At 40.9% G+C, this 141677-nt stretch overlaps 7 protein-coding genes and 1 long non-coding RNA gene across 22 annotated transcripts; 4 read left to right on the forward strand and 4 right to left on the reverse strand.

The window, feature by feature from the left end:
• Nucleotides 1–679: 679 nt before the first annotated feature.
• Nucleotides 680–27460, reverse strand: PRKCI (protein kinase C iota). Of its 2 annotated transcripts, XM_059855794.1 has the most exons (18): nucleotides 27254–27460; nucleotides 20057–20178; nucleotides 15535–15624; nucleotides 14119–14169; nucleotides 12821–12906; nucleotides 11660–11800; nucleotides 10785–10839; nucleotides 10209–10267; nucleotides 9548–9724; nucleotides 8735–8832; nucleotides 7890–7976; nucleotides 7156–7291; nucleotides 6621–6708; nucleotides 5566–5691; nucleotides 5383–5462; nucleotides 4340–4429; nucleotides 3896–4011; nucleotides 680–3178 (listed from the first exon to the last, which is right to left on the reverse strand). In XM_059855794.1, exons 1-18 carry the CDS (start codon nucleotides 27367–27369, stop codon nucleotides 3091–3093), a joined length of 1806 nt encoding a protein of 601 aa, XP_059711777.1. In that variant the 5' UTR covers nucleotides 27370–27460; the 3' UTR covers nucleotides 680–3090. The 2 variants fall into 2 exon arrangements, with proteins under 2 accessions (XP_059711777.1, XP_059711778.1); XM_059855795.1 differs by lacking the exons at nucleotides 12821–12906; nucleotides 27254–27460 and having other exon boundaries at nucleotides 20057–20107.
• Nucleotides 27461–30436: 2976 nt separating this feature from the next.
• PHC3 (polyhomeotic homolog 3) lies at nucleotides 30437–59558 on the forward strand. 7 transcript variants are annotated; one of them, XR_009487696.1, is made up of 16 exons: nucleotides 30437–30521; nucleotides 33280–33427; nucleotides 34158–34316; nucleotides 35707–35784; nucleotides 37288–37446; nucleotides 37915–38013; nucleotides 39097–39331; nucleotides 40757–41631; nucleotides 43046–43196; nucleotides 43514–43767; nucleotides 44467–44623; nucleotides 45913–46027; nucleotides 46747–46897; nucleotides 46982–47213; nucleotides 47370–47470; nucleotides 51069–51202. XR_009487696.1 is itself a non-coding variant. In XM_059855786.1 (15 exons), exons 2-15 carry the CDS (start codon nucleotides 33302–33304, stop codon nucleotides 51221–51223), a joined length of 2946 nt encoding a protein of 981 aa, XP_059711769.1. In that variant the 5' UTR covers nucleotides 30437–30521; nucleotides 33280–33301; the 3' UTR covers nucleotides 51224–59558. The 7 variants fall into 7 exon arrangements, 6 of the variants coding, with proteins under 6 accessions (XP_059711769.1, XP_059711770.1, XP_059711773.1 ...); XM_059855786.1 differs by lacking the exon at nucleotides 47370–47470 and having other exon boundaries at nucleotides 51069–59558; XM_059855787.1 differs by lacking the exon at nucleotides 47370–47470 and having other exon boundaries at nucleotides 37321–37446; nucleotides 51069–59558.
• GPR160 (G protein-coupled receptor 160) lies at nucleotides 59559–63477 on the reverse strand. 3 transcript variants are annotated; one of them, XM_059855797.1, is made up of 3 exons: nucleotides 63368–63477; nucleotides 62467–62602; nucleotides 59559–61484 (listed from the first exon to the last, which is right to left on the reverse strand). In XM_059855797.1, exon 3 carries the CDS (start codon nucleotides 61428–61430, stop codon nucleotides 60408–60410), a length of 1023 nt encoding a protein of 340 aa, XP_059711780.1. In that variant the 5' UTR covers nucleotides 61431–61484; nucleotides 62467–62602; nucleotides 63368–63477; the 3' UTR covers nucleotides 59559–60407. The 3 variants fall into 3 exon arrangements, with proteins under 3 accessions (XP_059711780.1, XP_059711781.1, XP_059711779.1); XM_059855798.1 differs by lacking the exon at nucleotides 63368–63477 and adding an exon at nucleotides 62909–62975; XM_059855796.1 differs by lacking the exon at nucleotides 63368–63477 and adding an exon at nucleotides 62688–62902.
• On the forward strand, nucleotides 62943–68275 carry LOC132331890 (uncharacterized). Its single transcript, XR_009487697.1, has 3 exons — nucleotides 62943–63052; nucleotides 63423–63529; nucleotides 64443–68275. It is a non-coding gene; the product is annotated as an uncharacterized LOC132331890 (long non-coding RNA).
• Nucleotides 68276–69648: 1373 nt separating this feature from the next.
• SEC62 (SEC62 homolog, preprotein translocation factor) lies at nucleotides 69649–85803 on the reverse strand. The gene is made up of 8 exons (XM_059855799.1): nucleotides 85666–85803; nucleotides 78137–78245; nucleotides 77649–77754; nucleotides 76430–76640; nucleotides 74636–74728; nucleotides 72557–72617; nucleotides 72138–72257; nucleotides 69649–71619 (listed from the first exon to the last, which is right to left on the reverse strand). Exons 1-8 carry the CDS (start codon nucleotides 85699–85701, stop codon nucleotides 71153–71155), a joined length of 1203 nt encoding a protein of 400 aa, XP_059711782.1. The 5' UTR covers nucleotides 85702–85803; the 3' UTR covers nucleotides 69649–71152.
• Nucleotides 85804–92579: 6776 nt separating this feature from the next.
• Nucleotides 92580–101571, reverse strand: SAMD7 (sterile alpha motif domain containing 7). The gene is made up of 8 exons (XM_059854895.1): nucleotides 101469–101571; nucleotides 100632–100758; nucleotides 100360–100496; nucleotides 99245–99323; nucleotides 96221–96900; nucleotides 95442–95563; nucleotides 95080–95190; nucleotides 92580–94411 (listed from the first exon to the last, which is right to left on the reverse strand). Exons 1-8 carry the CDS (start codon nucleotides 101569–101571, stop codon nucleotides 94139–94141), a joined length of 1632 nt encoding a protein of 543 aa, XP_059710878.1. The 3' UTR covers nucleotides 92580–94138.
• Nucleotides 101572–116557: 14986 nt separating this feature from the next.
• On the forward strand, nucleotides 116558–128140 carry LRRC31 (leucine rich repeat containing 31). Of its 5 annotated transcripts, none has more exons than XM_059855803.1 (10): nucleotides 116558–116957; nucleotides 117386–117559; nucleotides 118427–118576; nucleotides 118954–119121; nucleotides 121562–121729; nucleotides 122583–122750; nucleotides 123496–123663; nucleotides 124759–124926; nucleotides 126085–126252; nucleotides 127412–128140. In XM_059855803.1, exons 1-10 carry the CDS (start codon nucleotides 116945–116947, stop codon nucleotides 127729–127731), a joined length of 1665 nt encoding a protein of 554 aa, XP_059711786.1. In that variant the 5' UTR covers nucleotides 116558–116944; the 3' UTR covers nucleotides 127732–128140. The 5 variants fall into 5 exon arrangements, with proteins under 5 accessions (XP_059711786.1, XP_059711789.1, XP_059711787.1 ...); XM_059855801.1 differs by having other exon boundaries at nucleotides 116559–116957; nucleotides 117305–117559; XM_059855806.1 differs by lacking the exon at nucleotides 124759–124926 and having other exon boundaries at nucleotides 117305–117559.
• A 3306-nt stretch (nucleotides 128141–131446) lies between these two features.
• Nucleotides 131447–140240, forward strand: LRRC34 (leucine rich repeat containing 34). Of its 2 annotated transcripts, XM_059855807.1 has the most exons (11): nucleotides 131447–132595; nucleotides 132930–133051; nucleotides 133917–134038; nucleotides 134198–134262; nucleotides 134981–135064; nucleotides 136064–136192; nucleotides 137408–137503; nucleotides 138111–138265; nucleotides 138359–138514; nucleotides 139539–139665; nucleotides 139935–140240. In XM_059855807.1, the coding sequence occupies exons 1-11, from the start codon at nucleotides 132587–132589 to the stop codon at nucleotides 140136–140138; spliced, it is 1269 nt and encodes a 422-aa protein (XP_059711790.1). In that variant the 5' UTR covers nucleotides 131447–132586; the 3' UTR covers nucleotides 140139–140240. The 2 variants fall into 2 exon arrangements, with proteins under 2 accessions (XP_059711790.1, XP_059711791.1); XM_059855808.1 differs by lacking the exon at nucleotides 133917–134038.
• The last annotated feature ends 1437 nt before the right edge of the window (nucleotides 140241–141677 follow it).

Raw genomic sequence — 141677 nt, forward strand, 5'->3', positions numbered from 1 at the left:
TGCAGCACTCGCCAGGACTGCCGACGCACAGCCGTGCTAACAGGCAAGACAAAATCTCTTTTAAAAGATACTGAAATACAGAAATTAAACCACTGCATCTGTGGCAGGGTATGAGCTAAGTGCCGTCACCCTCTGTGTCAGAAATCTGAGAATGCAGGGGAGGAGTTCAAGAAACAAAGAAATAAATCATGCAGAAGTAAGTGCAGCAGACGAGAGTGTTGCTCTGAACTCCAAATCCCAGCTCTGGCAGCTGAGATGACGTTGTACGAGTTCCAGCTGAAAGAGCCCTTGGATGAGCAGGCTAAAGTAGATTTTGTACTTTCCTTTAAGATTTCTGTCTCTGTGCAGAGGACTGATGCCTCACTGCTTTTGTCTCATCGCTGGTGTTGGAAGGAAAGCCAGAACCTACAAAGATGGTTTTTTCCAAAGGACAAGATGAGCATGAGGCTGGGGAATGATGCTGGTGCAGAACCTGCATTCTCAGACATGTTTGGTAAATGCAGGGTGAGAAAGGCATTTCTTGGGTTGCTGTGGCCTATCCCAGTGCAATTTTCTACAAGAAATTAAAAGATTAGAACAAGGCTCCCATGGGATATGGATAGTTTAAAAGGGCCACCTGATGATCCCAAGAAAAGACCAGCATTTCACAGTATTTCTCTGAGATTTTAACACACAGAGGTCTAATATAAATGTTTTATTTAAAGTAAAAAGTGTGCACAAATAAAGGGAATGATTACACAACAACGTTCAAGACCATAATCCACATGAAACAGGAAAAAAGTAGTGACAATATGAACTAGCAGAGCACCCATAGGAATCCAACTCGTGTACAAAAAAGAGGTTACTCCACATAAATACATCATGCTTCTGATGCAGACACATTTTCCAAAAAACAAAACCTACTGCACTGGACTGTTTACACCCAATGTCCCTTCTGAATATTTATGACAGTTGCTGTATATTTAACAATGAAAAATAACAGTTAATGTCATGGCACTTTGGAGAAAGTTAAAGTGTAAAAATGGATTTACTGTAATTTAAGATATTTGTCACTTTGCAACATTCTTAATGGTTAGATATGTAAATAGAAAAAGTATTTTTTCTGTGACATTATAAAAAAGTTAACTTTTGCTTTACTCTTCTGTGATGAATGGCAGAAATGTCCTTCCTTATATAAAGCCTTAATACCTTGTAGGAAATTATGCCACTGTAGAGACAAGGCTTTTCCTGTTTGCCTTAAATGATTCCCAGGTTTAATACCAGTTATGCCCTGATGTCTAAACTGATTATGTGGGTACAGGAGTCAGAGGCTAAACAACCACCATTTCCAAACTGCATGTAGAGCAGTTCACTTGACCCCATTAGCTGCTCTTTAAAAGGAAGGTTCACTCTGGTATTTTACATTTGAAAAGATGTAACTTGAATTTAAGGAAACCTGATTTTTAACAGTGAGAAGTTAAACGTTTCCTTGAAACTGAAGCCACTCAAATCACTTCTCAGTTTTGGAAACTCAGTCCAATACTAAAGAGTCTCCTATTCACATTGCAAAGAAAAAGATTAACTAAATCTCATACTATGACACCAGTGTGGATTTGTGCAATCTCTCTGCTTGCAGCTGACATGGAAGTGAACAGACATACACCAGAAAACTTGTGCTATGAAATTAGTGTTGCCATACAAGGATTTTCACAGAAAGACACTGGCCAAGCAAAAGTCTACTAAAAGCTTCAGGTAATGTTTGCCAACTTGTGCTTACAGATTCTCAGATCTGCTTTCAGTGATGCTTATCTTCTCTTACAGCTCTTACATAACACAGATTCCTTTCCTCAGTGTCTCTTAATCCCTTTTCCCCAAAACAATAATAATTAAAAAAAGTGGTACATTTGGCATTTCTTCAGCCCAACACATTCATAACTATTGCTTTAGCATTAAAAATAAGAATTATCTGTGCTGTATATTACACTGCTTACTAACATGAAATGTAAGAAACACACTTCTTAGTCCTAGTTCCACCCATTCTTTCAATTGCTTTCCTTGAGCCTACTACCAACATTTCAGGTTTGATTGTGAGTACAGATCACCATCTCTAAGGACAGAAGTTAAGGGAGTCATTGTGGACAGCACCTATTTTATTCTAGATATGCTTTTTCCACTGTCAAAGTGGAACTCATTCTCAGCAGTGTGGCAGTAAGACAAAAAAGGAACCAATGCCCTTTTCCAGGCTGTGGCTGTACCGTGTGCACTTCTGATGCAGTTAAGACAGCAAGTATAAAAGCAATAAATAGGATGAGGTTTAGTATTAGCTGCCCATTACTGCTGAATTACTCTGTACTGATTTTAACTTCTCAAACTGAATTCTTTCATTAAACTGACACTTGATGCCATGTCCAACCCTTGCTGAAAGGACCAGGCTAGGAAGGCACTCTCTGCATCAGTGTAGAATTCCTAGAGTGCTGGAGCAAAGTCTAACAATTCTGATATGGAGTTAATAGTCTCCTTCAGGGTAGGATCAATATTCCCCATGAAAGCAGCCAGTCTTGACCTATTCAGTGTAAATATCTGCTCTCCTTGCTGTCATTTCAGTCTGAAGGGCACAAATAAAGCTCTAATTTCTATGTCTAGAACAGGAAAATCAGATGTTCAGAGAGAAGAGATTTGGAACTACAGAAGTGATAAGTTCTTACTCATCTTGCTGAAAAATCTGAAATCCTTGAAGGATAATTTCTAACATCACCTGATGCAATTTGTTTTCATTAAGCACTGAAAACCCTTCCTTGCTCAGAACACTGTACTGGCAAACTATACAGTCAGACCCTTTGTTCAGTCAGGAGCCCCAGAGACCAACTCCTGTATTAAAATTCAAATTTGGCAAAATTGTTAGAAAGTTCTAACATTTTAAATCTGGCAGCTGAAGGTTCAGCATAACAAGCTGTCCTGGACAACAATCAATACAAAAAGAAAATTCACACTAGGTGGTGGCAAGGGCAGGATATTGAGTTACTCATTTTATGCAAGTGCATCCAAATGGAGAGATGTTTATCCATGCAGAAAAAACGGAGTAACAATTGGCACAGTTCAGAAATGGAGAATTCAGACACATTCCTCAGCTGACATCAACAGAGGATTTATGTATTCAAAGCCTTCAAATTCAGACTGGTCAATCTTCTTCACAATATCACTATTAGGATTAAAAAACAGTCATTAATTGAGCAAAATTAGAAAGATAACATTAACTGATAGTTTGACTTAAAATTTAAACTGTTCAGTAGACTCCAGCTGAGAAAATTTCCTTTCCCTCTTGTGTCCCTCTCTACCTTTACAGTTGCCACTGGGTTCTTTTAACCCCAATAATGGTACCAAAACACAAAACCCCTCAAAAGCAGGGACTGGGCTTCACTCACTAACTCGACAAAGCAGCCTGCAAGGTTTGCAGTTTCTAAACTTGCCCTAAACAGTCAGTTTTGTAAGGATCTGAAAACATTAGGATGTGATTGATACTGCACCTGCATCAGCAACTTTTCTAAACATAATTTGTACAGTCTGCATTTAGAAAGGGATGAGGAAGGAAGTTGGATTGCATAGGTAACATTTAATATACACTGTTTATGTTTATGTATTATGTGAATGTTATATAAAACCCTATAAAAATTCCTAAAATCTGAACAGGAGCAGCTCAATCAAACTAGAAAGGTCCTTCCCTCCTCATCCCAAATCAGGGCCTCTCAAGAGCAAGGAACCACAAATCCACTACCAAAATCAAGCACATTATCATGCATTTTATAAAGGCTTTTCAGCCAGGATAATCTCACCTGACTACTAACAATATAAAACACCCAAACAAGTTAAAAAAAAGCTTCTTCTCTTCTCTGAACTTCTTAAATTTTACATTACTTACTCATCATCTGGAGTGAGCTGCACAGGTTCATTGGTGAATTGGGAATCAAAGTTATCCAGACCAAATTCTCCAGATATATTTGGTTTAAATGGAGGCACCACTTGCTTTTGCTCCATCTAAGAATAAATGCACTTAGTTACACTGAGAATGAGTTAAAACCTATTGAATTATTTTTAAACAAGGCTAGAAATTACTATTAAGTTTATTTTTTATACTTTCTACAATCATTCTAATAATCTACTGCATTTACTGTGTGTAAAAGGGAAAAAAGATTGTGTATTATAATTTTGATACAATATCAATTAAGAGCTTAATGTTTCTGAGCTTACAGTCCTCTTTTAGGCTCAAAACAACTTTGTCAGGCTCAAAACAACATGGTCAATCTCAAAACAACTTTGTCACTGTATGCAAAGATCCTCAGCCAGGGCAGTGGCATTCACATACCAGATCCCAGTCAACATTACGGAAGAAGGGATGGCCCTGGATATCTGCAAACCCTGTCTGAGGATGGCAGCCCAAGCGTTCCTTTGGATCCTGTGCAAAGAAGAAAATATTTCTAAATGAATGCCACAGCCTACACATGAATAAAATGCCAATGTTCCAAATCCCATGAGAAATTAAATACCAGAGTTACAAGGAATGCTGAAGAACTAAATTAGCATTATTTATTTTGGAAACTGCTCCAATTTACCCTTTGAAACAGGGAGGAATATATGGAAGCCTTTAACTAAATTTTATATAAATGACTATGCTGATTTTCTTAATTTTCATTCAGACCTGTTAAACATTCAATGGGTTTTAGAGCAGGCTTGGTTAGAATTACTAACGAATTTCAATCTTTCCCCCCACCTTCCCTTGCTCTTCCCTGAACAGATTATGCCAGGAGATCACACTGGGGCTGTAACTACAGCTCCTGGTAAATATTGTGGAAAGAAGCTTATTTTAACAAGACAATTCCATCTCCAGGTACAAACATTCTCACACTACCAGGGAGCTGTAACAGTGTGCAGTGAATGGTGTGACTTCCTTAGAATAATTTATCCAAAAGTGGTTTCTCCTGTATCTCTTTCTTCCCAGTCACATAACACTCACTAAAAGCCAGCAAGTGCTTGGACTCATCATCCACTACCACACGTGCACCTTCTGGCTCTCAGAGAGCCCCCAGCAAAAAGTGAGCACATCCTGCCTCTGCATCTCCCTCCAGGAAGTCATCAGAAGCTGTACAAATGATTTGCTAAGCTGCTTCTCTCAGAACCAAACTAAATCTGGTAAATTTGTTCAATTCTCCAGGTTAAAGAAATCACTTGGAGCATTTCTATGCCTTTCACTTTGGAATTTACTCATAATCCCAGTCTGAGAACCAGGAGCTTCAGATTTTATGAGAAGTATCTAGAATAGGGCCCCCAGCCCCATTGAAATTCTGCTTTAGGATCTCATCTTTTCTATCCTGTTTCTGTATATGGCAGATAAAGTACATCAGCTCTTACCTTGTTAAGGAAACTCTTTAGAACACCTGCTGCTTTCACAGAGAGGGATCGGGGAATTCGGATCTGTTTTTCCAAAATTACTGCAAGAAAACAAGGCTCCTATCAGCCTTTGCGTCTCTGAAGTTAGTTTAATGGCTAAGTAGAAGAAAAGCACTGAAGTGTAGGACCACTCATGGTACTTACCTTGGAAGAGATAATCCTCTGTGTTCTGATCAGGGTTGTCAGAACTCCCAACAATGTCGAACGGCGACCGGCCCGCCATCATCTCAAACATCAGCACACCAAGGGCCCACCAGTCCACGCTAAAGCCTGGAATTCAAGAGAGAAAACACCTCTGGAGATATTGCACAACAAAAATAACAACACCTCTGGGGCTAGAAACAGACAGAGAAGAACAAGTTCAAAAATGTAAGTAGTGCCAGTCTTTCCAATTAGCTGAATAAAGGACATAAGGACTATAGCAGACATTATGTGGATCATTATGTACACAACAGGAGGAGATGCTGTGCAGAGGAAATGCAAAGAGGTTGAAGGTTGGTGTTAAGCCCTTAACCAAGGTTTAGATAATATTTAAGCCTGATCATTACTAACCAACAGTGCATTATCCAGGGTGGGAGATAAGGCCAAGGAAGAATTGTGTAAGTCTTAATAGCAGCAAGTCAGTCATTCATGAAGCAAAGCATATCTCCCCTACTATTCACTGCTAAAGGAAATCCCAGTAGCCAGGTTGGGGCTGATACAGTCTGGCTGGCCTAGAAAGTTTGTGATAAGCAGGAGTATCTGAAGCCAGCATGAAAGAAATATTTGATTGAAATAAGATGGTAAATTAAAAAAAATACATAAAGGGACATCTACTGTCTAGGCCTTTCTGCAATGAATTTGTATCTAATCTATCATTGCTGCCAAATGTAAAGCTCCAAAACCAAACACAATTCCAGACTGCAAGTATATCATTAGTAGAATCTAAAATAGTTATAAACAATAATAAATTTGGAAGACTCAAGCTATTCTTCAAGACCGTTCAAAAGAATTTAAAATGTGCAGTGCAGAATCTCTCATTTGCTTTGTGTGATGTTTTCTGCTCCTCCTTTGAAGGTTTTATTTACTTCTTCAGACAGGATGTGGAATCAAGACTGATCATGTGTCCAATGGAGATTTTTACTTTCTACTGCTTAAACAACTCCAATAAGAAGAGATAAGGCGAAAGTTAGAAAGTAGCAACAAGAAATTCCATTTACCATAATCCTCTCCCCGGAGAATTTCAGGTGCAATATAGTTTGGAGTCCCACAGAATGTGCTGGTTGTGTCACCAGGCCTCAGACCCTCCTTTAGGAAAAGATGGGGAGAAAATACTTTACAGTTAACTGAAGATCTCCTTTGCTAAGAGCAGAGTCTTGAATAACCATGGCAAAGTCAAAGCCTGCTCCAGTGTCTTTGTAATGACAAAAATTTTCCCAGGGGAAATGGGCAGTGCCACAGAATCCAGAGAGGAACAAGTGACTGATAATTTCAACCTCTTTTGAAATCACCTTATCCTGACTATTTCAGCCAACCCCTCCCAGACGAGTTGATCCAGGTGCTTTATGTAAGTGTAGTCTGTACACTCTGGTATTTGCCTTTTCTCCACATGTGGAAGTGAAATGAATATACAGCCTGTGTGCACTATGTACAAAGAGAGATCTTGAAATTTCACTTTTAAAGGCTCTGCATCTTTTAATTTAGAAAAATTTCTTAATTGTTGATTTTTCTGGTTAGCAAGAAAGTACATCTTACCTTACACATGCCATAATCTGTGAGTTTAATATGCCCTTCAGAATCTAGGAGCACATTATCCAGTTTTAAATCCCTGTAGATTATCCCTCGCTCATGTAAATAGTTCAGTGCTAGACTGATTTCAGCAGAATAAAACCTAGTGTAGAAAGAAGTACTGATTAAGTAATCAAAACCCAAAAGCACAATAACACCGTCTTGGTAGTATGATATTTTCTATACATAATCTCAAGTATTCTATTCTTTTTACACAGAGAAGTGGCAAATTGTTTATATGTGCATACAAATGTTTCTATGCACTTCAAAAGTTGTCTTTAGTTAATAGTAATGTCTCCTGCAATCATCTCTTTTATCTCACCATCTGAGATTAAGCATATGCACCAAGAACTCAGCATTTGCCTGGACAGCTGGTAGTGGTTGTTGTACAAGAAACACATTTATATCATTAGATATGAAAAAAAAAATACCACAAAACTGTTCTTCTAGAAAAAAAAATAGCAGACTGAAGTCATACAGAACAATGCCAATGCAAACAGCATCTAAATGCTTCCTATTACAGTTCCTTCTTGAAACAAAAGCACGGTGGCTTGCAGCAGCAAAAGGAGGATGCAGTTTCACATTTCTTAAATCCTTAACATCTGGAGAGGATTTGCTGGCTCATCCCTTATAATCTCTGCACTGCTGCACTGTGTCAGAAAACCACTGTTTTGATGCAAGAAATCTGGAATGAGACACACCTGGCATGTTCCTCTGGCAGCTTCCTCTGCCTCTGCATATGGAACATCAGATCTCCTCCATTGACATACTCTATAACAAAGAATAACCTGGAACACACAGGATTGTTACCAATGATTGTGTGCACAGCTAAAAGGTGTGAGATGTTACAGGTCTGCTATAGAACAACGCCCATTCCACTCCTCCCACCTCTGGAACCACAGCTGGTTTTACCATTTTCCCCTCCTTTGAATAAATTCTCAAAGTTAAAAATCAAATATACAATATTTCTCTAGATAATTTCTTCATTGCTAAAGGAATGTAATGTTCCCATATTCCTCATCCATTACAGGTACTGCTCGTCATTACTACACATGTGACTGTATGGAGCCACAGTTTCTATTACAGAATAGAAAAATAATAATTTTCATCTCTATTACTTGGTTTTCTTTTTGAAAACTCACAGTCTATTTTCTGAGTCTTACTCACAGATTTGTCTTCAAAGAATCCAGGCAAGTCTGAGACAATTATTCCTTGGTTTTCATACTTTTGATTTTCATCTCCTCAAGCCTTTTTTTCATTCCATTTTACATTCTCTTCTATCACATATTCTCAATCCCTTATTTCTTACTAGATGCACTTCTCTTCCTCTCCAGAATCCTTCCCAGCACATCTACCAGTACTTTACATTTTCCCCATCTGAAAACCTCAGATGCACATGGCACTTGGGTCACAAAATACTACAAAGATTTACAAAACATTGACTTTGCTACCTAACACTTTATGCTGTACATTTAGGCCTTTGAGGTGCCAGATAGGATGAAACATTTTTACTAAGACTATTTTGTTATTAATTTATGACCTTTACCTGCTTTCTGTCTGGAAGCAAGAGTGCAGTCCGACCAGAAAGGGATGATTTGAGGCCTGTTCGAAGACGTGTTTCTCTGTCTGAACCCAATCAATATCCTATTTTTTGAAGAAAAGTGACATTCAGAAAAGAATTGTTGCACTTCTTAGGTCAAGTATTAATGACAATTAGCAGAAAGACATTCAAGGGCTTTGCTGTCCTTGTTTTACTTGCAAGAAATGAAATATTCCATAGTGCTGAAATGTGAAGCAATAGCTGATAGCATACTTTTCATTTCCTGGATGTCCTCTACTCTGAGCCTCACTGTGTAAGTGTCTTGGGAATGAAAACACACTGATCTATAAAAGATAAACTGGTGCAGGGAAATGTAAAGTAGTACCAAGGAATCAATGGTAGACTGAGAAATAAAGGCAGAAGCAGTTGGACAGCAAGCCACAGTCACTCAGTATTTTCAGAGTAGTCTAAAGAAACCTAAGGGAAATCCTCAGTAACAAGAAGTATTTAGCAGTTTAACAGTGCTCTTTCTGACATGTTTTCACTAATCACTGTGCAAAAATTGCTAAGATGGGGGTCTGATTTAATAAGCAATTAAATTAGCATGGTGAGATTTCTTTGTGACAAAAACCCAGACTTGAACATATGAAAATCAGACTCCACCTGGCTACCTGCCTTGTGAACCTCCTATAGAGCGGTACAAGAAGCCACATGAAGAATTCTCACTGAGTGCTGCAGCCCAGACCTGGCTCCCACCTCCTGGAGGACACTGGAGCAGTCTGGAAGAGTTGCCCAATTGACTGAGAACACCTTGCCCACCTCATCATCGTTGACAAGCTCTTTCTTCACCACCTTCATGGCATAAATGCGCTCGGTTTTCTTCAGCCGAACCAGCAGCACTTTGGCATAGCTGCCCCTTCCAATGACCCGGAGCAAATCAAAATCCTGCAGGCCCAGACTGGAGGAAGCTTTGCCACTTTCCCTAATGCTCATTGCCTGTGGATAAAGATGCATTGAAATGAGGAAGCAGCCTTGCCAGTGTCAGCAACTGCAAAAGTCAGCATTTCAAACAACATTTCAAAATTAAAATAAACAAGTAATTCAATTAACACTTGTTATCTTAAGACTGTACTGTCCGAGAAAGGAATGTGCTGGGAAACAAAGGAGGCCAAGGAGTCTTGGCAGATAAGAAACAAACCAAACAGGGAGAATTTAGAACACTTTCTCAATCAAAGCACATCTCAAATCAATCTTATTTTATTTCAAAATAAAGCAGCATGCAAGCCACACATGCACACACCTCAGGAGCAACCCAAATGTGCTCTCTATGCTAATTTTCAAATTGTGACAAATTAAACTACTAAAATCTTGAAATTGAGACACACAGGCTTTAAGATCTCTGAAGATACTCATGGGTTCCTTTCAACTTCAGATACTCTGTGATTCTATGTACAGAGTTAGCTTGGATAAGATATTTTACCTCTTTTTCTTCACCAACATGGTCCAGGCTCTCATGACTGGAGGGATTGTATGGTATCACTGGAGGTGCAAGAACAATTTATTAGACTGATGCAACACAACAGGATTTTCTTCTGCCTTAGAATTTCCAGAGTCAGAGAAACAGTTAAATGCTTCTATCAGTCAGAGAAACATAGTTTAAATGCTTCTATTGCACGTATTCAAAACGGATAGGTTGGCATTAGGACCACCACACTGCCTGCCACAAGAATAAACACATTTGGCCACCATTCCAGCAGAAGCTCTGCTAATGCTGTTGAGGGTTTGGTTCTAGGTTTTTTGCTTGATCACAGCATTTGAAGTACTCAGCTTACTAAATATAATTGACAGCATAAATTCTTCTTTGTTTAGTCAGGTTTCTGAAACTGGTAAGATGTGGAAAACTGTAATTTTATATTTATATCCCCCCTAGCATTAAGAAACTGCCTTATTTTCTTACTCTATTAAAAAGTAAAGAAGGGTTTTTAAAATAATTTTACTTCTAAGTTTACTTTTCAGCAACTTACAGTAATTTAAAGAAAAACATTATTGATCTTACCTGTTTCTACATTATCTGAATGCACTGATGATGGATCCATAGGCATTATTGGTTCCTGCAAACATAAACAGAATTTTTGTAACAAACTGTCCAAGTGTCAGACACATTATTTTAGAATCAATAAATGAAATTAATGAGCCCTGAGGAATATAATCTAGCTACTTTTTAACTTGATTAGTCAACATAGTTACTGAAACAAACAACCACACTCTTTATTTTCTCTCTATTTTCCCTCTTTTCTAGAAGTCATGATATGTTTCCAGAAGCTGCAGAAGTGACAAAAGAGAAATAAATATAGCATATGAGAAGTGAGATAGAAAAACTCAAGTCCTTTGGCAGTATATATTAGTCAAAAGAATTCCCAAAATATAGACTTAAAGCTGTCTGCTTTATTAAACCAGGAGTAGTAATAATCTCAATTTTTCTCAGAATTTAAGAATTGAAGATGATTGAATTTCTTGGGAGAAAAGTCAAAATTTCTGGTCTTCCTATTCTTTTGCTGTAAATGGGAAATAATCCATCATATATTTAAAGAATTTACTCCACCTATCCATTTTGAAGACGTAAAATAGTGTGTACATATATACATGCTATGGAATGTCCCTGCGAAGGATGGGATAAATGTGACCAGGGGAATAACGTCAGATGTGCAGATTAGGCTCCTGTCTTGCTAGAAGTTGCAATTTTGCTCAGTGAACCCCGAACTTTCTTGCAAAAGTCATGGTAACCATAAAAATTATGTTTCAACTACTGTGATTATTTGCAGGCTGCAGTTTGAAAAATGCAGCCTGCAAATGGGGGGAGGGAGGGTGTTATTTGTTTGATTGGTTGGTTGCTTCTTTTTTGAGACAATTTATCAGGTCAGTTTTACTTACCGGCTGTAGTGTGTGTCGGCCACATTCAATGTTGACAAGTTTGTGACACTTCTTGTGGACGAGGAGTTTGCAGTTGATGCACTTGTAGCCCTGGCGCCCCAGGCCCCATATCCGGTCGGTGCAGATGGCACAGTGAGCTCTCTGCAACCAGAACCCAACCAAACTCAATAAAGAGCAAAACTGAAGAATAAAACTATCCAGGCAGACATGCATTAACCAAGCTCATCTCCTCTTTTCTCTGTAGGTGAATCCTTACAGAGGAAGGCAGGAGAGCAGAAGCTTCAACACCTTAAACAACCAGAATGTGAATGGGAAGGTCACCACTCGCTGAAGGACATTCACAAAACTCCAAAGATCCATGAAAACTGGGTGCCTATGGAGGCAAGAGTGGATTTAACTAATTTAACTGTGGTGCCTTGACAGCCTTTAACCCAGATGAGGTCAAAAAACAACAAAAAAGCTGAAGTTAGACATGAGGATGCTAAAGATGAAGTTTAGTGGAGACGATCTCAAGCATTAAGCACACAATACACTAAGCTTAGAGAAGAAGGAAAGATTATTGAAGCTGTCAAGGGACCTGACTTACTCAAATATTTTGGGTTTGGTTTTTGCTGTTGATGTTTTTAAACACAGCAGAGTCTTCTTGGTCCTTAGCTAATTATATTTGACCCTTGCTTCCTGAAAACATTCTGAATGGTTTGTTATTTTCAGTTGATTACATGGCACCAGAAACAGGTTGCCTGGAGAAACATCTCAGCTTTCTCCTTCAAAAGTCATGAAAGAAAAGTCTGTGCATTATAAGCAAGTTCAGACCATTTTACTCCCAGAAGTTGAAAAACTGAGTATCTACTTTTAGCCATCTAATACATTCCAGTTTGCCCTCTGGAAAGATTTTAAGGGAACACAGGAGCTTTGACATTATGCTTTCAGAGTTTATGTAAAGTGAATTGCAAACAATTTGTTTTGGTTTTTTTCTATTTCAAGTTCCTGATGATTTTATATTGCTTAAGGTTCCTGAAGATACAGGATTACCAGAAGTGTATAAACAAACAACAAAAATGAAAATAAAACTACCTGATAACTTTTCAAGGCAGTGGCATCATCATTATGAAAACAAGACATCCCTGTATCGTGGCTTTAAGTACCCAACAAGAGTCTCACCCTGTTAAATCGTTTGGCTTGGAAAGTGTGACCATTTGCACAATAGAGCTTTCGCCACCGGCGGGCGCCTCGGCGATAAATGGACTCTAAGAGGAAAAACACAGGATTATATCCGGACAAATACAAACACAGAGCTACATCATCTTCTCCTGGAGGTTTTTGTGCAGAGTAACTCACAGAGTAAAGTTTCCCTCCTGCTCCTTACAGAAACAGAGGAATGCTGCAAGTATCTTTTCCTTTTTTTTTTTTTTTTAAGATTTGGAGAACATTTGAAGTAGAATATCCTGATCAACTCAAAATCAATTCTGATTTTTCTTAAGTTAAAAGGAAGAGTGAGTCAAGAGAAGGTAAATTGTCCAAACAATTGGACTTTTGTCCAAGTGCAATTGCACTTGCACTTGTGTGCAAAGTATACACATACCTCAGCTCAACTTGGAGAGAAGCTGCAGGGAAGGGAAAGGAGGAAGGGAGGTGAATTGGGAGCATGTCCTGATTTATAAGACTGCTTGACAAATCCTCCAGTGTTTTAAATCCACAGCTGCCACTATTATTTTTTTTTCTTTTTTTTAGCTATTACTTCATTTTTCATTACTTGAGCCATGTCAGAAACCAAAACTGAAAACTGAGATATGAAAAACTACACTGAGCTGTAAATCTCCTTCTGATTTAGTCTGCAACCTCATTTTTCAGATAACCAGCATTACCCATTCTGCCCAAGTTAACTTTTAAACAAGCACACGTCAATTGGATTGGTCAGAGATTTGGAAACCATGCTGACAGATGCTTGTGTGCATAACAGACACACCCTTTTTTATAAAACTTTAAGGCTAGAGGGAAATAACCTGTTTAATGTCTAGAACAGTTAACACACCGGAGGTTTTTGGAGAATCCTCCTGATAGCACCTAAATATCAATTTCAAATGAATTAACCACAGATCTGTAAATAGTGACATGACGAGTCATTATCATTGGTTACAAGCCTCTGCTCACAGTTGTCAGCCAGCAATCTGGCAAATCCCCAAAAGGCAGGAAAAGGATAAAAAACTGTCATGAATGAAGAAGCAAAAGCAAGGAAAGCAGAGTGACATGGGTAGTTAACAGGAATGTGAAATGCTTATTAACAATGATTCAGAAGTGAAAAACATTAAGTTTAGCAAGATTTCCTATTCCTTTTAAATATTTGATTTTTACATATTTACATTATTTATACGTGCAGTATGCCAAACAAAACAACATCAAAATCTGCTAAGGAAATCTGAGCTGATTTTCTGTATTTCTTAGCTGAAATGTCTACTTACTATCTTCTCCTGGACAAGGCATGCCAGGCCGCTCTGGGACACAAGGAAACACTGCAGGAAAGACATTAACTTCTGATTAGCTTTCATTTCAGACAGAAAATAAACTTTTGGGTTAAATACAACACTCCTGAAAGGCATTCAGCCATCTAGAGAACAGCACTGACTAGACTTCAACAAAACCTTCTTTCAGAACAGGTGAGCTGCAAACCACCACAAACCCCTTTTACTCAGCATAGCAGTGACATACATGAGAAATACACTCAAAAGGCAGAATAAATGAAGCCATTTCTTAAAGACAGTAACTAGAAAAAGTAATGATTTTGGTTTTTCATGCGGCCAATCTTCCCAGTTAGTCAAGATTTCTAAATACTAAAAATGTCTTATATGACAGTGTTCTAACTGTTACAGAGGATGCTGACTACGTAAGTTTGTTTTGGTTTTTTTTTCACAATTTATTTAGCTTCAGTAATACTACCCATCTTTTACAATTTATTTGGCTTCAGTAATCAGAGAGAAGTATAAAAAATGTGGACAGACAGCCCTGGTGCCAGTTTAATCAGAAGCTTATCAAAACAAAAATTAGTGGAGAAAGGGCAGATGAAAAATTTGATCTGCACAGAAGCAGTGAAATCTATCTACAAATGGATTATATTCTTCCACTTTTTAAAACTCTGTGGGAAGCTAGAAAGCTGTCTTTTCCTTTCAAATGGGCTGATGATAAACTACATATTTTGCATCTTTTTAAGAGAAGGAGCCTGTTGAGACTCTAGTGTAACACACCAACACTTCATAATGATGACTTTTCTGCTCTAATCTCTGATTAAACCAAAATTGACCTTCTACTGATAAAAAGTTACAAATAGCTAGAAAAATATTCTGGAGAAGCTGCCAAAATAGGCATATAACCCTGAATAATAAAAACTGAGCAACTACACATTAAACAAGGGCATGATACTATTAAGTTTAAAACTGAAGTACTTAATTTTAGAAAAAAACTTTTCATTAATTCGCCATCACAAATGGAGCTCATTAATTTTTTTCCCTAATAGAGATGCTGCTCTAAAGCACTTATTCATAATCAACTTCAGGACAACATATAAATCTAATAAATAAATAAATTGTACTTTATCACTTCTACCATTCGCTGCCAGCAAGTGACTGAAGGCACTTGGGCTGAATAAATGAAGAAACAGAGGCTGGATTTCATGAATAAACTAACAGCAAAATATTTTTTTCCTCTCTTGATTTAAAAAAGAAGAGCTAAAAGCACAGTGAATGGTCATCAGCATCCCTTGACAGGATGGCCACAGGCCTGAGGGGAGAAGGGTGTGAAAGGCACAGGAATGGAAAGTAAGATTTCCACTCATTCACAGGTACAAACATGAGCAGCAGGAAACTTCAGTAAATTTCACCTACCATGGATCAGAAGCTCTGAATCCTTGTTTAGTTCATACAACCGAAAGGCCTCTTCCAACTCCAGCTGAGAGGAAACGGTGCATGGATCTCCTGTGGAAAGAAAATAGCACAAAACTCAACCCAGTCAGTTCCATACCACTCAGTAGTTCCCAGTTCACAGTAGCTCACAGGATAATTATTGGAGAAAAAAATCCAATATTCTCAAATGTGGTAGTATTTATTCTTAATACTGTTCAAAGAGTACATATGAAAATAGAATCATATTGAGTTCTTTCAGGGAAAAAAAAATATGGGATATTCCCAAGAGGCAAGCAGATCATAACAACAAAACATCATTGCTACAAGCATGGTTACACATTACTTCAGTACAGGAGGTGCAGGCTGTACTCCAGCACCTAAAAGCCTTCTAAGATTACCTTTTATTTCATGGATTTTTAAATTAAAATTGTCAATTCTACTTCCACAGCTGCTTCAGCACTGCCAAGACTTGCACCAAGAGCTGCAAAAGCAGTTAGAGCTCGAGTCTCTCTACAAACCTCAATAGAAACTTTTGACAAATAACATAATCTAAGTGCAACACCCTGTTTTTCTGATTTGTAACTACTACTTTCACACTCACACAACTATTTGAAATATAATTCCTTAAAGAAAGGACACCAAGGCAAAAGAAAGGTGGGAGTTGGCTGGTTTTGTTTCTTACTTTTTTTGATAAAACAACTGCAGTTTTGTTGACCATTTGTGATGGTGCAGACTAAATTACATACCAAAACCTTGATGATAAAGTTTCTCAAGCTTTTCTGTTTTCTTTGGTACTGGATGCAGATTAGTAACATTATTAAAAAATTAGCCCCGTAAAAGAATAAGCCTTTTTCAAAATAATACTGTAACTGAAACATTTTTAAAACAATGTTGAGTCTCAATCATCACTGCCCCAAAGAAAGAAAATACCTCTAGTTATTAGCTCAACTTTTTCCCCCCCTCTTCATCTACACAAACGTTCTGTGCAAGAACAAGGGATTTATCTCTGCTTGTCCTCCAGCATGAGCAGAAATTTATTTTTAGCCCAAATCCCATACAGCATGTCTGCCTTTCCATATTCCCAATTTTTAACAGAAATACTACTTTCCATGTCTTTAAGTGGCAAACTGGTTTGGTTATGGGTAACCGAACTTGAGGAAGGCAGAATCATTTCCATCCCAGCTAAACTGGATCCAGTCTGGAAGTTTTACTGCTTTGAGTCCTCAGTCAATACCACAGTCAGAGTTCACAAGCAACAGACCATTAACTATTCTCTTTGTGTTTTATACTGCAAGGCATCTAAATTAATACAGCTACTGCTAAAGCTTTTCAGTGCAACCACACACCACACACCCAGCAGCAGGAGGTATTTCAACTCACCCCACAGAAGTTTTTCCAGAGAATTTGTTTTGTTTCTAATGTATTACAATGCACTTGTTCCAATGTATCTTCCCCCAGAACAGGAAGGACATGGACCTGTTGGAGCCAGCCCAGAGGAGGTCACCGAGTTGATTACAGGGATGGAGGACTCAGCTATGAGGAAAGGCTGGGACAGTTGGGACTGTTCAGCCTGGAGCAGCTTTGGGGTGACCTAATTGTGGCCTTCCAGGACCTGAAGGAGCCAACAAGGAATGTGAAGAGAGAGAGACTGTCTACAAGGAATGGAGTGACAGGACAAGGGGAACAGCTTCACACTGACAGAGAGTGGGTTTAGATCAGATATTGGGAAAAAATTCTTCCCTGTGAGGGTGATGAGGCCCTGGTACAGGGTGCCCACAGAAGCTCTGGCCTCCCATCTCTGAAGTGTCCAAGGCCAGACAGGATGGGGCTCTGGGCAATCTGGGGTTGTGGAAGGTGTCCCTGCTCACGGCAGGGGGTGGAATGAAACGATCTTTAAGGTCCTCCCAACCCAAACCATTCTGTGGTTCTATGTATTCTATGCTATTGCAAAAAATATAAATAATAAATGCAAATGGACCTTTTACAGAGTTCTGTCTTTATTGTTTCCTGCACATCAAAATCCTCCAGATGAGTCTTTGAAGCCACCAGTCATTGTCCACCAAACCACTTCCCCATACAGCTGGACACCTGGACACCACAGTGCCCACCCACAGCACAAACTCACACTGTGCAGAGCAGGGTGGGAGGAGAAGGAACAATTGTATTTGCTCAAACTCACTATGAGAATCAACAAACCAGTTTTTCTTCATTTGTTTCTGACACCTGTGCAAACAGTTCTGTGTTTCCTTTTGGTAGAAGCAAAAGAGGGTCTCAAGAATAAGCAAACTCAGAACAGAAGGTTTACAGACATCTCTCTCAACAGGCTTGAGTAGTACAAATTTTGCAGCTAAAGACAGCTGGGATGCATAGGAAAATATTTACTTTTGAGTAATATGGCAAGAAACAACAGACTGAAGACACACACAAGGCCAGTGTCCAACCCACAGGATGTTCCAGAAGGCAGAGTGAAGCTGAACTGACCATATATGGAAAAAATAGAAATTTGTCTAAAATCAAATCAAGTTCGTTCTATTTTCCTATTGTATCTGAAGATTTTGGAAGTTACCCCACTAAAATATATCTTGTGTGCCATGACCTCTATGAAATCAGAGTAGCTACACATGAAGCCCTCATCTTGCAAAGGCATTTACTATATGACAAATCAAAACCTTAGTGTCCAGCGAAATCCAGTTAGTCAGGAAGTAGTGATGCCCCAGACCCTTTATCTTCTCTCAGACTATAAAAACCATGAGTAACAGTGTAACAAGTACCAGCCCACAGCACACACATTTCCTCATGCTGCTGTTAAACAGTGAACCCCAGGTTGGTGGAGAGAATGTGATAGAGGCATTTTCCAGTAAAGCAAAACAGGTTTCTAGAAAGAATATCAACAGAAAACACTACAGAGTAGTGCTGAGAGAAGAGGCTGGGAGCTTGGCAAGAAGCCATGTACTATACATGCAGGAATTATTCACAATAAAGACATGAGGATTTGCTTTAAACACACTCCTCATTGGTAGATTAACTTTTTCTCCACTGACATTAAACTGTAAGTTAATGATTAAAGCAAACATGGATTGCTTGTGAAAATCAAAACCGACACATGAAAATAATTCAGGCAAACCACAACCTTCCTTTTTTAAGTAAACCTATCTCTAATTAAACAGTTGAAATTGAGACAGAACAAACTGTGGCTTCAAGTAAATTACTAAATCAGTACGAAATGTTTATTAAAAATATATATATATTTCCTGCTATGACTGACACTGCAGACTCCTCCACTGCAGTGAGGAGTCCATTATCTTCCTGATGATAAAACAACACAGCCAGTATATAATAAAGTAAATGTTCAACTCCCAGTAGCTCTGCTGCACAGTTCAGTCATAATCACTGTTCATTTTACTGTACTGCATCTGCCTGGTATAAATAACTTTGGAATGATGAGGAGAAGAAAAAACCCCACCTGCTCAGACTCCCAAGACCACATAATTTTCAACACACCTGCCTATATGGCACTTCCAAAAATCAACTTTGCTCCATGTTTAGCTTTAGGCTGAACAAACTGGCAGTAGCCCAATTTGAAATGGGAGGAAACAGTTCCATAAGCACCATTTATGCTGATGGCTGCATGCAAACACCAACCACAGCCAACAAATCACTGCACACTGCAGCCTTTTATGTACTGCATCAGCTAAAATAACTCCACAGCAATCTCATAATTCAGAGGGCTCTTCCTTGTAGCTGTAGCTCAAAACCTATGTATGGGATGAACCAATTCCACTGAGAAAACAGAACCTACAAATAACCTTCAAAAAAAATTACTACTGTACACAAACAGCGCAGTGGATGATATCTGTTAACAGGGAGAACAGACTCTGGACTTTTTTCATCCAAGGTAAACTTTAAGATGGATTATGTGAGCCTAAAGATGAGTTCTCAGTCAGGGTTGTTACTGCACTTTGATGAAAAGTTAACCACACATCATTAGTATTTGGAAGAAGTTTTATTATTAGCTATAAGTTAATAGACTTTAGGTTGCTGAAGTAACAGTTGATAATAACACTTGAGATATAATGTTTTTGGTTACACATACAACTCAACTATACATTAAATTATATCAATATTTTAGATAAAGACTGCAATTTGTATAACTTAATGTCTGTTTAACTCTTTAAAAAATATAAGATATAAAATGAATCTTCGTCATTATAAAGGAGTACTTTCTGTTGCCTTCATAAGAAATCCTAACACTTAATTAACATTTTCACAGTCACTGAGGTCTTGTTTGGTTTATAAAGACAGAGAGCAAGCTACTCACTAAGTAGTGTGAAACAAATACCTCTTCATTAAGCTCTATTTAAGAAGGCATTGGATAACTTATTTTTGGAGTGAGATTCTATTCTATGATTTGTAAACTTATCTTATGATGGCAGAGGGAAAGGAAAAGATGAAAGGGACAGAAAAGCTGGGAAGGTGAGCAATGTATTGATGAGCACTGATTTACCTTCCTCATCAATCCACTTCATGGTGAAAAGCTGCTCATTGTCAAAGGAGCACATGTCTCGAACTTCACTGCACAGTCCCTCGAAGGAGATGGAAGGCTCAAAATAGGTTATCATGATGTCCCTGGGAAAGAGAAAAATCAGCTTCAGAAACTGTTCCACAAAACATAACACTGATCATCATCTCCAACACCTTCCATACATCACTAATATTAACCTCATCCCTGATGCAGCTCCATTCAAAATGTTAAAGTAAAGTACCTAGTTCCCTTCTTATAGCAAAGTCGGGCTCCAGGTGATTTGTATTACTTGACATTTAATCCTCCAGGTACCTGCTTCAGAAAAACTCAGATTTTATGCCCATAAGTAACTACGAAGTGAGTTGCAGCAGACATTAACCACACTGAGAAATTAGATCTCTTTCACCTGTGGAAACTCAAGAATTAAATGCTGCAAATGTTTGAATAATGTTCAAAACATATTTCTGGTTTTACCTCCTCTTTAACACTTATTTAGTTATTAGTATCAAAATGTAAAAACACATACATCTACTACAACTAAATTTAGATTGTGTAGATGTTAGGAAAAATTAATGACAAATACTAAACAGATTTCCTAGCAGATTTGGGGGCATGTGCAAATATTCAAAGTGCCTTTAAAAAAAGAGTGGTGCATCACACAATGAAAGGGAAGGCTGACAGAGAGCCATATACTCAGAATCGAAATGTACTGCTTTACTGTTATGCAGAATGGGTATTTCTGTGATAATTAAAAGTGAGTTAACCTGGTTTTAATATGTTAGCAAAAAATGCTGGCCCACTGTATTGGCTGGGCCTTAAAGGGGCACAGGTGACAGGGCTCAGACTCTTACCCAAAGGAGTTGGGGGACACATTTAGAGGAAGGATGAAGGCTGTTTACAACACACTCCTCAAACATAGCATAAAGAATTCATGTTTGAGCTACCAGATTAATCTTCCCATAAAAACCTCTCCCAGCTGGATTTGCTCTGGCGGGTGCCAGTGCCCAGGACTGCTTGGGGGAGCTAAAAAAAAAAAATTGAAACAGCAGAGTTTTTATCTGGTCAGAAATCCCATCAAGGTTCCTACCAGACTGAAGTGTACATAAGCAGCAAGTTAAATATCTCTAAATCATCATGTGCATGGGCAGATTGAGATCAAGAAGGTGACTTAACATAAAATGCTGTGGTTATGGAACCGGAGCAGTGTTCAGGAGGGGCAGAGAGCACACAAAACCCAAACTGCTTGCCTGAGGCTCCTCTGAGAGCAGCAGCAGGAATAAAATCAACTGGCAATTTCTAAGCACTGTGGAAGAACAGAGAGCCAGCTTCTGGATTTATGAGCATCATCAGTTGGGTTAGGTTTACTTAGGGGACAGACTCCAGGAAATACAGCAGATGTGTGCCCAGGATAAACACAACATCTCTTCAATAATCGGAATAAAGCAGTCAAAAAGCTGCTACATGATTTGGGAGAGGAATCGCTCCTGTTCTTTCCACATGAGACAAAATGCAAAACAAACAACAACTGGACCCTGATATCTAGACACAGTCACTTACAGCAAATGAGGCTTTATTTGAAAGCACCAGTCACATCCATTCAACCCAGCAAACTCTTCTCTCAGACCCAAAGGTCTCCCTTTGCATCTTTTACCAAAACACCAGCTGGGAGCCCAATGACAACAAGGTGGATCTGACAGCATGACGCTGTCACAGACACACAGCAGCCACCACACAGCAAGCCTGGATTAGCAGGCAAAGCCTTAACCTGTATTTCCTGTTTTTCTGGGAAGGAAATCAGGCACTGCTTAGTTAGCAGCTCCACTAAGTTTACCATCCCTTCCTTGATTCACATTTTAGCACAGATATATCCACTCTGGTATATGTTCTTAAACAAAAAAATTAGTTCTGAAGAGTGCTGAGAAGCCAAAGTATTTCTATTTATATATATTTACATTGCAGGGCTTTCTGGGATTGAACTAGCCAGTAGAGTTTGTTAAATGACTACTACTGTCAGAAAAGCAGAAAGTTACAGATCACACTCTTAGAGATTAATCACTGATGCTTCAGCAAAAACTGAAGATTAAATTATATATATATTAGGAAAATCTGTTCAGCACATTTTCAAATGTGATGATTCAAGCTCACTTAAAATAGACTTATCTGTACTGCAGCAAAAAGGAAAAATCACAATGTTAAGATGTACTGAACAGCCTTGGAATCTCTTCATATCTCTAAAGTAAAAGCCAGTAACAAATGAAAAAAAAAACCAAACTCCTACTCCTTGTTGATACCTTTAAGTAGCACACCAGTTTTGCTTCAGAAAAAAAGAAGAGTTTAATTATTTCAGAATATAAGCATGTTCTTTAAATTACTACTCTAATACCTCTAGCAGGATATGTATCAAAGAGTTACCAAATAATTTGGAATATCTCTTCTGCTACAGCAGACAGCAATCAGTCTTTCAGAGAACTCTAGCCAACAGCAATACTAAAAGAGAAAGATGATGTCAAGTATAAACAAGGTTCCACAAGCAATATCTACATAACACAGGAACTGAAAGGTTACAGGTCTCCCTACTACTTTATTTTGCCATTTGAACTCCCCTGATGACCCTGACACTTCTGCTGACACAGGTCTCACTTTCACAATGGTTCTGCAGTCATACCTCTGTGTCTCCACACTTCTTGCCCTCAACACAGCACTGATGATGCCTTTGTTAGGAAAAAGCTGCACTCACTCAAGCCAAGAAAAAGCTAAACTGTACTGAGAAAAAATTTTGCATTTTAAATTAAAATTAGTTGCCCAAATAAAGGAACAAAGGAAAGTGAATATGGACCATAGCCTGCTGACTTGCATTAAAGATACAAAATGTTTTCTTTTACTGAGATGTGGGTAAAATGTTCTTGATAATAGGTCTTTCCTTGTGATGAAGATAAGGTTATACACTGCTTGGAATAAGCATGTTTGTCACAAAGCTGTCCCAAGGTGAAATGAATATCTTTGTTTGTCCCCTCTTGGCACACATAGGGAATTAGAAGAAAATCTGATTCAAGCACACCTTTTGCACCACCACATCTGGAGGTGTGAATTAACTCTTACTATGGAAGCAGCAGAGCTTTTACAATTTGTTTTAGCACTATTGTAGTTGTTCTTAATCAGGGACCTGTGAGTAGGAAACATGGAAATATACGAGACAGAACTTGTCCTGAATTACTTTCACTGAATATGCTACCACTTCTATCTTTCATAAATATTAATAAAGATCATTTATTCATTCTACTAGAAGGCCTGTCTGAGTCAATATCCTGCAAATATCAGAATCAGTAAAACAGAAATCTTAGGAAGACTGAGAAAAGGCAAATGTTAAACCTAAACACACTAGAGAACATATTTTAAATACATATAGAAGACCATATTGTCCACCTTTCCTGAGATCAAACAGCCTTCCTTACTTTCTTTTACAAATTATCCAGGAGCTGTAACGCTCTTTAACAAAAAAAAAAAAAAAAAAAAAAAAAAAGAACCATCCAAAACCAGAACCAACAAAAACCCCAAAACCAGTGGCAACAATTAAACACAATTCAGTATCTGTACCTCATTTTTCACTCTGATCTTAAACTCCCCTGAGAGAAGAACCCTGTAAGAACAGACACTACTGCTTTAGACTTTTCCACCTGCAGCCTCATATATCTCATATTATGCATGGGGAAATGTACAGACACATTATACATGTTACCTACATATCCACACATGCATCACACACCTGGGCCAGTCATTAAGGCTTTTGAAAAGGTCTAATTAGAGCTCCCCACAATGAACCCCCAAAGGACTCCTGGAGAATTCTGCAGTGTCAGGGTAATTTCTGTACCGTGAGGTGCAGCCACTGCCATTCACAACCATTTTAAGTATTGCTTTCCCCTGTTCAAGTCTGCTTTTCTAGAAAAAATACATTGTCAGAAAGCAAAATAAATATTGAAACAGCAAGAGGGGAAAATGTATTCACAGGCTTAATTCAAAGTTTTCTTAAAATGAATGCTCTCCTACAAAGAACTTGATTGTCAACAGACAACAGAAAATGCTATACTGAAGAATTGATCAAAAAAAGTGCCCAAGATAAAGAAAAATAAAAAGAAATTATGCAAGAATTCAAGAATCCGTAAGAAACTAATACCCTGGAAATCTTCATGGAGGTTTTACAATTAAAATGTATTTTCTCCTCACACTTTTTCCACTTGTGTAACAAAAGTAATTCAGTAATAAAAATTAAGAAAAGAAGCAGGTTTACCATGTATCATGAGAAGACTGTCAGGTGTGTTCTTCATCTGACCCAAATCAAACTAAAGGTGAGCAAAGCATTGGTATCTACCCCTTTTTATTAAAAATCTAACCTACACAGCTAGAACCAGCATAAAATCTATGTCAGGCACTGAAAGAATACATGCTAGCAGATCTAATCGTGACAGAAAAATGGCTATTATAGCTGTTTGGTTTTTTAAATCAGCATGAATTCTACAGGATTCCTTGAGCACGAGCAGTGAATTATTCCTACCTGTTCCCTACTCCTAAAACACATGTATGAATGATGTATCAACTTCTTGTACTGACCTGACTAAAAGCATCTCCAGCAAATGAGGTAAGACAAAAGGCAAACTTTGAATATCATCAGAGAGCTGAAATGGTTGTAATTACAGATGCTGATTAGTGCCATACACTCGGAGCTGCTACACTTTGTTATTGTATCAACAAAAATCCACCTTTGGAGTAACAAAGTGAATTCCTAAAAACCCCCTCAGGAATCTCTGTTACACACTGCACAGATCACAGTAACTCTCTAAAATATGTAACACTATTTTAGGAATTTTAAACAACCAATCCTATGTGGAAGATAAGCACAGTTTAACTGAGAGAAGGAAATACCTGGAAAAGCTCACTTAATGTCCTAATTCCCAAGTCCCTGGGAATTCCCCATCCCCTTATTCTCATGATCTGTGTTCATTTTTAGGAAAATTTCCCATCCTGTTTTAACATATTTCATGAATTTAGGATAAAGAATTACCACTGCAAGGTTCAATGAAACAAAGACTCTTCAAAGGGTCCTGTGTGAAGTCTTTGTCTTGGCTGAGAAAAGCAATTGGGATCCTGGCCAGACCCAGTCGAGTTTCAGGGATTCAGGCTCGGCTCTTTGCCCCAGGCAAGTATCCCGACTATCAGATTCCCAAACGTTTCAAGAACAAATCTGTGCTTCTAAGTGGCTGGGTTGGTAGGCTTGGTGGTTTTTTTGTTTCTTTTTATTTTTAACCAGAAACTCTTTTTGGAAGATGAAAAGACCTTCACAGCCAGACTTTCCCAATAACTTCTACAACCCACTTAAATGCTTCCATTAAAAGGAAATTAGGAGAGATTAACGCTTCCTGATTAACACTGTTTCCCATTAATTCCTCGATCCAGCTCCGAGACAGTTTATTTGCAGAGCAGGGAAAAAGCTGCCTTTGGTATCAGCATTCAGTTCTCATTCTCCGAGTCATTTCAGGGTAAGTGCAGGTTAAATGTTTGGCTTTGATATCCACTTGATAGTGCAAGTCTGAGAAGGGGCTTGAGACTTTCTGTTGTAAGAAAGTGGAGAGAATAATTTGCCTACATCTCAAAATAAATCATGACTAAGGCATTCAGCTTGTTAGTTTGTTGGTATTCACAATGGTTAACCAACACCCTCTATGACTCAATGCCATTATTAAACTGCATTAACAGATAAAAAGTTAATGGACAGGACTCAAAAGAAACATTCCAGTGCCTGTGAAATTATTACCAGTGTCATGAGCCAGCATTCCTGCCCAATGTAGCAGATTTTCTTCCTCACTCCCACTGGGCTGCTTCCTCCCTGCGCTAAAGCAAGAATCCATGTGATTGCTTGTGGAAATGACCCAGCAGAAGAATAAAGGATTTTCACCCAGAGGAGTTCCTGTTTTAGTTCACTGTCTGACCAAATGAACACCTCTACCAGCTAATAGCCAGGAGCATCTTTGCTTCCTTAAGAAAAAGTGGATTATAGAGACTGTGAAACAAAGAGCTCAGAATTTCACATACTTTGACAAGTGTCTCACATGTCCTTTAAAGCCACAGACGGTGCCAGTCTCTACAGTAACTTCTACAGACCTCAGTCAAGAAAAGCCCTACAGAAGACACAAACCAGAAACCAAACACAGCAGCAAATACCAAACACTCAGCATAGTTTCTCTACCTCTCCTTAAAATTACACAGCTAAAGATAGCAGAGAGTAAATACAGAAAATGTAACACACCTCTTCTTGTCCTTAACACATATAACTGGAAGGAAGCTATCAAGAGCATCGTGTTCACACTAAATCCAAAAATGCAACCTACATTGTTTTCTGCTTAGATCATCTCCCCTCAAACTTAATGGCACAATGAACTACTGGCAACCCTTGCACTGAAACTTATTAAGTCCTGTAACTGTTACTATTTAATAGCTGGCTGTGAATCCAAGACAGAACGTTTCTTTTGCTCTGTGTGTTATTGCTGGAGAGCCACTGAATTAGGCCCAGAAAATTCAGATTTCCATTTCTGCAGACACCTAGTATTTTGGGGTTTTTTTAAGAGTAGAAGTATAATTAACAGTAGATGCTCCTGAGTTACCATTCACAGACTCCCCTGGAAATCGCTCGGTCCCTGGCAAACAGCCTAAAAACCCATGAGGCAAATTTTCATACAAACATCCTCTTCCTTTAGTCCTGAACATCACTTAACATAGAAAGACCAGGACTAAAGCTGGATCCCAAACATTCTGGCGTGTGTTATGAAGGGATATGTACTTATTACTGGTAGCCAAGGCCTGGGGGTGAAGGGAAGCAGGGTAAGCAGGGCAGAGGCTGCTCAGGCACATCCTTGCTTACCGGACGACCACCCCAGGAGAAGGGAGGATCCCACTTCCCCCCGAACCCTGACACCAGTCCTGCACTTGACACCCATTTCAACACGGCCGGTTGGTCGTAGAGTGTTTTTCCTCCGCTCTTTCCCTCCTCCCCTACAAGTCAGGGCATACCCAGGGCTTGAGCCAGGAGTATTCCCGGGAGCCCGTGCCGGGTACCCCGAACACCCGCGGCGCCGCTTCGGACGCTGCTCTCCGCCCGGCCGTCCCCGGGGGCTCGGCGCCCGCACTCACCCCTTGTAGTAAGCTTTCACCCGGACCTGGTGGGCGCTGTCCCCGCCGAGGCTGCCCCCGAGGCCGCCCGGAGCCGACATGGTGCTCCCGGCGCCACCGTCCCGCTGTGTCGGCATCGCCCCCCAGGCGGGCCGGGGGAGCCGCAGGGTCGGAGCGGGGGAGCCGCAGGGTCGGAGCGGGCCGGGGCGGCGGCTGCGCGACCCCCGCGCCTCCAGCGCGCCCCGCCCGCGCCGGGCGGCACCACGCGCGGGGGCGGGAGGGGACCGCGCAGAAGCGGTGGCGAGAGGGAGAGCGGAGCGGTGCGAGGCGGTGCGAGAGGGCAGCGCACTATTTCTCCCGGCGGGGCGGAGCAGCCGCCCCGAGAGCGGCCGGGCGGCAGCTCTGCCGCCGGGGATGCGGGTGTGAGTCCCGTGCGTATCCCCCTGCGCTCTACATGGGCTCTCTCCTACAGGACTCCACACCTGTGGAGCGGGATGCTCCACGCCGGAACGGGGGGGGGGGGGGGGGGCAGCGACGGCGGCGGCTCCTGGGTAACCGGCAGCCCCGTAGCGGAGCCGCCGCAGCGGCCGCTCCCGATCAGGCGGGTGCGAGAGCGCACGCAGGCCCCTCCGCTCCCGCCGCCGCATCCGGAATCGGGGCAACGCCGCGGTTTGTGTCACTCTCTCACCCACAGTTGGTACGGCCCAACGCGAAGCATGGCGGGGCTACGGGCGGCAGGGCGGCCTTGGCGCCGGCGCGGCGGGAGAGGAGCGGGATGCGGGCTGTGGGGTGCCTGAGCCGCGAGTAGCTGCCGTGATAAGAAGCGAAGGAGGAGAACTTATTCTACCCAAGTACCGATGGGGCTGATCCCCAGCAGCGTGGGCAGCAGGGGGTTCTCCACCTCATACTGAGCACCTGCAGTGCTGTGGTCCTGCTCTGCGGTCTGGTCCATCCACAGAAGAAGAATGTGTTGCTGCTGGAGCGAGTCCAGAGGAGGCAAAGGAGAATGTCCAAGAATCGGAGCTCCTCTGCTCTGGAGACAGGCTGAGAGGTTGTTCAGCCCAGAGACAGCAAGGCTGCAGGGAAACCGTAAAGCCCCCTCCAGTGCCTAAAGTTGTCTCCAAGAGAGCCGGCGAGGGACTTGGACAAGGACATGGAGTGACAGAACAAGAAAGAATGGCTTGAAATTTAAAGAGAGAATGGTGGGATTAGATATTAGGAAGAAATTATTCCCTATGATGATGATGAGGCCCTGACACACATTACCCAGAGAAGCTTTGGCTACCCCATCCGTGGAAGCACCCAGACTCACCAGGCTGGACAGGGCTCGGGGAGTGGAAGGTGCCCCTGCCTATGGTAGGGAAGTGGATGGCATCTGGGGCCCTTCCAATCCCAACCGTTCTCCAACTGCCCTTGTTCTAAGGCTGAAAGAACCAGAGATGCCCCTAGTGGTCGTTCTTAGGAAGCAGATGCTGACCACCCACGGACCAGGCTCTGCATCTGAGCTGTTATATAAAACTGAACCCACCCCAGCATTAGGAAAAACAGCACCAGACAGATCTAACTATGCACCTTGGCAATCTGTTCACACCATGGCTCCTCCACTATTGTGGTCACTGTCAACCCAATTTGGGAGGTGACAGAAAATTCAGGATTTTAACACAAATCCATGGCAAAAGCAGCACACTGCCCTTTAGGAGCCAGCACAGAGCTGAGGGGCAAGAGGAGCTGTTCAGAGGCAATGGCAATGCGTTCCTTACAAAGACTGCTGACCAAAATGTTTTCCATGGGAATTCTGGAGACTCCTGCAATGTGCAGTGCCTGCAAGATAATGTGTTAATTTCAGGCAAAACTTTAATTCCCTTTTATCAAATGGCTGAGATTTTTTAAAGAAAGTAACATGAAGGATGTGTTTCAACTAGGGGTGACACAGGATGGTAAAAAAAAAGGTATTTTATTAAAAGCTGCAAATCATAAGCCACCTTATCACTGCAAGCAATCCTAGAGGATTTCCAAGAGTACTTCAAAATGGGTCATCATTTTCCCTACACCTTTATTTTTAACCTATAAAAATTCCCATTTTCTCCTGCTGAAATATATTTTATAGAAAGAAGGCATCCTCATCAGACCTGTGGAGTTGTCACTACTTGTCACAGGCATCTCACCTGTGCTCAGGGCAACTGTTTCACCTTTCAATAGTTTAAGCTCATCTCAAATGCCTTGGCAGGTATTTGAGTTTTGTTAGACGCTTGCTGAGTCTCTTTTCTTTGCAAAGAACTTAGCTATCCCAACTTGCTGTTAGGTATCTGGCAATTTCCCTCCCCCCCCCCTCGCCTTAGTAGAACCAAAGAATCATTTAGGCTGGAAAAGACCTCCAAGATCACCGAGTTCCAACTTTTGATTAATCCCCACCTTGTCAACCAGAACAGAGCCCTGAATGTCATATCCAGTTGTTCCTTGAACACCTCCAGGGATGGAGACTTCACCACCTTTGGTGTAGTCTCCATCAAATGGACTTCCATTCCAAATCAAATTCCTAAAGTCCATTCTGGGATTCCCCAATGCAGGCCCCACATCCCTAACACTTCCACGGGGATCCCTCAGCCTGGCTCCTGTGGCGATAGCTTAAGATATACCAGGATCATCAACTTTTAGCCCTCCACAGAACCTCTCCAAGAGCCACACCACCTGCCTGAGTGCATTGTTCAGACACTTGTTCAACTCTCTCAGGCATGGCAGGCACAGAGCATTTAGCCTGAAGGCACCTCCCAAAGTCATCCAAATACAGGCTTTTTGTACTTACAGAACAGTAAAGACTTGTAGGTGCATATGTATCAGGTGCTAAAACAACAAAGCATGATGTAAGAGAGACCAGAGGTAATTAACTCATATTCACTCAGTGCCTTGAGTTAGTGAGTGACAGGAAGGATGGAAGGAAGCAAGCAAAGCCTCAGAAAAGAAAGAGATGCTCACACCGTGATTAGGATGGATGCCCTGCTAACAGTGTCAGAGCAACAGCTGCTAAGTGTAGGAGGCACTTGAAAGAGGTTCCGCGCTTTGTTACACAGGGAAGTCGATAGGTTATTTGGGCTGAAAACACCGCACATTTCAATTCCCCGGCCCCGCCGCGGGTCTCCCTCAGTCCCGGCCCTTCACGGGCACCGCCAACATGGCGGCGTGTCCCGTCACGTGCGCGGCGGCGGCCGCGCCCCGCGCGCGCGCGGCACCTCCCCCGTGAGGGAGGCGAGAAAATGGCGGCAGCGGCAGCGCCTTGAGCGGCGCGTCCCAGGCGAGTGTCCCGACGGGGCGCGGAGCGCGGGCAGCGGCAGCCGCGGGGCCCCGGCCGGGCCACGGGGGCGGGGAACCTGCGCCCTGACCGCGCCCCGGCGCCGGGCCGGGCCGGCCCCTCCCGCCCGCCTGCCTTTGGTCTCCTGAGGGGGCGGTGGCGGGGCCGGGCTGGGCGAGGCGGGGGCTGAGGGTGGGTCAGCCCGGCCTGGGCGGGGGGCGGCCGGCCAGGGGGCACCGAGGCCCCTCAGCGCGGGGCCGGTGCTCCGCATGCCCTGGGGTGTATTTGCCCAGAGCATATCTTCGTTATTATAATTATTTTATTATTATGCCGGAGCTCTCTGTCAAATACCGGAATACCTGTAGGGGTTAGGCTTGGTGGAAATTTTTATTTAATTTGGGTTTATTGTGGTTTGTTCTCTTGGAGTCGCAGGGAGAGGTTGTGAATTAAAAAAAAAAAAAATAAATAAACCATGTGGTTGTGGATGTGGGTTGTCAGCAGGGTTTGTTATTACCATGGCATTTACCAAAACTTTCCAAAACATGAGTTATGACATTCGTGTGTCCACTGTGAGGGTAGTTTGCTAATTGGTATAGAACAGCAGGTATTTTTTTTTTTACTTCAGGTGGTTGCTTTGACCAACAAGAATATAAAGAAACAAAACTTTAGAATATGTACCTTATGCACAATGTAACTTGAAGTTATGTGGTGGCTTGTACTCTTACTGCTTGAATAAATACATATTTTCAATAGAGTTTTCTGTTGTGCTTTGTATTTTGGGCTCACTTAAATGTGTAGTGGTTATTTCAAGTAATTTTTTTTTTTTTAACTTACTGTGTGTTATGGAGATTGTTTTGAGTTAACGTTGCTCAGGGAGCATCATTGCAAGGTCTTCATCATTAAATAAAATTAATTTTCTTACAAGTTAGCATCTGATGCCTGTGTGAGGTGACGTGTCAGAGGAGAGATAGAGATCCTGAGCAAATATTTAGGAGCTACTTACTGTACATTCTTTTTTCATTGTACATCCTTTGTGAAAACAACCTGAGCAATGACAATACTATTTTTGAAATAATTTTGAGTGGAAGGATTAACAGCTCTCATGGAGTAAACTTGTGATGTAGTAGATACTAAGTGGGATATGTTATACATCTCACTCATAAGACACCAAAAACGTGGCTGAGAATGAAGGAAATGAGACATCTAAAGTTGTTTTAAGCTAATTTAACTGGTTGTATAACTCTGCAAAAACTAGCTAGACAAGTTGTAGGTGTAAGTATTTTGAGATGTTTTTAATGTCCACTGAAGGAGACAGGATTTTTTTTTAAGATACTTTTCATTATGAGAAATTAATGTGAAGTGGATTTAGAAATGATGCTGGGTTTATTGCAGTTGGAGTGCCCTGATGTAGATGTACAAGTGGCATCAGTAATGCACAACAGACCTGCATTTTTAACAACAAATCATGTTTTTTCTTCAGTTCTAATAGCAGGGATCTTTGTGTTTAAAGCATCTTTGATTGCCACAAATTTTTTTTCATGGCAAAGTCCATGCAAGTGTCCAGTACAAGGGTAGGCAAGAGGTCTTTAGGTGACCATGTGTGTGTTACAGTTCAGTTGTTGCAGGTCTCTAGGAACTGCAGCATCATGCGGCCCTCTGCTTGCAGAGCAGTTGTGTTTTGGGAGGTGAGGGTGGCAGCCTGGCAGTGCCCTGTTCTGCTTCCAGCTGTGTGAGTTGAAACTCCTGATTATATTCCCATTTGCTGCAGTGTCCAGTGGGCGGTTTGTTAAGAACTTAGCAAAGCTGCTTTTTTTTCTAGTACGTTGCAGCTTTCTCTTGATTATTTCTCTGAGCCCCTCTTTATGGTAAGAAGGAAACATCTTCTCAACCCTCCATTTTTTTGGCATCCTTTGGAAAGCAATAAACAGCTACTATGTGATTTCCTGTTAATCGTAATACAAAGACTGAAAAAGAAACTGCAGTAAACACCCCCATAACATATATTGAGGTTTGTGATTCATTTCAGTTATAAAGATGACATTTTGTGCTCTGCAACAGAGGGAAACTGCATAAGACTGAGAGGATCATTTGAGGTGCTTAAATAGGTAGTTTCTTCCTTGGTTCTTGCTGTATTGTGTAAGGTATTGCTGTTAAAAGGTTTTTTTCCTGTATCCTTTTCCTCTCTCCCCAAACAGAGCATTTCACTGGAGATTTTTGCCGAGAGCAGATTTTGCTCAGTGTCGAGGGTCAGCCAGCATATTCATTTCTGGGCCGTGGGGGTGAGGGAGGTGCTACTGGTCCTGTGCAGCTGGCTGGAAATCTTGGATGTATTCCTAAATTGGTTCTTTATTGCTACTTTTGATGCATCTTAGAAGATTAAAACTACATCTCTTGAGATTGCATCAAGTAATAGCAGATTTTTCAAACTAAGATTAGTTATTAAGAAAAAATTCTTTGCTATAGGGTTGGTGAGGCCCTATGGGGGTTGTCCGTAGATGTTGTGGCTGCCCCATCTCTGCAAGTCTTCAAGGCCAGGTTGGATGGGGCTTGAAGCAACCTGGTGTATTGAAAGGTGACCCTGCCATGGTAGGGGGTGGAATGAGATGGTCTTTAAGTTCCCTCCAACCCAAACCATTCTGTGATTCAGTGAAACTTACCTTTTGGAAGTAGTCCATTTTTCTGTCTCAGCAAAACATTTTTTGCATTAAAATCAGCACGTTCTGGCCTTGCTTGTGAACCACTTCTGTGTCACTCCCAGCAGGCTGGACAAACGCTGCACAGCTATGGAGAATGAACCCAACACAACGACATGTTCTGCACCCACCACGACCGTCACCACCACCTCCACTTCCCGCACGCCGCTGCCGCAGATCTCCGTCTACAGCGGCTCTGACAGACATGCTGTCCAGGTACTGGGCCCTGGGGGCTTCCTTCCTGTCCTGCACAGAGCTCTGAGCACAGGCACCTCACAGGATTAACTTGTCATTCTTTATTGCTGTTGTCCTTCTCCATAGCTGGCTTGCTGGTTTTCAGGAGATGTTTACTGGAGGGTCTCAGACCACTTAGGCATAGTTCAGGGTAGGCCTGTCTCCCAAATAAGGGAAGGGAAAATGCTATGATAGAAAGTTCGGTTTGTTCACCATTTGCTGAGGGTGCAGATTATTAACATAAACCTTTGCAAAATAAAGCTTTTTGTCTGACCAACTCAAATTAGAGGGATCCAAGGTATTTGTGTGGGTAAGTCCTGCTTGGGATCCAGACCCCTTCTTGCTATTCTTTAAATTAGGTCTCCTTGAACTCTGTCCATTCTGTTGTGTTTGATAATTGGGTTTCTCACACACTACTCTGATCTCTCAAAAAGCAGAACATGATGTAGGATGTGTTGACAAGCAGCTGAGAGGCTAGGATGATGTGTTGGGGATGATGCTGTATTGTCAGGCTGTCCTTGAGAATGTGAATATGTTGATGTTGACAATACTCTGTGACTTGGTCAAGAACAGCGAGGGAGCAAGTTCAGTTTGACATAATTGGTGTGAAAAAATTATTTGGCTTTATTTCCTTGTAAGGATAAACTTAAATATCATGTCAGCATGGTGAGTGCTTTGTAATTGTCATTAATTACCTACTGATTCATCACAGGTTATTCAGCAGGCCTTGCATCGTCCTCCTAGCTCAGCTGCTCAGTACCTCCAGCAGATGTATGCAGCCCAGCAGCAGCATCTAATGCTGCAGACTGCTGCTCTGCAGCAGCAGCACTTAAGCAGTACCCAATTTCAGAGTCTGGCAACTGTTCCACAGGTGAGAGTGAAGATTGCTGAAAAAGAATCCTGAATTGTCTAGAGCAGGGCTACAGTCATTGTCAAACGTTATAACAGCTTAAGTGCCTGAGCTTAATGCCTCATGATAATTCACTGTTATATTTTAATGATGTTGTTATTTTAAATTGTATCATCCTCCAAACTGTTTGGAGGATTTTGTCCAGTGGTATAGATGCTCCAGTAGGCAACCATTCCATGCTTTATTGCATACATTATAATGCATCATGTAAATCATCAAGCAGTAATAAAATAAATATTAAAAATAGACTACTTCAATCTTCATCCCATGATTTTCTCTAAAAGTTGGTGGGGGAAGCAATGAATGGCATTGTATCTTAGTGAAATAAAAAATAATGAACATCTGGCATCTTAGTGTGTTTTGCCTCACATCTGGCTGCATTATAAGTAATGGCAAAATTAAATTTTAACCCTGAGTGTGAAAATGTAGGAGGTAAATTACATATCTGAAACATTGCTTTTAACATCAGTGATCACTGGAGGAGACCCATTTTGAATTAAAGCAGTGGCAAAATTTCCTTTGACCTCAGTTTACCTTGGATTGAGACTATGATCTTGCAGAGAGAGGTGGTTGTTAATGATTTTACACAGGGAAATGGTAAATGGAGTTATGGACCTCAGGGATATGGCTGTTTGGTGTCAGAGCTGGATTGACTCATTTTTGCTCCTGGCTTTTTCTTCTATACCTTTTTCATTCGATTGTGGTAATATGTTGATTTGTCTTTTTTTGTTGTGATGGATTTCCATGTGGATATACAGTTACTGAGACAGAGCCAAGAAAATCAGGTCAGGAAAGGCTGAGAAGTTTTGGTTCTGTTTATACAGAAACTTAAATCACTGTCCCTGTTACTCATCTGAAGGGCTGGAATAGCATCCTGTGACAGACACTTGATGTGCATACATAAGTTACCATTCCAGAATATGAGGCTCTTCTGTATTGCATTTATATATTTTTAGAAGACACTGATCACAATAAAATTCTGACACGAGTTTTAATAATGACAGTTTTTTATGATACTGCATTTTAAGTTCTGAGAACCGTAGGTGGTGAGGTGACCACTTAGCTCCATCATTAGCAGTTTGGCTGACTTTACCTCTGATCATTTTTCTTCAGGTCTTGATCTGAAAGAATTATATGTCTGAAATTTGGTAGGACTTCAAGGAACTTAGCACCTTGCAGGTAGCATTCCATAGTGCAGAGTGCACTCTATTTCCACTGAGTAAAGCATCTTTCTGTTAAATCAGAGAAAGGTAAAGGTAGAGAGGGCTGTTTCTGATGGTTTATGCAATAAAATGAACATCACTTAAGCACTTTCTGATTTCATTATTTGACACATATTCTTGCTATTTAGGCAAGCCTGTCAGGTGGGAGGCAATGTACTTCCCCCACTGGGAGTGTCACTCAGCAGTCAAGCATGTCGCAGACCTCGGTACGTAACTGCACCAAGCCCTTCCTCCATTCCCAACCCTGCTTGGTTGTTATATGGCTACAGGGAAAACCAGAAAATATTAATAGCATTTCAGTTTGTATTGTTAAAATTAATACTACAGTCACAGTGAGCAGTATGATGACTCTGTAGTAAGTGCTGGGTGTGATTCTTGGCGGCCAGTGTTGGCTTCCCAAGTCCCAGACCCCTCTTGATGCTCTGAGGGGCAGCTGCTCATTCCACAAGCATCAGTGGCTGTTCAAACTCCTGCAGAAATCACTCCCTGAGCTCTCATCTCTTACATGATTTCTTACTGGATTTTCTACATTAGTTTCTTTATTCAGGGCACTACTGTAGGTGAAAATCATAACTATGTATTAGGGATTAAATAGCACTAAATCTAAAGAATCCAAGTCAATGCTCACATATATTTATGACACTGATTAAATGTTTGTAGTATTCATTCTTTTATTGATTATCATCTTTTATAATTCATCTTTTTTGCAGTTTCACTTCCCATATTCTAGGCATGTGCTCAGGTTTCAGTTGTGAGCAGCTCTGTGTTCAGGTCATGCTGTATTTCTTTAAGTTGCATTGTCAGACATGCATAGTATCTTCTGTACAGTTTTACAGCTGTCTGAAGTAGGATTTGTTAGTCCTGCAGACATCCTGCTTATTAATCACACCCTCAAGCTGTTCATGACTCCAGTGCATAGCTTCAGTGATTTAACTGTGTATTTTTTTAAGCTCTCATAGCTTGGCTTGGCTTACAGTTGTTAAAAGTAAAACCATTTATTCATTAAATTTCGGAGGTAAATTCTATTAAGATGTCTGATGTTAAACTAACAAAATAATTGGGCTGGGGTTTTTCAAGGAAATCTTTTAAGTAAGTGATGAAAAAGAGCTGGGCACTTAACTCTGTTAGACTGGTTAGAGAAAAAAAGAAAAAACAAAGACCCAACAGCTTCTTTTTTTAAGAAGATGCTAATGAGTGGTTCTTGAGCATTTAATATGAAATTGGAGAAGGTTTTAGTCTTCAGTCATTTTTCAGTGTGCATATGTGAAATGAGGATTGAAAGTCCATGGTGGCACAAAGAAGTGTCCTGATCAGGTTGCATAATAGAAGATACCAGTCCAGGCACTTAATATAAACATTTAAAGATCTTAAATATTAAAGTTCAGGTGTTTTTCTTAAAATATTGAAATCTCATTCTACATATTCAGTAAATGTGTATTTCTATGAGACATATTTTTCAGACTTCCTATCATTGTTTATACTCGTAACTGCTTATTATTAGTTACTGCAAAGTGGTTGCTTGCAGTTTAAGAATAAAAACATACAATTTTGCCAGAAACCAATTTTGTGATGATTAGCTCAATATATTTTTGATGTCTTCACAGTTCAGAGACTCCAACTGCCCCTGCCATTTTTGTCAAGGGCTTTCTGGCTTTAGACTCTAGGGTGATGGAATTTCCATGACAGAAGCAATATTTTTGTTTCCTTAGATTAACCTCTCCACCTCTCCTACACCTGCACAGATAATAAGCCGTTCTCAGACCTCCAACACCACCAGCAGCAGCATCACCCAACAGACGATGTTGCTGGGCAGCACCTCTCCCACCCTGAGTGCGAGCCAGGCTCAAATGTATCTACGAGCTCAGATGGTAAGTTTTGATTACAGTTCTTGCAAAGCTTGCCTTTGGTCTGTCCCTATTGGAAGATCTAAGCTCTCTTTCTTAAGTATAGTAGATATTGGGCTGCTGTTTTGTCTTTTTTTTCCCCCCCACTGATTTGTAGTGTTAAAGGGAAAGTCCTCTTATGTGCTTGTATGAACATAGCTGTGTTTATCTACCTCAAAGATTTTTCTCAACATGCAGAACAAATATATTATTATATTTGGTTTACATTAGTCTCTTTTGTTTTCTTTGTTTCTATTTTCTGTTATTTTTCTTGGTTTATGAAAATTACCATGACAAATAGTTCTTTAAATAAGTTAATCTAAAAGTAAAAAAGTAAATCTTAGAAGCTGTACATCAGTATGGGGAAGTATGTATCTCTTTAAGATACACCATTTCTTTCACAGATTTTTTAAATTTCAGTCTGTTACTGTGTATTTTTTTCTTGCTTAACAGCTTATTTTTACTCCTGCAACCACTGTGGCTGCTGTCCAGTCTGACATTCCCGTTGTCTCCTCATCCTCCTCATCTTCCTGTCAGTCTGCAGCTACTCAGGTGAGTTTGTCTAAACTTATTAGACGTCTGCCCTGTTGAGTGGGACAAAACTGAAAAGTAAGGAAATGTTGTGCTTTAGTTTTTCTTGCTTTATTTTCACCCCAGACCAGAGAGCAGATGAGCTGCTGGGGTAGCTCTGTCAAACTCCAGCTGAGTGACCTCACCTGTGAACGTGTGCTGAAGGATTTGTCCTCACTGGGGCAGGATGGCAGTAAATGCCTCCTGCATGCCAGTGAGGAAGCAAGCATGGTTGTCTAGGGTTTGAATGTGCCATGTGGTGACACACAGAGCAGTGAGAAGTGAAATGTAAGCTGGCTGTTCATTACGCAGGTACTAGCTGTTGAGTGCAGAAGGGATTATGTAATCAAAATGGGGAATGCTGATAATAATTAGTCCTCTTTTTCATGTAAAAAATGATGTAAATTAGTGCTACAAGGGCTGGCATTACCCTCGAAAATGAAATTTTAGCTCAGCACATTAGGATTGGAGATCTGGGGTGATTATGTGCAGAATCTGGGTGTGGTAACAGCCTTCAGTGAAAATGTTCCCTGACTGATATACATTTTAGAAAGCAAACCTTTTGTTTCATATGAGAAGGGAGGTTAATATTGGTTGATTTGGAGGTTAATATAGAAACAAAGATCTCAGTTTTTTTAGCATACAGAGAGCAGAAAAGACTCTGGTCCCACTGACCACCAAGGCTCTGGTTTGTGGTGGTGTCCTCACTCACAAACCACTGCACTTCTGCAGTGTCTGTAGAAATAAAATTGCCTTTGCTTAAGATGCCTTGTGTCACTTACTTTGAAGGCACAATAAAAGAGAAAAATGAAAGTTTTTATTAAAAGGAATTAACGATTTCCATTTATTTTAAAAATCCAATAAGGGAAAAAAGACTTCAGTATTTATCACTAAAGTAATAAAGATCCCTATCCTCTAAATTTTATGGCTTTAAAGATACTTTGATATGCAGATTTTTAACTTCTTGTGATCACATGGGATGAATTTTTTTTTGCTGTTTTTGCCTGATATTTATCATAGCTATTTATAGAGTTTGGGTCTTTTCATGTTTTGCTCATTTCCCAGGTTCAGAACTTGACATTGCGCAGTCAGAAGCTGGGTGTGTTGTCAAGTTCACAGAATGGCCCACCAAAGAGCAGCAGTCAAACTCAGTCGCTGTGCCCCAGTAAGGCTGCCAGCAGCTCCAAGGGCAGCCAGCCAGATCCCTCAGAAAGCAATAGGAAAGGAGAGAGCCCCGCTCCAGAGTGCCGCAGCACGCCGGTCACACGGACATCCAGCATCCACCACTTAATTACACCAGGTGGGAACAATGTGGAGCTGTGGGAAACTATAGTTCTGTCAGAGTTCAGTGTTCTCTGACCATGTTATTATAGATATTCCACATGAACAGAGTTCAAATTTTATTAGCAAATTCACTTATTTGTTGGTATTGGATGTTGCACAGGACTTTGATTAAGCAGAAGCAGGAATGTTCTTAAATCACAGTACAAGCACAATATAGCAACTGCAATACCCTGTTAGTCACAGCACAAACATGATTCTCATTCCTGGTCTCTCTCGGTATATTCATTGTCAGGACATGCCATCCCATCTCTGGGCAGCAAAATGTGGGCTGAAACCTCCTCAAGCCTCTTGCTCCCATCTAAATCCATTTTATTAGTGGTCTGTTTCTTTTTTCTGTGTTGTCTGTGTCATGAGAATGTTCTTATACCAAGTATTTTTATAAACCCATAGGTAACAATGCTAAAATTTCAGTATTTTGTATCAAGATAAATGAAAATAACCTGTACTTGGTTAGAGAGGCACTACACTGCATGCAGCATATTTGCATCTTAGCTTTCTTATTTTGAAAAAGTGATGGTAGTCTAGACAATTGGTCTGAATTCTGTGGAATGTTGCTTGGCTTAATGACAGCCTTTAGAGAAAGAGTGGGACTTGGAGGCAGACTTTCTGGAGGTATTGAGCTCTAATGCTCTCAGAACTTACACTGGTGAGAAAAAACCCCACACTTAATAGCAGAACAAATCAAAAAACCTACATAAATGAGTTGTTTCTCAAGTGGACAAAACAAAGCAAGAAGAGGTTTGCATGTGGAAGAAAATGTGTGTATGCTGTAAGAAATGGCTGGTGAGTCACTGGTTCACTTAAAGGTGATGATTTCTCTGGAAGCTGCACTATTTTTAGGTTTGTGCCTCTCAGCTGCTGTGTTCAAGTTCAGGCAAATGCTTTCAATGGTTTAAATTTATATTAAACTCTTGGAATTTTATTTAGTCTCTTAGCATAGTATTATCTGAGGTTTAACTTAACAGTTATCAGCAAATCCTGTTGTGCTTATAATTTCTCTTCCAGTCTGTTTCAAAGCAAAGGTTACATCCATTTAAAGTTGTGTGAAATTCCTAAATAAGGCTGGATCAGCAATAATCTTAGACCTAGCAGAAAAAAGATAAATTTAGATACTTTTTTATAGAAAGTATCTTTCTATATGTAAAAAGCATGGCCATATTCATTTGTTCATTTTGCTTTGGAAATTGATATACTACCCTAATAAATTGTTCTTGTGTTCTGTGTGCTGTCAAAGAAGATACTTTTAAACAAATATTGGAAGTCTTAAAAATATTGTACTGATCTTTAAAGTGAGAATTTTTGAGGTATTTTACAATATTTTCAGAACTTGAAGAAATAAATACTAATTTTAATAAATACTTTTTTTCCCCTTCCCTCACAGCTTCATATTCTCCATTGCAACCTCATTCTCTAGTAAAACATCAGCAGATCCCACTTCATTCACCACCTCCAAAGATTTCCCATCATCAGCTGATCCTGCAGCAGCAGCAGCAAGTCCAGCCGATTGCACTTCAGACTCCTCCGGGCCAGGAGCCGCCTCCATCCCAGCACTGTCTGCCCCTCCCCAGCCATGCGCTGCCTCCGGCCCCCAGCAGCGTCCAGTCCCACTGCTCCCCTATCCACATCCATCCTCCGCCTCTCACTCTCTCTCCTACCCCGTCCCAGTCAGCTCAGCAGTCAGTGGTGGTGTCCCCTCCGCCGTCCCACTCCCCGAGTCAGTCACCCACCATAATTATTCACCCTCAAGCCCTTATCCAGTCCCAGGCCAGCTCCCTGGTGCCGGCGGCTCTGCAGCCCGAGCCGGCCGCTCCGCAGGCGGCTGCTGCGAACCCCGTGCGGCCATCGCAGCCGCTCAGCCTCCCGCCGCACCTGCCACTCCCTCCCTCGCCCGCCGTGCACATCGGGGCCGTGGAGCCGCCCGGCTTGGTTTCCCCGGGCCAGCAGCTCGTGTCCTCCACGCCGCACCAGCAGTATCCAGCCCTGCAATCCGCTCCCATCCCTCTGGCAGCTCCGCCTCAGCTCTCCGCATCCTCAACCCAGATTCAACCGCTGCCCCTGCAGTCTGTGCAGTCTTTACAAGTGCAGCCTGAAATTTTGTCCCAGGGCCAGGTTTTGGTTCAAAACACTTTGGTTTCTGAGGAGGAACTTCCTGCTGCAGAGGCTTTGGTCCAGCTGCCATTTCAAACTCTTCCACCGCCACAGACCGTCGCAGTAAATCTGCAGGTGCAGCCGTCAGTTCCGATTGAAACTCCAGTGGTGAGTGATAACATTGCATCCTTTATTCTTTCCCTGAGTCAGGCCCATTGACTTCAAAGCGGCCTAAATCAGGTGCTGGACAGGAGACAAGAAACCTATTGATTACAGGACTGAGTTTTAAGAAAATCATAGATGTATTCCTTCTGTTTCATGTTTTGGTTTAGGGTTTTTTTGTTGGCTTTTTTGTAATGGATCATCAGTCAAGAATATCAACCAGGAATCATGAAAATGTAAATTTTAAGATCTAAAATCTTGTTTCTTAATGAAATTACAATGTATTTGAAGTTTAAAAAAGTAAGTAAACCTATGACAATGCTTACATTAAGTATTTTGGTAAATGTGACATGAGGACTGTAAACTTTTACCTCGATACAAATAGATTTTGATTAGGTGAACAATTTGTACTTTGTGGAAGGTGCATATCAGGTTATTAAAATGATAGGTTTCTGGATTATTTACTTTGTACTAACATTAAAAATATCCTGTTCATAAAATAATAGGGGAATTTTGATGCTGTTTTGGCAATTCCCATCACCACCAGTTAATTTGATCCAGTGTTTTTCTCAGATGTCTGCAGTTTGTAATTGAAGGTTTTGCCTTCAACCACTAGATTAAAATGATGTACAGGAAAATAAAATGTTATGCAAATAAGCCTGACATTTAAGATGGTGTTGCTGGGCTTTAGTGGTAAAATGCTAATGAGATTAAGATGAGCAAAAAAATCAGCAGCTCTTGTAGGCTTTTTTGAGGCTATCAACAGGTTAAGGAAGGAGGTGTGCTGTTCATTTTCAATTTATTTTTCAATTTATTTTAAGGGTAATAATCTCAACTTTGGTATTTCATGGAGAAAATGGACAAAAGAGTAGGAGCCAGGTTTGCTTTTGACAGGGTGGTGTTTTGCATTTTAATCTGCTGTCAGGAATTTATGTAAATTTATTTCAATACTTTTGAGGGAAAGACCTTAAAACCTCTTATAACCACAAATGCTTGGTAGTCTTGGTGTACTTTTCTGAAATACTCAACTTGATTACATTGCTGTATAAGATAGAACAATTTGCAGACTTGTCATTAAACTTGCATTTTGCAGATGTATTTAAATAACATCAAATATATGTGTAAATCAAAAGAACAGCAAACTATACACATAAGATATTGAAACAAGTTCCCTGCTCTGTTTGATTGGAGAACTGTGCTTCTTTATGTATTGCTGTTTGTAACAAAATAATTTTACTGTCGTAGATACTGTGATGTCCTCAGAGTTCATTTTTTGGTATGCATTTTGGGAACTAGTATTTTATTAGAAGATTAACATTTTTGACATGGTAATTTATTTTTAAAACTGTATTTATGCAACTCTTTTAAGGTGTTAAGATAGAATGGAAATCTCTCTAAAGCAATAGTTTGTTGGATGCAGATTTACCAAGTGGAGAATGTGTGTGAAGGAGAGATGCCCGAGGACTCAGATTGTGTCCACATGGCAAGAACACCTACACCACCCACCTTGTCCCCACCAGCCATAACCTTGGGCAATGGAGAGGCTCTTAATTCAGAAGATCCTTTGTCAGGTGAGGACAAATGCCAAACTAAGATAGCTTTTGGTTTTGTGATTTGTGTGAGTAATTAATGGCCAATTATGTTTGTAGCTAGCAGGTACTGAGTAAAGGAGACTGTTTGCATGAGGAGGGTGTGTTTGTGGAATAGTCTGCTGAGATAAACCATCTTGTTTTAAAAGTGGAATTTATAAAGCCGAGGGAAGAGCCTGTGTTAGGGGTTGATGGGTGCAGAGATGGGTCTTGGGGATTCATCACCCCTTACTTCTTGATTCTGAGCCAATGGTTGGGCATAAGTGCTAAAACATAACATATTTTGTTATTTTTTGCAGAACATGGGGGACTGCCTTCAGTGACATCATCAGTCAGTGCCTCAGTAATTAAATCTCCATCTGATCCTTCCCATGCCTCTATTCCACCACCCCCTCTTTTGCTTCCAGCAGCAACGACAAGGAGTAACAGCACATCCATGCCCAATAGCATTCCCAGCCTAGAAAACAAACCTCCACAGGCTGTTGTTAAACCCCAGATCCTGACCCATGTCATTGAAGGCTTTGTGATTCAGGAGGGGTTAGAGCCGTTCCCTGTAAGTCTAAATTTGCTAGGAATTTTTTACTACTAATCTTTGAAATTAACTCTTTGTAAGAATGATGTTATTTGTGGCTAGTTGATATTTAGATCAGGAATTATGTTTCAGATGTTGGTTTTAACCTTTTCTCTACTGATTGGTGGCTTGAGTAGTAGGCTATATCTGGAGAAAACTACAAAGAGTGGGTTTAGGCTACCATTTGGAATAACTTTTTTACATTTGTCTGCCTCCTAGATCCTTCTATTTAAGTGATAGCTTAATTTGAACCTCAGAGCTGAGTCTGTTGAAATTTTAAAATGCTACAATTTGTTGTTTCAAACACTGGCAAGCTCGTAACTGGGCTAGGTGTAATTAGTGTGGTGTCTGGTAAGAAGTGCTGTTGAAAATTTTAAATCACAAACTGACAATTTAAAGCCTGTCTTTCTAATTTAATGTGTGTCTCATTTTCCCATTCCTTCATTTCTGTAGATATAATGTGTTCCTCCCTTTGTTAAATATAATTGCCAGCTCTGCAGATCAGGAGTGAGTTAATTTGTTTGAGAAATGAGCTTTGTCACGATATAATTACACTTTATTGATATGAGGTAGAAACTGATCGTCTTCTACTGAGAAGATTGAAAACAAATATTGTTTTTAATAATTCAATCTTGTGAATGATGTTAATTACTCACTGTTGCTTTGCTTTTATTGCACTAGGTCAGTCGTTCATCTTTGCTGGTGGAACAGCCTGCAGAGAAGAGATTGCTGGTGGAAGGTCAGATCATGAGTGTGGTGTGTGTTGAATCAGACTTGCAGAACGCAAAACATGCAGACAACTCATCAGACACAGAGATAGAGGATATGATTGCAGAAGGTTGGTAGTTTTTGTTTAAATGCCCATTTCCCCCTTCCAGTTCTGTGTGCTATGAAATGGGAATCGAACTGTGGCCTGGCCCAGAAAAGCCAAGTTAATCTGTGAACACACATTTTTGTATAAATTCATCTAAGATTTGAAAGTTCAGAATTTTTTAGCCACCCCTGGGTTTTCTTTCCCACAGCTTATATCCTTATAGCACCAGAGCTATTTTTGGTGATCTGCTAAAATTTAGTCTCAATGCAAGTCTTTCTTTCATTCTTTTAAAAAATTTCTATTCCTTCTTCCATATCAAAACTCTTTGCAGCAGTCATTTTGTCCATAATTTGTTTCATTAGTTGTTAATTCAATTTTCTTTTCAGTATGAACACTATGCTGAGTCTCAGATTTCAGGCAGCTTGTCTATTTTGTGGAATTATCTGAACACTCATAGTTTTGGGTTTAGTTATTGTTCCCGACAGCTGGTGTTAAGTTTATGTAGGGAATTTGTGACTACTCATTGGATAAGCTGGTAGGTAACATCCAACATCGAGACACATCCACATACACATCACATGAATAGAGGAGATTTTCTGATAGTAAATCAGGGTGTGATTGTGTGTGTGATAGAAACACCCTTCGAATAACCTTCTCAGTATTTCCAGCTCTTTGCTGCACTAGTTCTTTTTCTAGTGTAAGAAAGGGGCCATCTCATCAATAAGAGAAAAGTACTCTGTAACAATAAGCTGTAAATTTGCAGATGCAATAATCCTTTTCTTTGTTGCATGCAGATTATCTTTTTCATAGATTGAATGTTACATATATACAAGACTCAATGTTTTCTTTGCTTTCCCAAGTTCCTTTGGTTGTTAGCAGCTGCTTCTTCAAAGAAAGTACTTTAAAAGGTTAATTCATTATGCTGTTACAGAGAGTTTGCATTTATACTGTGGAAGGCCTGATTCTCATAATGAACTCTTTATGAAGCAATTCATGAGGAATGTTACCCTTCTTTTTTTAATTGCTTGCTATGTTTGAAGGCAGACCTGCTCATGGGTGGTTTGAAATTCAACAAAAAACTGATTAAGTTCATTGAATAACTTAATTGAAGGTTCATTAAGGTTTGGTTCGCTCAAGATCTTTTCTAGACAGAATGTAATCTATGACTTGCTTAGCTTTGCATAATTGTCTGTTAATCAAAGTATTTAATTGAATGTATTAAATATTTGAAGATCTTTTTCCTGCTTGAGGTGAGAGGTGTGAACATGATTTTGTGTCATTGAAACTGACTTTATTCCTCATTCCTTCTTTAGAGGGACTGGATGAAATTGAAAATGATCTTCTGAAGTGTGAATTTTGTGGAAAAATGGGATATCCCAATAAGTTTCTGCGGTCAAAAAGATTCTGCTCCACATCCTGTGCCAAAAGGTAAATTTATAAATTTGTGTAGTTATTGTTTATCATTATCTGGCTAATGGAATAATCTCTCCTGGTTAAGAGAGCAAGAATTCACAGTCAACATCAGAATGCAAAATCTTAATTATAACAACTGGAAAGTGATGTTTAATACTATAAGCTTTAGAAATGGGGAATAGTTTCCCATTTCTAGTCACCACTTAGCTCTTTTTTGGCATCACTGTGTCTGGACATTACCTTTCTCTTATGTCTGCTATGTTCCCATTTAGATAGTGGGAATATATATATGTTTGATTTGGTACTTCTTGGGACACCACCAGCAAAATAACCTTAAAGAGATTTAGTCCTTTAATCTTAACATGGGATTTTTGTCTCTATCCTCCTTTGACTGGGTATCAGCTAGGTAGAGAAAATTCAACCCGAAAATACAATGTGATTTTAGGTTTTAAGTGGACATTTCAGAGCAGAACTGTACTTTGCAATAAAATGCAAAGGTATTTCTAAGAATGGGAAGGACAGACATCTTCCAGGGATCTTCTGGATGTACTTGATCCCACAACGAGATGAGGGTTTTGATGAAATGGCCTTTGAGATACCTTTCTCTTGTATTTCTGTGACAGCTGTTGTTGTAATTAAGCAGCATCTCTACAACACTGTGATTTTATGGTTACTTGATTGAATTCAGTCCAAAAAACTACTAGTGCATTATTGAATATATCTTACTTCTTTAGGCACAGCCTTAGTTGCACTAAGAAATTTGGGCTGTTTCCATCAGACAAGACCAGTCGTTGGAATCGGAAGTCAGATAGCCAAAGTCTTGGGCGACGCGGGCGTCGGCCGAGTGGCCCTGAGGGGGCATCACGAGATCATTTTCTTAGACAGGTCTGTGGAATATTTGCTTAAAACTATGGCACTGCTTTGGGAATTGCAAATAAAGCCTAATACTGGAGTTACTACGTTTTCCAGCTTCCAATTACTTATCCATCTGCAGAAGAAGATCTGGCTCCTCATGAAGACGCTGTTCCAACGGCCATGACCACGCGCCTGCGGAGGCAGAGTGAGAGGGAGAGGGAACGGGAGCTTCGGGAGCTGAGGATAAGGAAAATGCCAGAGAGCATCGACCTCTTACCAGTGGTGCAAACTGATCCCTCAGTGTGGACTGTCGATGAAGTTTGGGCCTTTATACATTCTCTGCCTGGTATGGAAGGAGCAATAACTTGTTCTGTTGGTTTTAACAATGAAGTTCCTTGCTTTATAGCAGCACTGTGATGAGGAGGTGGTGTGGTAACAGCAGCAGTGTTAGCTGGTGATAGAGACTGGAATGTGATTTGTTTCCTCTTGCTTGTTTCTTCAGCACAAATCCCATGTTGATAGAACTAGTCCCACTTCTGCTGTTGCATCCCAGCTGATGGAGATTAGAGCTGTTCCTTCCTTCAGTCTGACTTCTCTCAAGAGGTCAGTAGAGAGATCAGACACGCTTCCTCCCTGTTACACTGCTTTCTTCTCTTCCTTTCTCGCTTCCTTCTTCTCTTCCTTCCTTCCTTGCTGCTTATTCAGTAGAAAAAGCAAGAGCAGTGTTCCTTCCCTTGATACAACTGAAAAGTTTGAAACACCTGTCATGATACAAGTCATTAAAAAAGAATAAGCAAGTTTCTGCTATAAAGTTAAAATTTGTTTTGCAGCTTTGCTCAGGTCTTCTGCCTAGAAACTCAGCATACTGCTAGTCTCAGTTTGTTCTCAGAAAAAATAATATGGTTTTTTCCTTGTTCACAAACCTTTTCTTTAGATCAATATTCACCGTTACCTTTATGTCATCTTCAGGTTATGTGACATTTATCATTTCCTAACTATCATAACCTTTAAAGCTTCACTCCCCCCCTTTTCCCAAGGATGCCATTTTATCTAATCAGATCCTATAACCCCTACAGATAACAAGGCAGATCTCCACAGTAGCAGTCATACCAGAATTTTTGTTGCTTACCCATTTAAACCCAGGCTAGGTTTGTTTCTAGTTTTCTACTTTTTCTGGAATGCTCTACTATTTTTTGTGAATCCCATTAGACTAGTAACATGTAAGGAATATATCTTCACTGCTAAGTCATATACACATGCATTATGACAGACAGTCTTTTGTAGTAGGTCAGGCAGTTGTGTAAGAGATGTTTAAAATTGGCGAAAGTCATCCTTGACTACCTTTCTTCTGATAGTTTATTTTAATTCAGTACCACTGCTTCTGGGAACCTGCAGTGATGGATGTAGAAACAAGCAAAGCTCCTTAGGTTTGGGATGTGGTCATTCCTGTTTCTGTACTTGAGCTGTGTTATGGAGTGTAGCTCTGTCATTGCCGTTTTCAGTTACTGTTTTTATGGATTCAAGACTCTAGTTAATTCAATAACTAATCCTAGGCTCTCAATAAATGGTAGTTCCTGTGCTAGAATAACTGAAGTGCCACATAAACACAATTCACTTGCAAGTATGAAACCAAAAATTTTATTCTTAAAATGTGGTTTCTGTTTTGAAACCATTACTTTTACAATATTTCACCAGCTGCTGGATCTGGTTTAGTTTTTTGTATTCTATAAACAAGGTGATCTTTGATTTTAAACAAACTTATATTTATTTGTATGTAATGAAAGTTTATTATAATTACTCATTCCTCTCCATATGAAGGCCTAGTGTCTCAAATACTTTTTTAAAAAAGAAGTTCAATAGATATTTAAAGTTATATTCACAACCTGCCAGAATTTTTGTTGCTACGTTGCTGCATTTGGGTTTTTGGGTAATTTTGGGGTTTATTCTTTTCAGTATATTCTTAAGTGACTCTCTTGAAAAAATATTTTATCATATACTTTCAAGACTGATTAATGCAGGAAATAAGACAGATGATTTCCATTATGGCATTTTATATTATATATCTACTTGGTGCAGTCTGTGCAGACCATCTGCCATGCTGTAGGAGATGGTGATTTGTCACTTTTCCATAAACATTAGGAACATCTGTCTTCATTTACAGCTTTCTGCACAGTCTGTAGCTGAAATGAACTTGTGTCCTTGTCGTGTTTTCCTGAGTTCCTCTGGAGCCTTTTGGGGAAGTCAGTGTCCAGGACACTTGCACTGTTTAGCTGCTTCTTCTGGGGGAAGAGACAGAACAACTTAAGCTGAGCAGAATTGTTCTCCTTTCTGTCTTCAGCTGCAAAATAAATGACCTTTCACCTGCTCTCCACCCTTTTCTTTTGGCCAAGTTATTGCACAACAAACAATTGCAAAAGTCCTTAAGAATATACCCAGATGTGCTTGGATGTGGGAACTGCAATACCTTCAACTTCCATGCTCTACTTTTCCAAAAATGACTTTGATAAAAAGTATTTAAGAAGTTGCACGGAAATTGCTTAAAGGAAAAAAGCTGGCAACAACAAACATCCAGTTTCCTATTTCAGTAGGACCAGTTTTGTTCCTAAATGTAAGAACTTCTCATGATCTCTCAGACTCTTTGTAAATGGTGTGGTCTGACAATCACAATATTCAGGTCTCAAATCAGATGTGCCATGATACCTTTGCCAGAAGTACTCAATACTTGACTTACAGATGTTTTATCTATTGTCAGCACTTCAATTAGAAAACCTTTATGATGATGCCAGAGCTGATTGTTGCATGAGGTCTGTTTAACAAATCATTAAGGAAAAAAAAGTGCTTCATTCTTTGTGAAAAGCTGCTTTCTCCAATCTTGAATGTTACAACCTTTACACAGTAATAATTCAAATTAATTCATTTTTGGATGTTGATACTTCCTTCCACATTTCCTTTCCATTTGCCTTGTACACATTTGTAAATCCATCAGGAAATTAGGCTGTCTATTCTTTATGGAATTTAAATCTGAATGCACAAGAGAAATTAGTTGCTGTCATCTAGATAGAAAAGTTCTTAACAGTAATTTTATATCTCTCTAATAGTGTACTTTAAAAAAGGGAAAATACAAAAATGCCAAAAAATAACCTTACTTGAGGAATAATTGACATCAGGAATGGAAGGTGGAGCTCAAATTCAAGTGTGTCTGAAAGGCTCTGAGACAGATGGAGAGACTGCTGGGTTGAAATGTATTAAAAACCACCATTAAAAACATGGCTGGAGGAAAGAAGTTTCAAATAAACAACTGACAATGAGTGTTCTCATGGACGTTGTTAGAAGACATTTATCCATCTAACAGAGCTGCCGTAGAGCCAGGCATAACTGGCTGATCCTGCTCAGCACATATCCAGAACATCTTTGGAGGAACCTTTATTTCCACAGTGTTCTTCACTGGAAAGGGGCCCTCAGTTACTTGGGACAGTCCAACCTATATAGAGTCTTTTTTTTAATGCTGTTATCTTCAGTAACCTGACACTGGTATTTCATGTTGAGAAAAGGAGTTTAACTCGGGAAAAAAGATCCAACCAGTTTAAAGTTGCACTTGTGAAGTGAGTTACTGCTGTGTGTAGAATATGTACTCTGATAACTAATGATAAATATCTTCATGAGATGGTTGTGCCAAATCCCATACATCAAAACTTTGTTTCCTTAGCTCAGTGGTGTAACACACAGATGGAATTAACTCCTTTTGGAAATTGTAGCTATTTGGATGTTCTCACTGCACAGAGCAGTATAATATAGTTATCATTTATAGAATTAGATAATAGTATCTTTTTATTGCTGGAAAGAACCCACTTGAATTATGTTCCTGATTGCTATTTCAGTGCTGTTTTCCCAGTCTCTTCCAATGATGAGAGATCCTCTTAATGAAATGAAAATTCTGTCTTTGCTGGGACTTGAAATTCCCAGTGAGTAATTCTCCAGTAAATACAGTGTAATTAGAGGCTGTAAAAATTATTTTCATATTATTTCAGAATCCCCATCATAATAATGAACTCCTGCATGTAATTTAGGTTCAACAAGCTAAAGGGATGAGCACTGGAAAATGTGTTGCTGAAAAGCGCTGGTGTGGACAAAATCTGGTATGGACATGGGATCTAAGAACGGACATTTCTAAACAATTAATCATATTTTTTATTGCCTTTAGGTTGTCAAGATATTGCAGATGAATTTAGAGCACAAGAAATTGATGGACAAGCTCTCCTTTTGTTGAAGGAGGATCACCTTATGAGTGCAATGAATATTAAGCTTGGACCTGCACTGAAAATCTGTGCACGTATCAATTCCTTGAAAGAATCCTAGGAGGTGAACGTGAAGGTTTAAACAACAGTTTCTCAGTGACAGAACCAACAGTAATATGCCAACATCTTCACTGTGGCATGAGTGTTACTGTGATGTTTTGTTAAGTAGGTGGGACTCTCCCCACATAAAGACTTTAAAATGTTCCTTTGATTATACCAGGAGTCCTCTGTAGTTTTCAACAACTAATAAGTTTATAGTAAAGCCTGAGTAATGCTTTGAGTTGAAATTTTTCATGGAAAAACATGAAGTGAAATATGCTGTGATAGGTTAGATATTCCCCAACATGTACTTCCATCTTATGAGTTATGATTAACACCCCAGTCCCCACCCCAGTCTAGACACCATTTAAATTGTGTTGCTGTATTCTGAAAGATTTTTCCCACATACAGCAGTGTTTGGACTGAACTAACAGAAGTGTCCACAGGCCCTGTGGAAGCACTAGTACCAGTAAAATGCTATGCATTTAGTTGTGCTCTCTGAGTTTGTTTTAGTCTTGAGCAAATTGTTTGTAAGGGGTAGGTTGGCAGCTGGTTTTCCTCATGTAGGCTTACCCTCATCTCTGCCACTGTAGTATTTTCTTGAAGTCTGTAAAATACTATAAACCGTGTAGATGTCTCATCAGAATCCTCATGATCAGGCTACTGACACTCCTGCCAGAGGTAACTGAAGCACATGTTACTTTACTCTTTGAATGCTGCTATGCACTATGGGGGCATTAAGTGTTAGATTTGTAGTTTCACATGCTGCTAGTTAAGCTAGACCAGCAGTTCTCAAATGGGGGTTCAGAGTGGACCCTGAGGAAGAGTGTGAGCTCTTGGGGTTCAGGTTCCCAAATGCCTGGGTGTGAGGGGCTGAAAACTGCAGCCAGGACCAGCTCATATTGAGACAAGTCACTTTAGAGACTAGGGGTAAAGAAGGAACAGCATAACTCAGATGTTCTTTTTCTTGATACCTCTTCTAACATGTCTTTCCCTGTAGTGCATTCCCATTGCCTCACTGGAAGCTTCCAAGCACCTTTTCCTTGTCCAGTGGCCAGTGTGAGCTGTGCTTGCAGTACTCTGAGGAAGGAGCAGTGAGGCCCCCTCAGAGCTTGTTCAGGAGCAGCTGCTGCTGCCACGAGGGTGCCTGGAGCTGCAGGTCAGCAGGAGGAATGCCAACGCTGGCAGCTCTGGGAGAATGTCCTGGCTTAGGGCAAATTTTGGAGGACCAGGACAGAGAAATACCCAGGGGCCCTGCTTTGTCTCTCTGGCAGGAGATTTTGCCTTGGATGCTGCACACCCAGGTGGTGGGATTTTAGTGTCCCTCTCCATCTTCCCTCTCTCACACTCTGTGGAACAAATACATTTCCTCAGTTACTGATGCTCTTAGAAGCTGCCTGGGCTCTGAGGCAGCAGCACTTTCTTGGCCTTTGCTTCCCCACCAGTTGTGCACGGGTGTTCATGGATGTATTTTGTCCTTCTGTTCCCTCCCTTTTGCAGCTCCACTCCCCTTATGTACAGACCTGGATCCTTAAGCTCTTGTTTAGGGAAAGAAGGGTACGTGTGCTGATAGTCATTGTGTATATTTGAATTAAATATGTGTATGTGTCTGCAAATAATGTATTTTTTTGTATTTTATGCAAATTAATGCATAATATATGATTGTGTAGGGAGGTATTCAGGGGGCTGTACAGTATTCCTGAAGAGAAGAGGAACTGACCTAAAGTTTGAGAACTGCTGCCCTAGATCAAAAGGAGTCAATGCACATACACTGGCTAAAAGGCAGGTTTGTGACAGACAGATTAATATGTATATTATTTAACTCATGACCTTAAAGAGTAAATTTGAATTACAGAAAAATCTGTGCTTCATTTTCCTTTAATTAGACTATGGCTTTGTTTCCACCAACAGTCTTTCTACCATTGCCTTCTGGAGATCAATATTAGAATCATTGTTCTTAATTACAACTGTTTGAGCTTGCTAATAGCAGATGTTATTAATGTTTTTATTAACCCCTGAAGCTGCAAGTTAGGACAACATGTTGCAGTTGCACGCTGGTATGTGGTGAGAACCCTTACCCAAATGGCACCAAAGCTTTAGAGGATGAATTGATGCCTGGGTTTATTTTGGAGGGAAGTTGCTAAGCACTTTCTAATTAGTTTTTTTTTTTCTATTTTCGGTTACTGTTGTAAAATAAACTTCTTAGTTGAAGTTCCAATGTTTGCTAATGTTCATTTGAAAGACATTCAAATGATGGAGACAGTGGGTTCCCATTTGTAGCATTTCTGTAAGATACACAGTGTAGCATATCTGTAACATATGTTCTAAAGGATATGTTCTGTTTTGATGAGCTAACTGAAGACTAAAGATATCTTAGATATTTATCCTTTGGCTTTTGTCTTAAAGTTTTATTATTTTTATACAGAAATCTCACTGGCTAATTTTTAATCTGTCTTCTGACTGTACTGTTCTTAGGCAGTGTAAAAAGTAGGGATACATAAATGTGGTTTGATAATGGCTTAAGGTGTACTAGAAACTGTAGACTTAGAGGTCTTGTTTAGACCTGTAGTTAATCAGTGTTACATGCATGAGAATTTCATGGCTGCTTTAATTTTGCTTTATTGGACAGCTTTCAGGAGCGCTTCTCCAGCTAGTGTTTGTGTCCAGCTCAGCCAGAATCACTGCTAGGTGCCAGGAGCTCAGTGCAGACCCCAGTCAGGCATATCTGGTCCTGTTCATCTGGTATGTAACATTCCCTGTGGGTTTGGGAGAGCCACAGATAATAAGTTATGCTTTAAATATTCATAAGTGCAACAGCTTAGAATGTGGGCCTTATGCGTATTGAAAGTTTTTCTTCTTCTTCAGTGATTTTGGCAATTAACTGGAACTTAAAAGCAGACATAGCTATACCATCCTCTACTGATAGAAGTGCACTTGTACAGGAGTGTTTGCCAGTGTAGCTGTGTCAATAAAATCATTTTTTGTAAAAAATCACACTTGTATGTGAAAGTAGGCTGGAAAATTTCCAAGCGCAACTGAAGTCTACTTGGGAAGCTTATGAATTTTCTCCAAAAAGCAATATAACTCTTAGAGTAACAGTCCTCCAGAACCATTTTATCTACTGGCCACTTGCTGTTCAGATAGGTGAGGTTTTCCCAGGCTTATACTGCCATTTCCCATGGCTTTCCCAGGTGATAGTACCCTGTACCCTCTTGCAAAAGAAGAAGTATTAAAGATTTGAATTGTATTTTAACACTTGTTCCCACAGGATATGTCTACAAGAAATCTTTTTTATTCTCTTTAATTCCTGGGATTTTGCTTTCTGTATTCAGACTTCTGGTGTTGCAGGCTACCCCTCGCAGTAATGTTTGCAGTATTCCAGCTTCTGTAGGAATAGGTCAGGAGGGAGATACATTCCATGGCTTTTTCCCTTCCTTTTTGTCCACCACTCTCCATCCTACCTACTCCTTAATGCAAACTGCAGCATTAGTTCAGGGCAAGGCCCTTTTGCAGAGCACTGGGCTGAAGGTATCTGTCAAGATTTCATCCAGTAGAATAGAACTGTGACACTTGTCTCAGCTTCAGGGCTTGTTTGGGGTTTTAAAGAATTGCACATGAATGATCAAAAGGGGTGTGCAGCCTTCCCTGATCCATCTGGCTTGTATCAGCATCCCTGCTTTGCAGCAGGAGCAGGGCACTCCCCTGAAGAAGCTTGGCTGCCTCCACTGACTTAAAGTGCCAGTTGTTTTGGCTAACCAGAGAGTGTCTGAAGGGGTTTTAAACAGGCTGCATTGTAAATCCATTCTTTACCCATTAACCCATCATCTTTTTTCCAGAAATGAAGTTCTTGATGGAGGGTAAAGCCTTTGCTAGATTTTTGTCAATGAGACATTTCAAATACAAGATTTAAGTCCTGCAAGCATCCATTTCCCCATTTTTTTCCTGTGAAAGCAGGTATTTACCCCCTGACTTCCACATGTGCTTTGTCCAAAAAGGAATCCAGCCTTTTGGATAGAACAGATTGAATTCCTTTGTAACTGCAGATATGGCAGGAAGAGGAAAGGATTAAAGGGTAAAACCAACTGTTTGGGCAGATCTGCGATAGCTTTTGCATCATTTCTTGAAGTGGAAGGAAATATTCAGGTACAAAACCACTGAAGTGTAATTTGAATGGAGGTTCATTGTGAGACTGGGCTGGGTGTGGTGTGTCACTGCCTGGCATGGCAGCTACAACTAATGCCAGTTTCAGATGGATAATGTCATTCTAACATCACAATATCCATGCAGAAACTTCCAGCTCAAGAGCTCAACAGATTTCTTGCACAGTGACAAATCTACAGCTCTGAGTGTGATCAGAGAATTCAGTGACAGCTGTGTTGAGTCCTGGTTTTGCAAATAATTAGACATCCCCATAATTTATGACATGAGTAGTTCTGATTGTTCATGAGCAGTTCTAGACTGAGACTGCTCATATTAAAACTCAGCATGTATAAAAGCTTGCAGAGTTATTTTATCACCAGTTTTGTATAGAGATGTCCTGTTAGCATATACTTAGAAATATATTTGTCATCATTAACCAGGTATTTCCTTGTTGATTGTTCTAGGCTGCAGATAATGACTGTGCAAAACAATCAGTGTAGGGTAGTTTTTAAATACGCACCTGAATTAGTTTATTAGAGATGGAGAGAAGCTAATATTTTAGAGTATTTTGTTTTAAATACCCTGTTCCTATTCAATGCTGAGTTGAACAGGTATGAGCAGAGCTATCAATGAGTAATTTCAGTATAAAGTGTTAATTGCTCATAGTGAATTAATTTTCAAGTCACTCTTGCATAGTGAGCTGTAGTTTCAGACAGGAAATGCTGTAAGAAGAAAGGAATTTTAAATTCATTTAATGTTTAGTTCATTTAAGATGAGCCTAAATTAAATTAATTTTAAAAGAATTTGCCTTTAGTCATGAGAGGTTATTTAGACCTGAAAGGTTCTATGTAGTTACATACCTGGATGGCTTTGCAAATGGTGACATTTGAAAAAGAGACAGTAGTGATGCTCCAGTGCCAGCTGTGTGGGTTTTTCAGGAAGCTGTCCCTGGTCTGAGCTGATGGAGTCTGGGACACAGACTGAGCACCAAGGCAGTGAGCACACAGTACCCTAATCCATGAGAATCAGCCTGGTTTGTTTTTACCATCTTCATCTCTTGGGAAATCTGACATTTCCTTCCCCACTTCTGAAAGGGGCATTTTGCTCTCTTGGATGTCAGCTCTGGGGGCTGGGGAGTTTTGGGTCCTGCCTTATCCCCTGTCTCTCAAGGTCAGCACTTCCACATGTGCTCCAGGCCCCATCCTAAGCTGCTGTGCAGGTTTGTGTAACCCCTGCATTAAGCACACACCTGCTCATTCACTTGAAGGTTGCATAGTATTTTCTAATCTCTTACAGCAAAGTGGAATCGAAAAGGCAAAGTTCAGAGATATGAATATGCTGGTAATTGCAGGTATGGAGTAAGCTCATAGTCCAGCTTTTGTAGCCATGGATTTAATTTTTCTGACGCACAGTTCTGGGAGCCATTGTAATGAACAGATTTCAAGTTAAATTTTTTTACATTTCCAGCAAGTATTCCTGTTAAATTATCCAAATGACTCTGTAGAGCTAGAAAAACAAGATTTTAAAAGATTTTTTTGCCATCTAGAAGTAATTGTAACTTGAGCACAATTGTGCATTCGTAGAATTGTGATCATAAACACTGTTTAAGTGCAATACATAACACTGAAGGAGCATTCTAATTGTGTTTATGAAGCACTGCTTGAGTACATGGGGTTGTTGACAGGCTTGTGGTGTTGTTGCTAGGTAATAATCAGGATATCTGTGCTGATTATGGGATTAGGCTTGAAGCACAAAAGTCTTTGATTTGTGAGGTAGATCTGCTTTGTGAGTGAAGCCTGGGCAGCCTGTGGAAGGCTTGTGGTGTCCTCCACTACCCAGCCAGGATGTTTCCATCCTCTGGCAGCTTTTTGCAAATTCAGTTTTGGAAAGAACAGTGAGGGATTATGCACACCCAACTTCCTTTCCAAGTAGTCTTTGTGTTATAGAATAAACAAGTCAGTACTGACCAGGAAAGATGTCTGTAAAGATGAGGGGTTTTATCATTGAGTGCCAAATACTCTGTTCAGAGTTGAAAACACATAGAATATCTCATTAAAATCAATGTTGATTTGTAAGAGGTTCTTTAAATGGGAAAAGTACAGAAGTCTCCCATAAAGGTTTTAGACTTTAGCTGCTGTTAGCATTAATATCAATACTGTAAGGTATTTGAATGGTCTAAAGCCATTAGTTGCTGGCACAGCACAATTGATGTACAGAGGAGAAGTAGCAGTGGTTATCTTTTATTTCAGATATTTCCACCTTCCTGGCACAGCTGTCCTCTCTGGCAGTGAAACTGTCACCCTGTTCTAGAGAGGGATGGTCCAGGCACCAGTGTTGGGACTGCCCAGAAGCACCAGGTTAAAAAGAAAAGGCAGAGGAAAAGACAAATTGCTAGGAAGGCAGTAGGAGGGAGATCACAGCTGGTGAATCCCTCCATGAATGCCAAGGATAAAAGTGGGCTTGCAAAGAGGGTTGCCATTAATATATAACCCCATTAATTTAAAACCGTCCCTTGGCAGCCTCAGGCACCATGGCTGGATGTTGCTGGAGACCTGCAGTGCCACTGATGCCTCCTCGATGGAGGTGACAGCCTAAAACTTGATGCTCTTTGGCACATTTCCACAAAAAGCAAGAAAGAATAAATTTGACAAGTAAAACAGTTAGTAACATCAATCCATTAATATTTGCTTTGGCTGCATGTTGTGGGTTCCCTGTAAAAAATGTTAAAAACGTCAAGTGGCTTTAGGAGCACTGCAGCAGCTACAGGAATTCTGGCACGTTAGGGCAGATGGGGTTGTGTAAACTTTAATTAGGCCTTGGGAAGCTGAACCACACTGATAAATAAAACATGTCAGCAGCCTCACCCAACTGGTTGCAGTTCCAGTTCTGTGCATGTTAGTGATTCAGAAGGGTGAGACTTACCATGCAAAACACACCTGAAATGAACTTGAAAATAGCTTTTCCTTCATCTGGTGTTGGATGAACTTTAAAAGAGGAATTTCTCCCTGCCTGCTGAGTCTGTAGGAATTAGTTATTTCATGATTCTGAAATGCCTGGTGCATTCCTATAGTTGATGTCTTTGCTGATTTTTAAATGGAATTAGGTTTTGTAAATATTTTTTCAGCCCCATTTCAGTGGGGGTCCAGTTTCTATAAAACCTGAAGAAATGCTGTGTCAAATCCCTGTGTTTAGCCATGGTTTATCCTATAGCATCTCCAGCACTAACTAACAGCAATTACAGTTTGAGGGAGCAGGGGGAGATTGCTTAGGGTTATTTTTCCAGTTAACATTGCATGTCTTTTCCTACTTTTAACATGGAAATAGAATTTACTCCAAGTACATTTTCCAGCATAAAAAAAGAAATAATTTGTGGTGCCAAACACTTCAAACTATATTGCTAAGCATTGCCTCCTCTTATTGCACTAGTTTTAAAATTCAGTTTTCAATCATTTACTCTCCTTTTGATGGCCTTTTAACCAGGTTTTCCCCCAAAACCATTTTCTACTGCTGAAAAATGCTTGTCCCCTTTTGATTACATCACAGAAACCTCAAAGAAATTTACCACAGATTGTGGGTGAAAGAAGCACTATGTGGGGTGAAGTAATAAATCAAAATAAGCAGATTTGGTATGTTTCAGAAATCAAAGATTAATTTATGATCGAGATGTTATTGTGTATTCTTATGGAGTAAAATACCGGAATATTCTTTTATAAGAAAATTTAACCCATGTAGTATTAAATTCTGCAATGAAATCTATCTCTATAATTGATATATAATAAAATAAATTATTACCTAAAATTTAAATTTTACAGTTGAAGAGCACACAATGAGCTATGTAAAAGTATGATCTTCACTTTGTGAATCATTTTTTAAGAAGCACTTTCCTATTACCAACTAGCATGTGAATGAATTTTAGATTCTCTCATTTATGATCTGTAAAAGTGACATTTCTTCAATCTGTCTGTTAATGGGTGAATCCATCCTACAAATGCTGAAACAAAGCACCTTATACTATGCTGCTTAAACTTGCTTGTAATTGCACCTTTTGTTATCTGCAGAGTTTTCTTAATGAGTATTCTTGTGTGAAATCATTGTTCCCTGTGGGTCTGGGGGACAGTTAACCAACCTACAGCATCATTTACTTAGTTTCTCTTTCAATACAACATTGTATTGTGAGTTTAGTGCTTCAGAAATAAATGCTAATTTCATTTGTCGGCTTTGGTTGTGTATAATTTATTTATCTTGTACAAAATCAAATCAAGTCTCGTAAAACTCTTAAGAATTTGAAAATTTAGAGTATTTTTGCTAGAAGCCTGACTAATTCTTTCCCTGCTGAAGTAGTCCCACTTCATATTTAACTATTTTAAAGTCATTTTGGCTTCAAAATAAGCTATTTTTTTAATTTGGAACATTTTTTAACCTTGGGCATGCATTTATGTATAGCAGCTAATCTTGATGCTTGTTGCTTTAATTATTTAATTATTAATATGTTCATGTACCTTAGAGGAGTAGCAGGAAAAAAACAATGAAGCAGCACCTCTTCTGTGGCTGTGGAAGTTGCACGTCTTGCACTGGTTTTGTACTATAAAAATTTCTATTCCTGTAGCTGTTGTAACTTTAAATAAAACAAGTTATTTCTTGTTAAACAGACAGCAACCCTTACCTTCCATCAAGCTGACAAAAATCCACATTTTAACAACAAAATACACTTCAAAAAGTCATTTGAACCTTAGGTGAGTATCTGTATGTAACTCCAGCCTTCCAGACATTATTGCATTTTGTACTGTAAAACCTGAGATAATTCCACTTAAAGGAAGTGTAGAATTTTAGTCAGAAAAATGACTGAAAACTTGTCCTTTATAAGCAATGTTTTTTTAAACATGTAATTTGAAGTTGAATTCCCTGGCCTGGCCGTGCTTGCAGTGCAATATTCACTGAAGCACTGCTGGATGCTGGACTTCTTTCTATGGAGTGAAGCTCTGGAGATGTTGCCTTGTGTTCTGTAAGGACCCGGCCACCCAACATCAGAGTTCTGCTTCTTTGCAGCCCTTTCAGTCGGCAGCTCATTAACAGATGACAATTACTGTGCCTGGCTTATCAGCTGGCTTTGTGCTTTCATTGTTGAACGGCATAAAGCAGAATTTCCAGCTGACAAAGGGGTCTGTGCACCACCCCTCCTCTGTCAGCTCCACATCGTTGCACCGGCACCAGTAGGCTGCTGCCAGGAGAAAGCTGTTGATGAAGCACAGCCAGGGCACGTTCATCTCTACATAGGCTGGGATCTGCACACCCAGGAGCAGAACCGCCACCTGGAGAACAACAAGTGGTGCCCAAGTGCCAAGGAAACACAGGAGGAGCCTGCTCAGGAGCTGCCACTTAAAGCAAGTGTTGTTGTTAGGCACGTAGGGGAACATCAGCACAGGCTGGCTGGAAAAGGAGAGGAGCCTGGCAGACAGCAGCATGGTTGTCACCTCCTTCCAGCAAGCCAGGAGCGCTGTGACCAGCAGCAGCACCATGGCCCACGACACCGAGGAGCTCTGCTGGCTGCCAGAGAGAGGGCACGGGGAAGGGGAAACACTGTTCTGCATCTGCAGCTCTTCAGAGACAGCAGGAACTTGGAGAGTGCAAAACAACCCAGAAATCCATATAACCACCACGGCAAATGCATAAAGTAACTTCCGACCTCTTGTAGGGAACTGGGATGTTTGGGAGACGGTGGTGTAATAATCCAGAGCAGCCACCAGGTACACTGGGTAAGGCACAATGCCGTAGGTCAGAGAGGCGATCTGGGTGAAGAGGCAGATGTGGTACTCCGTGAATCGCACGCCCCAGAGCGCAAAGTCCTCAAAACAGAAAATGAAACACATGCTCAGCAGCAGTGTGAAATCAAGAAGTGCCACTGAAACGCAGAAGTATCCCATAAAACTGACTTTCGCAGGTCTTGCCCTCATTTGCAACATGAAGAAATCAAGGAAGACTTTTCCAAGCATAATCAGGACCAGCATGTAGCTGATTTCAAGACGTTGGCTGGTGTGGGTGCAGTGGTACTGACCAGAACCAGAACCATTTTCACAGGGTCTGGCAGCCATCCTCCAGAGGTGAAAACAGTAAAAATAAATGTCATAGGGCACAGTGCTTCATCTCTGAAAAGAAAAAAAAAAAAAAAATTGTAGAAATTTATTTCTATGTAGCTCTACCAATTAGTTCCATCATAGCAACTACCCAGTTTGTCTGAATTTTTTAGGCCCCTTAATGAAGAGTAAAGAGCTTCACTAACTTATCATTAAATTATCAACCATTGCCTAAATTTTGTTTTCTTTGAATTAGATTCTTGAGAGTTACAAGGTCAACATAATTTACTTTTCTAGCCAATGACCCAAGGAAAGGTTTAGGAAAAAAGGTTGATTATGTTCCTTTCTTGGAGAGATCTTTCTGTCCAGCCGGCCAGAGGGATGGAGGTTTCAGAACTCCTGCATATTCTGAAAAAATTACAGGACAAAAATCGTACAAGACTCTGCTGGAGATGCTACAGCACAGCCTCACAGTTCATTATGTCCATAGAATCTGTAGGAAATCAAGACTGCAGAAAGATATTGAAAGCAGAAAAAGCATCAAGCATCACCTCCTTTTTTGGTGGAAAAATCCTGGAACACGGAGGCAATCCAAAGCACAAGGGCTTCAGTAGTGAATTGGGCTTTTTTGTTCATCTCTAAGTACTACAATAACAGAGACCTCAGAACAGCTGGTTTTCCCTTCAGACTTGCGCAAGTTTCTTTATGATAACTCTTTTCCAAATATTAATTCTAAGGAAAATGAACATAGGGTGGCTCTGTGTATGTCACCAAGACAGCATGGACAGAATTATCTGATTTCTTCTCTCTTTCCTTAAAGGAGCAGGGTGGTGTCTGTGATCCCAGTGAAAGCAAAGAAGAGTTGAGCAGCCAAGGCAGCTGTAAAAAGGAACTGGCTCTTAGGCTCTGTGTTAACAGTGAATTGTTTCCATTGAAGCAGACACCTTGTGTTAGTGAACATTTGAGTTCGTGTGTCCTGAGAGCAGTTAGAGCAACTACAAGTCCTTGGCAGCACGACCTGAGAAGCATCCATGGAGTTTGTTTACAAGCCTACCTGGGCTGGCCGCTTCACTCTCTATCTGCACAAGTGCATCCTCTGGAACCTGATCCGTCTTTACAGTTCGGCCTAATTCCGGTGTTTTGTCTTCATGTGCTGGATGCTGCACTCGGGCACGCAGAGAGGAGGGAGCCTGCATGCAAACAGAGTCCCGTTCAGTAAGATAATAATTAATACTACTACTACTACTAATAATAATAATCGTAAGGCGGAATCACCTGTCCTGCGCCATGCGGGCACAGCCCCCATCCTGCGCGCAGGGGACCCCGCGGCTGCCGGCGCCTCCCGCTCCTCGTCCCGGTCGCTCCCGGCGGGGCTCCGCCGCTGCCCCCGGCCCTCCCGGCGGGTTCCTGCTCCTCTCCGGAGCCGGAGGGAGGGAGGCGGCCCGGGGGGCTCCGAGGGGACGCCCCGGCTGTCCCCGCCCTGCCCCGGCACCCACCTGCGGCCGCCACTCCGCGCTCCCGCCCGGCGGGGCCGCCACCTCCGCCCGCCCCAGCGCGGGGACCGGGCGGGACCGGGCGGGACCTTGCGGGCGGGGAGCGGCGGTGCGAGCTCGTGTCGAGGGGAACAGGGCGCAACACAGGTAACATATAGCATATATAACACATATAGCACACGTAACAGAGCACATATGACGTGTAACAGCTATTAAGAAAACATATAACACACAAGACACATAACATATAACACATATGACACATAACGTATAACACACATAAACACATATAACACACAGAAGTGTGAGGGAGTTCCTCAGTGGGGCCCACAGAGCACAGTTCTGCCCACATTACATCCCCTTTTTATGTTGTGTCTACTTCTCAGCTTCCCTTTTTTCCTCTATCACCTTGTGCTTGTTAGAAAGTTTGCTTTTAACTCACTGATTGTGAGTTTAACTTACTGATTGTGAGTCTTGTTTCCTGCTCCTGAGTGCTGTATCACATCTTCCATCCCAGAGAAATGATGGTACAAGATGGGATATCCTGGAAATCAAATACAGAGCTTGGTGCTGGCAGGTCTCTGCTAAGTCAGGAGCTGCTCACTCCGTGTTGGATGAGTGCAGGTACGTGACAAGAACCATGTGCTAAGTAATGTCTTGAGCCCATCCTGCTTGGTTTAAGAGGCTGCATTTATCTCTATGAGCAGCAATAGAAAGCTTTAAGGAATTAGTTTATATTTGCATGGAGGCAGCTGTGTGTAAAACATGACAGAAAGTTCCTCCTTGAGGAGAGGGATACATGAAATAATACAGAGAATCTCTTCTGAAAGGTGTTTGCGTGTTAAAAGCTCATGCAGTGGTTCCGTGTTGTCTAAGACATTTGCATAGAGTCTTCCTTCCTTCTTCAGGGCAATTTCCTGCTGCTGGTTGCTCATATTTTTGGGTTCTTTTGTTCAACTCAATGGAAAGGAACTTTCCTGTTTCCTGCTGGTCCTTTTCTTAGGGGAAAGGAACAAGAAAAGAGATAATATCTACTTTCAAATCTAACAATAATTTTCAGATAGAATCAGTGACTGAACAAACTGTCCTCACTGAGCAGGTGTTGGGCTCTACCCTGTCCTCCCTGCTGGGCTGGAGCTCAGCACTGCAGCCCCGTGGGTCACTGCAGCCTCTGAAGTTTCTGAGGAAGAGCAGTAGGGACCAGCAGAGTCCCTGCATGTTGCTGCTGCCTGAATCAGGGCAGGAGGTTTCCTTCAGACAGGGGCAGGTGCAAGTAATGAATACAACTCCTTTACAAGGAGATGTGGGCTGTGCTTCCTGTGCAGTTACAGCTCAGTCTTTACATTCCCCCTGCTCTTCCTGTTTGAGATGTGCTGGGCTTTAGAAGTTCATTGCCACCAGTCCCTTTATTGTGTTGAGCAGAGGAGTAAATTTAAACCTCACCTCTGTGCGTTTCAAGCAATTTTTGTTGGCATCTTGGACACCTCAAGCCCTGTGGACAAAGACAGAGAGATAAATGCATCTTTATGCATTTTAGTGTCACGTGTGGGGAAAGCTGCACGCTGTGAGCTCCTGCGGAGATGATGATGAGGAACATTCCCACTCCCATCCCAGGAGGATGGCCCCACAGCCAGGGGCATTGGACCACTGGGATGTCCCTATGGAATGCTCTCTGGAGGACATTTGTCTGTGGGGTGAGTGCCAGCCTGCCAGCCTTGCCTGCATGCTCCCCTTTTCCCTGGCTGTGCCTTTAACTGGGTGTAGCCCAGCTGAGCCTGTTTAATGCCCTGGTAGGGTTTGTGCCTTGTCAGCACTGGATTAGCAAGCCGAGTTTTGCAATGGCCAGTGGTTGTGGGGCTGCTGGTCCTGAAAGGCTGCATGGCTTAGAGACAGAGTTTATGAAGGTTTTATAATTTTAATAGAATATTTAACTAATAGAATATGTAACCAGTAAACTATTTAACCAACTTTATTTTTAACAAACTTTACTTTTAAAGAAAAAAATGCTTTACTGATGTCCCATTTGCAAGATGTTTTATTTTTCAAGAACCTTTTAAAAGAACAGACAGTATGTAGTGGATCTTCATTGGATCACTTGAGGTGCTCATTTTAAAAGTAACAAGTTTGTTCTTAGGAAGATCTTGTTGAGGAGCAAGAAACACATTTCCATAGTAATTTTAATTTGAAGGCTTTTTAAAAATAGAATTCTAATTCTGCTTATTCAGAGAAAATCCAGAAAATGCTGTACAGAGCTGGTGTCAGCCCTGCTGGATTTTCAGGAGTGGTGTTTCCTTGGTTTGTGTCCCTGCTGTGTGCTGTCACTACTCAAGTGTCACCTTTCCTGCTGCTCATGATGTCACTGCAGTGTTGGTGGGTTTTTGTCTTTGACACAAATGTTTTTTCAAGGAACTGGAAAAAAGATGGTAAAAGCAAGGCCCCAAAAACTCCATTGCATGGACCACTAATTTAAAAAACCCAATTTGTGGTTTACTGGTCACTGTAACACAAAACTAAAATTAAGACTGAAGCAAATGTGGATTGCAGGGTGTGATGAAACTCTATTTGTGTTGCTCACAAACACCAAAGCAGAGCTAAAAATCTTTTGTAACCTTTTAGTATATTAGTACTTCTTGGTAGACTTCAATTTTCAGCAAATTCCGTTGTGGCACTTTCATTTAAAAGGCAGCTAAAAAGGGGGAAGATGTAATTTCAGTCTCACCTTTGTGAGTGTGAAGAATTCAAAACTCCATCTTCTGACTCCCTACAAACAGCCTAATTACTGGTTGAACACTCACAGATCAGAAAGAGAAAATAAGAATTTACTGTGAAGGCCAGTGAGAGTCACCTGGGGCTCTGCTCTGTGTTTTTATTGATTAGCAAAGATAAACTGCCAGTTTCTCCCTCCTAAGCACCTCCATCCCTCACTAGATCCAGGCTCCAGGGGATTTCCAGGGATCACAAGCTGAGCCTTTTCTGCGTTTGCCTGTTGTACATGATGAGGATTAATGGTTGTTACCACCTGCAGAAAATCTTTGATCTTTATCTAAAGCAGGATCAGTGTTTACCCAGGACTGTTCCCTCCTTACTTCAACTTGCACTGAAACCGTTTGCACAGTGCTGTTGCTAACTCTAAAGTAATTCGTCTCTCAGAAGTCTTTTATCACAAAACATTTTTTTTTCTGTGATCATTATTTTCCCATTTAGAAAAAAAAAAAAACCCAAAAAAACCCAAACCAAACATGGCAAAGCAAATGCCTCTGTGTCAGCCAGGCAGTAATGGACTCTTTGTGGACACTATCAGGAAATGTGCCTTTTGTTTTCCTGCACCTGTTGCTGAATTACAAATAAAATAATCCAATGCTTTATTAAATAAAATGAGAAGCCCTAATGAAATTGTACCAGCCATTACCAGGAAGTGTATTGAAAACATTCAGCAGCTGCTTCAGTCTCAGTTCACTTACACTGACAGGATTGTTTCCCCCTTCCCTTGTGCTCTGATTGAGAAGGGCACAGTGCCTTGGACCACCTCACACCACCCTGCTCTCTCTCCCTGGGGAGGATTTGGTCAGAGTCAGTAATAAATGATGCTCAACAATTAAGTACCTTGGACTTGTAGAAGTTTTTTAGAAACCAGCATCCCGGGCCTTGCATCTGAGTGTTTTTCAAACATCACCTTGTCCTGAAAGTAATAAAACAGCTAAAAATCTCCTCTGGTTCTGATTCTATAGGGAGGGGATGGTCAGAAAGGTTGAGAATTAAATCAGTGAGTCCTTCTCATTAGACAAAATACCTCAGCAGCCTGAGGAACGCCCTGGAGGGGGCTGGGGGTCAGCCTGGCTGCAGAGTTAAATGTCACCACCTCCTTCACTAAAGGTCTCCAAGAGAATTGATCTGTCTCTGCTGTATTTAAAAGTCAAAACATCTACCACAGCAGTGCTGGTAAGTAGGTGGAGACTCTTTCCCAGGACAGACTGTAATTCCTAACAAGAGCTAAAAGGTGAGTCCTGCACTATTGTCTGTGCTAAGCCTTGCATGAAAACCACTGCAAAGTTGCATCTCATCTGCTTTGGATCTTGGGAAATGTTTGATACAGACTTACACAAAGAGTGTAACAAAGAATGGTGTTCAGACATGCACGATTCAAGGTTTGGTTTTAAAAATGTTTCAGCTAGATGAAATGTCAGCCAAGGAGTAAGGGATGCAGCCCTCCCTTCCCACTGCAGCTGGGAAAGGAATAGCTGGGAAAGGGTAGAAGGAGCAGAGGGAGGACATGCAGGTCCTGAGCACTGAGTGTGAGCAGGAAATTAGGAAATTATCTCCAGAATCTGTCTCCTGCTCTGGTTTTGTGGTGGCTCAGATTTGTGGATCTACTCTGAATTTATCCCAGTACAACTCCTTGAAGAGTCTAGACTCAAATATAAGGCAAACACAACCTTTCTAGAACTCCAGGAAATCATACATATAGAACTTCCCTGCTGGAAGATTTGATCTAAGTCAGGATAAGGCAAATTTTGGGGATGTGAGGGAGGGGAATGATTGGTCCCTGTTTCAAACACCTGGGCTGTGTCATCTACAGTCTGGCCTAATCAGGACCAAGAGCTCATTGAGGTGTCCCAGAACCTAAAAGGTGTCTTTGTTCTCACCATGGCCTCTCCAGGGAGGGAAACAGGTATGCACATAGTGACACTTTTTCCCCAGTTCTATTTTTTCCAGGTGTTTTTTAGGTGTATTTTATTTTGTAAATTGCTTGTGTTTGGAGCGGGATATAGAAATTTTGGCAAGGAGACTTCAAGGGGTGGCCAGCTCAGCAGCTGCCTGAGGGAGGCACAGGAGAGGAAATGGGATTGTTCTTTAAACTGAGCTGACTTGAACTGATTCTGCCAACAGGTCCAGGAGGGATTCTGGCAGGACTTCCAACTTCTGCCAGTCAATCACCTGCAGCTGGAAGAGGATGTTTTCCTGTTGCTCAGGGCTTTTTATGCCATCTGTGAGGCTGCAACATTGCTTTGCTGTTCCTGTGACCCTGTCAGGAGAGAATTACATCCTCAGAGGAGCTGCAGAGAGCCCTGGCAAGGCTCTGAGGGCTCAGTGCCACAGTGAGAACTGCCAGGGATTGCAGGAAGGAACATAAAAGCTAAGCCTGGCAGGTGTTTTCCATTTCTCCAGTTCATTTTACATTGTCTACATTTAGTGTTTACATGGGGCAGATGCTTCTGCCACCTCTCCTGAGTCCTGGGAGAGTGTAATGAGAGCAAACTGAGGAACTGGACATTCTCCAGTTCCCTTTATCTGCCCTTCTTCCTGCAGTATGATTCTCAGAAAGCTTCAGCCAGTGTTATTCCAAACAGAAGAAGGCCTAAATGAACTCTATCTATCATCTATCTATCTAATCTATCTATCTATCTATCTATCTATCTATCTATCTATCTATCTATCTATCTATCTATCTATCTATCTATCTATTCTCTCCTATTTTTTATATAAAACACCAGAAAAATCTGCTGCATGATCCACAGTAGGGGAACAGAAATGCTTCCCCTGATCTGCTGCTATGAACAAACTTTACTGTTTGAGAATTGCTTATCATCTCCCCACTACTGTAATTTTTTCACAGATAGAAAAATAAGTTCATCAAATAGTAATTTTTACTTGTTTCTTAATTGCTAGAGAAAGATCTGCTGTTTAAGGACCAGAGCCCAGCAGGTGAGCTGAGGTTGCTGTATCAGTACCAGAGCAGAGCACACTTGAGTGTAACATCTCTACTAAATACTGATCTGCATTAATACTCATTTGGGTTTTACCAGTAATTATTTAGTTTAGAAGACTATTTAGGAATAATCATATCCTCTTGCAAAGAAAAAAACCCAGAAAATTATACTGAGAGAAATATCAGTAAGACCACTATAAAATTTATTGCAGGAAGAACATTTTAGTAGTGTAGTTATTTGAGTAATTTTTCACTAAATATATGTTAATTCGTTCTCATGAGGTCACCATAGACTCTCTAAGTTAAAAATCAAAATTATTAAGAAAAACTTTGAAATGCCTGATACAAAAATCTAAAGATGGCCAAGTTTTTTTGTGATTTCCTCTTTGGACTGGAAGTGTTTGTCATGATACCTTGAGTCCACTCATAATTTTACTATTACTGGCATGTTGTTCTGTCATAATGTTCTTTCACTGCTATTCCAAAATGCTTCAGAAGTACTTGGGGGATATTTCTAGGAAAACAAGTACAGTAATGAGTCATGAAGGTCTTTCCTTAACCATTGAGCAGATCTCTCTTACCATTCAGAGATCAGAGCTGTTCGCAGCAGATCAGGTGAGGAGTTAAGGCCAATTCAATTTCTAGGCTGCAGGAGCCTGGAACTCTGTCAAGGTGACAGCACAAGTGTCTGATGGTTAATTCTGAGACTCAGACACCTCTCTCCAGGTGGGCAGTGCTGGCACGGGGCACACACCCCATGAACAGGGAGCAAATGGCAACATTAGAGTTCTTATTTGACCGTTTCCACTTGATTTGCTCAGCAGGGCCCTATTATTTCACTTGGAGGAGGAAATGTACTTGAAATAACTGAAAACCACTGCATTAACTTCTTAAAATCCTGCTGAGGGCTTGGCTGCCCTGTGATGCCCCAGTGCAGGCTCTCCTCTCCCACATTGTGCACACCCCATTCAGGTACAACAGGACTTTGTTAGCTCTTTAATCAGTGATAACACACAAGTGGCCAGGAGTCAATCTGTTTAGTTAATGGGTCCTTTAATTTTTTTGCTATATTAATAAAAAAGTGATCCAATTTATCTGTTTCCTTATGGAGTAACTATTCAGAATTTAAGAAGCAAATACACCATATCCATGAATTGTTTATCAATGCAACCATGATGATGTATATATTTGCACAATCTGAAAAATTGGTTTCTTCATCCAAAATGCCGACGCTGGAAGGATGGGAAGCAATTTAGGATAGGAAAAAAAAAATTCTCTTACCCTCATCTTCTCTGAGTGGGCTGGGAAGACAATCAAATCTATAAAGTCCTTGAGAGGAAAGAGGCTGAGTTGTAACTTCTTCCATGCTCAGTCAGCCAAGACCTCCAGTCCATCCTGCCCAGGGGCAGCGGGAAGGGAGACACGGCAGCGGCTCCTCCGAGGGATTTACAAACAATATTAATGGTCATTTCACAGCAGCTCTGCGAGCAGACCAACACTCTCCTGCCTCTTCTGCTTAGAACTACTCCAGTTCCAGAGTACAGAGAGGTTTAACATTAAGGCATCCATACAGCTCTGGTGTTTGCTTTCATTTAATAAAGATCAATTTACTCAAATACATGGAATGTTGGCACAAAACTAAAGCTTCTGTGGAACAGCTACCAATCATACACAAATACTCTGTGAGGTCCTCTCGACTTGCATTTCTCTGATAGATACACCACAACATGGCTTCAATAATACAAACTGAATGCTGGATCAAATCTCTAAATAATAAGTAGCAGTTAAAGTAAATGGTTTGCTTTATTTGTAAATTATGTACAGAATACATTTGTTTTTAAATTATGATGGAGCAGGAGAAAGAAAACAGCCATCATTTCCAAACCATGCTGCTTCCTTCACCTGCTGGAGATGACATCTCTCTCTGCACTGGATGCACAAAACCAGTTTGGATTTCCTCAGTTGCTGGTACACAGGCTGGAGAAACAGAGAACACTGCAGCCAAATTCAGCACTACCAGCTCCTCTACTGTCAGCAAAATACTTCTGCTAAAACTAGTTTTCTCAGGAAAGTTCTCACAATCTTTTGAAAACAAAATCAAGAAAAATACCAAGAAGGCTGTGGGCTAAGAAGGGCTTTACCTAACTATCAGATGAGGATAACTAGGAATAATCTGAGATTTGGTCATTCAACTTTTACCTGGCTTACAAAAGCAAGTTTGAGAAGCTAAACTAATTGACCAGTTATGCAAGTACCAGAAAATGATGTTTTTCAGTATGTTTGAGGACAATCTGGGCAACCTATCAATCAATAAAAAAACTGTCAAATTGATAAAACTTCCGTAAATGGATATTAATGATTAACATAGTACCGAGTAATCAAGTTAATGGTTAAAAAAAATGAAGGAACTAGATATAAAACTGTTTGGTAACATGGATATTTCAGCAAACAAAGATGCTACTGTATGGTCTATGTTTTGGTGATCAGCCAACAAAGAAAATCCAACCATTTGCACATACTTAGTCCCAAACCACAGTGAGTTATGATTTTCCATGTGAAGGCCCACTTTCGGTATCTTCCTCCTCTTCCTCCTCGCAATCCCCTTCATCTGTTTGCTGTTCCAGTTCCTCTTTTGTGATCATTTCAAAGTCGTTTCCATTGCCACTACTGTGCTGGGACCTGTCATCTTCGCGCCTGTCACTGTCAGTGTCTGAATGTCGCTCTCCTCCTGAGCCGTCTGTTCCCGAGTTCCTTGTGCCTTCTGTCTTTCCATCCTCCTCTTCCTTCTTCTCACTGTCTGATTTCTCCTCGCTGTCGTATTTTTGCTGCTTTTTGGATTCTGCTTTTTCCTCTTTCTTTAAGTCTGCTTTTGGTCCTTTGTATTCGTGTGTGTACAGGGGCCTGAAGGAGTCAATGAATCCCACATCTGCTGTAAGGTTTGGCAGGAACCAGAAGTGATGCCTTCCTCCAGTGATGAGCCAGATGATAAGGAAAAGGATGCAGCGAGCTGTGTGAAAACAAGGGAAAGTTTGGATTTTGTTACAGACACACAGAGCATACAACCATGCTGTAAGAGATGTTCACTGCTAATGCCCACCCCCAGCCCCTGGCTGGGGGGGAAGTAGTTTGTTCTTGCCATGTCTCCTCCACCCCACTAACCATGGCTCTTATCTCTCATTTAACTTTTAACCTCTCTGCCACAGAAAGCTTTACAATCCGGGTGACACCATTCTCGCCTCTTAATATGTTACTGTGTGCAGTTCTGGGTTTGTTCCGCACTTTTTTGTTCAGACACAGGCAGTAAACGAACCTGCACTACACAGGGAACACCGACAGGTGACAGGAGCCTGAGCTCTCTCTCTTCCCGTGGCACAACCGTGACACCCGCTGGCCGCAGGGAAGCGCACACAGGACCCGCCCGCCTGCGGCCGAACAACGTCCTGGGAAGCGGCACCGCCCAACCCGAGCGCGGGGAAGAGCTGGGCTGTGCCTCCGGCCTCTCAGACCCCGCCTGCCCACACTCACCGACGGCGAGGAGCAGAATGCTGGCGACAAAGCAGCCGGCGCCCACGCTGAGGTAATAAACACCGACACGCATCTCGGCTGGCCAGAGCGGGAACAGGGTCGCGGCTATAACGGCAATCACTGAGCACGGAGGGCAGGACAGAGGCACGAGAAGCATCGTTAGTTTTTCCTGGTACACGTACAGAGGTTCCAGGCTTACTGCTCATTCAAAGTAGTGCATTAGATTCAGTTAACATCTATACTATTTAGATTTCAAAAAATAAAATTAGCTGATTTGTCTTATTCTACACAAGTTCTAGGGTCCAAAATGTATCACTCATAACATAGTTCATATTTTTACATAACCCACATTTGCCCACTGGACAACTCACTGGCTAGCTTAAGGCGACAGAAATAAACTCGTGTGTACTCTGACTTACCAAGTACAAGTCCCATGGCAAAAGTTTTGAAGTGAACAGGGTCATAGATCCACACGTAGACCTACAACAGAAATGACATGGTTTGCACTCAGAACAAACTCTCTAATAAACATCTCGTGTATTCCCTCACCCAAACACTCACTGCCAGGCTGCAATGCTTGGTGCTGAGCAAAAGGCCTCCTGGTCAGCACCCGGGCAGGGCAAGGGGTCGTGATTCCTAGGAAGGGTAACTGACAGGTGATGTAATCCTGAGGAAAACAATCAGACAGCAGAACTGATGGGAAAATGAAAGGTTCTGAAACATCACTGAATCAAAGTTTGGTTGTATCTTTCTTTATTCATTAATGTTGTTCAGCATGAAGCCAAAAAAAAGCAAAAAAATAACAAGTTTCCCAAGTCCACTAAGTGGAAACAAAACATCCTGTGAGCTTTGAAAAGAAAACACTGAGACTGCACACCTGGAACAAAGGAGGCAGCTGGAATGCTCACTGCAGGTTCTGTGCTGGGCTCAGATCAGTGGCCCTGTACCCTCTGTCCCACAGCACTGTTAGCTCTATGTCTACAGTGGCAACTCTCAGAGCCAAATATTTGTGTGAGAACTGTGGATCCATTTGAATCTGAGCTGCTCAACCTATAAATGAAAACTTCTTGGTAAAGTGCAGGATTTTCTGAACGACAAAAATCTGTGGGTTTTTTTCTTAGCAAACTGAAGAGTTTGAATCCGAGCCTTTAACTATGAAAAGCAGCTGCTGGTTACTAGAAACCAGCAACCCTCATTGCAGATGTGTCAATACCAACTACCAGAAAGGCACCTGGGAGGCAGCAGTGATTCCGTGTGGTGCAATAAATATTTAACATTCTGCTTCCCACAGGGTGCCAAAGTTAACTGTATTCAGGTGCAGCTGCTGCAAGTGAGCTGCTCTGGGAGCCCAAGCAAGCTGAAGATGGTGACTGGCAATAAGTGTGTGATATCCAGTGTTTGTAAGTGCAAAATAATGAGGGAAAGGAAAAAACCCAGCTCTAATGCAAATACATAAGAATTGCCTCTAAATTAGCTACTACTTAAAAAAAAAGCTTTTGTGAATTAGTTTTAAAAACTGTCAGCTCATTAATAAACAGAGATGTAACTGATGTTACGACAAGCAGTAAATACTGTGGTAGTGCAGATACTGCTCTGCAGCCTCATTTGGAATGGGCACTTCATGTAGAGACAACAGGGAGGATCAGAGCTGGGTGTGAGTCCACATGAGATGGGATGAAACAGAACAAAGCAAGTGTAGAAGAACTGAGAAAGTAAAATCAAGACACAAAGAGGAAACACATTTTCTGCACAAGTGATTTATTTACAGAATTTGCTGCCATGTATGTTTTATAACCAAAGGAACACAAGAATCCTGGGGGAGACTCCAGTACAGCCACACACAGCATCAACACAGCACAGAAAACTTACCACTTATCCCAAACCTGAGAAGTACAAGTGTGACTCTGTACATTACAGAGCTGGTAAATAATTAAATTCTTTGTCTTCCAGAACACAGAAGTATTTAAGGCCACAATTTCAGTGGTAAAGCCAGGATGAGCATTCAGGAATGCCAAAGGGTCACCTGTCTGCTCAGATCACAAAGCCAGGCAGGTATTTTTTATTTCCCTTCCTGTGACTGAACATGGTGTCCTGTAAGGCTGGTTTGGCTTAGAACAACTTTGGCATGGCAGTGGCTGTGGGATAAGCTGTGCTGGAGGGACTTCAGGAGTCTTTGTCCCACCCTCCTGTCCCAGGCAGGGTCAGCTCCACCAGCCCCTGAATCCACCCTGAGGACAAACATTTCACCTCATGGCCACCAACACCTCAGCTACTGGTAAGGAAGTTTTCTTTGGGATTTTTTTAAAGTTACTGCCCTCTGTTTACCTGTCTTTAACCTCCTTGAAGTATCTGAAAATCTGTTTCAAGATCAGCCACCACATTTCCATTAATTTTTCTTTCAACATGTCAAGAAGGAGTTTGCAGAAATCTAATAAATTACAGTATTGTCTGACAGCAGCATGGTGACACCCAAAGTTGAAAAGCACCATAAATCTTACCTCATTTCCATCCAAGAAAACTTGGTCTTCATGTGGCTCAAGTTTAAATTTCCTCTTAGTTTCCTTTTTCTTGGGTGTTCCTGGGGTGTCATCCTGAAGACAAACATAAATATTTTATCTATATCTTATATATATCATATATATTATATATATTTTTTATATATATATATATATATAATATTAAAACACACATACAAACCATTATATATAAAAATTCCAAAAATTAATGGTTTTATTTTTATATTTAATATTGTACATTATCTTTACGATATATTTTATTTAATTTATAGTACCTGTTAATGTATTTAATCTGGTAACTTTTCACAAACTTATGATCATGTTCACACTTTTTTTGGTTTTTTTTAAGTAAAGATACTTTATTTCCTTCTGTTCTTATTCATTATCAACTGGGCACCTCAAAAATCAAGGAAAATTGTAAGTAAAGAGAAATCTCATTTTTAGTGTCTAAGGACTAGTCCATGACTTCAGGATTACACTGTGGCATTAAATGCCTAGCACAGCTGGGCTGATATTAACTGGAAGTCTGTAGAGGGATCAAGAACAGTGAACAACACTTCACCATCACTGACTTTGTTAGAATTATTTGCTATTTTAGTGCCATATTTACCAAATGGATATCCTGGCAGAATCAGTTTCTGCCCATTTATTCTTTGTCTTCCTCACTCTCTTTCTGGATCTTGTGCTTCCTCTTCTCTGTCTCCTGTTCGCTTCTCTTTGCTTACTTCGTTGTGAGAAATTAACTTTGTGGTTTTGGTTGTGTGTTTCATTCAAGTTCCTACCCACTGGCTTATATAATCCACTAAATATCTGTTCAATAAATAATGACTAGTTTAAAAAGTAACATACATTTAATAATGTACCTCCCCTGATGACAGTGGAAAGGAGGAGTTAGTTATTTTCATAATCAGCATTTTGCACTACCTCAGGGGTTGGGTAATCTTACACTGGGCTGGGACTGCAGTGGGATTGTCCTGTTTCTAACTCTTGTATTCACCATTTAGGTTTCTCTGGACAGCCAAACCTTTGTAGACAGACTGTAACTCTCAGTAGATGTGCCATTATTTCACTTAGGAATGTCTGAATGGGAACAACTTTGGCCCAGTATCCTACTAACTCTCACTGATTCAGAACACTGAATGTAGAAGAAACACCCTATTCACTCATCAAGTTTCTCCTCAGCGTTCCAACATTTTAGAAATTCTGTTCTGCTAATAATAAATAATAAAACCAATCAGGAGTGAAAACAAACCCAAACCACATTAAAACCTGCACCACAGTTGCAGTTTAAACTTGGAAGCTCAAGTGCAAGGAAGCAGGATGCAGGCAGTCATGGAAGCTGTTACACAGCCTGTTACAGGCCCCACATACCAAATGTGACATTCCAAACATTCCAGCTACCAAACACTGCAAAACTGTTTTGTTTCACTGGTGCAGCTGCACTGGTTTGGATGTTTGGCCACATGCACATGTGTCATTCTATGGTAACTGATGTACACAGCCTCCCTGCCTGCTGCCACTGGAGAGAAACAGGTTTTGATTAACTCAGCCCACATTAAAAGATGACCAGGTACACAAAGGCCAGCTGAAACCTCTTTTTTGATCTAGACCAAAACAAGACAAATTCAAAAGCTAACAACAAAAAAAAAAAGCATAATTTAGAGATGAAAACGAGAAAATCAGGCATGGCATGTTTTAGAATAATCAACTTCTGAGCCAGTGCAATGTTAACAATCTGTTGATGAATTTGTTACAGGTTTGTGTCTTTGTACTTACCTTCTTACACTCATCTTTTTCACCATCCTTTTTCTTTTCCTTTTCTTTCTCCTTCTTCGTTTTTTCATCTTTGCCACTTTCCTTCTTGCTCTTTTTCTCCTCTTCTTTCCCACTCTCAGCCTTTCCTTTTTCCTTTTCTTTCTTGGTATCCTTGTCAGGTTTCATTTTCATCACTTTCAACGCTCGATGAAAGAACTGTTTTTTCAGGAGTCTTAAAATGAAATAAGTTAAATGATTCATTTAAGTGCAGCTGGGAGAACAACATTTACACTCAATTATGTTATCAGACACCATTCTAGATTATCTCTCTAACATAATCATGACCAGCATGACTGAAAGGCAAGGTCACAATCATCTGCTCTATTTACAGCTACACACACCAGACCTACTTATCCCATGTCTTGCCTGTTGCTTTGCTTTTTTTGGTTCATCTGTTCAAAACTGGGTAAAAACTGTACTTTTCTGAAGCAGCATTTTGCAGATTTAAATGAACACACAAGATGTAGGATACAGCAACCCACCAGATCCATTTAATTATCTTTCCCATTAATGCAATTCTTGCACTATTTATTTTCAAGTTCATGTCAATGTATTTCATAGCAAAAATAAGGAAGTGGACATACAGATCATTAAGATCACTGGTAAGTGATGCACAATGAACAGAACTGCTCTGTTGAAACTGTGGTACCTGTGCCAAGCCTTCCCTTTCTGTCAGCTACAAACAGACCTTATTGCAAGTGCATATATTATCTATTTATGTATGGAGACATGAAGACATAAATATATGGCAAGCAGGGCACCAGGATGTACTATCTGGTATTCTTAAGGTGGTCACCAACTAGAAACATCCTTGAAAGGAGCACAGCCGAATTCCCAACAGGAAGAGCAGCACAGAATCCTGCTCCTCAGACATCAGGGACAGAGAGATTTGAGAGCTCTGACCCTACTGACTTCAAATATTGGCAAAATTCAGGAAACTCTGGTTCACCTTGCTGCCCCAAGCAGTGCAGTGAAAGCATGGGAGAGTTCTGGGAACAAAAATCATGAAACCATTTCCACCCTCAAACACAGCAATATAAATCATTACAATCATTATTTTTGCATACATCCTGAAGTTTTAGGATGCACAAAAAACCCAAGTTACATTGGTTCCTAAATAACTCTGACATCTGGAGAACTACAGCCATTAACGACACTGCAGAAGTAGCCTGGGTCATACCTGTTGCAGTAATCAACTACAGACTCTCGGGTTGTAAAGAGAGCCTCCTCTCCTTTCTTTGCCTTTGCCCATTTAGAATCCAGGAGGCAATCCACAGCTTTGGAAGCTAGAGGGGGAAAAAAATGAATTAAAAATGCATTCAAATTAACATTATTTTTAACATTTAGTCTATATTCCTTCAAATACAGTCTGTTCTGGTGATGTTCCACATATTTTTAATCTTTCAAGTAAGACTAGTCACTATTCTGAAATATATTCCTCTTGACATCACACACCTTTAAAGCACAGAGTGAAAAGTTTACTGCATTTACTCCAGGCTAGTGAGATTCATTTTATGGCTTCCTAATACCTAGTTAAGTTTTCAAAACCAAACTGTAGGATCAGTACTTATTAGATAAAGTACTATTAATAAAAATAAAACAGCCTCTCCCACCCTCCAAGTGCAATGTTAGAAGAAAGCTGAATTCTCTAGTTAAAAGCAACCCTACCAATAAAATAATCAACTCGGTGGCCCATCATGTTGGTGGATTTTGTTGGACAGTTGAAGCGCAAGTATTTAGCAACAGCCTTCTCCTCCTTGAATGGCTCACCAACTTCCTACAGTGGGAAAAGTCAAAAGTTATTAATACAGTTTTAAACACATAAGAGAATCACCCATTTGGGCTTAAAAAATCAGATACTGCAAAGTCTTGTTTTCATTATTTAATGACACATTAAACAAATAAAATATAAAGGATGTGAAAATAGGTCAAGTCATTTTTCCTGAGAACTTTCTCTCTACAGGAAGCAAAAAAGCAGCAAATCTCAAGTTAGATGAACTGAAGGGAAGGAGGACAAACTCCTTCAGCAGATCTGTAGAAAGAGCAAACTAAAGGAAGGCCTAAGAGGAAAGCAGCACATGGGAAGCTGCTTAAGGTACACAGCTGGGATGGAAAGAGTTGTGAAGCTGGGAACAAAGAAAAAGCAGAGTGAGGAATGAGTGTGTATGAAATGACAGCAATGTAGGCACTCTGACAGAGCAGCTCAGATTTCATGTCAGAAGGAGAAAACCATGTTGAAAAGAAGCTGAAAGATTTGGCTAGAAACTTTCTTTGCCCACTTTGACTACAAAATGAGACTTTAGAGTACCCTTGAGGAGATTTCTTCCAATCTACACAGTAGAACATCAGGATGAAAGCACAGCAGGATGAAATTTAAACATCAAAACCAATGTTTTATGAGAAGAGAGCCCTTTGCACACATTCACAAATTCTGTGCTTTTACCACCTTGCAGAGAGGTAACAGAACTCTGAGATGTATAAGGCAGAAGGATGGAGATGGGCATTTTCCCTTATGTAAAATTAAGATCTATTATTTGCAAGCAGGGAATGGAAGAACTTTCTAATGTTCCTGCTTCACAAAACCATACGTGAAAAAACCCATAGGCTGGGATATTAAACTAACTTATGCTAACTGCCTCAAAATACTTTTCTGTAAATTCTTTTAATCCATAAGGTTTAATTCTCCAACTCCCCCCTGCTACTTGTGGATCAGCAGCACAGAAACATGGGGCAGCTTTCCACACTGCAGTGCCTTTTCTGTACCTGTTCCTCTCGTGCTGCCTGAAGAAATAGATTGTATCAACCACAAATCAGATTCATCACTTACAGGAATAAAAGTTTCAGAGTCTATTTAAAGACCTAATATTCCTAAAGGTCAATAAACATATATAACCTCCATTACTGCTTTTAAGATGCATAATCATAATATCACAAGCAGCATGTTAAATGGAAATGCAAGGTGAAATAGCTGTGTTTACACCCGAATAAAAGCTTCAGATGGTAAGAGTTGTTAATTTTCAACTGCTAACTTTCAAAACCAACTGGTTAATGAGTATCCTTCTAGAGGAGACTGTTGCTTTCCCTGTCTGAAGAGAATTTTGAAGAGAATAATACAGACAGAAGGTATCCAAATGACCAAAAGACTCCATAGCCCTTAATTCTGAGACTTTTTAAAAAATCCTCCATATGATGAAGAAATATGCTCACTCACCAGGTAGTTTCAAAAATGTGCCCAAATTAGCCCAGATGATCCTAACAGTCCTCAAATGGATATTACCTCCTGCTGCATGTTCAATCCATTTTCCTAATTTCTACATTTAAAGAAAACTATTTCCTGACAGTGCCATGTATGCACATAATATATGTTCTGTGGTTTCAGGTCCTCTTACATGGTACAGTTACACCAGTAACTGTAAATTAAACCAAGCCACCAAATTTGGTACCACAGTAATTGAACAGCAACAAAAGGGGCTCCAATGCACTGAAATAAAACAAGTGACTGTGTCTCATCATTGCCAGTGGGGTAAGGCACCAGGAGACCCAGGAGACTGGGGACTGCAGGCAGCAACTGTGTGTGAAACGCTGCTTTTCTAGTAATTCCTGTCAGCAAATGAAATTTGGAACAATTCGCAGGGCAAATGTTCTTCACAGCACAGACTGTAAGACAGAGAAACTGCAGATATTCTCATCAGTGTTAACTCCTCTACTAAGGTGGTTTTTCTCCTTCTTCCTAAAATATTTATGATCTTGCTGGGTCATGTGATGCACTACACAGGCAGGGGCTGGCACCAGGAGATTTTTTTTATTGCTCCTTTCTCTCTATTGCTTTGTGAGGGATAGTTTCATAACAGCCCAAACAAAAAAAGCTTCCCAGTGAGAGAGACTGCCACAGTTTAACTGAGCTCATTCTGAGAAAGTGTCCCCTGCAATTTAATCCCCATTTTTCATCCTATTTTCATCCCTTTGTTTGCAGAGCCAGGCTTCCGTTAAAATGTGAAAATAAATGACTGACAGAAAATAATATATTCCATCAATAAATGAAATCAATCAAAGCAATGGTAAGTTCATTACCCTAGGCACAACTTCTAAAAGTTGCAGTTCAACCAAATTTTGTGTTCATTTTTAAAAGTAGCCCATGTTGTCACTAGACAGCATGTAAGATTTACAATCCCTGGTGACTTACAAACTCTGGCCATTAAAAATAAAAACAAACCAAATTTCTCACTTGTCTAGACAGAACTCCACTACTGACAGAAAAAGCAGTGCTCAGCCTAGTGACTTGGTAGAAATGCAAAGACATTTTAAATTTTTAAGAATAATTCTCAATCACAATTCTGCCCTGTATGAATTCATAGAAGGACAATCAAACCCAGGGACCTTCCAGTCTCACTGAAGTGAAGGGAAAGTCCTAATCAAACTTACCATTATCTCCCAAATCAAAGAACAGCACAGTCCCTGCTGGACTTCAATGCATGGATGCAGTTCCCAGTTAATTCAACCCCCAGCTGGGACTGCAGCACCAGAGAGGCCTGAACACATCAAAATAACATCTGAACCGAGCCATTGAATTCATCCCCTCAGCTCTACCCAAGCACAACTTATTCAGGTTTTCCTACTCCTGGAACACTCAGTGGATGACAAAAGGGCAGAGCACATTCCTGGTTTGAAAACTGCACTCATTTTATTCCCTCTTTGCATCACAGTTGCAAGAAGATGGGTATGACCCAAGACAGGCCAATTTCCTTCCACAACCCGGTAACATAAACAGGGTTTCTGGAAAATCAGAGGGGGGTAAATGATGAGTGTCACTAGCAAGACAAGTTATTCCATGTGCAGCCAAATGCATTACAGGGATTTATGTTCCTCTCTTTCAAAAGGGTCATCAAAATTCTTTTATTTCAATGAAACAATATCTAGTTGATTTCTTTGCTCTTAGATTTTCAGAACACCAGCCCTCAGAGCAGACTTCTGAAGCCTAATAGTTGATACAGTTTTCAGATAAGGAAAAGAAGAAATTTAAGCACATTTATCATGTGGTGCCTGTTTTTCAAGCTGAGAGGCTACATCAAAAATGACACTGTGTCAGGTCAGGTTCCATTCCACACACCTCATTATAAAGACTCTACAACTGCATCAGCCTACTACTCTTCTCTGAAAGTGCTGAGCACGTCACAACTTGGGCTGAACTGCAGGATTATCTTTTTCCCTTCCCTGTTGACTGTCACGATCTCAGAGTGGATGCTCTGTAGCAGGGTACTGGGTGCTGCTGAGATATTTGTACTTTGCCTAAAATAAACCAACGTGCCATAGACAAAGAAAAAGCACAGAATTTGGCAGGACTGGAGTGCGGAGGGGGAAACAAATACACCATGGTGTTAGGGCTTGTTCTTAGGACATCCCAGTTTTCTTCAGTGACTAACAAACACAAACTTGTCTGACTCCTGCACTGATGACCAGAACAAGGACTGCCCCAGGTCTCTTAAAAGAAACTGTGGAAGAGCCATGTGGAGAAACCAGTTATTCTGGATTACCATGGCCATGTGCTGGCCACAAAACATTAACTTTTCTTTACAGAAAAAAATTAGCAGATGTATTGCAGCCCATATCCTATGAAAACAGAAGTATCTGTTTTCTTCCCTCTTTCTTTTAAACCACTGCTAATTTTTTTGAGCAAAAACATACAGAACTCTGTAAACATACAGAGTTCTAAAACAGATCCAAGGAGCAATGTACAGTATTTTGAAGCCAAAACACACCAGCTTCAGTCCCCTTCCAACCCCAGGTCAGCTGTTCCGACTTTTTCCCTTCCCACCTCCAAAAATGTAACTCAAGATTTCCAAGAGACTGATTCTTGTTTTAATGACAACTCAGGTTGCTTACTTTTCATTCCCATTTTTCAACTTTTTTTTGCCCCCTTGATCTTTGTTTCTTCCTCCTCTATAAGCTGATACCACTCAGCTTTCAAAGACATATTTAACCAGTCTCCTTTGTTATCATCCCATTCATCTTTACTAGAATTTATGAAGAAAATAAAGCCAAATGACCAAGCTGGAGTAAAATATGCATTACTGGAAAACTATTGCATTGTCCTTTCTGCAGATCCTTTTCAGAGTCATTCACACAAAACTGCAGCACAGGAGCAGCAGTGTAGTTCTGCAGCTGTGCATTTTCCTTCCAGCAGAACCCAAATCATAACAGGACCCAGCTGTAGGCTACAAGAGTTAATGATTAGTAGATGTCCTTCATCAGGAGAATCTCAGAACTTGAATCAAAGGAAAAAAGTCAACAAGGAAAGTACCTGTCATTAATGGCACTGATGCCACCTCAGCCATCAATTTGCAGTGAGATATTGACCCCAAACTGCCCAGCAGCTGTTTTCTCTCTTTTCATGAGCAGTATTTACGTGCATTAACATTTCTGGAGTGCAGAACATAGCAACAAGGTGCGACGCCAAGCGCTGTTAATCCCAAGGCAAAGATCAGCCCAAAACCTGACACGGGCAGACTAAAACTGTGCACGTGGAATGCAGCCAAGGTAATGAAAACTTAATGCCTATTTAACAGTCAAACTGCAGAGCTGCCAGCACAGTGCCACGTGTTACCCGGCCCAAAGGAAACAGCACTGAATGTTTTGTGGTTAAGTGAATATTTCAGGACACATATGGAAAAAAAATATAGTTCCAAGACGTGAAGTAGCTTTGATCAGGTTGCTGGAATAGCAGGCATTCAAAGGCATCTCCCATCTTTTGAGATGTATTTTGTCTAAAATAAAGATTAAATTAGCCATTAGACAACATATGTTGTTTTTCTGTCAGTAAGTCCTTTATACACAGCAAGCATTCTTGATTTCAGACATTTGAATCACGTGGGAGCCACTGGGTAAGCAATCTGCATCCTACAGACCAGCCTCCCTTCATTACTGCATGTCTGAATTAATCTCCGTGTTGATTACAGTTAACTGCCATCAGGAATGACACTTGGAGAATTTTACCTCTGAAATATCTTTGCTCAAACTTCTGAAATTAAAATTTTTGCAACTTTTGTAACTTTCAGAGGAAGAGTCTAAGCTATGCAACACACATTGGGCAATGTGTCTTTTGATGAAAGTGCATTCCATAAAACACATCCTTCCTGTGACTGCTTCTGATGGGAAACGTGGAGCAGGCTAGACAGAACTTTGAACTATTTTTCATGTCTAGCTATCTGACATAACTACCATGATTCTAATCTTGATGGCAGGCATAAAATCCTACAAAAATTCATTCCAAACACAGGTTCTGCGCCCATGGTTTTTCTAATTGAACTCCATTACATCAGTCTCATCCACAGCTAAAAACACCAACTTTTCCCAAGAACCTCTCTCCTGTCAAGAAATACAGGGTATTCTGATGTCAGACTTGTGTGCAGTACAATATATTATCTCTTTAGGGGAGCAACATCACCTTAAATTAAGTACACTCTGCTACAACACTTGAAGCACCTACGACTAAAAATCCCACACTTGATTTTAAAAGAAGACACTTGCAGCATGAGCCGGAAAAACGTGATAATCATACTGCAAATACGACAGTAAAGTTCAAAAAGCTCGAGAAAAATAAAATCTAAAACCCACTACCAAGAAAAGTATGAGTTGTTTTATTCACTGACCATTTAAGAACACCCCTTGAGCATTCACCAGCATTCTTTGTCCGCTGTCTTGTCTTCCCATTGTTGTTGACCTACACTAGGAACCTATGATGATACACATTTACTTGCATAATTATATCACAAATTTAGGCCACGACCTTAAGTTTTAAAACCCAGACGATTTAATTACTAACAATCTGGTAAATACTTTTACTGCTACCAGGCTGTAAATTAAGTGTGTTTAACTGCCTGCAAGACCACAGCCTTGGGTGTTATACAGACATTAAATTACGTTTCAATTTGGTTTGATGGGTGCTTTGTCATTGGAACAGGACAACCTATAAAAATCTTAAAAGGAGAATAATTCTGTGATGCTTTGCAATATTTCATTGAATGCTGTGATGGATAGGGCTCGTTCAACAAGACTTTGATTAATGACTCCTTGCATTTCTCCCCCTACCTTGCTAATTGGAATTAAAGGGAAAAAAGGAACCTTTACAGGTACAGGCAGATCTCCATCTTCCTGGGGGAAGGGAAAGTGGGCTGGGAAAGGGAAGGCTAAGAAAGGAGAGAGGGCAGCCAAACAGAAGGGTGATATATTAAGCATACATTGTTGAATGGCTCTGTGATCTCTCCTGTGACTATTATCTGCTCTTACAGCAGAGCAATAAACCCAAACAAACACTATTTAGGCCGACTGTTGATAACACATAACAGTAACGAGCGTTATGGTCACTGATACTGTAAGTACGCCCAAAACATGCCCTAAAAACTCTGTAAAACTCCATGTAAAAATTACACCCCGACATACCAGGCTCCCAGGTAAGTGAAAACACCAAAGCAGCCCTCGGTTTGTCTCTCAGTGCCACCACACAATTATCACTACATTTTAACACGATCTCAAAGCTGATTAGGTCTATTTATAGGCGTGCCTGTTTGTTTATGTTTTCCAGAAACAAATTTCCTTTCCTTCCCGCATCATTTCCTGCTTGGGGCACGTTTGCTTTTAAGATGCTTTTACCATCTGTCCCACGTCTCCTGCTTACGATCCCTGGGCCGGACACGCTGGGTGAAGGTGTAGCTCCTGGGTGTTTTGGTGTTACCCGCACTAAGCTATTGTTCGACACTGATAACCGGGGAGATCCTGAGTATAACACGGCGATTAAAAATGGGGAACAGTTCCAAATGTCATTTTTTGGTCATGGAGAGACGAAGAACTTGAGGGCGCAGAGCCCATGGGGATGAAGCAGGGGAGCCTCTGATGTGCCGGGGGGCCCCGCTGGCTGCCCCTCAGCCCCGAAACGCTCCTCCTTGAGCTCCACCATTCTGTTTTCACAGTGTTTACCAATCTGCTAGAAAATTCTGAGGAGAACCTGCCAGCCTGGGCTCCGGCCCCGGCCTGAGGGGCTCCCGGTGCCCCGAGACTGGGGCGCACTCACCGCGGGCCGCCCGCAGCCGCCACCTCGCAACAGCGTCGGGCGGGAAGGCCGCGGGGAAAGCCGCTCTAAGCATGGAGAGGGGGAGCCACCGGGCGGGGAGGGAGAGACAGAGAGGAGGGGGAGTCTCGGGTACCTGGACGCGCTTCCTGTGCCTCCGCCGCTCCGCCATGTTGTCCCCGTCCGCTCCGCCGGTGACGCGCGCGCGGGGGGGGGCACTGGCCTCGCGAGAGGCGGCGGGAGCGAGCGGAGGGGCGGGAAGGGGGCGCGCCCGCAGCGCCTCCGCCCGTCACCGCCCCTCGGCGACCCGCCGTGGTCACTCACAGTGTTTTCTCCGTCCCTCAGCGACCCGCCGTGGTCCCTCACCGACCCGTCTTGGTTCCCCTCTGTCCCCTCAAAGCCTCGTTCCACCCCGGTCCCTCAGAGCCTCATCACGCCTCAGCGCCTCGGTCCGTCACCGCCCCGCAGCGGCCCGACTCAGTCTCTCAGTCCCCTCCATCCCGCCTCGGTCCCTCATTCAGTTCCTCAGTCCCCTCCGACCCGCCTCGGTCCCTCATTCTCTTCATGCCGCCTCAGAGCCTTGCCCAGCCCTAATCCCGCCTCAGACCCCCACCACCTCCCTCAGCCCGCCACAGCCCCTCAGCCCCTCACCGCCTCGCCTCGGTTTCTCAGCCCCTCACCGACCCCCCCTCAGTGCCCTCCCTTCACAGAATCACAGGACTGTCAGAGCCGAAAGGGTCTCTGGAGATCATCCAGACCAACTCCCCTGCCAAGGCACGGTCACCCAGAGCAGGTGACACAGGAACGCGTCCAGGTGAGTTTGGAATGTCTCTACAGAGGGAGACTCCAAAACTGCCCGGACAGCCTGTTCGAATGCTTTGCCACCCTCAATGTTAAGAAATTAATCCTCATGTTGAGGTGGAACTTCTTGTGTTTTACTTCATGGCCAGTGCTCCTTGTCCTTTCACAGGGCACCATTCAGAGCCCCTCAGCCCCTCTCCCCCCTCAGCCCCTGACCTTGCTCCAGCTCTGGCTGTAAAAGTCTGTTTAAGTTTTGATACACTGAAATAGGATGTAAGGCTTTAAAGATGCTCAATACAGCACCTTTGTTAACTGATACTTATTTAAACAAAGTCATTACTCAGACCCCATATACTTACAGAATTAGATTCAGAAAGCAACCTATATAAAGCAGAAGGGCCTTTTGCCAGAGGTTGTCCCACATACTTGCGCTATGAGGTCACTGGAGTTAGCAAAGCGTATAATCTTTTATTCAATCTCTGTGTTTCCAAACCACACCCTGGCACTTTGAGATGGAAAAGTATGTGCAGTGCTGCATTGTCTTGTCCAGTCTCCTCAAATCTTGTTGCCCCTTTCTGTTCCTATGATTTGGAATTCTCAGATTGAAAACTGGGCAACTAAGAACCTAAAAAAGCTTCCAGCAGCATATTTCCCCCTCAGTTTCAGTGCCAGGTTTTGTGCTCTTTCTGGTATGACATCTTTTTCTGTTGAATGTTTTCCTTTTGCTGTTGCTGGGCAGAAAATCTATACAAGTTACAAATTAAGCTGACTGACTGCAGAGTAAGTGAACTAGAAAAGTGTAATTCAAAAGATGAACTTCTAGGTAGAGGGAATTGAAGCTTTTATGGTTACAATAAAACAATGCCTCGTAAAAAGCAGGCAGACTGCATTTATTAAAAAATACATGCTTTAAGTTGGCAATAATTTTAACAGTGATTTCATGCGCTTGACTTACAGTAATATAAAAGCACATCTGACATGGAGGCTTTCTTGCAGAAGTAGTTTCAGCCATCTGTAACTTACAGATGCTAATAATACATGATGGCTGCAGTAAGGGCTTTGGCATGGTGCAGCTCTGAGCCCTCTGCTCTCCCTGCACAGGCACATGCAGAGCCTCAGCTGTGAAACTCTCCCTGCTCCGTGGCAGATGCACTCTGGCCTCCTCCTGAAGGGTGCAATCACCTGATGGGTCATCATCCCTCATACTTCTACTCTTGGGCTCTTTTAAGGTCCTAGATCTTACTCCTCTATGCCCTCTGTCTCTTTGAATCTATTGCTGATTCACAAACCCACCTTTAATGCTCAGCTCTTCATTTTGCAGGGGTTTTTTTTGGCATGGTATGTTATCTGCAGTACATCAAGATATTTGCTGCCAGAAAAGCACCTTGGATATCTGGTTAGTGTCTCTTCTTTTTTTTTTTTCCTTTTCCCCTATAGAAATTTTAATTCATCTTTGTAAAACACTGAATTGCAGGAGCTCTTCCCAGGAGAGCTGGGCATGGAGCAGCACAGGGAACAAACCCATCACTTCAAGTAGATCTCTAAGGAAGGACTGAGGGATGGAAAATGGGCAAGGGAATGTGTAAGGCTGTGAATGGTGATTTCTTACCACTCCAGACTACAGAGCAGATCATGACTGAGTCCCACATGGAACAAGTTTATTCTCAGTCATCAGAGTGGCAGAGCAGGAGAGAAGCAAGTGGCTGAATTCCAAGAAAGCCATGGAGTGGAAGTGAAGGTTCATACAGCTTGTGTTTAAGGTTAGTGTGTCTGTCAGCTGTGGGGCAGGCTGCAAAAAGAAGCATTGCAGAACTAGGCAGTGAAGACACAGCCCATAAAAGGCCAACTACCATTGTGATGATTGTAGATTCAGAATTACTGTTGAGAAGGATGTTGCATACAAGTGGAGTGGTTTCCTCTTTCAACTGAAGCCAAACTAACAGCATTTCATTAACTTCTTTTCCCTCTTCTTTACCCCAGCTGTGTGATCTAATACAGCAGTATGGATGCTGGAAGCTTGGCTCAAAAACCAGCTGGATACATTGATGGAACAAAAATACTTAATGAGCTACCATTAAATGTAGACATCACCTCTGTTTGTCTGAGAGACAGAACCCTGGAAACAAAGGAATTATCCTGAATTCATTATTGCTTTGTTCCTGTGCTCTCATTTAGGTATCTTCTCTTGGCCCCTGGGGCAGGACACTGAGTTAGATGGTGTTTTAATCTTTGTGGTACGTATTTTCTTATACCCTTATATTCACTTCTGTCAATTTTTTGGCCTTTGTGCTATGTCAGATTGCTTTGGTTCAATCATCCTGGATCTAGAAAATGGTGTGGGGTTACCACAGCTACAGCTACACCAGAAAGACAAGGCCATGTGCTGGCAATGTAATTCCTGGTAAGCATGTCACTAATTACAGGGCCTTCTGCAAAACAGACTGGAGAGACATTCAAAGTCAAAGCAAGTGTCAGTTCTGAACAAACAAACTTGCAAGGAGCTTCTCCTCTGGACACACAGATAACCCTTAAGGATTTGGGGGAGGGACATTGGAAGGAAAGGAAAGGAAGGAAAGAAAGGAAGGAAATTCCCCAGCAATGTTAGGAGCCATTTCCTCAATTATCTACAGATGGTAGCACGCTGCAGGCTCTGGAGTGACCTCCCTTTTCATCCAGTCAGCTTCAATACTGAATGGGCTCAGAATATAAAGGATATGGGCCTTGTGCTGCACAGCATCACATACTGTCAAGAAAGGTTCAGATAAAATCCACCCACAAATACATGAGTCATAACTCAGAAACATATTCCAATGTAGACATATCCTGAGTCACTTCCATCTCAAAAGCTTATAAATATTTAGTTAGCCACTTAGTTTTTAATTTAGTAGAACAACAAAGGTTTATTAGACAAATCTTCATAATTATCTTTCACTAAGAAAGTTCTTAAATACTTCTGCTCTTGCAAGTTCATTTTCCGTTCTAAACAACCCAAAATTATTAGGTACATACAACTGACAAAAATTTTAATTGAACTAAAAACTGATTTCTCTGGTTCTTCTGTAATTTGCACCTATTTCTAATATCGGCTTTGTTCACTGTAAGAATGTAAGTTCTTCTAAGCAGTAACTGGTGAGTAACTGGATACATCTCTCCTGATATGGGCTGGCGCATCAGCTCTTTCTAAAGACCATGCTGGAGTCAGTGAGGATGTACATGGACACATAAATGAAAAATACATCCATACATTTTCTGGAAGAACCAGCTGAGGTTTTGCTTATATCTCTGTTTTTGCCAGTGGCAGGAGGAGAGGATAAGAATTACAATATTTAAGGTATAGCCTTAAAAAAACCTACCTGTTATTGTTTTATAAAATCATAAATTTTTTGTTATGATTACAAGTGTTTGAGTTTAAAATATTTTTTTATGTAAGGATGCAAGTCTTGAGTTTACATCCCTCCATTTAACAGGTTGAACTAGAAGCCAGGGAGTGATTTACACACCATCTTCCACTGCAGAGTGTTCAGGGACTGCTGGAGACCCACAAATCCCAGCTGCCCAGTGCTGCTCCAGCAAAGCTGTTGGAACCTTGGAACAGAAAGATAATCAGCAAAGATTGGCTGATGAGCCAAGGCTGCAGCAAAGAACCAGGTTGGTTTGGTGCTTTCTTTTTTTTCCATGGTCAGTGGTGCTTTTTCTGTTTTGCCATTTTGGTTGGTCGATCTGTATGTCAGTAATTCGCACACATAGATGCTATATGTGGTTTTTAATTTTGATAAATCAAAATGTCTATTTATGCCTTTGATGTGGTATAGGGAAAAATACTGCATGATTCTCCATACAACATAGACAACAGGTTCTTCTTTACTCTGGGCTGAATTAAACATTTGCATCCTTACCCACAGGGAAATTAGTAGTTCAAGAAGAGTCTGGGGATAGTAGCAGAACTAATGTCTGTCTGGAAAAAAACATACTTGGGTAAACTTGGGAATGGACAAAGGAAAGGACAGCATAAGGGCCAAATCAACAGAGTAGTTCTTGTGGCCTCAGTACAGGTGATAGGAGGAGCAAAGCCTTCCCAAAGAAAGAAGGGAGCCTGGCAACTGCAATAACCCCCCAAAGCCTAAACAAATGAGAAAGGAGAGGTGAGCTTTTCTCTCAATATAGCATATATTATTGTACTGAAATTGCCATAGCAATAAAGCTACAGCTATTTATTATAGCCTGAAGAACTAATCAAAACCAACCATAAGAGGCAGCTGAACCCTGATGAACACAGGGGTTTGGAACTGGATGATCTTTAAGGTGCCTTTCAACTCAAACTATTCTGTAATTCTATGAACACTCAGCCTCATAAAGTAGACTTGTTATTTTCCAGTGAATAATAAAGGGCTTAGGTAGAAGATTACCATGGCAAGGTACCAAAACAAAGCTGTGTCTAGTTTTGGATGATTTCTTGTAAAATTTCTGATGTTGAAGATGACTCAAAATACTGCACAACCAATCAACATTGTATGGGAGTAATTGGAAAGTTGAAAATACAAGAAATTTCTAGAGAGTTTAAAAACTAGAGGTGATTTTAAAAACCAGAGTGGGTTATTTTTTCTGTTTCACACTCAAAGGATAATTTAACATTCTGAAAACTGTTCTGTGGCAGAATCACAATTGTATAAAGTCTTGGAATATAAAGTTTTATAAATTAGCTGCTGGCATGGGTATGGGTCAGTTTGAAATACCGTCACTTTGTGAACTTATGTGCCTGTTCTTTTGTTTGTGTGCTGGATTAAAGTGACTGCCTGACTTGGACCTGGTAAGAATTCTGCATGACTTTTGTAATATTATAGAATTTTTTAGAGATTCTTCACCTGGGAAATTGATCAGAGAATTATCTATTTAGGTCCATGTGAGTTTGTATTCCACATCATCATCATCTGCAACGTACATGAGACCAGAAACCCAGGTTGTTGAAGGAAAGACAAGCCATTTCTTCCTCTTCAGGACTTTCCTAAATCTGTAATTTATGATACAGGACCATTTTGCCATATGCTATATCTTTTTATTAATCTTTTCTTTAACGTTGGCACTATTTTAAAAAATTAAAAATTTAAGTCTCTGTCCCGAGGAGCCCACACATTTACTGTAGATACAGACAAAATCAGGAACTTCTACAACACCTCATAAAAACATTCTCTTCTTTGTTAACTGCATCACTGCTAAGGACTAATATAGCAATAGATGTTAAATGAAATATTTCTAGTGATGCAATATGTATTAAAACACATCTTCTGCATCCCATTGTGATTTTAGTTGCATTGCAGAAAAAATCAATGCAGTGGTGGCACAGGCACTAGAAAGTTATTAGGAAGCGGAGTTCTGCCACCTTTCTTAGGTACTTGTGGTTGATACCTGAACCCCTTTGCAGCTGGAATAAACAATAAATGTCCAAAAAGAACATGAGAATCAGTAAGGCCTCAATCTTTACATATAAACACAATTCTTGAAAACACATCAACCTCTGGAAATATTGGTCTGTCTACTGATTCTATATACTTTTAAATTATTTATACCTTTTATTTTCATTTTCTCTGAATTGTTTGTAGGGGAGGAAACATTCATTACCAGTGGTATATCCTCCATTAGAAATAGAATCTAGTGTGTCTGTTTAGGTAAATCCCTTTCCTTCCTATTTTACTTCACAGCTGTTTACTGTTCAGGGCTTATTGCATTTTGGCTGCTGCAGCACATCTCCCCCAGTACAGGAAGCTATGAAATAATTCCTTTTGTAATTTTGGGCAGTATGTGCAAAGGATCCTATGTTTGGTGGGGTTTTTATTGTTTTGTTTTGTTTTGTTTTGTTTTTAATTGCGGAAGTAATGCAAGACTGCAAACTTTGCATCCCAACTTGCTCAGCTTTTGGCATTGTCTGACCCATTTACAAAAATAACCACGCTCTTCAGAACCACATTTCAATCCTTCCTCCCTGGCATAAGGGACTTGAAGTCAAGATTTTCTGCTGTTACTTTAGAAAAACAAGTAAAGTTTCTTTGTATCGTTGCCATTAACGTGTCCCCGGTACTTCGGGTGTGCTGCATTTCCCTTTGGAGGAACAGCAGGTGACCGAGTGGCTTAGCAGTGACATCTCCTGGCCTGATTCCCCTGAACAGTGTCAGAGATTCCTCTTCCAGGGTGGAGAAGGTCTCATGTGGATTGAGTCGAATATTTCACACAGAGGAAGTAGGATGCCATTAGGAAACCAAGTCATTAACTCTGTTTAATCAGATAAGTGACATTGTCAACATGATTGTCAACTGTACAAAAGATAAATTAGAAATTGTTTTCATATGCTAAAAAGAATATAGATATTTGCCATTTCTCCAAAGGCTGCAAAGTTTGGACAGCATGGTAAGATGGACATCTAATTGAAAGTTGCAAAAATCTAATCACACATTATCTAGTGCACAAATATAACAAAAACATAAACCAATTTCTCTCTGGCTAAAGTAAAAAAATAGAATATGGAAATACTTCCCCTCCTTGTGTTTAGCCACTCACCATCTAAACAGCTTCATACCTCTTGGGGTTTCAGTACTTGAGGCCACACAAACTAAACAAAGGGGAGAGAATCTAAAGTAGCAACATACAGCAGGTCCGCAATCTATCAACCCTCAATTTCAGAACTAGATTTTGTCAAAGACATTTGTGTGTCCTCTAGAAGAAAGAAGAGTTCTTGAGGGAGGAGAGTGGAAGTATACCAACTTCCAAAGTCTGCATGGAAAACCAGTGTAGGACCAAACCCCTAAAAAGGGAGCAAGGATAAGTCACGCAGGAATCACAATAAATGCTGGGGATTTGTCCTTAGCTAAAAGCTCTATTTCATGTCCTTGTTTGCTGTGAGATAATGACTCATCAGTAGCAGAAGTGAGGAGAAACCATATTCTTCCAGAGAACAGGGAGCTCTCAGGCTAAACTGATGGCCTCTTCCAAAGTGAAGAACACTGAACGTGGTGCTGAGGGAAGGGCTTTCCATAGCTTGCCCAGGTGAGCTGATGGGAAGGGTGCTCTGGCAGAGGCTGGCAGGAACCTTGTGGTTTTGAGCCTGCTGCCTGCAAGGAGTGTCACTGTCCCAGTGACTGGCCTTAGTGGCAGGGGCTTGTGACTCATCTCAGCTTGCAGTCACGAAAAGCAAATTCCAGCTCTGGTGATAAGAGTGCTTTGGAATAATTAAAATTGCTGTCACGCATGGTATTTTCATGTTCAATCTGTGTATCTTTATAAGCTCTATAGCCTTGCCAGGCACTTATAAAGGCTTAGTTCTGGAGCAGCAATGGATTAACTCAAACTGCTGAGTCTAGGGTATATTTGTCTCTATTCTGTAGGCAGTTCCATACTGTCCCAATGAATTCCATATGAATGTTCTGTATAAATTTTGTTCAACAGAAGCAGAAGTCAGCTATGTTTGGAAGCTGTGACCTTTCCATATAGTTTCTCAGCTGCCCACTGGAACACACTGCACGGCACACAGTGCACTCTGAGTCTCTGACAGCTTTCAGTGATAACCCTGGACATCAATGAAAAATTCAATTTACCTGTTAACTCTACTGGTATTCTTTTCAATGAATTGCACTTGAAAGTAATTGCAGTAACCTGTAGCTGCATTTCTGAATGCCTTTCAGATACTTCCTCATGCTGCATTGACAATTTATTTCCTTCAGCCCCAGCCTTACTGAGGTTTCAGGCTGTAGCTTCTTCTCAAACACTTTGTAACTAGAGGTTCCTGGATTATTAAAAACATGTTATGTCCTGGACTTTGCTCAACTTTTCTGGAAAGCAGTCATCTGGAAGTCAGCCTGGGATCCAGCTGTGTCACATGGATTTTCCCTGCTTTCTGAAACCATCTGTTCCACTGCTTGGGAGGTTTCTGGGTCCTGGGAGCAGGGACTGTCCAGGGTGTCACCGTTGCTGTTGCAGTGCAGAGGGGAGGCCATGTCAGAGGGCTGCTCTGAAGGTTTCCCTGCAGCAGGAGGCAGGGGCACGGACAGAGGGACATTCATCATGTAGAACACATTGCCCAGACGTCGGGACACCTTTAAAGACAGAGGCACAATTGCAGCAATTACTTCTTGCTTTTAAAGCCATTAAACATCAAGCCTGACTCTGGTGCAGCAGCACCAGGGACATCCCAGGCATCCCAAAGGGTTATCAAATTCTTGTGAAAAAAATCTTTTCCATTTTCACTCTTTTATATTTTTCTAGACCCAGGTTGTGGAAGGAGCTTGTCAATACCCAGCTTAGGGCTGTTGGGCCTGACAGCAGGATCCTCCTGCTCCCAAGGTGCTGCAGCACCCAGGGACAGAGGGGAGGCAAACTGCCAGCCAGGAGTGGGGCAGGTGGTTGGAATGAGAGAAGAGTGAGAGAGTTCAAGGGGTTAAAGAAAAGGAAAAGAACTGGCAGCAATAGAAACACAGAGAGAGTTTATATTAGTGGATGAAATTAAGGGCAGAAAACTGCAAACAGAGAGGGAGAGTCTGTTACTGAAAAATGTCATATTCCTTACTCTCTCTCTGTGTGCCATGGTAACATGCAGGGAAGCAAGAGAAAACTTTGCTGGAGTAATTTATTTTCTCCCAGTTTTGTGGCAATTACCTTACCAGTGAAAAAAAGTGCTTTAGTTTGGAAAAATTCCCTCCTGTCATCTTCTGGCACTTCCATGCCTCTGTGACTCACCATCTTGGCATACATTTAATGATCATACCTGAGAGCGGATTTTTAATGCTGGTCCAAGTTTTAATCCCATTGTATCCAGGAGATGTTCCTCTGTTAGCAGTGGAAGGGTTTCTCCATCAATAGCATGGTCTTTAAATATCTGGTGAAATGATAAAACACATCATAGTGTGCTAAAATAGACTTTGGTTGTTATTTTTCATGCTCAACCCTGAGGCATAAACAATAAAAAGAAGAAATAATAATTTTACTGTTTATCTTTGTATTTATCTTCTAACTGCACAAAGAAAACTACTACTATACTTGTAATTTCAGGACAATCAGCTACCCTCCCACATTTACATTTGCTTGCTGACATTTAAATCTGAAAATATGGTGAATGTTTATAATCACCTGGGCATAATCTGAGCAGCCTGGGAGACTGGCAATGAAGTTGTGCACATCATCAACTGTCCATTTGCGAATGTCTTCGACAGAAGAAATGTCTTCTCCATTCAGGATCAGGCCATGGGCTCCTTTGAGGAGGAAACACAGAAGTTATTTTGGTAGAATTTTGCTGGCAAATCAAGAGGAAATGATTGTTATCATGAGAATTTTTACACCTTTTACAACCTAATGTGTTAACACCAGGGTCTAGTCACTTGCAGATACAAGAGTCCTAGACACAAAATCACCAGGTAATGAGCAGAACCTGGTTCTGAAGGGGTTTTTTTGGTGGCTTCTTTTGTTTACTGGTAGGTGCTGTACCTACCAGTCACTACACATAAAAATCATGCTGCAAGACTTCCTCTAATGAGTGCATTATCCAGTGTTTTTTCTTCTTTAGACTTTACTGTTACTTTAATTTGACTACTATTTCAGTAGAACAGATTCAAGCCTTTGCTAGTCCATGGTGCCTACTGTGAGTTAGGACATAGAGAAAAGTTGTGAACTGAAGAGACAGGCTAACTCACAACTTTGTTCAGCAATTTTGTTTTTTTTTAAATTGAAATTCCTTTTTAAAACATGAACTGAATACAGATATTGCTGTTTGCAGCATTAGAATTCTACTTTTAGTTGCAATGACTCTACCATACCAAAAATTCACTTAAAACAGAAGGAGCAATTGAGAGACCAAATCAATAAAACCAGATTATATCAACATGCCACTCTAATCTGGAGATCTGACAAACCTGAAGGTAGCAATGGGTTGTTGGGCACTGGAAATCCATATGGTAATGCTGAGAATGGGATTGCAGAAGGGTACAGGTACTTGTCATCAAAAGCAGCACAGGAGCTATTGACTTCCTTCTCATTAGTGTTGCTGCAGCTGGTGGTTTCAGTTGGAATTTCATGAGTAGCACAGTTTTTTCTCAAACCTTGTTCAAACTCTTTGCAGTTTTTGGCAACTACTGCTGGCTCAGTCTGGTTTTTGCTCTGCTCGTGTTTGTTTGGCATCTCCACCTCTATTTCCTTCTTTTCTTCTTTCTCCTCATCCACTGCAGCTGAGGCAGAGTCTGTGGATTTGTCATCTGCCTGGTTCTTTGTGCCGTTGGCACTGCCCTCGGCAGTTTTGTGATTTCCAGCTCTTCTCCCTGGGCGGCGCCCCCTCTCCCTTTGCAGGGTGGTGACCGGCGGGTACGGGCTGCTTGCCATGAGCATGGTGTTGCCATGGATCTCATCCAGGGTGGTCCGATGGACGTACAGGTCGTTGGCAAGGTGCCCTTCAGGGAGTCTGTGCCTGCCACGGAAAGCAATGGGACTTGCTGGCATCCCGTGGTAAAGGAAAGGGGCTTCCAGGCCCAGGAGTCCTTTCCGATGGGCTTTCTCCATTTCCTTTTGCTGAAAAATAGCACTCATCTCCATTTCCATTCTAAGAGACACACAGAGCATGAGCAGTTAGGGCAGCTCGGTTCCTTCATCACCTTTTTTTTTTTTCAGCAGCAGAATGAAACTCAGATAAATGAATAGGCAAGAGTACTGCTTGTTTTGTGTCTCCCTTACATTGCTGTGTGTGAGAGGGTACAAACTGCAGATGGAATGGCAAACCTGGCTGTATTTAATGTGCTGTCGTTACAGATAGTAAGCTAAAAGAAAGGGAAAACGCGTCTTCCATGTCATGGTTCTGGAAAATACTTCAGACAAAAAAGTGTTATTTGCATATTGACAATCCAGACATGAGGATTATATTCACATTTGGAAAATAGTCTCCAGAGTCTAGGGGTTGAAGACTAAAGAAAATAATTGATTTATTTTATCACTCAGAAGTTTGTACCGAAAACTGGAGAATTCCAGTGATATTGTAAATTATAAAGAACAAGAATGGCATTATCTATGGAATATGCATCTATTCAGAGTAAGCTAATGCTAAGTCTCTTGAGTAGACTTAGTGCCTGGCACCTGAACATGGTGCCTGAGAGTGTGAAAGGGTGAGATCCTGGTGGGAAGTGTTCACTGATCTCCTTCCTTCTGGATGAACACTCCAGAGTCTGTGCCAGCTTCCTGCTCCTGTCATAATGGATGGGAGGGCTTGCCAGTGGCATACAGAGAATACAAGTATTTGTATTGTATTTGTAATAGTAGTATTTGTCTCTGCTGTAGCAACCTTTGCTGGTATCACCTTTCTCTGGAGCCAGGCCAGTGATCAAACAGAAAGGTAAAGCTCCTTTGAGGAGCTTTCAGTGGGATTTCTGCATCTTTGGAAAAGAGCCTGGGAACTAAAGCACTTTAAAGTGCATCAAGACAGCTTTCTTAGCACTGCAATGAGTATAACAGGTCACAGAGAGTCTGATCTTCAGGAGAGTGTAAAATTGTCAGGAAAACAGTTTGGGCAAAAGCTATCTATGCAGATTTTTGGTATGAGCAGGAATTATTTGATCACACCATTCAGGGCTTTTTCTCTGCCTTCTTTTAATCTTTGAAACAACCTCCAACTTACTGATTTTCTGCTTTCAGAGATACAAAGGAAGTGTTTTGTCTATGTACCGTGTCCTTGTACATTTTGCCTGATAGTCATTACTCCCACCCAGCTCTTGAGGTGACAATAAACAGTAGAAAGCATTACATTCCTGCCTCCTCCTCCAGCTGAGATAGTGTGTTCCTGTCAGGACCAGCAAACAGAGCTTTGGGATGAGGCAGGGTCCCTTGGAGAACAAGGATTTCAACCCAGGTGCTCAGCAGCACTGCTGCACCAAGTGCAGGAGATTGTCATCACCTGGTTTGGAGCAAGGGCAGCCCTAAAGGGAACCTGTGTCGCAGAAGGCTGTCTGAACACAGTAGAAATTGTCAGGGTAGCAAAAAACTAATGTAAAAGGTTTTTATGGTGTAGGTGAGCTCTTTCATGTTGGAGTTTTGCTTTTTGGTGGGCTGAGGGAAGAGCCTGAACAGGCAGGACCAGCTCTGATGTGGCTGTGGGTGTATGAGATGGCCATGTTTGCTGCTTATTATTTCACTTGTTTTTCTCAGGGTTTTTGCCATGTGGCAAGAGCTATAGGAAATGCATTGCTGATGCAAATCTTGTGCTTGGAGGAGTTCAGCAATCAAGCTTTGCTGACTTAAAAGTTCAAAACATTTTTGTCATAATTATTTTCCAATGAATGTACAGAACTTGGCTGTTCTTTGCTCTTACTCTCACTGTGTGAGGGGCACTCCCACTGAGTAGTGCAGCCAGTGCAGGAGTGTCTGAAGTTAGAGTTCCTCTGTGGAAACAGTGTGGCCATGAGGGAGGGCACTGCTGGACTCTTAATCCACTACTGACTACACTGCAACTGGTACGAGTACAAAAACTGGACTTCCTGCAGTCACTCTGCTATTCCAACTCTTTTGTCAAACTAGGAAAGCTGCCCACCCTGCTAGGGTGGAGACACAGCTGCTCATCCCTAGGGCCCAGATACAGGCCTGAAGTGTTGTGTGTGATATCACACAGCTGCAAAGTTTGAATTTGTTTCTGAACTTTTGTAACTTCAGGGTGTCTGGATCTGCAGTTCAAGGGCTGTGGCTGTAGCTTGCTCTTTTCCTTTAACCAAGCTAAGGGGTTTGTTTATTTTTGTCACATCATTTTAAGAATAAAAGCAAAATAAGGCAAGCAGAAAGTCAGTAGCTTCAGGCCTTAATTGATAAGGGCCCTCTGCTTCTTTGGGTGACTTGAAAAACAATCTCAGTCACTTTGCTGCTTTAATCTTGGCATTCACCTCAGAACAAACCTTGCTATTGATTACCTGGCAATATTTTGCTTTTGAACCAGTTCTTGTCTTCTGGCCACAGCTTCCATGGATTCTGGTTGCAGAAAGCTGTATCCTTAGAGGGAAAGGGAATAAAAAAATCTTTAAAATTCACTGGTTTCCTCATGCAAATGCACAACCCCCAAAGCAATGAAGAGACACTTTTAAAAACTTTGTATGTCTTCAACTGCGGGCTTCACCAGGAAAGTGATAGGATTTCAAGTTAAATCCTATTTGTTGTCATAGTTTTGGTGGCAATATGTGGAAAAAACATGAAGTTCATCATCAGGTGTTTTCAGGATCAGATCTGTAGTTAGGAATACCTGCCATTAACCACAAAGGGTGGTTTTATTTGGTGACATATGCCTTTGAAGTACATATAACTGCTCAGAAAATAATAGCCCTCAGTTGAGCAAAGCAAACCTGCTCCTTCAAGACTGCTTTCATCCTGGAGGCTGTGTAATTTTAAATTACATTTCCTCTTGAGATCCGTGTTAAGGCAGGGAAAGAAGCTGAAATCAGAATTTTTTCTTGGTGTATTGATGTGACATTGAAAATACATTCACTCATCTCAAAGAAAAACTCTTGAGCTCACTTTGTATAAAGTAATATGTAAATTTTAATGCAGCATGACATGAATGCCATAGTTGTGATGTCCAGCCTTCCCCTTGGAGCTGTGCCCTCTAATTTTGAGCCTTTATTTAAAAGGACTTGTATTTGCCCTACATGAATTAAGTGGCATGTGGTATTATCATTAGAGAATATGATCTGTATAAAGCAGCCAATACTCATATAAGAGGAAGAGTAAAATGTACTGTAAAAGTGTTGATGAGGAGCTATTTTTTTAGCTATAGCCTTTTGTTTGGGTGTTAAAGTGCTTAGAAAATACAAAAAGAAAAGGAGGGAACAAAAACATGCAAAAGACTGAGAACTGTATTTAATATAAGGATAAAATGGACATGCTGCACAGGCTGCCTCTTTTTAGTGAGACTGTTTTTCTAAATAAAATAAACTTATTGACACTACCTATAAACCCATGGAAAGCTAACAAGTTCAACTGGCTTTCTGATCCACATGGTCCCACTTTTCAGGATGCAGAGGGTGTTTGTTACCTGGGCCTGGGTAGACACGGTTGGACAACAGGTTTGGCATGTTGGGGTGCTGTGGGACTGTGGGTCCCAGGTGGGATGCTATGTGGATTTGTCTGGGGTCAGCTGAGGCCATCATTTCAGTTGAAGGTAGCAGATCTCTGAGAGGAAAAAAAAGCCATTCAGATATGCAGAGAATATCGTTTAGTAAAGAATCACCAAAGGTCTATACAGCCTCGGAGACAGCACACACAGTGATTAACTGCAGTGCTGGAACCGAAATTGGTGCCCGGTACCTCTCCACCAGTCGCGGCTCAAACTGGGCGGGGATCGCCTGCATCCTCTGCTGGCCTGGCCCCATCAGCTGCGGGTTTACTGCCATCAGCTGGTTCCTCATCAGCATCTCCTGCCGCTGCCGCAGTTCTGCAAAGCACACACAGTTCTGCTCTCAGTGGGGTAAGTTAGGAAGTGATGCTGGCTGCGGTATAACCTAACCAGAAAAAAAATGTTTTGTTTTGTTTCCTCTAGTACAATTCACACCTTTTTTTAATAGCAGCAATTGAAAACATGTTTTCACTGACACCTGAACTACTTCGTTTAAATAATGTAGATTTATTCAATCAAACTGCAGTAAAAATAAATAGGATGTGCTCAGTCAAGTGTATCAAAGGACAAATTACAATGAATAATAATTTGCATAATACTGTGAAACAGAAGATAGCCATGGATGTTAAGCTTTCTGCTTGAGAGGGTTTTCATTTCTAATACAGGTTAATTTTAAGAAAAATCATACTAGGTGGAACCTGCATTTTCTTGAGAAAGTAGCTCTAGAAAAAAAAGCCCACAGTGGTGAACCAGAACATCATAATGTCCAGCTGTGGCTTTTGTTCTGAGTTCTTGTTTGCCATTTACTTGTCTTCCAGATGCTCAGTATCTCTTAATCAAATACTGAATTCCAAGAGCCCTCTGTATTAATTTTTAATTACCTTAAGCAAAATATTTCTGCAGTTACTCCTAAGATAAATTTGAAATAACCTTTTAGAGACATCAACCCTGCTGCTGGCTGTTTCTTGTAGGTTGTAGATGCCAGCAATTCTATAAGCACGTGTGCAGTGGGGTTCCTTGCTGCTCACCTCCTGCTGCCATGCTGCCTGCCAGCCGGTACAGGTGCTTTTCCTCCAGTGATCCCTGTTCCCCCAGGATGGACATCTTCCTCATGTGCTCCCGGGGAGTCATGCTGCGGGGAGACAGCAACAATTCTGCTGCTATAAAGAACTGAAGCAGCAGCACCAAAGAGAGGAATAAGGCATTTATCAATGAGAAACAGAGAAGGTTATGCAGGTTGTTTCCCAGCTAAGCAAATCACAGCTGGATCCTTCCATGCCCATGGGTTGTTTTCCATGTAGAAATGTCCAGTTTTCAGGACAATGCAAATATTTCCCTTGCTTACACTGACTTGTTGGATCCTACAATGCAAGGAAAATCAGGGTGCTGGAAAATCACACCTGCTCAAAAGGAGGTAATTAAACCCAAGCCTTTGCCTTCAGTCCCTGGTTTGTCTGAGAGCAGTGATATGCTCATACTTAGGAAGGCAGGTGTCTTTGGTTTAATTTCAGAATTGTAGTAGTTTGGAGCCCTGTCTACTGTAAACTAAGTGAAGCAGATGGAAATAAATTGTAGAAGTTATCTGTTCCAAATGACATCAGCCCCTTAAGGCTGCCAAATTGAAGTAAAAAAGGTAAAAGAACATGTTTTGTAGTGATGAAAACAGTGATAAAACCAGTAAGGCTCAGATTAATTATTAGTTTATATTAATTATTAAATTAATATATGTAATTAATATATACATCATTAATAATTGTAAAGGAAGGAAGTCCTGCAACCCAGAGCCTAGATGTTAAAAAGCTATCGTGTATGGAATGCTTTGAGTTGAGGAGTTGGCAGAAGGAGCAAGCTGGCTCTGAAGGCAGCATCAGGAGCATCTGTACATTCATCTCACCCTAGACTTGCACAGCAAATGGTTAGATTTAATTTTTTTTTTTAAGTAAGGAGTTGAATTTCCATCCCCATTTACTGCTGATGAAGTGGATTCTTTCTGTCTTCTGAAAGAAGGAAAATGTAATGCTGAAGTGTTCTTATCCTGCAGATAGAGAGTTACAGCTCCAGGAGTCCAGCCAGCATTTGGTAGAGGTAACAGTGAGGGAAATGCAAAGACAGGAACTATACTCCTTATCCAAAAATGAGATAAAAGTGAAGTCCTGTGTTTCATTACCCCAGCTGTTTATAAATTAGATGTATTGTTATTACTTTGTTCGTTGCTTTTGACCTATTGATGATTTTGAAATAATTTAAGTGATAGATATCAATCTAATTCATGTGCCTAAGAAATTTACCATTTCTGTGGTATGAGGGAGATACTTAGTCTGAAAATGAGTTTAAAAAAGGTAAACAAGTGAGTAATTTTGGCCATTTGTCTGACAGTAGAGGCTGAACTTAGACCATACCACTGGTGTTCCCTCAAAATAACAAGTGCTTTACATTTGTAAGAGTAGATGTTGGATTCTGTGCTGGCCAAGATTCAGGTCTTCCTGGCAACAGACAAGTCTGTCAAATCCCAGACCAGCACTGTGGCCTTTGTTCTTGACATTTGTATCTGAACATGTTTCCATTTGTTTTTTTTTTTTAGGGTACTTTAGACTTAAAGCGATTTGGGATGCTGGGTGCCTCATGAAGAGCATTTGAGCTGCCAAAGTGCTTCTGAGCTGCTAAAGCATTTTAAAGCTCAGGACTAAAGCGATTTAGTGCTGGACTAAACTTTTCAACAGCTCAAAAAAATAGGTGGTAACAGGGATGATGGTATTTACCATACCATATTGTTCAGTGAGCCATTTAGGTGTTTTTCTTTCTTGGGTAGAGACTCTGTATTGAACACTCTGCAAAACAAACTGAAATGTTAAACTTCATGCTGCCCTTCTTACAGCCTGGCCTTTGGCCTTTATCTGGCTATTTTTTTCCTGGAGAAACCTGGTCTATCTGAAGATGTCAGTGCTTATTGCAGGGGCATTGGACTAGATGGCCTTAAAGGTCCCTTCCATTCCAAACTGTTCTGTGATTATGTGAAGGTCCAAAGAAACCATTAGAGGTTCAGACAGCATAATGGAAAAAAGACACAGGAAGTTTTAACCTTCTTATTCTAGTAAACCAGGGGGAAAAGAAAATTAATAATGAGTTTTAATACTGACACATCTTTGTCTCAGATTACTGACACATCGTACCACTTTTGCATTTTAGGAACTGCTAGAATGTGTCAGTCTCCTGTTTAAATCAAAGATCTGAATGTGTGGTTTTTGTTTTTTTTTTGAGAAATGTCCCTTTGTGGGAAAAAGACACACAAGTAAAAGACACTTTCTTCATCAGGCCTTCCTAAAACTTCTATGCTTCCCCATAAAATCACACTGGTGACTGAAATTATATGATGCAACTTTAAATTGTAGAATTGTGGAAAACCTGGTGATAATAGAGCCATCTGTTCTGGCCCAAATCCCTCCTGTGGATTCTCATATACCCTGCCTGTTCTGACAGACATCCATCCAAAACCAAGGAGCAGTAAATGGTTAGAAACCAGCAGCACCAGTATCACTGTGGTGTTCCCTGTGTAGTCTGTTGTTCCCAAAATAAGTCTGGATTTTGTGTTGGATGTGAAGGATGATACCGTGGCTGTTGACAGGCAGTCTCACACTGACTCCTTTCTGAGATTAAGCAGAAACTATGTAAGAACTTTCTTTAAAACTTCTATTTAAATATGAGGTTTTCTTTTAAATATTGGCATTTTCCCCAGAATGTAGGGTACTGATTACAGCAGCATCCCTAGCAAAGTGATCCATATTTACTGATAATTATTAACCACCAGATGATCAAGATTCACAGACCACCATTTCAGACAATGAGCGTCAGATAAAAAAACTTATCCTTGCAAGGGTAGACAATATGGTCTTTTGGTTTCACATGGAAAAGATATAGTATTGAAAAACTCATGGAATAATATGATTTGAAAGTTCTTTGGGATCTTCTTCCACTAAAGCTGTAGCTTACTGCTTCCACTGACCCAGTTTTTGAATCATCATGAGCCAAAAGGAAAGTTTGATTCCTTAGTGAGGTTTTCACTGGAGTTGCTTCATGAAATCATTCTGGTTTTTTCATTCATGTGCCAATCAATCCTATCTAACTTATCTTGAATTTCTTCTCAGATATATAAAAATAACTTTGGTATTTGTGATATAAAGCTGAGATGTTCTTTCCACCAGAATTCTAATCTTTCTGCAAGTTGAATGGCAAAATATCCATATGGTTAAAACTTAGTTTAAAGGACATGTTTTATATGTGTGTGTATTAACTTACTTCTTTATTTCCCTGAATTTCCTGTTAGTGAAGTATTGAAATGATCAGGTGGGATAAATAGCTTAATAACCTAATATAAAGATTTGTGTGTAACTCTGTTTCAGGAGGAAGTACTGAACCTGACTAATCCATGTTATTTCATTTGGAAAAACACCTTTTTCAGTTACTTAGCTGGGGTTCTGACCTGCAGGTCAAATTTAGGGTAGTTTAGGTTCATACTATTTTCATAACAAGTCACATATTAGAAACCACACCAGCTGAGGAAGATCTGTGAGGGAACAGGGAAAGTACACTTCTGATACATTTATTAGCTGGGATTTGAGAGGAGCTCAAAATCTGGCATCAGGGTTCATATAAATTCATACACACCAGCTGTCCAGCGTTAGATTCATATATGGCTCTGCTCTGATCCTATTGCACAAATCCTGGCTGTACAGCACATTACAGGGATGAAGACAAGTTAATCTCTGCCTTTAGAGTCTTACCCTTAGCAAACCCTTCTTGGCAGCAGGCAGAACCACTCACCCAGGACTAATTCTGTCTCAATTTATTAGATGAGAAGTGGCAAGACACGAACTTTATGAACCAGGAGCATTTGCAAATCTAATCATGCATCAGTTTAAAAATGTCTATAGCAGTCTATGTGTTGATGTTATCAATTGAATTGGCAAAATATAGTTTAGTCATATATAATATAGACTTGTTTTTTTAGTTAAATGCATAGAGATTTCATTTACAAATACTGCTTTTATTTACATCAAACACATGGAATTAGCATTCTTTAAATTCCGTGTTTAGTGAACTACAGCAGTGTCTCCACAGACTGGAAGAAGCTGAGTATTGTTTAAAATGCTCAGGTAAATTTGTCTCAGCTGAATCAGTCAAAAATGCAATATGAACATGTATTCATGTTTATGAGAGAAACCTGTGAATGAAGACATACATAATCTCATTTGCATTTCCTTTGGCTTCCCTTTTAGTAAAAGCTGATCTGATTGCTTGAAAAATCAGGTACTGTTTTAAAAATTATATAAATATTCCAATATTATTAATAGCCTTAATGTTATTAGTTGTTGGATCAAGTGTTCTTGCTCTGAGTCTATGCTGAGGATCATAAAACTAGAGATTGTAATTGTTCCAGAATCCACAGTCAGCAAAATAAATAACTTTTGGAAAGGATAAAAGCAATTATGCTAGCATTACGTCATACAGGAGGATGAAATATGTCTTCTTAATTGGAGTAAGGTGCTATTGGAGAGGCTGTGGGGCTAAATTCTAATCCTAGATATGTGGGCACAGACTGCTCAGAGACTGAGATTAGAGTGTAATCCTAAAACTGGATTGAGAACGATACATTCCCTAAAGAAAGGAAAATAACTCTATTTATACTGTGTGTGTCAGCCAGCGGAGTTTGTGTTGCATGCCTTCACACTGGCTGGGAGACCCAGTCCTGCCCATTCTTGAGCCAGCTGATTGGTAAAATTGTGAGCAGCACGTCGCTCTTTTTTCTAAACATGCTGTTGTCAGCCAGTAGTCAAGGCTTAGTGCTGGCAAACTCAATCCTTCAGGGACTAAGCTGGGTTCATAACAAAAGCTCATCTTGTTCCCCTTGGAATGGCTGTGGGCAAGGGGAGACTTATTCCTGTGTACCACTAAGGCAGCACTCAGGCTGAGGCATGGGTTAAACCCAGAGGTGGACATGCTTTTTGCTGAGCACAAACACACACAGAGGGCCTGCAAAGCCTGCAAGGGGACAGAGACAGATGGTGGAGGAAAAGGGAGCTGAATTCCTGCTGTTTGATGTGGCACTGGAGGCACAGGGGTCCAGGACAGTCCACAGCTGAGATGGGAACTGCGCCGGGCACTTCTCCTGCTCAGCTCAGCGCTGTGGCCACAGGACTGGTCTCTGCAGAGCACAGGGCTGAGATTTCTTTGTGGCAGCACCCAAAGGCTCCTCTGGGATCACTCTGAGGGCTTTAACAACTCCTATTAAAAAACTAATAGCTAAGCAAGAGCTAATGAAAATAGTGAAGAAAGTGTGTGCATGCACTCAGAACACTGTGCACCCACCCTTGATCCTGGCAAACTGGCACAGGGAGATGTTTACAAGGGATGGGTCTTCCTATTACATCAGTTATATACACAGAGATAAAAGCATGATGTCATTTGTTTTCCTTGTGGATTTATTTCATAATTAAGGATGACACTTGAAACATTATCCTCTTTCTTGGACTCTTTCAGAAGCCTAGAGATTGCAAAATATGGCAAAAGTGGAGTCAGTTAAAAGGAGACTAAACTGGGGTTTTTACTTTTTGATAATTATTACTTTTAAAGCATTAAAAATAAATGTGTTGCTTTTTAATTTTATTTTTGAATACTGGAAATGGAAACTGTGGGACAGAAAGCTTTCTGATCATTGGAGGGCCAGGCTGGTATTTCTGAATGAAATGCAGTTGAACTTTAGTGGTATTTGTGTCTCACTTTTACATGAAATGTCAGTGCAAATGACAACTCTCTCAGTGCCAAAAGTACTTTCCACTACCTACTTTCCAGGTAGTGGAAAGAGGAATGAGTTTTAGTTAGACTATTTTAAACTATTTTAATTTAGCAATTCTTTAACTTAACTGGCTAACTAAGAGTTTGAATCTAGAAAATTTGTCCTGAATCATTGGTACCTGCCCTTTTCAGTTAGAATATTAAATATTGCAGCAGTATCCTTCGAATTTTCCAAAATCCTACATATGACGAGTCTTCCCACTAAGGTGATGTGGGTTTCCATCATTAATCATTTCAAGTCAGGTTTCTTTATTACAAAGCAAAATACAGCACATACACATCTTAAAAAATATTTGTGGGTATGTTAGAATATATACATGTCACAGATGTCAGCTACTAAACCCACTATTATTATCCAAATTAATGTATGAAGTCACAGGTTTTAATACAAACTTCTTCCCCTTGTGAAATTAGCATGTAAAATTGCACACCTGACCATGTGAACAGGCTCATAAACAGCATCTCAAACAGACTGAACATCTTCAGCTCCAGTCTGAAGTATCAGACCATGAGAGAATTACTTGGGTTAGGATTGCCTCCCTCCCTTACTCTTTCCCTATTCTGCTGCACTGTGGAGGTCTGTAAATTCACATGTTCTCTAACTAAGGAACTAGAATTTTTCACTCCATACACAATGCAATAGTGCCCAAACCTTTCTCAGTCTACAGCTAATTCTGCCCACATAGTCAGATAATAAAAAAATTTAAGGAACCCTTATTACTTTAAGATATTATTAAAAATGTGTCCCACTGTGTACATTGGTGTTCCACAAAGCACTGGAATTTGTTATGATGTGTACACACGTATAGCCAAAATTTTCACTGGCTAAATCTAATGTAGTTACATCAGACTAAAGCAGCCAAATATATCTTGTGATGATGGCCTTGATTAATTCTGATTGCATGCTAATTTGGAAAATCCACTGCACCAGGAAATAGCTATAGAATATTGAGATTTTTCTGTTTCACTTTAAAAGATAAGTTAGCACAAAAATTAAGATAAATATATTAACAACCACTTAGCTTTTAAGAATATTTTGTTATGGACAGACAAGACAAGGAAACATTTGTACATATCTAACAAGCAATGCAATCTGAATCTAAAGTCTTCTAGAAAAATACTGAGTATGCAAGGACAAGCCTTCCCAAAGTAAAATCCTGTTTACAAAACAAATCTTAAAATCTTTCTAAAATGATCAAGTTATGTTGTAAGAAATATGGTGTTTGCATCTAAATATGCAGAGTTATTTACCCTTAAGAATACCTATAGCAGATTGCTGAGAAATCAGAATAGACTTAATCACATACTTTATACTTCTTCTATACCACCCTGCCTATTCCTAACTTTACTCTGTGCATTCAAGTGCTGCTCTTAAATTAAGTCATCACAAACAAGTTTACTTTGATCTGCTCCATTTTAAATCTTTCCTATTTAATCTGAAAAATCCTGCACCTTTTGGTATTACTTAACAGGTGTTTCATCACCATTTACATAAAAACCCCAGCACTTTTTATTTCATGTATACTTACGTCTATCGTGCAGATGTTAGTTTTGGTACAGTGAAGCCACCATGAACATCCAAGTGTGTCCCTTCTCTATGAGCCTTCCTTCCAGGCTACCTCACTAATGTCTTTGGCAGCTTTTAAAACACATCAAGATTAACATGTCAAAAACTGCCTTAACTAACGCTGACTTTACTCTAAATACAAACTGAACTTGTCTTGATTAGCTCTCATCCCTGCTCCTAAGCCCTCCCCACTCTGACATCACAAGCTCTTCTCCAATACCATCCCCTAACCGAGCTGTAAAAACATAATTACATGAAGAGCACTACACTGAGCTGATAAACCTATTTCACATTTAACCTGCTAAGCCATTGTTAGCTTTTAAGATGCTTGATGCATTCACTTAAAATCCTCCTGTTCCAACAAGAAATACAAGACAATGTTTGGAATTGCTTGGCTCTCCTCTGTTGTGTTATCTATTTATACTGATTTTTAGAAAGGGTGCACTTCTGGCTTGGCAAGGAGTCATCCCAGAAGTGTGATACCCCAGAGCTGTGTACCTGATGGGATTGGGGGGAGCTGCAAGGTGGAAATCCTGTTAAGCATATTGTGAGGCTAACACAGGGATCAGTTGGTTATACTGCTCAAGCCGGCAATTTACTCTTTAATTCTCACTGGCCATGACTTGGCTCTCAGAACCAATGCCTAGAAATGGCAAGTTTGGAAATGTCAGGAAGTGCTTAGTTTCTTCCAATATCTGTGTCAATTGGTGGGGTGTTTGTTAATTCTTAATCACCTGCGTAAAATTCATCAAGTGCTTGCTGCAACAACAAAATATTTCCCCTTGTTCTCTCTAAAACTCTAACACAGTGCCTGAACCTGGGGCAAACGGGGCATTCCTGCTGGAAATCACTCTCAAGGAAGTGTTATCATTAGCAAAGGGGTGTAATTCTGCTCTACCTCTGCACAACCTCACAGAAAACAATTTTTTTTTTATAACACAAAATAGATTGAATTTAATGTGGGATTATTTAAATTTTTTTAAGTGACTGCTACTCTAAATATCTTTGTTGTAAATCCCATTGTGAATATTTTGTTGCTGCCTGGACTTTCTTTATACAGAAGAAAATCACACCCAGAAATATTGCTTTAAAAATCCACTACTGTGATTTACAAAAGAGTTTTAGGTCTTCCTTTAAAAAAATTAAATTATTAGAGACCAGTTAAAATAAACTGAGAATAATTTTTCATGTGGTTGTCCAAATCTTTGCATATGCAGGCAGACAAGGAAGCAAAGGAGCATTCTAGGTTTAAAGACCATTTTCACCATGTCTTCAGTCCACTCAATTCGTAGCTGCCTGTGACTTGAAATGTAAAGAGTAGACAGTCTTGAAGAAAGTTCTTTTACCGGAATTTTTTCAAGATTGTCTGGGTGAAGCTGAGGCAAATTCTGTGTAAGATGTGGGATTGGTCAAATAAATAAAAGTAAAAACTTGCATCAGCATCCATTTTTCATCAGATGTGAATCACATTTCAGGAAAACCACAAAAAGTTCATTATCAGAAAAAGTTACTTCCTGAGGTAGAAGCAAACTCAGCAATATAATAAGGTTTTATATATATATATATATATATATTTTTTTTTTTTTTTCCCCTGTTTTACCTAGTGAGGGAATTTGGAGAGAGAAAAACTGCTTCACAAGATCTCTGGCATGTAGCCCTTGGATTCTGGCACAGAAGCAGGATTACTGTGTGCTGTAGTGAACTGTGACAAACACAGTTCATAAAGATGCTTCAGTGATCCCTCTCCAGGGAAGAGGAAGTTGTTCTTGCCTGGATGTTGCAGGCATCAGGCAGGAGAGCATTTCTGTATCACACAGTGGTCTGTGTGTCCCTCAGCATTCCTGTTCCTGCTGGGTGTCTTCACCTGAGGAAAAATGGCACAGCACCAAAGGAGGGACAGAGAGACATGAAGGAAATTAGTTATGAACAGAAATTAATGAGTTTTGGGCAGTTTGGGTACTACTCTAAAGCTGAATTAAGAACAAGGACATTCTCTCAATTAATTTCCAAAGAAATGTCAACTGCTACCCATCTTTCTCAATTCCTGAAGTACCAGGACGTGCCCTTTTGCTTCCTTTTGACAAAATCTATGGCAGACACAGCTCAGCTGGGGGGATTTATGGTCTTCAAAAATGGAAGGTAAAAATTGTATTAGACAATTTTATTGTCTAATAATTTATAATTGTCTAAAAATTAATAGTTCAAGAATTATGTTGGTTACCAAAATGCAGTGCTGGAATGGATTTGTAGAAATAGACAACCTGCTAAACCAGAGCCTAAGCAGGTTTTAATCCATTCTTTCTAAATGCTGTCTGTCCTAAGTGAGGAATCTGTGAAAGAGTGATAATCCCTGTTTCTTCTTATCAAGTTTACTGGAGCAAGATAAAAATCTACTTATCTCCTCTTCAATGGAGATATATCATGAAATGGACAGAGACAGAATTTGACAAATGGCTTATTTATCACAGGTCAGCCTGGGTTTTTTTCCAACATAAAATCTGTGTTCAGACATATCAGATTCTTTAGCTAAACCTCACTTCCTTCCATGTTTCCCCCAGAAAGTTCTAATCTAGAAGAGCACTGTTGCCACAAGCAAAGTAAAAAGGGAGTGGTCTGATGGATGGGTTAGGAAGTCTGGGACCAGTTCAAGAATGAACTTGAACAGAAGAGCTGTGTCCTAGGATTAGAAACAAAGACCAGACTTCACAGTTGACACACTGCCTTACAAATGGGGTCTTGGTCCACAAGAAATTGAAAAACAACCAGAAAGGGAACAGGCAAAGCTGTGTGAGTGTCACTGTAATGGACTGGCTGTGCAGAATGTCCTTCAAGATGGAACACTCCTTGGGAGTTAAATTTTTCCCCAACCCCTTGGTTGCAGGGTAGATGATTTTGCTCCTTCCTGAGCTGCAGGACAATGTAAAGTGCCCACCTTTGGTGTTGTCCTGTACTAAATTCACACTGACAAGGTCAGCAGACACTGCAAAGGGAACAGGTTGCAACATGATTGGTTGCATTTACATTTACATTACATTTACAACTGTTCTTGAGAAAATTTGGAGAGACTAGGTGGATTACACAGGTCTCTCATTCCCAAGGGAAATCTGGGAATAAATCAAGGAGAACTGGAGCCAAACTTTGGGCAAAACTGAAGCCACTCAATTTTGCTTAGTGTGGCTGATCTCAATTCCAATGAGTGAACCTCAGGGGTGAAATATAGCTAACTCTTGAAAAGTCCTTTGAATTCCTTTGAAAAGTCAATTGATCAAACATTGTTTGTGGAAAGAAGACTGGATTTTATGTGACCTTGGATCCAAATGGTTTTAAAGGTCTGGATGTAAAACCATACAAGTTGAGATTTCAAAGACCTGAATTTTTGTTTGGCTAACATGTTTGGTCAAAACTTTTAAACTGACCATTTGCTGAAATATGAAATGTATTGGTGAAATTAAATTTTAGTGGAAGCTGCACTGTGCCATGTTCCTGTAATTTATGGAATTTCTGGACATAGTTTTTAAATTGGAGTAATAATTAGTGATGCAAATCACAGTACACACAATAATTTTATGAAAACATTTTATCATAGACATGTTTTCATATTTGCTTGTTTAGTGATTTTTTTTTCATTACTTTTGTATGGATTTTGGGTATTTTTGGATGTGGAAAGGCAAGTTATGACAGCATTGGTATCACATTCAAAAAGAAAAGTGTTGAACAAATACTTTTTTTGGAAGTAACTTTTGAAACAGCAACCAGAATACAGGGATTGGATGCTGTCATTAAGGATGGCCCTAAAAATGCTTTATAACCATCTCTGCATAAATTTGCTCTCTCTGGCAACACGCTTTCAGGTTGAGGTTCCACAGAATGGAATGGGGAGTTTTGCTGAACTATCCAGCTCCATTGTACCAGATGGTACCGTATGGAGGTAACACTGATCCTATGACTTTGTTGATTTGTAATTAGGTTTCTAGTAATTAATATAGTTTCCAGGCCTGGCATGAACTCTGCAGATTGCCCATTCATGTAAATGATTAACTGAAAAGGGATTAATCCTGGCAGAAGTTCAACCAAAAAGAATTTTCCAGACTGAAAATCTTCTCTATCAGTTTAGTATCTTGTAATAGAGACTGAAAGTTAAGTTTGCATTTGTGTAGCTCCATTTTAAATGGAGTACCTTGATACCTGAGTTTTAAAAGTATCTGCACTGTGTGTATAAATGTACATTTCGTGCAATAGATCCATAAGTCTTGCTTTTTATGGAATTCAAAATGCATATCCAGTATGTCTTAGTAGTTGGAAAAATCTACTTGCTGTTACTACTATTTAATAGGACGTAATGTAAATTCTGGCTTTGAAAAAAAGAATATGGTTTCGAATTCTACAGTTTTTGTTTAGCTGCTCATGCTGGAATATGCAAAGGTTGGAATTTTTACAGCTATAATAAATCAGTGACAACAGAGGCAGTCACACAGCTCTGCACACAACCAGCTCATCCAGCACTAGCCCTTGCAAGACTGTCACAGAATCCCAGAATGATTTGGGTTCAAAGGGACTTTAAAGCTCATCCATTTCCAGCCCCCTGCCATGGTCAGGGACACCTTCCCCTCTCCCAGGTTGCTCCAAGCCCTTGGCAGGCCTTGTCCTGCCAGGTGTGCAGCCCCTCAAGCCAGGCAGGTATTCCGTGGGGAATGGTCCTTCCAGCCCATTGTGTTTGCAGTCTCTTCTGAAGGATTTTGTCTGGCCCTAAAGCCAGTCCCTGTGGCTCTGTGGATCACCTGGCTATAAAGAAAGTCAACATCAAATTAGTGGGTGACACAGAGGTTTGGCACAAGCAGCACAGCATCAGTGCCAGCTGAGGGATTCCCAGCTGTGTGGGCAAGGCTGAATTCCCCTGCCTCAGTTATGAGGGGTCAAAGTCAGAGGATGAATGGAAGGGACAGAGCTGGAGAGAGAGGATGGAGAGAGATGTGAAGAGCATGATTTGATGCATGTGGCTGGGAAAGATGAGGGCAGTAAATCTGATGTTGGACTAAGCCACTCTTCCCTTACCTTCCCTTGGCAGCAGCTCCTGGCATGTGTGTTCTGAGTCAGCACAGCCCTAGAGTGTGACACCTGGAACTGCCAAAGTCAGCCATGGGACAATGACCATTTTTCCAGCCCCACCAATTCATTGCTCCATGCAACTTCCCCCAGTAAATCAGGCCAAGCAAGAGAATCCTGCAGAGGCAAAGTTGGGGAAGGAAACTGCCATGGAAGCAAACAAGGGTCACAGTGTTGTTAAGTGCTGAAGCACTCAGACTATCAAAAATCTCTAACAGATAAATATCCCAAATCATTGCAGTCTATATAAACATTGGGCCTAGTGCCTCCCTGACGTAACTGTGATTATATGACAGCAAGGATGGGTTTAGTCCAGTGTGTTTAGACTCTGTATTATTTTAACCAGATGCTTGGGGCTTTGTTTTCCTTTAGTGGATAATAAGGGCCATCCAAAACAGAGTTGCTGATTTGCTTGGGTTTCATTGAAAGAGACACTACTAAAGGGAGAGGAAATCCCCAAAATGATACTCAGTGATTAAGCACATAGAATATAGGATTTCAGTGTTTGCAAATCCTTTTTTTCAAATGAACTTGTGGCACTAATCCTCTAATGGCATTATTTCTTTAGAATATATGCCGGATTAAGGAGTCACAATGAGGCAAAGTACAAAAATCCACATTAATCTCTCCCTGATGGATGCTGTGTGGGATGCAACTTAAACTATTTTGTTCCAAAATTGGTTCTGTTCCTAACCTTGCCCCAGGTCTAGACAGAGGGAAGAGTAGATATAAACAAGTGTGACACTGAGCACTGGCAGATGGTCACAGGCCATGTAACTGGATAGAAAGGGGAAGGCGTCTATTATTTTTAAACTCCAAAAGCTAAGCCTGCCCTGTGCTGTCCATGACATGCTGCAGGAAGCAGACATAGGGCTCTGACAGGAGCAGGACACCTGTTCAGAAGTGTGGCAGGGAGGAGATGGACAGAGTAGCAAACAGGGCATGGCTGGGCCTGGCTGTCATGATGTATCACATGTTCACAGCACAGCCTGGGCCTACTGCAAAGTGCTGCTCATGTTTGCAGCCTAGTGCTGCCACCTCACTCTTGTTAGCCTACTTTTTTGGGGGGGTAATCCTGTTAGCACCTCTTCTCTCATAGCTGATGTAAAAAAATATAAGGATTTGATTTTTAGGAAGAGGAGACCACATCACTGTGTTTCCCTTCTGACCGAATTACGAATTAAGGGATGCTGTCAGAGTGCCCTGGGGTATTGTCACTGTCAGTCAACAGTCTCAAGTGGTGAGAGAACTTCTGAATTGGCAGCACATCACCTGAAATACTGATGTCAGAGCATGTGAGTTAGCCCAGCCTAACCACTGTAATCAGTGCTAAACATGCTTAGATATTTCCCCAGTTTCATAGGACAGAGATTATCAAATATTCCCATTCCTTGTTCTCATTGAACTGCAGTGGGCATTGAGAAGTCTTGGGTCAGGAGAGCCCAGGACATGTTCGAAAGCACAGGTTGCTTGGTCTCTGCTTCATTCCCCATCACTCTGCTGTTAAGCACAAGCAAAGAACTGTCAAATTCAGTTCTTCACCAACAGAAATGCTGGCATTTTCCATTGTCTGCATAGCTGAGATGCCTGGACACATGAATTAGCACAAATTCCTGATGTGGATACAGCTCTATGGTGAGATGCTGATTTCAGAAATGGAGACAGGACAGCCACTTCTTGTGTCAGAAAACCCTAAATTCAACTTGGAGATCCTTTCTAGGAATAGAAGTGTGCCCTCCTTTTCTACAGAGAAAGATGATTGATCACAATGGTTTTGTGCATTTCTAGCTGCTGTAAAGGTTTCCCAGCATGGTACCTCTCATGGGCAAGAGGATTTTCCTAATGTTTACTTTTACTTCTCATCTTACCCAGTTGACTCCTTGCAGCACCCTGTCTCATTCCACCCTGTCTGAATCCTTTGTCTAGTTTCACCCTGAGTAAAGCTCTTCCTCTGGCTGGTGTCTGCTCAGCTGCTTGCAAAAGAATTGTTGGTTTTGTTTACCAGCTTTATCATTCCCCACCAAAATCACTCCGGTTTCCCTATGTCTTTAGAGTAAACAGACTGTATACAGACAGTGGATGGTCCCTTGTGTTTAAGGAAGTAGAAATTATATTGCACCAGGTGCAGACAAAGGTGAGCAGGAAATGATAAGGGAAATGGAGAGCTTGCCACAGGAGGGGAGAAGGGTTTGGCTGGTTTAGCCTGCAAAAGACAAGACCTCATAGACTGAAAAAGATTATCAAGGCTAAAGAGATTCAGCAGAAATGGCCATGAGTAGGGTTAAGATAGAAATGCTGATGTTCACCATTGAGGAAATCAGACTTTAGGACAGACAGACAAGAAAAAAGGTGTACTGGAGTTTGGAGTATACATAAGGCATGTCCAATGATTGCATTGTAATGTTGTATCATGGTATTGCCCAGAAGATGATTGTGACTTCTTTTGTGTCTCCTAAAATGATCAGGAGTGTCAGTCCTCCCTTTTTCTTACTGAGCTGTGTCTCCAGCACTATTGCTGACCAGTATGGACAAAAGGGGTGGAAAAACACAGAGCTTTTCTTCAGGTACTCTTGTAATTTGATCTCTGCGGTGACTCAGCCTCTCCTAACAACAGCTGTCTCGGGGGCATGCAGTGGTTTGTGAGCAGTAGGAAAGATTTTGCTGCCACTTCCTGATTTCTGCCTTGAGAGCGATCTAAGCTGGGACGTGACCGGAGCATTTAAATGGACTTCTCAGCCCCAGGAACGGCAGACTTTGGGATACAGTACAGAAGAACAGAGATATCAGGAAATAGCCAACAAACCACTTGCGCAGAATTGCTGCTGTCAAACTGATGAAGACAGAAACCTGTGAGACAAAACTTCACGGAAAGTTCCTATAAGGAAAGGAGTGAGGTTTTGTTTGCATGCCATGGCTCACCTATCCCACAAAGCCTGAAAGTGCTGTAAAAACTGAAAAGTGTGAAAGGGAACTTCAGGTGTACCCATGGAAAAGACAGGTATGTTCTTTATTTAAAATAATGCCTCTCTACAGCAGGAAATCACAGCCAGAGAAAGCAGGATTGCTCTACAGCTCAGTAACTGTGCACGTACATCAGGGTATATTGGTTTGTACAATTTTTGTATTTCTAAGGATTACAGCTGTGACAGCACATTTAAACATTGCCTCAGCTTTTTGTGATTGTAAGTGCTCTGTTCTTGAACTCTTGTATCATGGCTATGATATATGGTTGGATGGAGGCAAATTCTCAGTGCATCTGCCATTATGAAAAAAGGTAAGCAAGAGTAAACATTACTAAATTCTAATTCTAATTCACACTAATTCTGTCTGCTGATCCCCTGAAAGATGACCAGAACTGTCAGGACAGACATGAAGAGGACAACCCAAAGAGTTCCCCATTTGACTTTGTTATAAAACAATTTCAAGGAAAGAAGTGTGCTCCTGAAAAAAAGAAAGAGCAGCCTTCAGCCATCAAAGAATTCTTCAAAGGCTTTGACTTTGGGAAATCTGAAGGCAAGGACAGAAGGGAAATAGAAGAAACAGAAATAAGCAATGATGGAGCTGATGATCAGAGTGAAAGGCAAGATCCCTCTGTAGAAGGTAATGCTGGTACAATAATGAAATACATGTGTATGTGTATATATTTTTTAATTTCATAGAAAATCAGCCGTTTTCTTGATAGCCAAAATCCTGTATTTGCTGCCTACAGTTTATCATCTGGCCAGGATTTACTTCTGATTGGAACATTATCAAGGATGTACCCTCTGATTTGATAGGTGCTAAGCAAGGAGTTAGATCCACATTGCTGAGGAAGGGTAAAGCTTTTGGGTGACTTCTCCCTTGGTCTGCAAGGTGAGAGTCAGCTTATTTGGTTTCAGAGTCAAGCTTTGAGCAGTAGCTTGGCCTGTTGTATTTAAGATGGGTCTCTGTCCTGCTGTCCTGCTAAAGCAGGTTGAGGACAGCAGGAGCAGATGTTTCCTATCACTTGCACTGGGCAGGGGCAGGGGAAGGGAAAGGGAATCCCTCATGGATGTTATTTTGCACATACAAGGATACTCTTTACATCCATTCCAGAGAAAATGGAACTATTTTTCAAAAGGAGATAGAAGGTGAAGCTTAGAACCCCATCCTTTGTCCTAAGGGGTCTGGGTCAGTTTGGGAAAATGATAAGAGGGCAGCTACTGAGAGTGGATTGCTATTTTCTGTATTTTTTTGCTTTGCAAAGCTCAGAAAAGCAGGAACTACCTTACACAGATGTTGTATGAAAATGAAGGAGGACTTTTGTATTGATTTGATCTATAGTGATCTTATCAGTCAGGTTGTTGGTCCATATTGATGAAAAATAGAGCTTTCTTCATTGTCAGATTTAATTAATTTCCTAAAGTCTTCACCTGGCAGCCTCAGGCAGGTTTTACACCTTGTGTTTATTAGCAGAGGTAACCAGGGCCCTATTTCTTTGTTCCTCAGATGGACTTTCACATCTCACTTCTGAAGCCAAGTCACCATCTGGTGAGCAGAAATTTAACCAGTTCATGGAGAAACTGGGGAAGAAACCCAGCAGCAAGAATCTGGATCTAAATAATTGTGCACTAAGTGCAGCAGATATAACAGAGTTGGGTAAATGCACATTTTATTCAACTAATCACTTCATGTATTTCTTTAATTTTTATTTGCCTGTTCTATTATTCCCTCTCCTCTTTTCCCTTCCCTTTCTTTTATACAGGCCATTTTAACTTTTCATCTAATGGTCCCAGGTCCATGAGAAATATTAATTAATAAATTATGTCAATTACATAATATATATAAATATAGAAGTCATCCAGATCTGTGAAGCAGATGAATGTCCTTACACTCGAGCTACAGATAAGAAAAGTGAGGTATAAATTGTCATGGCTTTATAATTCTGTATTGGTTGTAGAAAACATCTCAATATTAAGATGTATTGATATCCCGGGTGTGCAAACAGAAAACCTTTTTCTTTTCCTTCTTTACAGCTTCTTTATTGCCGTTTCTCCCAGAGCTGGAAGAGCTCAGCCTGTCCTGGAATGGTTGTGTTGGAGGGACTTTGAAAGCTCTCACTGTCCATCTTCATCACGTGAGCCTGTTAAAAGTCCTCCGACTTAACAACTGCAGGCTGACAGCTGAGGATGTCATCTCCTTAGGTACAGGATTTCATTTACATTTACTTCCAGACAGCTTGGGGCTAATGTAATCCATCTCATCTCTTCCTACATCCTACTCCTGCTGCTTCCACACTGGGCAAAGTAAACTCCTGCTGTGAAACAGTAGAAACTTGGGCTTATGGGTGACCTCACACCTTTAGGTAACTGCAGAGTTCATTTCTCAGGGAGTGAAGTTTTCATACTCAGAGGGAAGAAAATCCAGTCCTATTTGCAGGAAAGGATATTTTTAATTTGGATTGGGTTTTTTTTGCCTAGAAGAAGAGTCAATCACAATAGGGTCAGCTTAGGTCTTGGAGCTGCAGGACAGGTGAGTGCTCATCATGAAAACCCCAATGGTCTTTTGGGAGAAGACTTAAAACCAGAAATGCTGCCTCAGAGCTTTTTGATTTGGTGTTTTTGCAAGTCTGGGAGAAGTTTATTCCTCTGCTTACTTCTTTGCTTGGGGTTCCTGCACCCTGCTTTCTGCAAAGTGTGAGATGGAAAGGTTTTAGGTGGTGTTGCACACTCAAGTTCTGGCACAGAGTCACCTCTGGGCCTGGAGCTTACTCTGGAGTGGATCTGTGGTTTGTATTTAAAAGAAGGGTAAACAGAATCAATTAGAAATTATAAAAGTTATTGCTTATTTTGTAAGTTCTAAAATGGGTCTGAGTTATAAAATTGGAGTTTATGTCATTCATATCCAAGCCTTTTCCAGGAAAGGTTCGGAAATAAAATTACATATATGGTGGTAGATCAAATGTGAGTCATGCAATCTCTTGGGGAGGAAATAAGCATCTCTACAAAAGCTGGTGAAAATAACTGCTCTGTTTCTGATGAGTGTGAAATCTGTATTTCATTTTCTATCATTTTTTCAAATTTATTGCATTCTTTTCCAAACCCTTCTCATAGATTTGGTTTTTGTTCATTGGTGTTTTTTTTCTCCTTCTGAATTTTATTGGTTATTTTTGCAAATGGTTCTTTCTGCCAGGTTCTTCAATGCTGTTTTCTTCCCAGTTCAGTTTAGCTTCTGGTGGGACAGGCAGAAAATTGATCACAGAACTTGAATTTCCGGTCAAAATGTGATGCCCTTGACACATGGAATAGCAACAGTCAGTTTGCATTGATTTTGCCTGTGATTTTGAAAACAACTTGTGTATTTAGGCCAATCCTGGCTGTGTGACCTTGTCCACATCTCTCTGTAGAAATGTGGTCTCCTGTGGACTCAGCACATCCTGCTTAGAAGTCAATGTCTGAAATATAACCATAACATCAACCTATTCTATGTAGTTGCTCAGAGCTTGACTGTGAAAGGTGATAGGAAACAATTCCTAGAGTTATATTCCTTTATTTATCTTCTGGGAGGAAAATGTGTCTGGAAATCTATAGTCCTCATGTCAAACAGAAACAGGCTATGCTGCACTTCTCAACTGTAGAGCATTGCTCAGTTTTCAACACTGAGGCAAAATTAATGCAAAATTAAGAATTAAAATGTGGCCTTTCCTCTCAAACCCGGATATTCACTTATGGAAGTAATTATTTTCTACTATAAATCTTTTGTGAAAAATTAATTATGAAAACCACACAGACATGAAAGGATGCTACTATTAAAATACAATTCTCAATTATTAGACTTAAGATCAAAAAATTGTGTATGACACTTTGAAATTGCATTTGCATGTAGTCTGATTAATTGATCTTTCTTGGGAATGAGTTTATGCAGATATGCTCTGCCTCCCTCCTCTACAAAGGAAGTTAGGAAGCTGGATTTTACAGTGGGGTGTTAGTATTTCAAATAAGCACTAACACAATTCATATTGACAGGTGTGTCAAGCCTTGAAAATGCTGATTTTTCTGAATGTAGTAAAAGTCAGTTCTGTCTGCTTTGAAATCATGGGAAAGTTAGTTTGAGTCAAAACAGTACTCATCTTGGTTTCTTATGAAATGATTCAGAAATTCCTGTAAGAAATGAGACTTTTATGTTTCAGAAATAGTTGTGAGAGGAATTCTTTCATTCCTTCCAAAATGACCTGTGGACGCAGCACAGATGATGTTGGAAATTTGCCAAATAAAACAGAACAGAACTCTACAGTACTATAAATTCAGATTTGTCACTTGTATTGATTTCCCTCTAGACTGGACTTTCTGGTCCCAGCACAGGCCAAACAGCCTGATGAAGGTTTGGGAACTTGAATAAATTTCAGGTTTGTGTGCACTGTGACAATGACTTCTGATCTATGTTGCTCCTTAGACAATGTGAGATTTTATACAACATTGCTGCAGAAACAATTATTCATTTATTTAACAATTTTCCTGGCAAGACATTCATCATAAAGTAACTTGAGTATTAAGTAGCTAACCTTCTTTAATATATCCCAAAACTGTATTTTTGTTTGCACTGAAATTGATACATGGAATGACTCATTCTAGACTTCTGTTGCAGGAGAAGCATTTGAAATTGTTTCTCAGCTTGAAGAACTGGATTTGTCATGGAACAGTAACATAGGTGGAAAACTATCATTGCTGACAAAAAAACTTCAGGAAGGATGCAAATTAAAATGTCTGAAAATGACAGACTGTAACTTGACGGCAAAGGATGGAGAATCCCTTGGTATGTTGTCCATGGAGCTGGGCTGAGGCTGGCTTACAAAAATGGAACTTATTTGACTTAGATAATGGCTGTATTGAGCTCAATATCAGTGAAAAGTTAATTTATTTCAAGCTCTGCATTATAATAGTATTTATTTAGTGCACTTCCTTCCAAAGAAGAAAGTTGTTCTCTCTAATCGTATGAGGGAGGGTTGAGAAGACCTAAACCACAGTCTGGCTGCCTCAGTGGTCCAGGGTTTCTGGATCTTTTGAGACCTTCAGCAAAAAATGTGTGCCAGAATTTCCAACACTAATTGCTCAAAATTAAGCAGCTGAATATGTAATTAGCCATGGGATTGGAAAGAAGGTCTGAGGACTGGGAATTTAGGCTGAGTTGGCAATCACTGACCATCCTTCCTTTCTGTCCTCTCACCATGGCAGCTTAATCCTGTGTGGTCTTTTTATCTCATTGTGTGTTTTAAAAAGTGTTTGCTCAGTAAAGAGAAGCCCCATGACTCTCATCTCCACTGCAAGGGGAGCCCCATATGTAACAGACATTTCTATGTATTTTCATTCAAAAATGTTATTTCTGTTTGTATATTTGCTTTTTATTCCTCTGTATTTTTCTAACAATCCCTGTATTTTTCTGCTTTTATTTTTATAAATGTTTTCACAGATTTTCATGATTCCTACCCAGTCTTTATTTTACTGTGTTGTTTAGGTAGAGCAGGAACTTAACAAGTCTAAACCACACTGACAGGCAAACCCTGGCCATGTCTTCCTGTTTATCATGGTGCTGTATTTTTCTAGAGTTCATCTTGTAGGTATTCCAGACAATTACCAATTCTGGTTTTCTTTTCTTTTTTTTTTCCCAGCTGAACTTCTAAATGTGATCCCAAACCTTGAAGTATTAGATATCTCTATCAACAAAAACATTGGCTGCAGCATGAAGGTTATTGCTCAGGATCTGAAAAATGTGCCAGGCTTGAAAGAGTTAAACTTGCACATGTGTGGATTAAAGCAAGACAGCTTCCAGGGCTTAGGTTAGACTTTATGTTCAGAAAACTTTCATTCTGAGTATATTGTACATCTGAAAACCATTTAAGAAAGGCAATGAGGTGGGATTTTGCTGATGGTTTGGCAGTATTAATGGGCAATCATGACTTGCTGTGTGAGGATTGGTAAAAGACTACAGGGCCTTTCAGCAGGAGCTGAATTTATCTCCCTTGAGCTCAAGCTTGTGAAAGTCTGTGGGGAGAGTCACCCTCCACACCATTTATCTGAGACACATCTCAGGGCTGTGGCTCCCTGGACATGCTTCCTCTTTCCCCAGACAGAACATAGACAAGGACACAGGCCAGCTAACTTTTAACAAGCCAATCCCACTTTCCAAGGAAAATCCAAATTCACCATTACCACTTAAAGTGTCCAGTGAAGCCACATGAAATGGTCTTGTTATCTGTGTCTCTCCCTAGTGGATGTGACAAAACAACTGCCATTTATGAACGCATCCAGGAGTAATTTCTGCAAAAGGCTGAGGATTGACTGGATGTGGGGGATGAGATGGCCTCACCTTCACCTGCTCTCCCAGAGAAGAATGGAGCTGCATGGATGGGGAGGCTTTGCTGCATTACTGAATGTCTGCTGTGATTATACACTGGAGCTTAGCCCAGGAGCTTTGCCTGCAATACCTCGTGCAAACTTTGACGTTGAAGTAAATAGATGCCAAAGCCCTGACCTGGGCTGTTGTGGCAGCCAGTGACCAGCGTGTTCCCTTTTACATTTCAGACACTGCTTTACAGCACCTTGTAGAGCTAAGGAAATTAGACATCTCGTGTAACAGAGAGATTGGTGGTGGCTTTAAAGCCTCAACAGCTCATTTGGCCAGCTTGAAAAATCTGGAAGTCCTTGATCTTCACCAGTGCTGTGTCACAGAAGAGGACATGACTGTTTTGTGTAAGGACATGTTGAGGAAATTTATTAAGAGTCTTGGTTTTGTCTTCTGAAAATATCTCAAAGATATAAAAGATTCTGCCTGGCAGAAGAGCTGAGCTCAGTCCTTTTTTTCATTAGACAGCTCTGAAGGTGCAGTGTGGGGGAGAGCTTTCTTAATCAATATGGAATGGGTTTTTTGCTGAACAAAAGGAAATCTCAGAGTGTCTGATCCCATGTGGAACTAAGGACCTGAATCTGCCATGATTCAGACCCACAATGGGAATGTGGGAACTGCCACCAAACACTGCTTTTGTTTGATAATCAGTAATTTAGGAAATATCCAGGGGCAGATCCCCCAGGGTTATAAGTTGGATGGATCCATGGTGGGTATGTGCATGGAAATATAACTGCCTAAAACCCCCTTGGTGAGCTGCACACCAAGAAGAGGGTGATTTTAGGAGGTCTTGCATTGCTGCTGCTGTGTGCTTTCTCCAGGTTGAACTGATGCAACTATAAACACTACTATGAAGAAAAAGGCGTTTCCCAATCAATTTGTGAGACAGTTTATTTCTCTCTCTCCATTATCAAAACTTTGTTTCTACTCTTAACAACAAAAAATCCCATGACTCAAAGCCTAAATTGCCCACATCCTATTTTCCATGACAAAGAAGATAACTTGAAGATTTGATGATGATGATGAAGCTTTAGGAAATAATCAGTATTAGTAATATCAATCACGATTTATTTTAAATTTATTTTATAATAGAGAATAATAACATTAAGACAAAGAAGTTTCAGTTAGCAATGAAGGCACTTGGAAAATCCCTGCTTCACCCAGAAAATTTCCAGGAAGCCATGTTCTGACAACCTTCCATATAGGATGGAATACTTAACTTCTGAAACAGTTTTACTGAAAATGGCAAGGCTATTTATGGTCTAAAACATTACTCGCCATGAACTTGGGTATAAAAACTTGGCTGGTGTTGGCCTTGACTTTTGGATTGATTTATAAAGAAAAGAAATTATGTCAGGCTACACAACAATTATGTCAGGCTATGCAACTACACATTTGTTATGGATCAGTGACTGTCTAATAAATATTTCATGTTTTTGTAGCCCAGGTGATACCTTTACTCTCCAGTCTTCAAGAGCTGAATTTATCCTCGAATAAAAATGTAGGACTCTCATCAGATCCTCTTCTGGGCAGGCTCAGGTTTTTACCAAAGCTGAAATCTGTGACCATCAGCAATTGTGGCTTAGGTGAAGAGTCCCTTTCATCTCTAGGTAGGAATGTTTCTTTAAAGTGTGCCCATTCTCTGTGTATCCCTGTAGGACAAAGCATTCCCTTCTCCTTTGGCTGAACTCCAAGGATCATGGTTACATTATACCTCAGGTCCTGAATGAAAATCCTGTGATGAAACTTGTGCTTTGTGGGACCAGGTTGCAAGGGAAGAGAATTGTATGACTTCCTTTACTATAACTGAGGAGATGAAGTTCTCTTAGTCCTTTGTCTGATAGTGAGCTTTTATATACTCCTTAATTTTGGGAAAAAAAGAAAACCATGATTTTATGTTATGCTGTAATCATAGTCTGGATGTAACACTTCACTCAGTGGGATAAAGCTTTGACTGAGGGTATTTAACCTCACTGCAGGTGAAAATTTCTGTAGAATCTTTCTGGGGTAGAGTTCAGCATGGGGCAGTGGAGGAAATGACTGCAGGGGTGGAAAAGATATTGCACAGCTGTGGAGAAAAGTCCCATTCAACACAGGATATGTAAATTCAGCCTCTTTTGCCTACTTATTGCAAATCTCTGGATTAGTGGCCTTTGATAGGTGTTCCATATGGCACATGAAATCTTAGTATAGAGGGATCTCTCAGTTACTGAGTCTTGTGCACTTGTATTTTGTACTGTTTACTCATGACATTAAACCTGGAGTACAACTTGCCTGTCTCCAGCAGAAACAGTAGCAAGTTAAGCTGGTCAGAGGTCCTTGCGGAAAGAGTATTATGTTTATAGCACTACAGTTATGTAAGAGTGACACCATGGAAATCAGAGCTGTCAAAAGATACAAAGCATCTCATCTTAAATAGTGAGTGCACAGCAAAAAAAAAAAAAAAAAAAAAAAATTCGCTGTCTTTAAATTGATATAAAATGGTTTAAAAGCAAGCTGTTAAATTAAATTAATTCAGTGTGTCAAGGCCAAGGCAATAATGTGAAGAGAAAGACAAAAACCCCTCTTCATAGAGTCCTGATAGATTCTATAGGCAGAGCCTTCTTATTTTCTTTTGCCTGACTTTTACTGGGATAAAAGAATTCATTTTAAGCACAAACAATCAGGCTGTTAGGATCTTACTTACAGGTGAATTGCAGGTGAGGTGTCTGTTGAGGCCATGTTGTTTTCTCTTAGTAAGCAGAAGTTGCTGGTCTTAATTTTTTCAGCTGAGGCTGCCCTTCACCTTCCTGAACTGGAGATATTAAACCTTTCTTGGAATAAGTGCGTTGGTGGGAACCTAAAGCTGCTTTTGGGAGCACTAAAGCTTGCAACGGAGATTCAAGTGTTAAGACTGAGCAGCTGTAACCTGGTGGCTGAAGATTTGGCACTTCTAAGTAAGTATAACAAGGTACTTACTAGCACTCAAGGAACTAGGGCATTTAGACCACAATTCAGAAGGGGGCTTGTTCCATGGGCTGAGCACGTTTTTGCATAAATCAAATGAAAACATTGAAAATACAGGACTATTTTTCCCAAAAAGGGTTTTCATTTTTCTGTGTGTCCTGGACAAGCCCAGTGGAAAAGCTGAAAAGGCTAAAATGCAAAGAATCTTTAAGCACTTTTCTCTATTAAAAAAAAAAAGCATCATTTAGAAAAGGTAGGGTTGGCATCTGTTTTTTATATCAAATATTTAAAGTTGTATCTGAGGAGTTTTATTTTGCTTGGATGCTGTTTTATGGCTCAGTACTTTAGAGAAAATGTCTGTGCTGACAGCCAGGAATACAGGCACTACCAGCTACCAGCCATTAGGTGGGTTTCTGCAGTTAGACTACTGGGGGAGAATTAAACCAAAAATGTTTTCACCCACCTCTTAGCAGCTGCTAAGAAATACTGGAAAACAGGATCCTGATAAAGGAATAAATTCTAGGATCCTTTCAAAAACTTGCTAATTTTATACTTATCCTTGTGATTCTGTGGACCTGACTCAGGGGTTTGAGTGTCTGACACTGGCAACAGATGTGTGACAACTGTAAGGCCCTGGAATGTGAAATCTGGTGAGGTGAAGCCCAAATACTTTTGACTTCAAAAACCATCACCCTTGATGGGTGTCTCCTTTGCCAAACATATGTTAAGGACCCCTTTAGGGTATATTTGGCCCTCCCAGTGAGAGGTGACTGTTGTAGTCAATCATGCAGCCTCACCTAGTTTTCTTTCCTCTCTCTAAATCTCCCTGTAAAGCCTGTCTGCCTCTTACAATTGGCACTTGATGTAACCTCCTTCCAACTGACTCCAAGGTTTTCAGGTTGCCACACACTTTTAACTCACTACTCTGATCCTTTTGAACTGCCTGTGCTTTAAGTGTTGTAAACTCCTTCAGCTGTTATAAAACTGTCTTTCTGAGACCAGCAGCAAGTGGTTTTATGTTGCTGAGGAGTTAAATCTTGCTGTTTGACTGCTGAAATGAGGTATTAAAATTACATTCCCTATTCTGAGAAGCTTTTAAAGCAGTTACCAGGATTTATTAATTGTGTTTGTGTCTGTCATCTCTCACAGCGTCCCTGAGGCAAGATGGCCATTTGGCCAGATTGCAGAAGCTGGATTTGAGTTATAACAACAACATCTCTGACGAAGGCTGGGCTGTTTTCTGCCAAGGTTTAGGAGCATTCAAGGAACTCTCAGAGCTGGATGTGAGCCTCAGTCCATCATCCTGCCGGGACTGCAGGCCGTGGTTTGGGGAGTTGTTGGCAGCACTGACACAGCTGCCAGCCTTGGCAGAGCTGGCCATGCAAAGATGGGCCCTTTCAGAGTCCCAGAGGAAGCAAATGGAAGGCTTTAATCAAGACAACAAAAGAAACATTCGTTTTGACTGTTGATGAAGGTTGGAGGTGTCTGGAAGGCCTTTTGGGAGCAGCACATGAACCAAGCATTGTGTGTCTCAGAAGACTGCAGTTTTTAATAATCTCTTGAAATAGTTTCACAGTTATAGAAAACTGTTATTTGACCTTCTGCAACATAGATCATTCCATTTAATAATGTTCTTTCAGATTCTCTGGGCCATGCTTACACTGCTCAATCTTCAAGTTGTGAATATTGCCAAGGCCACTGCCCACAGAGCAGTGCTGGGTCAGAGGGACCTGCTGCAGGTTTGGCCATGGAGGGAAGGGCTGGGGTTTGTGTTGATGCAGGTGGGTGGGCAGTGTGAATGTGGCCTCAGAAAATACCCCTAATGTGAAAATACTTGAAACCTCCATGTTTTATATGTTAATTTCTTCTCCCCTCAAACTTTTGCCTCTTTGTGAATTAATTAAATCCTAAGTAGGATATTTGGCATCCATCCCAACAAGTCAACATTATAGATTAGTCCAGGAAGGAGAATACAGAAGGAGCTGGTCTGCCTCTGCTCTGGCCCTTGATGCCATCTCATAGAGTAGATGAGTCCTGTGTAGAGAATCAGCATAAAATCAAGGTAAGAAACAATTAATTGGTGTCTTTCCAAGTCTTAGGGGCAAGGAAAAAGCTATGGTACATTAAATCAGAGATATGTCCTGCTACTTTAACAAGAATTTTGGTTACAGAGCAATCAATAAGTGCCAAATTCTGGCACAGTCACTTGTGTCACGGAGCGTGTTAACCCACACGTGAGCTCCAGGACTGCAGTGGGATTATTCATCAGTAAGGTATTTTAGGAAGTAAAGATATTAGATCTTCCCACTGAGTGAGGAGTCTTAGAGAAATCCTGAGGCAGCTTGAGGGATAAAGTACTGCTCAATTAGCTCTGAGCATCTCTACATGCTGCAGCAATCTCCTGGAGGAGAGGCACAACAGGATCATTCAGTGGCACCTTCCTAACTTGCTAAGGCCCCCCTCAGCAAGTTCTCCCTTGCAGATGCTGATCAATATTCAGCTTTCAGTCCATGCAACCCTTCCAACATCAGCTTTTTCCTGTTCAGGGCTATAACCAGCAGCTGACTGTGCTGATACCTATTGATCATTTAATCCATAATATCATGTAAGAGTCACCCTGGACTTCCTAGTTCCACTTTCAGTTCCACTTGAAAAGTGCACTTGGCTCCCCCAGTTTTGAGAAATGTGATTTGAACTGGAGTCTCTTGGTCAGGGGCAGCAGAGAATTGCTGTGTGGAATCCTAAACCTCTGAAATAAAGCAAAGAGCCCCTGTTTCATTTAGGGCTAACAAGAGAGATTTTCAAGCAGTGAGTTAAGCTAGGACAGTTGCTCTAATGAGAAAAAGCCATCATGTGTGTTTAACAGCATCTCACCAACCTGTTCTATTTATCACTTGTCTTCATGTGACTTTCCTCCTCAAATCCACCTTTGATCCAACTGGGAAATTGATCTTTTATCTGTTCTGTGAAAATTTCTCTGAATTAATCCTTTCCCTCTTAAACCTCTCTCTCCAGTTTACCTTTAATGTACATTTTCTTTGAAATCTTCCTAACTGAACTCAAGTTCAGTGTCGGGGTTTCTTGTTCTTTCATAGCTGGATTCCTCATTCTCAGCTCCAGAGCCCAGGACAGACCCATTGCTGGCAAACTCTCTCCTGCCCCTGGTACCCCTGCTCAGTTTTTGCCCTCTTATTATTCTGTCATGCCAGCTGTGCCACTAAAAAGCTTTTGTTCCTTTTATCACCTCTACTAAAAATCTTGTCAATCTGTCAATCTGCCCAGAAATCTCTCTTCCAATGATTTCCTCCTTGGCAGTTTCTGATTCATCCTTCTCTCTGTTCCTCTTTGCCTTCACTTAGGGTGAAAAAAATTTCATTAGACATTTCCAAACAATCAAAACAGCCTCAGTTACCCAGTGAAATGGAAAATCAGAACAGAGCCGTCCCACTTTGCTGCAGTCCCAGCTCTCTCCTGCCAGTGAGCATATTAATGAGATTTCAGTATCAATCAAGAGCCAAACAGAAATGAGTCCCATGCCCTCGATGCAGATTCAGAGAGCACTACCTGGAGATGGAATTCTGGTTCCTCATCAACTCCCTCAGGATGCACCACCTTCCCTGAGGCCAGGGGAGGGAGAGCAGCACTGCAGTTCTGACAGCCAGTTGAACTAAACAAAGGGTTCTGCTCCCACCCATTCTGCATTTTGAACCTGCACAGTGGCTGGCCTCAGTCCAGCTTGGTGCTCTGTGTACACTGCAAATGAAACTCAGGGCCTTAAAGGGTAGCTGAGCAGTACAGAATAAAAACTAGACAAGGACATCTCGTGTCTAGGAGAAACAGCTGTCTGCCTGTCAGGTGCTGTGGAAAGACATGGTTGCACATAAATTTGGCATGCAAGAATTATAGCAATTTAATGTTTGTCATGGTTCTTTTTAATAACAAAGGTGTTTGATGTGTCAGAACCAAAATCATGGCAGAAATTGCATCCTGCAGACCCCCTGCTTTCAAATAAGCCTGTCATACACAGACACATCCCAAACTGTCACCAAGCCATGTCAAAGATGAGCAGTACCACTAAGGCAGTGACAGCTTGCAGTCATTCAAAGTGCTGTAACTGCAGATTGTCAAAACATCAGTGAACAGTTTTGCCAAAGTGTGAAGATACTTTCAAACAGCTTTTTACACCTCTGTAAGACAGGATGGTAATGCATGTCCTGGTAGAAGTGTGTGGCCTGTCTGAAATCCTACTCCGTATTTCCAAACATATTTCCAAGGTACTGATCATTTCTGGAGGTGAAGAGCATAAGTAAGGTTTATAAACTGTGATGTTGTTGGGACCATTACTAAACACAGAGACAACATGAGTTTTAAATGCTGAGCTTTGATATTATTCCTGTTCTGACAGTTCTGACCTGATGCTGCACCATGTACCTAAAGAGATTGAGCCCCTTCAGTCCTGCATTTGGGAGCACCTGAAGACCATGGAATTTCCATGTAGCAGCAGAGCAGGATCTTGCCCCTTCTCTTGTTCCTGCCTGCCATTTGCTTATGTATTCTGGCAGACATTTAATTCCTTTATCTAGTCCCAGCTATAATCTTTCTAATGACTCCAGGAGAAAGATCTCCTTTGGAAAGATACTGAATTTCTTTTCAGAAAGGTTAAGGCATTTAAAATTTTCAGTTCCTTCACCTCTACAGGTATCTCGACACAGTCATTAAAAAGATATATTATGTCAATTAAATAGTAATCTTTGGAATTTTGTTTTTAGGGAAGAAATCTCCTAAGAAAATTCTGTGGAGCTGCATTACTGTTGATAGATGAACACAGAATATTCTGCTCATTAATGTCACATTATACCTCACAGTATGGTGGAAATTTTGGCAAAGACATCTATGTTGTTTCCTCTGCTGGAAAGATTTCTTATGGGTTTAATTTTATTTCTTAGCAGAAACATTAGTCTGCTTCCTCATTTCCTTTGTATGCACAGTGCAGCGGAGAGCAATTTAAATTAATGAAATCTGAAAGTGAGTCTTTTGCATAAATTACTACTTCTGTAAATGTAACCTTCAAGGAGAAAACTGCACCAGTGGAAAAAAAATCCTTGGGAAAAAAGCATTGCATTAAATGAAAAGGAAAGTGTATTCTGAGCCTTAAAATAAGGATGTCTATGAATACTCTTAAACTTACCATAGCCCAAGGGTGCATAATTGTTCATTATCAAATGAACAGTAAATGTTCACGGAGTTAAAGACATTAACAATATCACATCCATTTTCAAATTGCCCTTTGCTCACTTTGTGACATATTGATTCTGTGCAAATGCAGCTCTTATTTTCTCAGTGTACACAGAAAAAAAAAGATGCAAAAAACTGCAGCAGTCCCTCCAGTCATGATTGCATCTTTATGATTCAACACAAAGGTCAGTGTTTCCATGTTCTTGCTTTTTTCTCCCTGAATAATGAGGTACCCAGGCTCAGGTGGGTACGAGTGCAATGTCCCTTCTCACTGTGGTAGGGAAAAGTGACACTTGGCTGTAATGGAGAACTTGGATTGTGCAAAAGGGAGGTATCAATAAAGTAAAACAAAGGAGCAAATACATTTTTCATAGTGCACATTCCTTTAGGAATAGCATCAAAGCATTTTTCACTCAGATCTAGCATCCTGACACTGATTAACCTGGTGGAGGATGCAGGTGTAGTGTATAATGTGGTGTTCCTCACATAAACACGGGAAAGGGAAGGCCAGCGGCAGAGCTGGTGTGGGATCTCCTCCAGGCTGTCCAGACAGTCTGAGCACCCTGTGTCAGGGGGATTCTTCAAACCTGGGGGAAGTTTGTGCAGGAGATTACGAGACAGACCCAGCACAAGACAGCTCCTGGCGGTGCTGCAGTGCAGGAAAATGGAACCCACCCCCTCCTGCCCAGGAGGGCAGCGGTGAAATCACCAGAGGGATTTATTTGCTGGAAAGGGTCAGCACAGGAATCTTTGAAGGAGCAGCTGATCTGTGTAACCATGGACAGCTTTGCAAAGGCTCCTCGGAGACCAAATCCGTGCTCAGGGTCTGAGCAGCACCGAGGGCTCAGCCCCGCACAGGGGAGGGACCCCAGGGTACTCCTAGCAACCCCTGCCCGCTGCCTCCTGCTGCCGGCCCAGGACACCGTCCCCGGGGAACGGGCTCCGGGACACCGTCCCCGGGGAACGGGCTCCGGGACACCCGCCCGGGGAACGGGCTCCGTTACCGAGCTCAGCTCGGAGCAGCCCGGTTACCGAACTCACCGCGGGCCGGTCACCGCAGGCTGAGCTGGGGACAGGGGAGAGGTGGGCATGGCTCAGGTAAGGCCTGCGGGGCTCAGCTGCCACAGGGATCACTTCTCTGTTAGCTCAGATACTTTTATCTCTGAGTTTATTACAGAATATACTGAGCTGGAAGAAGAATATTCAAGTTAAACTCTGAAGTGAATGGCCCGCCTTGGTATAATTAGCGCGGTGCTCTAACCAACTACAGCACATGGAAAACAAACCCACCGTTTTCCTCTTGCTTTTGCTGTATCCTCCAAACCGCGAGCTGTAACCCTTTCCAGACCGAGCTCACTTGTATTGCTATGCAGATCTCTTCTGGTTGCTAGGCTGCCAAAAAGATACAATAACACTTGGTTTTGTTTTCCAGCAGGTCATGTCGGCTCTTCCGGATCTTCACCTGCATTATGTGCAGGCCTGTCAAAATTTGAGCCAGCCTGAAAACCCCTTCATTGCTCGTGTGCTTCAAGAAGCTGATAAAAATGCTGAAATGTAAGAAAATAAACGGGGTGTTTCAGATGCTTCTGAAAGCCTTAAACAGGGTAGCAGGATGAGGAATTGAAAAATGACAAAGTTCATGCAGTTTCAGGCTTAAACACAAATCAAATTTAACATTTACTGCTGAAGTTCTGGTTTGACTCATCTTGACATCATCTTGGCAGAAGTTTGTAGCTATATATCCTTTCTGGGCAGCTTTACAAGCAGAGAAATTAAAAAAAGTGAAAAATGTACAGGAAGGTGCCTTTCTGTCCCCTAAAGAAGCCAACCCCAGTGTTTAGTCATCCTAACTCCCTTCTTTGTGTCTCTCTCCTGTTTAAAAATCCTCAGCTGCAGTCAGTTACCTTCCAGCTGGTCATGCTTCCCTGAGTTGTCTCTGAATCTTGCCAAGTTATTAACCACCTAAATTCTCTCTCATTAAGGGTCTGGGTATTGCTTCTTCTCATGGATGGTGCTGGGATCAAAGTTAGTTGTCCTTTTTGGGGAAAAAAATGAGAAAATGAAATGGTTTTTGTCAGGTTTTGATACTGAGGGCAGGATAAAGTAAATAAAGGAAAGAGGGCAAGTAAAAAGAAGATGATGAGGTAACCTCTGAGATAATCTTTACTTCCATCTGCCTTCCCCTCATCTTGGTTATTCCTGCTTTCAGTGCTGAGCAATGCCTTCAGAAAGAGCAGTGCTGAGGTACTGCCTGGATCACATCACCTGTGGTGGTATTACCAATGCAGAGGCAGCAGATAGCCCTGTGCTAGAGCTCCAGGGAGGGCAGGCATGGGCACACCTCAGATCTGGAGAGAGAATTCACTTGTCTCTATCATTTTACTTCTCCCCAAGTGCTTACATTTTTATGTTACTGCAGAAGTACAAAAGGAATCACATTAAAATTAGCTGGAAATAATCACCTGGTGCCTGTGCCAAGAGTTACAGATGATGATCTTGGAGTTCTTGTCTCTGTCTTAGGCCAAGCTGCCTTTGTCACAGGTAAAGTTTATTCCCTGTGTGTTTGAAATTGCTGTGCTAATACAAGAAAACATGATCAGTCTTGATTTCAGCCTTAGTTAATCTTTGTTTCTTTTTGTTCAGAGATCAGTTCAATGTAGATATGCATCTGTCACGTTCCTTATTCTTCATCTTTTTCAGGTTTGGATCTTGCCTATAATTTATTGACTGATGCTGGAGCAAAGACCATGGCAACATTCCTCCAGGTGCCAAGAGATGTTTATCTTTCAGCAACTTGTAATTTATTTGTCTATAGTAATATTTATACTGGGGACAAGAATGAGCTGGTTTGGCAAAACACCAATAACTTTGACTATCACTAGAACCTCAGATTATATTCTCTGTGGAGATTTTTAATTTCTGGTAGAAGGCCTTTGGACATTTGGCTGTGGTGTCCTGAGAAAAGAATGATGGAATAAACTACGGGGCTTTTAAGCTCACAGTTCAGTTCAACAAAGGGGGTAATGGTTGTGCCAGTGCCTTTGTTTCAGCTATTTTATAATCTCTCTTAGCCTTTTTATAGGCCTAAATATAGGGAATTTTAATGCAGCCTTTTTGTCATTGTAAGCACTGGGATATAGGTGGAAAATAGTGAGCTGTCAGCCCATGCCTGTGTTCCTAGAATTTGAGGGCCACTGTTAGGTTCACAAAATGCCTGAATTTGTGCATCTGAACTTGGCCCCCTGCCTCATGCACAGGGTTCCTGGGTGGTTCCTTAGGCCCTATAAGGGCCCTCCCATGACAGATTTTATGTCTTGCCCTCATCACCTGACATAATTTGGCATTCTTTAACTACTTCTCCAACTCATGAACTGCCTGAAATGCTGCAAAGGGCAGAGTTTTGTATGTGTATCTCCTTTTTGGAAAATACAGCTGTGTTTTGGGAAAAAACTCTCATTGCTTCCTGCTGTGTTTGCTCCCAAGGAAAACTCCACTCTGCAGTATCTGAACCTGATGTTCAATGACATTGGCACAAGTGGGGCAGAGCTGATAGCAGGAGCACTCTATGTGAGTATTTGCCTGGGAGATTTAGGCAATGGCATCTTCTTTAATCTTTTTGCTTTTGATGAGCAGTACTAGCTGTGCTGCCAACATCAGAACTGGCTGAAAGGAGCCTCTGTCTTTGCTCCATTCAGCATGTTGCTGTGTCACAGGGACTGCCTGGTTTCCCAAGGCACACTTCAGGAATCAGATTTCACACAAGAGAAAGTTGCACTGTGCTGCCATTAATACTTCATTATCTATAAAAAGACATAATTGTTTATAAAAAGCACAACTATTGCAGCTGGGTTTTTCTGTGTGAAAAATGTTATGCTACAGGACATATAATGCCATCATTATTTTCCTTTTTTTACCCCCTAAAAAATTAAATTAAATTTGCCTGTACTTTGACATCAATATTTGTCTTGATTCAAGATGTCTGAGACTTGTTTTCAAAACTTTGCCTTACAGCAGTACCACAAACCCAAGTTTGTTATTTTTAATGTGGTTTCCCAAGGAAATGAGGCTTGTGTGTAAGATTTGTTGTGTTTGTGAAAAGAGACTCACATGAGCTCTTTCTTCCTCCTTCACAGTCTTTGAACCCTGAACTGATTTCAACTAAATTTGACAGGCTTCCAAAACACTAAGGCTGTGCACTAGATGTACAATGCTGGGCTCATACAAGGCTTATCAGATTTAAATTAGTATTAAGGCAATTTGCATTTCAGATGCCAATTTAGGAAGAAATATTTGCCTGGATTATTTTCATGAGTGTGATGAAATTCATGAACTTGGGGAAAACAGAATTTTTCAAATAGAGGAGTTTTGCTTGCAGACTCATATTTGGTGCCACTGAGGGGAGCCTGAGCCAAGAACTGAGCCAGTGTTATCACTTGGAAGCAATTCTTCTGGAAGGTTGTTTTGTCTCTATGTGATAAAGAGCAGAATTCACACTAAAAAACAGGACAGTGTTGTTTTCCAGGCCATCTTAAAGGAATATATATTTTTTTTGTTAATTTTGTCTAGAGCAATCAAAGTCTTGTGCACCTGAGAATGACTGGAAACAGAATAGGAAACCAAGGTGGGATGTTTTTTGCTTCAATGTTAAAAATTAACTCAACCTTAAAGAAGTTGGATCTTGGAGACTGTGATGTGGTGAGTAACCCAATAAAATTATCAGCAATAAGACATAAGTCTTTCAAGGGAATTACTAGGGTCCTGCAGTGCTTAATTAGGGGGAAATGCCATCTGTTGTCATTGATTTTGTGACAGGCAGAGGTAACAGAATATATAATATTGCAAAGTGTGCTTGGAAAGGCACATTGCATAAAGCACCTGTGAAGTCAGAACTGGAGATATTTTTAGAGCCCCTGTGTCTCTCTAGGAATTCAAGTGCTTGGCTTGCACATTTTCTGGGGTTTTTTTCTGCTGCTCCTTTCTGTTGAGCTAAGTCCTGTATAATTCATTCTGAAGAACGGACTTCTCATTCCCTGGAGAATCTTTTCCTTCTAAAGTGAGCAGTGCTGCAACCCCTGAAAGTCACTCATCCCATAGCTCTGCTGCTCCTCTCAGAGCTTGACCCATAAAGGACATAAGCACAGCAGTGCTGAATTGAGTAGAAAAGCACCCAATTTACTCTTGGACAATGTGGTTCCTCCTGGAGCTGGTCACTGAGACTTCCAACACTGTGCACAGGGAGATTCAGGAGGTTGTGGATTGCTTTTAAAAGCCTATATTTGTCTCCTGGAAATTCAGAATTTGCTTCTGAGCCAGAAGGGGAAATAACCCTTAGAAAGTGTGGCGATGTTATGAATACATGAACATGGGAAGTGGAGGCAGTGTAGGATTTATTCAAAAGCTTGGTAGGGAGTTGATAGAGTTGGTTTAAAATGAGATGGCTTTGGGTACAGCCCAGCCTACTTGAAAAGTAGCATAAAGATAAAATAGAGGGCAAATTAGAAGGATATTTAAAAAAAATCTAAATTTGCCTGATTCATACTAAATATGAATTTACTTGGTGGATAAATATTAGGGTAACACACATAAGCTGATTTTGCCTCATAAATCAGGGAAATCAAAATATAGAATCAATTGAATGGACAAGTATTTTTCAGATCCGTTATTCTTGCTTTTTATTTTCTGAGTTGCCAAGTCATTTGTACTGCTTAGTCTAATTTCACTCTGCTATTCCATAGGCAGTTGGTATTGGTATTATCAGAAAATCTGTTATGTGTCTGCAAGCAGTTGCCTGCAGTAGTCCCATCTCTCTACCTCCAGAGTAGATGAAGGCAGAAATTATAGTAATGGCAATTTGGTATCTTGATCTATACACTGAACATGTTTCTCTAAAGAGTTTATTTTCATTTCCAGGGCCTGAAGTGTCTGGTAGCCACAGCCATAGCCGTGACTCAGAACAAATCACTCAAAGCCATAAACCTCAATCGTCCTTTGCTATCCAGCCAACAGGTATGTGAGTGGCTGTGGAGTCAGTTCAAAGAGAGGGGCATAAGTCAAGTCAGTACTGATGTATTTGTGGACATTTTTCCTGAGCTAAACAGGACAACTTTGAACAAACTTCTTTTGTCTTAGAGTGGCAGGACGTATTTTTTCCCATAAAAGTCCTGTTACTTTTGCATACAATTAACAGAATCTTTAAGGTTGGAAAAGATCTCCAAGATCAATAAAAACTTTGACCAATTCATTCTTGTAGGAAATAATTAGCATCATTACAAAATACTTTCAAAAGTTAGCAAAGACTGACTCATTTTTTTAAGAGCAATAGCAGGGAGGGAAACTGATTAGACATCATTAAATGTTGATGCTTCACTGATATTTGCAGGGATACAGACAGTACTATAAAACTGTAAATATCTCTATAGTATTTTTCTTTTTTTTTATTTTTTGCTTTATCATAACATGTTGTTTTATGGTATTTTTATATAATATACAGAATAGAATGATCAACACTACTGATGACCAGATCTTGCAGTTAGTTGCATAACCCCCTTTTACTGAGGAACAACTGCATCTTATCCTCAAGTCCAGCTTAATAAAATTGAGTGTATGTTTCTAGGAAGAGACCACAGTTCATATAGCTCAGATGCTGAGGACTAATTCTTCTCTTGTGGAGCTACACTTGGGCAAGCATGAAATGAAAAACTTCGGTGTAGAGAGACTGTGTGATGCCCTGTATGAAAACTCCAGCCTGAGATACCTTGACCTTAGCTGGTGAGAGTGATTAAATGTTGCACATTAGAAACTAATTTTCTTAGCAACTTAAAAAAAAAAAAAAAAAAATTAAAATGTGCATCTCTCTTTCAGTAATAACATATGCTGGGATGGTGCTAAATTTTTGGGAGAGCTACTAAAAAAAAACCAAACCCTGGAGATCCTGGATCTTGATGCAAACCGAATAGAAGATGTTGGAATCATTTACCTGAGTGAGGCCTTGGCAACGCGGAACAAGACTCTGAAGGCGTAAGTACTGGCACAGCTCCCCCAGAGACTGCAGGTAAGAAACCTGCACTTTGTACTGGCTGAAATGCATCACAGCTCTGTGTCTTCATGTTGATCAACACAGGAAAGTCAGGAAGTTCCAAATGTTTTAGACAATTTTTCCTTCTTGGGGAAAAAAAGCCCATGAGAGATTGGGTGAGATTTCTTTACTAAGCATTGTGTCTGCTGCCATTTGAGCTGCTCCAAGACCTGTGAGACACCCTGGGGTGCTGGAGGTGAGCCCCAGGTGTGCTCAGAGCTCTGACAGTCACTCTGAGAGGGTGAGGCAATTGATCTGCTCATTCTTTCTGCATCTTTGAAGCGCAGGTCCCGGTGGTGCGCAAACGAAAACAAGAGCTGCAGGCCTTCAGAATTTTGAGATAATCAGATTCCACGCTGGGATAAGGCACTATATTTGTTGGTTCTGATCTTCCAACACTTAAGAAAATCCTCTGTTTAAGTTTGCTTCCGGGTGAACCCAGAAGAGCTGTAATCTCTCCATCAGGGTGTCTTTTGCAGCCGCGTTAAACCCGGCCGGCAGGACATAAAAGCTGATCAAAGGTGTTACCTGAAGCCATTAGTTTTAAGTAGCAGACTGAGGAGGTGGCGGCTGCGAGGTGCCTCTGAAAGCCTCGCAGGTTCACTAATATAAAAATAACTGCCACTCCACAAAGATCAAAGCTTAGCCTGGACAAGTGCCAAGGCTTGGGCTTCAAAGCAGACTAGAGATGAGACCTGGCCACCATGCAGCAAAGTCACTGACACTGAAGAACTCAGTAGTGAACAACCTGGCTGCAAGAGTCAGGAAAGTGCTTTGAGAAATATAATCAGTCCAGAAGCCAGCTGCCTTTGGCAACATGAAAAGGATATTAGAGTAGGACTGGTTTTGATACAAATAAATTATTATATTATAAATAAAAAGTTTTCTGTATAGAACAATAAGACTAATTCATGGTTAAATTCTTAATAATAACCAAGAGATGGGAATTCATTTTCTGTTTTCTAGGTTGTCCATTGTAAGCAACAATATAACTGGCAAAGGACTTGTAGCTCTTGCACAGGCAATGCATTCCAACATAACACTTTCTCATATTTACATCTGGGGGAACAAATTTGATAGAAGCACCTGTGCGGTAAGTGTTTGGCTCTGAACTCATCTGAGAAGGCTGGGGTTCGATTGCTCTAATTTGTCTTTCTGTTGTTGGGATGACTACAGCAATTAGTGAACAAGACACTTGATTTATCTGGGCTTTTTAATGTGGTTATAATATGGTGTTGCTGGGATGAGACTCCTTGGAGACCAGCACTCTGAAAGGACGAAGTGCCATGTGTTGCCTTGCAGAGCCTTCACGCAGTCCCAAGGGAGCACCACGTGTTAAATCCCCGGTTTCCTTCGTTCCAGGCATTCTCGGAGCTGATCACGTTGGAGCGCCTGCAGCTGGGCTGTACAGATGTGGCTCCCTACAAGGTGGATGGGGAGATTCGCCTGGCAGAGCTGTCCCACGGGCTGGCCAAGCACCGCTACTGGAGCCCGCGCTGCGCAGCCGTGGACCCCGGCGCCGCCAACGCCAGCCTGGAAATCGTCGCTGTCTCGGAGTATTTGTGAGCGAGGCAGCATCCCGGGGCACTCCTGGAACCCTCCCGGAGCCTTCCCGGAGCCCGAGCTTTCCCTACCTGGTTTGTAGTAAAATAGGTTATACCAGTATCACACTTGCTGCATGTTGTTTCTTTCGGGTTCGAGTCTAGCAGGAATTTACATCTGCTGCTTGAAATGGCAACAGAGAGAAAGTATCAAAACTAAAGACCTCAAAATTTGTTGCTAAATCACGCTCCATCTATTAAAAGTCTGTAACTATGAAAAGGTTTGTACCCAGGCAGAGCAGACTGACAAAAGCAACACCCAGGACGGCTGCTGGGCAGCAGATCAGCTATCCTGCAGAGTCAGATTCCTGCGGAAGCTGAGATCTTTGGGTAAATCCATTTGTTAGCACTGTTCTCCATGAACTCTTTCCTTTTCCTTAGCAATTGTATCCTTTTGATCTTCCAGTAGTGACTTTTTTTAAAAGTAGTCACTTTTTTTAAAGGTAAGTGAACTTAAGCACTAAGCCATGGCCATGCTAGAACTTTAAGCTGGTGAACCCAGTTTGCTGGGATATACATAGAATTTTGATTCAATTGCAGCACATACTTGTTTCTCATACACCACCAAATCTGATGCCATAATTTCTTCTCATCTCATGAAAACTGCCTAAAAACATTTGTATCATTGTAGCCCTGAGGCAATTCTATACACGAATAAGACAACACATGCATGTAATGGTAAACGTCGTGTAATGGTTTGGACAGACTTTGTGTAAGTTTGGGAATCATTCTGCTGGTTTCCTTTTTCCATTCACTCTGCTCATTCCGGTAGAAGTGACTTAATTTATGTTCCTAAACAGAAAAAGTCACCAAACAGGACAGCAGAGGTTTGCTCCAAGCCTTTCATGAATGCAATTCTCAGCCCCTCTAAATGCACCTGTTAAATATTAGCATAAAGTACCAGAATGATCTGTGAGTGTATGTACAAGAGCAAAGCATGAGGGGAAAAATGTAAGAAAGTAATTTCAGTACAAATAGCTGGGAAACTGCTGCTGTTCTGACTCTGCATTATCACTGTGGTAGTGTCCAAGATGTTTGGACACCTGTTCCCCAGCTGAAATGACCAGGGCAGTTTCAAGAGCTGGTGTAGGTGGAGGTTTGTTGTTGTTTGGTTGGTTTGTTGTTTTTTTATTTTTCATTGCCCCCACCCCCAGACACAAATTACTCAGGCTCTTGCTCCAAGAGCCCCTGGTATCCTCAGGGATAAGCCCAGAGCAGGAATGTTTGTTCTGGACACCTGCACAGGGCCCTCCCAGCCTACAGCACAAAGTCCATACATCACCCTGTGAACACCCAGCTCTAGAGAGGAGCTTGTATTTTAACTCTTGTTCAGCAGGAAGGATGCAGCAACAAGAACTAAAGTTGGGGATACACCAAACATGGTGGTTTGAGAAGAATCTGCTATGAGCAGATTTTTCCTAAATTCCTAAAATAATTCCAAATTCCTAAATTTTGAAATAATTAGATAAGCCTGTGTTGGTACTTTTCTGAGTGCTGCTGCTCT

The sequence above is a fragment of the Haemorhous mexicanus genome, chromosome 10, assembly GCF_027477595.1.
Source record: "Haemorhous mexicanus isolate bHaeMex1 chromosome 10, bHaeMex1.pri, whole genome shotgun sequence".
Taxonomy (NCBI): Eukaryota; Metazoa; Chordata; class Aves; order Passeriformes; family Fringillidae; genus Haemorhous; species Haemorhous mexicanus.

Bases quoted from the DNA above. Each gene is read 5' to 3' on its own strand.
- PRKCI (XM_059855794.1), bottom strand. From the start codon at position 27,369: ATGCCGACACAGCGGGACGGTGGCGCCGGGAGCACCATGTCGGCTCCG. The intron at 10,268-10,784 runs GTAAGATCAATA...TTGCACCTCCAG, and splicing joins TTCAGATAATGTAGAAACAG to TGATACCATACAATCCCTCC. The intron at 9,725-10,208 runs GTAAAATATCTT...CTTTATCCACAG, and splicing joins ATGTTGGTGAAGAAAAAGAG to GCAATGAGCATTAGGGAAAG.
- PHC3 (XM_059855786.1), top strand. From the start codon at position 33,302: ATGGAGAATGAACCCAACACAACGACATGTTCTGCACCCACCACGACC. The intron at 37,447-37,914 runs GTAAGTTTTGAT...CTTGCTTAACAG, and splicing joins TGTATCTACGAGCTCAGATG to CTTATTTTTACTCCTGCAAC. The intron at 43,197-43,513 runs GTGAGGACAAAT...TATTTTTTGCAG, and splicing joins TTCAGAAGATCCTTTGTCAG to AACATGGGGGACTGCCTTCA.
- GPR160 (XM_059855797.1), bottom strand. From the start codon at position 61,430: ATGGCTGCCAGACCCTGTGAAAATGGTTCTGGTTCTGGTCAGTACCAC.
- SEC62 (XM_059855799.1), bottom strand. From the start codon at position 85,701: ATGGCGGAGCGGCGGAGGCACAGGAAGCGCGTCCAG. The intron at 78,246-85,665 runs GTACCCGAGACT...TTCCCACTGTAG, and splicing joins GGCACAGGAAGCGCGTCCAG to GAAGTTGGTGAGCCATTCAA. The intron at 76,641-77,648 runs GTATGACCCAGG...TTTCATTTTAAG, and splicing joins GTAGTTGATTACTGCAACAG to ACTCCTGAAAAAACAGTTCT.
- SAMD7 (XM_059854895.1), bottom strand. From the start codon at position 101,571: ATGACTCCCCGGGAGCACATGAGGAAGATGTCCATCCTGGGGGAACAG. The intron at 100,759-101,468 runs GTGAGCAGCAAG...TGTGCTTTGCAG, and splicing joins AGGCAGCATGGCAGCAGGAG to AACTGCGGCAGCGGCAGGAG. The intron at 100,497-100,631 runs GTACCGGGCACC...TTTTCCTCTCAG, and splicing joins GAGCCGCGACTGGTGGAGAG to AGATCTGCTACCTTCAACTG.
- LRRC31 (XM_059855801.1), top strand. The intron at 121,730-122,582 runs GTATGTTGTCCA...TTTTTTTCCCAG, and splicing joins AAAGGATGGAGAATCCCTTG to CTGAACTTCTAAATGTGATC. The intron at 124,927-126,084 runs GTAGGAATGTTT...TAATTTTTTCAG, and splicing joins AGAGTCCCTTTCATCTCTAG to CTGAGGCTGCCCTTCACCTT.
- LRRC34 (XM_059855807.1), top strand. The intron at 134,039-134,197 runs GTAAAGTTTATT...CATCTTTTTCAG, and splicing joins CCAAGCTGCCTTTGTCACAG to GTTTGGATCTTGCCTATAAT. The intron at 134,263-134,980 runs GTGCCAAGAGAT...TTTGCTCCCAAG, and splicing joins CCATGGCAACATTCCTCCAG to GAAAACTCCACTCTGCAGTA.